General features: G+C 35.3%; 1 protein-coding gene across 3 annotated transcripts; it reads right to left on the bottom strand.

Annotated features, from left to right (window-relative positions):
* Nucleotides 1-12,131: 12,131 nt before the first annotated feature.
* On the bottom strand, nucleotides 12,132-84,982 carry TSPAN8 (tetraspanin 8). 3 transcript variants are annotated; one of them, XM_074226152.1, is made up of 10 exons: nucleotides 84,674-84,982; nucleotides 84,037-84,123; nucleotides 48,896-49,045; nucleotides 34,703-34,765; nucleotides 31,224-31,361; nucleotides 29,432-29,506; nucleotides 29,239-29,346; nucleotides 26,426-26,560; nucleotides 19,995-20,078; nucleotides 12,132-12,430 (listed from the first exon to the last, which is right to left on the bottom strand). In XM_074226152.1, exons 3-10 carry the CDS (start codon nucleotides 48,953-48,955, stop codon nucleotides 12,377-12,379), a joined length of 717 nt encoding a protein of 238 aa, XP_074082253.1. In that variant the 5' UTR covers nucleotides 48,956-49,045; nucleotides 84,037-84,123; nucleotides 84,674-84,982; the 3' UTR covers nucleotides 12,132-12,376. The 3 variants fall into 3 exon arrangements, with proteins under 3 accessions (XP_074082253.1, XP_074082251.1, XP_074082252.1); XM_074226150.1 differs by lacking the exon at nucleotides 84,037-84,123; XM_074226151.1 differs by lacking the exons at nucleotides 84,037-84,123; nucleotides 84,674-84,982 and having other exon boundaries at nucleotides 48,896-49,172.
* Nucleotides 84,983-144,179: the final 59,197 nt, after the last annotated feature.

A 144,179-nucleotide genomic window follows, 5' to 3' on the forward strand; every position in this document is an offset into this window, starting at 1 on the left:
TATTTTCTTGGTGTAAATATAAAAAAAAATCTGAGATTCAGAAGAAGTCTAAGTTCAAAATCTATCCCTAACACTGGCTGAAATACCATGGTTAGGTAACAAACTTTATGAACCTTAATTTCTGTGTGTGTGTGTGTGTGTGTAGTGGAAATGATACTATTTGTGGAATGAGACTTTACAAAATTGTTGAATGGACCAAAAGAGATAATGCATATAATATAAAATGCTTTTACATAAATGCTACCTATTATTATTGGCTTCTGTTACACCACCTTAGGGACTTCTTTGCATCTTTACAAAAAAAATGGCAAAAAAAGCAATACAGACTATTATTTGTATAAGTCAGAAGCCAACCAAATTCCCACAAGTCTCATTTTTATCTGAATTATTGAAATTATCCCTGCAGAAATGTTTGGGGTTTTGCCCAACCTATCTAGCATCCTTTTCTGCTTGGCTCTCAGTTTTAGAAGAAAATATAGCTTACAAAATTTTCACATACTGAGTTGTACTGTACTTCACAAGCCCTTTCATTTGGATTCATCAGGATTTCTGATTCTGATACATGCTAACTAGCTAATTAGGGGAGTCATTATATCAATCTAAGACAATTTCTTCATCTATACAATGAGGATGATAATAATAACAACCCTTTATGGCAATCCTGTGAAGTTTATAAGTCTTATAACTTTCTTTGTAAACTTCAAATGTTATGGAAGTATTTGTTACTATTGTAATACATTTTTATATGTTAGGATAATTTATAAATTATAAACTATTATTATAACAGTTTCTATTCTAGATGTAAGATTTCTAATTTTTAAAGACAAAAATTGAATTTCTGATTTTGTTAATATAATAATTTAAATTATAATGTTAATATAATAAATTATAAAGTATATATGAACTATAAAGTATAACAAATTATAAATTAGTATAAAAATTAATAAAAGACATAAAATATTAACTATTTTTAATTGGAAATAGCTAATTTGGTGGCAGCTGGGTGGCACAGTAGATAGAGCATTGGCCTTGGAGTCAGGAGGACCTGAGCTCAAATCTGACCTCAGACAATGATTATCTAGCTGTGTGACCTTGGCCAAGTCACTTAACTCCATTGCCCTGCCCCCCCAAAAAAAGAAAATAACTAATTGTTATAGGAGTGATGTCAATCCCATAACCTAAACAAGAATTCTAAATATAATAGAAATTATATACTAAAAAAACTTAGTATTTGGCCAAATGTAGTTGTTCATGATTGTAATTTCTGATACCAAAAAAACTGACACTTAGGGGGAAAATAAGCATTTACATAGTACCCACTGCAGACCAAATATGAAGCTAAGTGTTTTATAATTATCTCAATTCTCACAATAACCCTATGAAGTAGGTACTGTTATTATCCCCATTTTATAGGGGAAGAAACTGAGGCAAAATGACTTGCTCAGCATCACTGAGCTCATAAAGTATTTGTGATTAGATTTGAATTGGTCTCAAACCCAGTGCTCTGTCTACTGTCACCCAGCTGCTTGGTGGATCTCTTGAACTTAAGAGTTATGAGCTTTAGAGGGTTAAGATGATCCACCCTAAAACTGACAATATAATGAACCCCTGAGAGCACTGGGCCACCAGGCTTCCTGAGGAAAGATGAATTGGCCCAGAGCAAAAATGGCCCAGGTCCAATTCATGTGCCAGTCAGGAGTGAGATTAAGACCAAAAATTGTGGCTGCATTTCCAACCTGACCAAGATAGGGAAACCCAATTTCAAAAAACAAATAGAACCTATCTCATATACTTATACTGTCACTTTTTTCTTCTTTAACTTTTCTTTTCATTTCGTTTTTTAATCACAGTGTCTGAGTTATAATAAAAACTAAAAATTACTTTAAAATTATTCATTTATTCCTCACCCCTTCAACCAACTATATAAAATATTTTATATGTTTGGTTTTGATAAGCTACAGAATGACTGATCACAATGGGAATTTCTTGACCTTCTCTACAAAATATATTTTTCAAAGAATGTCCCTCAGAGTAATGACAAAAGCCTAGTTCTTGAAGATTGATGTATTTATACACTTAAGATCTGGAATAATTATACCAATATAAAATAGGAAATGATGGGATAGATGTAATTAACGTGGTAAAAAATAATGTAAGAGGAAGAGTGGATAATGAGTTGACTATGAGTCATCCATATAATTGCATTTTTTGAAAAAAAAACACACTCATGGGGATTAAACATGTGAGAACCATGAAGTAACCTTCCCATTATATTTCTTTGCCAGAACCTTACTAAATTTCCATGTCCATTTCTGGGTCCCACCATGTAAAAGGCATTTGGGAAAGGAGGAGTTTAGGGAAATTCTACTCAGTTATCTTTCTTGTCCTTCTGACTTATTCAACTGCTTATAGCTTGTTAAGGATAGTTGGAGTAAGCCGCTTGATTTTTCTCTAAAAATTTAACTTCAACTTGTGATGGAAAATGTCATCCACATCCAGAGAAAGAACTGTGTAGTCTGAAAACAAATCAAAGGATGCTATTTTGACTTTTTTATTTGTTTTTTTTTTGTTTTTCCTTTCTCATAGTTTTTCCCTTTTGTTCTGATTCTTCTTTCACAGCATGACTAATGTGAAAATATGAAACATAATTGAGCATGTATAACCCATATCAGATTGCTTGCTGTCTTGGGGAGGGGGCAAGGAAGAAAGGGAAGGAGAAAAATTTACAAAAATTAAAACTATACATATAATTAGAAAAAAAAGCAAAATTCAACTTAACATAAAAAAATTATCTTCAGTTCAGAATTCAACTCAATGTAAATTTGATAAACATCTTCTATATAAGAGAGTCTGGAAGATTGTAATTGTAGTAAGCATTTAATAAATTAGTGCTCATTTACTCATTTATGCTATATGCAAATGTGCTAAACATGCAAATAATTTCCGTCCTCCAGAGATACTCATATGGAAATAAAGTGAAAAACAAGTAAACAAAATGTATGTGTATGAATATATAATTAAGATATATGTGTGTGTTTATGCATGTGTATACATATACATGCATGTGTACCTTTATATTTATTTGCTTTTATTCATTTATTTATTTGCTTATATGTACATATATATATATATTCATACATATATGCATAATAAGTAAAGTAGTCCCTAAGTATCTTTCATGAATTCATATTACCTGGTCCTACAAACTCCATCCTTGGGTCCTAAAAGAACTAACAGATTTGACTAAAGAACTACTATCAAGTTATATATGAAAGCTCATGGACAATGGCTAAGGTATATAACACAATACTGGAAAAAATATCCTTCCAATTTTGGAAAAGGAAAGAGAACATCACCTCTAAACTAGAGGTCTATGATCTGGATTTGAATTCCTAGGAAAACTCTAGAAGGGATCATTAAAGAGATAGTTGACAAACAGAAAAGGAAGCAGTGATTACAATGACCCAACATGGCTTCATCAAACACAGATTATGTCTAACTTCATTTTTTTAAAAGTAAATGCCTATTTTTTTTACATTTAACTCATTTATTTTCACATTACTACAATATCTTATTGTAAAAGTAAACATAATCCTCCTTCCCCTCCAAGAAAAATAAAATGAGAGGAACAAAAAGTGTATTTTCTAGTCTGTGTTCAGATATCATTGACTCTGTCTCTGGGATGGATTACTTTCTTTATCATAAATCCATCAAAGAAGTTGCTTCAATAATTTTTTCCCATAGTTGCTATCACTGGAAATATTTCCCTCCATCTTATTCCTCCCCATTCTCTCTCTTTCCTTTTACCCTGTCCCACCTCAAAAATGTGTTGTATCTGACTACCCTCTCCCACGATCTTCCCTCTCTTCTATCACCTATACCCCACCTCCCCTCCCCATCCCCTTTCTCCCATCCTTTTCCTCTTCTTTTTCCTCTAGGGTTCGATTTCTATACCCAAGGGGCGACTAGGTGGTGCAGTGGATAAAGCACCAGCCCTGGAGTCAGGAGTACCTGGGTTCAAATCTGATCTCAGACACTTAATAATTACTTAGCTGTGTGGCCTTAGGCAAGCCACTTAACCCCCTTTGCCTTACAAAAAAATAAAAGATTTCTATACCCAAATGAGTGTGTATGTTATTTCCTCTCTGAGCCCCTTCTGATGAGAGTGAAGGCTCACTCATTCCCTCTCACCTTCCCCTCCCTTCCACTCCATTTCAAATATTTTTCCTTGTTCTTTCATGTGAAATATCTTATCCCATTCTACCTCTTATTTCCCTTTCTCCCAGTACCTTCCTTTCTCATCCATTCACTCCATCTTTATAATATATTATACCTTCATATTCAGCCTTTCCTATAGATGCTCTTTCTAATTGCTCAAATAAATGAGAAGGTTCATATGAGTTATCAGTGTCGTCTTGCCATGTAGGAATACAAGGAGTTCAATATCATTAAATCCCTCATAATTTACCCTTCTCATCCACCCTCTTTATGCTTCACCTAAGTCCTGTACTTGGAGATCAAACTTTCTATTCAGCTCTAATCATTTCAACAGGAAAGTCTAAAAATTCCCTGTTCCATTGAATGTCCATCTTTTCCCCTGAAATAAGATGTTCAGTTTTACTAGGTGGTTGATTCTCAGATGTAATTCAAGCACTTTGTCTTCTGGAATATTATATTCCAAGCCCTATAAGACTTTGATGTAGAAGCTGCTAAATCTTGTTATCTTGACTATAGCTCCACAGCATTTGAATTGTTTCTCTCTGGTTGCTTGTAATATTTTCTCCTTGACCTGGGAATTCTGGAATTTGGCTATAATATTCCTGGGAGTTTTTTTTAGAGGGTTCTCTATCAGGAGGTGATCAGTGGATTCCCTCAATTTCTATTTTGCCCTTTGCTTCTGGGATATCAGGGCACTTTTCTTAGAGAATGTCTTAAAAATGTTTTCCTGGTCATGACTTTCAGGTAGCCCAATAATTTTTTAATTATATTTCTGGATATGTTTTCTAGGTCAGTTGTTTTCTAGGTCAGGTAGTTCACATTTTCTTCTAGTTTTTATTCTTTTGGTTTTGTTTTATTGTTTCTTGATTTCTCACAAAGTCATCAAGTTCCCTTATCTGCATTCTATATTTGAAGAAGTTATTTTCTTCAGAGAGCTTTTTTATCTCCTTTTCCCCTCTGACCAATTCTGCTTTTATAAGGTTTTCTTCTCATTATTTACCCTTTGAACTATTTTTTCCATTTGATCTAAACTGGCTTTTAACATATTATTTTCTTTTTTATTTTTTGAATCTCTTTCACCAAGCTGATGACTTGGTTTTCAATGATTTTCCTGCTTCACTCTCATTTCTCTTCCCAATTTTTTCTCTACCATCCTTACTTGCTTTTCAAACTCTTTGCTGAGCTCTGCCATAGCCTGAAACCAACTCCTATTTTTCTTGAAGGATTTGGCTACAGAAGTTTTGACTTTGTCATTTTCTGAGTATATATTTTGATCCTCCATGAAACCAAAGTAATTATCTGTGATCAGATTCTTTTTCTTCTGTTATTTGCTCATTTCCCAAGTCTACAACCTGATTTTAACAGACTTTTCACCCCTTCCAGGGACTTCAATTCCTTCAAGGTCTTATGAGTGACTCTGACTGCTCTCCTGCTTGTGCTCTGGTCTGGGGATGACCACAAGCACTCCCCTCTTCTCTGGAGCTATGAGATAAATCCCTGCTCCCCTATGGTGGTATGGGAGCCTGGACTGTGACCTAGATCTGAATAAGTACAAACACATAGACTGAAGTCTTACCCCAGGGATAGCAGAGAGACCTTGACATTCTCCCACAACCCCCTTACCATCTCTGGCCTGAGAAATCTAGAAGTAGGAAAGCTCAGACTTCGCAGGTTACCAGGGGTTGGACTGTGCAGAGACTTGACTGTACTAGGCTTCATGCTCACTCTGGTGCAGCAGAGTTTTCCTGCTGACCTTCCAAGTTATCCTGAGTGATTTCTGGGATGAGAAGTCTGGAAAGCTTGGGCTGCCACAGATCCAAGTACCCCCAGGGACCCTGGCACCCCATGGACTGTTCCTGGAAGGCTGGAGCTAGTTTGCTCCAGCATAACGAGACCTGGGCTATGCTGCAACCCTTTCCAACCCTGGTAAAATAAATGCTTCCTGCATATTTTGTTTCACTCAGGCTTTCTGTGGGTTCTGCCACTCGAGAATTTGGTTGGAGTCATGATTTTAAGGCTTTTTGGAGTGGTCTGGGGGAAGAAATTCTGGGAATTCCTGCCTCCACTACACCATCTTGGCTCTGCCCCACCCCCAACTTCACTTTTAATAGGATTACTAAACCAGTAGAAGAGGCTAAAGTGTTGAATAGGTTTGCCTAGATTTTAGCAAAGCTTTTTGGTAAAATAGTTCATAGCATTATTGTGGAGAAGATGGCAAGAATCAAATTAGCTCAAAATACAATCAGATGGATTCAGAGCTGTTAGATGATCAGATTCAAAGAGAAATTGCTAGATCATTCATTGTTAACATGATAGGAAGTCTCCAGCTGAGTGTCAAGGAGACTTGTCCTTTGTGTTGTGCTATATATCAGGGTTCTCAATGTTGCAGATAAAGGCATGAATTGTAAGCTTAATAGTTTTGCAAATGACAAAAAGTTAGGAAGGAAAACTAACATTAAAGATGGCAAAGTCAGGATCCAAAGAAATTTTAATAGGCTACAGCACTGAGCTTAATCTTATGTGAGGAATAGAGGACAATATATAATATTGCATTTGGGAGCTAAATTCTACTTTACAAGTAGAAAACAGAAGAGACACAGATTGATAGGGGATGTTATAAAAAATATCAATAGAACTGGTAGACCATAAATTTGACATGTATCAACATTTATGATATGGCAGACAAAAAAAATAACTAAAACCCTCAAGTTGAAATCAGAGGGACAGAACTTCCAGGAATAGGGAGACAATAGTTTCTCTTTACTCAGCCCTCAACACACCTCATCTATAGTATTGTGATAAGTTCATGGAGATATAATTATAAAATAACACATATAATCTGGAAAATGTTCAAAGGATGGCAGCCATGAAGGGCTTTGAATACATGTCATACCTGTATAACTTGGAGAAGAGAAGATTGGGGGAGCAGGGAGCAGAGAGCAATCCTTACTCTCTTTAAGCATTGGAAGACCTGCCATATAAAGAGGAAACTAAATTTGTGCCATTTGGCCACAGCAAGCAGAACCAGAAGCAATGGATGAAAGTTGAAAGTTCCTTTACTAAGGCATAGCCTGTTCTTTTGTACTAAATACAATAGAACAGTAACCAATACCCTGTGCCAGGTACTCTTTCATCTGACTCCTGACTGTGTTATCTCTTGACTCTGGACATTTCCTCTATCTGTCTTCCATAACTGGAAAACTCTTCTTTTCAATTCTGCCTGCCAACTTTGCTGATTTCCTTTAAATTCACACTAAAATCCCACCTCTTACAGGAAGTCTTCCCAAAACCCTAGTTCTAATGCCTTCTCTATAATTTCCAATTGATCCTGTATATAGCTTACTTGGTCTATATTTGGTTTCATGTTCTCTCCTCCATTAGATTATAAGTTCCTTGAGGGTAAACTATTTTTGACCCCTTTTATATCCGTAGGGACAATGCCTGCCACAGAGAAGGCATTTAATAATTAAGTAATTATTAAATAATTGATAAATACATAATTCGTATCCAGATAAATGATGAGTTCCCCAACCTTAGAGGTCTTTGAAAAGAACCCAAACACTTGACAAGTATATTATATTGAGATTCCTTTTGTGGGTTAGACCAAATGACCACTGAGATCCTATCACACTCTCAAATTATATGGCTACTTTTATATCCATATACTTCATATATATTCATATAATATTATGGGCACAAGAATATGAGCATTCATAGCAAATAAAAAATAATGTACAGAATGAGGGCACTCACTGTGGTGTTCAGAAAGGGCTTCATGAAGGAGACAGCACCAGAGTTAATCATAAAGGAAGGTAGGAATTCTAAGAGAAATGAGGACAGAGTTAATTCAAAGGGTGAGGGATATCATATGCAAACATGGAGGAGGAAGTCAGAATAATGTACACAGAGAACATCAAAAAGGTCAGATGAATTAAAATATAAAGGGCATAAAAGGAAGTAATGCAAAATAAATCCCAAAGGGTAGGTTGGAGACATATCAGGAAAGGCTTTAAATAACAAGGCAAAATGAGGAAAAAGATCTGCTTTACATTAACAGACCTATTGGTATCTAGGGTATTTTGCTTAATTTAGCATCACTTTTTCCCCCCAAAGAAAGAATGCAATACTGCAATTTAAGCAATCATTCTCAAAAGCAGATTCAGGGGGTGGCCAGGTGGCAAAGTAGATAGAGCACTGGCCCTGGAGTCAGGACTACCTGAGTTCAAATCCAACCTCAGACACTTAATAATTACCTAGCTGTGTGGCCTTAGGCAAGCCACTTAATCCCATTTGCCTTGCAAAAACCTAAAAAAAAAAGCAGACTCAATATCCTTGAATCTTTTGCAATATATAATCAAACTTTCATGTAACAGCATGGTATGATAAAAGGTCAATCTTTTGGGGCAGCTAGGTGGCACAGTGGATAGAGCACCAGCCCTGGAGTCAGGAGTACCTGAGTTCAAATCCAGCTTCAAACACTTAATAATTGCCTAGCTGGGTGACCTTGGGCAAGTCACTTAGACCTATTGGCTTGCAAAAAAACAAAAAAAGTCAATCTTTTGGCAGCAGGAAAACCTTTTTCTGATACTCACTGATTGCATGAACCCTTGGAAAGTCACTTAAAAAAGTTTCAGAACCCCAGGCAATTCTTGAAGAATATAAACTGTAAACCGAATGATATTCTTATCAGGATATTCACATACCAATGGAATCATAGGCTCCATCAAATTAAAAAATAGCCCATCCTTATCATTTTTTCAAAAACAAACAAAAACATACAACAAAATAATAATGTTTGATCAGGTAGATATGGGTGTCAACATTCAATCATAAAGACATTCCACAAAATGGGTTGTCTACAAATGAAGGTAAATTGAATGAGATAAAGAATGTCTTTCAACAAGAGTTTTTGGTATATATATATATATATATATATATATATATATATATATATATATATACTGCTCTTAAGACTTTTTTTAAGATTTTGCAATTGGATACTCTCCAAAAAAACAATTGACACCTTCTTTCAAAGAATCTGAAAAAACTATTTGTCTTTTAAAACCACTAAAGCAATTAGTAAGAAAAGTGAGATGTGAATAAAGATGTAGAGGCTTAACCAATGTCATATGCAGTGACATCCAAAACCAAAAATATAGACTAGATCTCCATGACCCAGACCCATGAGACTTTCTTTCCTCATTCATTATCTTTATCATTCCATCCCATTAAGTAAAATTGATATTAAACTTTCTGGGTTTTATTTATTTGACTCATCTAGTTCCACTGCAGGTTTATTGTTGTTATTGTTTTTAAGTTATCTCTTCCTTTTAAAATTCTAGCTTCCAGTTATGAAATTTGTTTCTTGTTAAGAAGATTCATGAAAAATGGAGGCTTAAACTTTGCCAAGAACTCAAACCTGTTTTCCAGACATTTAATCCCTGTGGAAAATAGCAGGCTCTACTGGAATTCTTTGAAATAATGTCACAAAATTCCTGTGGAGGTATTTGGAGCTTGGTCTACTGTCATGTTTACTTCACTTAGCTGTCTGTGCCTTTTGGCTTTGCTGTGGCTGATTCTCAGATACCATTAAACTGAAATGACCTATTTGGTTCTCACCTTGCTTGGCAAAGATGACTGTGTTCATCTAATTACTCTTCTTGTATTTTTCAAGTATCACAGCAATTGACATTTATTTTTCTTTGAAAATGCTCTTTGCCATTTTATGGGACATTTCTTGACCTATTATCTTTATTATGTCTGCTTAGTTCAACTAATTACATCTGGCAATTAGATGGAAACTTGGGGCCATTCACTGTGGAAAACAGTGATTTATGTGATATTTTAAACAACAAATTCCATTTCAGGAATCCTAGACCTGGAAGGTGAAGGGATGGATTTCTTCAATATTGTTTTTAATTTAATGATAATTGTTTTCTACTCTTCACATTCAAATACATCCTTCCTTATTTCTTTATCCAGAAATCTGGTTGCTTTATTGCTCTTATATAACTAATAAAAAAATTCAACCCAATCATAAATAGATCTATGAATTTATCAACCTAATGTTTATAATCTATCCTTTTGAGCCAATCTCTGTGATTTTCATCAATGTTCTCCCAAAAGTTGGCCACAAGGTACACTAAGTGAGGAATTTTTTTCAGAGCAGTTCAGTATCATATCAACTGTCACAGTGAATGCAACAGCCCATTCAAAATGCCGGTCCCACTAACCCACAAAAAGACCTTTCCAAAGGAGATAGGAAGGTACATTTTTTTCCATCTCTTTCGGGACACTCTTAGTTCCAGTGTTCAGTATTAACTGAAGTGTTGTTTCATTTTTTCCTCTTCTTTCCTTTTATTTTTTGTAATGTATATATTAATTTCCTGCTCCTACTTACCTGATTAATCAATCTAATGCATCTCTGTATTCTTCATATTGTTTCATATCAGATAACACTATTTCATTATAATTATGTATCACCATTTGCAGCATCATCTATTTTGTTGTCCACACATTTAATTTTGTCATTTACAATAAAAATTCACCAAAAGATCTTAAGATTAATAGAGATCCTTCTCTTGATCCTAACCTGATAATTATAAACTCGTTTTTAAATAATTTTGTTCACTATATTTTAGCATACTTGGTTTCTTTGACAATATATAATTTTAGTCATTTATGGGAAAGGATAAGCTTGTTTCACCTGAGTTAGAAGAGATCTGTGGCAAAAACAAACTGATTTTAGATAAAATTAACTTTCCACATGAGCCAGGAAGCCAATAACTTGTTATTTTTTAGTATTCTTGATTTGGTTTCATGGGATGACATTTCAATGATTTCATCATAACTTATTCATACTGTTTTTATAGACTAAAGCCCCCTAGGTGTCCTTCAGTGATTCTGATGTCATTTAAGCAGAAACTCTTTTTTTAAATGGCATCTGAATATGAGTTGTCAAGATCATAAGGTGACTTTGTCGTTTTTAATTTGATTCTCCACAAGTTCTTATATTTCCAAAACTCCATTGATCTATGATATTGAGTCAGAGTGATTTCCTTATACACCATGTGAAGAAAAATTTTGAATTTTCACTTGACTTCCAATCAAATGTTGTCTTATGTGTATCTCACATACATTCCATGATGTCCTACCCTATTGTAATTTAAGTGCTATAGTTATTCCCATTTGACAGCTGAGAAGACTGAGTTTAAAAATGGTAATGGCCTGCCAAGGGTCATTCAGCTAGTATCTGAGAAAGGTTCAAGAACTCAGGTCTTTCCAATGAACCTACTGCTTTCAAACAGATCACTGTCCTAATTTATTTACCAATGAACACTTGTCAAAAGGTCAAGCAGTCCTAATATAAGCTGTTTATGGAGTCAGAGATACCAGGTTCAAGTCTTGCCTCCAATACTCATTATCCAACCAAGCTTAGACAAGTTTCTTGGGAATCAATTTTCTCTTAGTGCCATAGAACACAACTGGCTGAAGATTTCTATATTTGCACTGTGTTGGGAGTCAGGGTTAACCATCTGCATAGCTATAAACAAGAGGGTGCAGAACAGATTAAGTGACCTCTAAAGTTCCTTTCAGGTCTAAATATGTAATCCTATTAATTGGAGATTCAAGAAATCAGGTTTTGAGTCCTGAAATTTTCAGATAATTCTTTTACCCTCAGTTTCTGATTGTTGGTTATTCCCACCTCACCCCCTGTGAATTGAGAAGCCGATTTGAGATTTCAGCTGTAAAGTCAGTTCAACCATCTTAAGTTGAGTATATTCCAAACCACAAAAAGGAAGAAAAACAAATACTGTTTCAGAAAAATTCAGATTTATACCTAAATAAATAGTTCTAGATGAACATTTAAAACACATTATCAATTGAATATAATGATGAGAGAAGGAAATAAGTCAATTAAAACAAAATGTGCTTTTATTCTGAATAAAAATATACATTCATATCCTTAGTCTCATCACTGAGCTTTGTTAAAGCTCATTTATTTGATGCATAATGAAGTTACCCATGCTTTTTTGCAAAATCCAGTAGTTTAGCAAATTTTATACTTCTTAATGAAGTTGTATGTTTTATAAAAAAAAAAAGCAAAGCAAAGTATTAAAAGGCAAATTTGGTAGGTGACAGCTCATCTTCTGAAGTTTCATTTTTGCCCAATCTGGCAGTATAAGACCATGGAAAACACCAAGCCAAGAATCTAAAAGAAGAAAAAAGCGTATCATTATGTGGGGGTTTTGAAAAAAAAATCACTGATTCCCAGAGATCACAAATCATATCAAAATACAAAGAAACAAGGGACTACACTTCTAATGTGTCATCTTCCCCCTTATTTTGTCACCTCAACACATACTGTAACATACCCCAAATCCCTCTACCTTCCAGGTTCCTTTCATGTTCTTATCTTCCCTCAATTAGCAAATAAACTCTTGAGACCATCTTGTTTATTTGCATTATTATGCCTAGCCTTTTGCCCAGGCCATTAGAGGTTCAGTGGTCATCCCGGTTACAGTTATAGGTACATGATAAATCAGGGTCCAAACCTGGGGCCAGTTTTCCAAGTTTATTGCCTCAGAGTCACAGTATCGATTACTCCAAATAGCAGGTCAACACCTCCCTAAAGGAAATCCACTCTCAGCCCCTTTTCTAGACAGTGGAATATAAAAGTAGTCACAAAGAACTTGGGGTCCTTAAGTTTAGGCCATCTGTTTAAATAAGGAGTCCATAATATAAGATTTCAAGCATTATTAAAGCAGGACCAAAACCAAGAGCTGACCTCTCCTGCACAATATGCTTTAGTAATGAGAAAACATGATAGCATAATAGAAAAACAACTGGATTTATAATCAAAATGATTGGTCTTCAAATCCTGACTTTGTCATATACTAGCTGCGTGATCATGGACATGTCATTTGAGTACTCAGTGACCCAGGCAGTTATTTGAATTAGGAGTTCCTTACATGGATGATTCAAAGTATGGAGTATCTATTATGTGCCAGCCTCTTTTCACTTTCCTAATAATAATTGGTCTTTATATGAAATTAACAAGGCTCAGTACACATAAATCATTTAAGCCTTACACCAACATGGTGAGGTGTACTTCTATCATCCCCATTTATAAAATAAGGATAAGGAAACAGAGGTTAAGTGACTTGACCAGGGTCACATAATTAGTTAAATGTCTGAGGCAGGATAAACCTTTTGAGACCTGACTTCTGACTCCACATCATTAAAGCAAAACTGATCTCTCCAAACTTAACAATGATCTCAATTGCCAAATCTAATAAAATTTTCTTTCTTTATATCCTTTTTTGTATCAAGATCATATAACTGAATTTTTACATGATCATGAAGCATCCTTGAATAATCTGAAAATAGCAAAGTGACAAAGATATTAACTTCAATAAGTTTTAATACTAGTACTGAAAAGTTATTCTCTAAAGTTTCAAACTTTAGCCTAGCAATAATGAAAAGAATAACTGCTCAGAAGTCTGAGTACTGGAACGCTTTGGTGTGTATCTAGAATATCGTGGTAGCTGTCCCTGTTACACTGGGAATGACAAAAAAAATGAAAGAAAGAAAACCAACCCACATCTGGAATTAGCAAGAGCTAATCCTCAATTTCAGGAAAGCAAGACAGAATTTTAAAAGTTGGTCATTCTAGTGTCTATCATTCCTGATAAATTCCCTATAGAATTTTACACTATTGACCATTTTCTGCTACTAGATATACCCCCTTTTAAAGGTTCCTGTGATGATGATGCCCTCTCTCTATTCTCGAATCCAATCATTCTTCTTCAGTAGCCTTTGATAGATCTCCATCCATCCGTCTTCCTTTTCACTCCTAAACGTAGGCACCCCTCATTGTTTTATATTGGGTTCTTCTGTTAGGCATCTCTTCAGTTCCTATGGTATCTATTTTTATTTCTATGCAGATTATTCCTAAACTTGTATATAAAACCTTAATCTCTTTTCTGTCTTCCAATACTACATCTTTAATTACTTACACATTTTCAAATTAAATGATTCATAGACAACTCAAAATCACCATGTCTAAACCAAGGCCCATTTTTTCATCCAAATCTTCCTTTCTTCCAGACTTCTCTATTTCTGCTTAGGGCCTTATCCAACCCTCAGGATTTCAGATTTGCAACCTCAGCATCTTCTTTGCTCACTGATTCCCACATATCCATCCAATCTATTGTCAAATCTTATCATTTTTATTTATGCAACATTTATTGTGTACTTCTTTCTACTCATACCACCCCAACCTCCATCACAGGCACTTAAGTAGGTAGAAAGAGAACTGAGTCTAGAGTCAGGAAGACCTGGGTTCAAATCCAGCCTTAGACATTCACCAACCCTGGATAAATTACTTAATCTCTCCTTCTGAGTTTCCTCAGCTTCAAAATGAGAACAATAACAGAAGCTTGCAGATTTGTTGTCAGAATCAAATATGTGAAACAGTACTTATCCCACCATCCATTCATCTTCCCCAAATCTGACCAAATTTTTCAAATCTTTTTTTCAAAATAATTTTTTAAAATGCAAGTTTTATCTATCAACTCCCACCCCCTGTTCAACAATCTCGGTGACTTCTCAATATATCCCTGATCAAAAAAAAAAAACTCTCTTATCTGTGGCTCTTCACTAAATAGCTTCTTCCTATCTTTCTAGTTTTCTCTCATTTTATACACTTGTGATCTTCTGGGCCATTGATTAAGATCACTTGCTATATACCTAAAACATAACATTCTAGCTATAGTCTATCTCTTTGCTTTTGAATTTTTCTAATCCATCCTCACTTCACTACAACCTGCCTTGGGACAATGTTGCCTTTTCAGATCTTACCCAAACAGTCTTCCCATGCACTGTATCCTTTCTCTTTAAAGTTTCCCTTATTCCAATCTGTATGTGCCTTATGTGTATATTATACATATATATATATGTATATATATATGTATAATATATACACACATTTACTCAAATGATGTCTCTTCTATTAGTATGGAAGTTTCTTAAGGGTAAGCAAGGACTGAGTTTGGGGTTTTTTTGGTGTACTACAGCCTGGTATGCCTTGAGAACTTAATATTGCAGAGTAATTGGAAAGTGTTAATTTCAAAAACAAAAATGAAAGAATGTAGTCCCTCAAGGATTTTACATTCTACTGGAAAAGACAACATGTTAATGTGAAAGAATATGCAAAATATATTCAGAAGAAAATGGGTAATTTGGTGGAAAAGGGGAAGCACTTTTATCTGTAAGGAATATGAGAAACCTTCATGTAGAAGGTGATGTTTGAACTGACTGAAAGATTATGGGATGCTAAATGGTGGGAATCAAAAGTTCAAACATGTCTATTTTTCTCTTTAAAATGACTTTGCACAATTAAAGTATGATTTTTAGTTTGAATTTTAGAAAAAAATTGTACTGAAAAATTGTCACTTTGCCTTTCTGGGGAGCTGGGAGGAGAGGAGGGAGAGGAAATAAGAACAAGTTTAAAGGAATAATGGAAATAAAAATGATAGGTAAAGGCAAAATGACAAAAATCCACTGCTCCATACACAAAACAAAAGTTGAACATTCATTAGCTGAACAGACAACTAGTAACTTCTCATATTATGCTGTCAGAAAAAGGACAATCTATCACTATTTGGAGAATGAACAAACAATTAAGAAAGGCCATTCATATCAAACATATGCAAAGTTTCGTGATAAATTAGCAAAAATGTCATGGCCTTCTCCACATGAAAAGTTCACTCTGTTCAGAAGCATTCTCTGGAACAATGGCTCAAAATCATCATTTATCCATGTCTTGATTGCTGGACTCCTGGGAATAATAACCATGCTAGATTGACAGGGTCAGTGGTCCTTTGTTAGACAAGTTGAACACTCATATGTTAGAAACTAGATCTGTGATTTCAATGGTGTAAGAAATTCCAGGGTAGAGAAACTCCTTCCACCAATACAGGTCATCACCTCAGTAATCTAGAGTATTAGAGTGACCTAGATCACCAAGTGATACAACAACTATGCGTCAAAGGCAGAAGACTGGGAGTCTTTGAAGTATCATGGTCAAAGGCTGCAGGAACCAATTGAGATCTAGTGGTCTGATTGATTTTAGTTCAGATTTTGACAGACAAAGGCTCTGGAAATTTCTTTGGAAGGGGAACTTCCTTTGAAAACATAGCATTTTAATATGGAAATGTTTCACATGATTAAATTTGTATATCCTAGATCTGATAGCTTACCATCTCAGGGAAAGGGGTGGGAAAGGAGGGAGAGAGATATAGAATTTGGAATTTAAAATTTTTAAAAATAATTTTAAGATGCATTTGAGGAAAACAAAATATATTCATTCAAAGTTTTTTTTAAAAAGAGAATATAGCATTTTAATTGATCTTAAAGATTAACTCAAATGGGCCAGTTCAAGAGATGGTTTCCAATAGGGTCTCCAACCCTAATAGACATAACAAAAAATAAATGAAGGCCTAATTTTCCAGGGATTCTGATCTAAGTGTTTTACTGTTTGGTTTGGTTTTTCTTTGAACATCTGTGATTTTATCAGTATGAGAAAAATGCTTGCTTAGTATCTTATCCAGTGGCTTTGGCTTATTGAATTTCTCTGAACCTCAATTGTTCATCTGTATAATAAACAGGGTAATTTCTAAGATCTTTTCTAGCTTTATGTGATCATAATGAAGGTTTATAAATTCTCTTCACAAATGCATATCAGAAGCAAATCTATAACCCAGGAAATTTCATGGGGCCCTAGGAATTAGGCAATTTGCCCATAGTCACTTGACTAGGAAGGAATTCAATACATGTCATACTTACACCTAAGATATATCTTTCAGGAGCAAAATTGAAAATTCAAAATAAGGACTTTTAGCTTGCAGTCCATGAACTTGGTTTTAAAATATGTTTTGGGATACACACATATATGTATACATAAATACCTATATAAAATATTGCATTTCAATATAATTACCTTCCTCTATGATCCTATAATTTATTTTTTGAATTTAAAAGCAATTTTTCAATATAATTACCTTCCTCTATAATACTATAATTTTTTTGCATTTAAAAGCATTTTTCTATGAAGGGAGCATAACTCTTACCATCCTAGAGGAATTATAAAAAATTAATAAGCCATAAAAACTTAAGAACTTCTGGTCTAAATGACTTCTAAACTAAATAAGCAAACAAAAAAATCACTCCTCTTTCCCAATTCCCTTTGAATTGAATTGATGAGATTTTTTGAAGACAACATAAGATTGACTCTTAAATAAGATGATCAGAGTTAGAGTTCAAATCCTACTGTGATACTAAGCAGCTATGTGACCTTAGGTACATCACTTAATTTCTCTGGGGTTCAATTTCCTCATCTGTAAAATGAAGAGTTGGCCTAGATAACCCTAACCTAAGTACATTTGCTCTAATTGAAGCTTGTATTTTCCTAAATGTGTTATTTTAGGAACAATAAAAGAAGCTAAGGATGGACTAAGAAATAGAATGGCAGCCTTAGCAAGTGTGTGAAATACTAACTACTCATTTTATGAGTCAAATTTTCACAAGGAGAATAACAGAAATTCTCTTCCAAGGCTTTCCTAAAATAAGGACTCAATTACAACCAGGAAAGACTCCTGAGGGAATACAAAATAAAATCACCTTGATTAATAGCTGAAAAACGGATTCATTTTAATGAATCAAGCAAATAATAGTTTTTATACAGGTCATTTTTTTTACTCTACTCACAACCATTTCAGTGACTTCTATAAAGACTTAACCTCCTACTTTATTTATGTGGCATGTCTTAGAACATGGTCACACTTCATTTCTATTGTGGAGCTGCTATAAAGTGCCTTCTCCCTCACCACTCCCCTTGAATAACCTGATCTGTGTTTAAGAGACATTTCCTTGTACTGCTGCTGTCTTTGGGGCAGCTAAGAAAATATCCTATGTGCTCATGGGCTTATGTGCTACCCCTTTGATTTAAGGACTGCTGTAAAAAGAGTGAAGTCTCTAAAGAGACTTGCCCATTTGTCACTTGCTCAAAACACAAGTAAAAATCTTGAGCCTAGGTCTTCTAATTGTTCCTTCATCTCTTTAACCAATAGCTTCTATTTCCATATTAGATGAGAGGCAAGGTTGATGCTGTGGATAATGGTTGACAGTAGAGTTAGGAAGATGTAGGTGTAAGTCCTGTTTCTAATAAATATTAGCAATAGGATGGCAAGACACTTGCTCATCTAATGACCAAGAAAAATCTTGAAGACTACAAATTACAATATAAGCTACTGAGCTATTCCAGTAAAGGGATTTCTTTTTTTAATAGTAAGAATTTCTCTACATGGATGAAATCACAAGTGAGGTCCAAAAAACAAGCATGCTTATAAATCAGATACAAGGGAAAGATTAGAAAAGATCAAATAAGAAAATCAAAGTGATATTTCATTTAGTTTATTGATTGGGAATACCAAAGATCATCTTCATTTTACAGAAGAGGAAGCTGAGGTCTAGAGAGGTTAAATGATTCAGGGTCACACAGCTAAATTTAGTATCAGAGTTAGATTTAGTCCTTAGAATTTGACCAACTTGGAATTTGTTTGGGTTCCTTCCCTTAACTTAGTATTTATTGCCACTTCCTTTACCAAAAAAAAATTGGCTGAGAAATGACATAATTTTGAGAGTCACCTAAATGACATCTTTTCTAAATGGGCTGACTATACACATTCCCCAGTAAAATGCTTCCCAATAAATGCTATGTTTCCAGTGAGAGGTTAATATTAAGCAAAAGTTCTGGAGAGACAATGGTATGTTATTCCCTGTGAGAGAAGAAGTTGAAATATAGAACCTATGTTTATGGCTACCACTAAAACAATGATCCCAATTTGTAAGGTGGGTTGGAGGGATAGGAAATGAGGGGAGGTGGAAGGGAAGCTATATCTCTCTCAGGAATAGGAAAGCAAAATTGGATTTTCCAAGGTTTGGAAATATTGCAAAATAAAATCTCTAAATGAGTCATCTTTTATTTTCTTAGTCATGAAAAAACATCCATCAAGGATGCACAAACCACAAAAAGGAAATATATCAAAAATAAAATCCCATTCAGAAACATTTAGATGCAGGGTGATGTAGGGGATGAAAGGAGTTTTTTAAGGACAGGGAGAGTTAGGCAAATATCCCACCTCTTAACACAGCACATTCTAGGTCTGTGATGTTAGGTGAGTTCCATAAACTCTAAGTGGCATAAATAAGATCTTAACCTGCATTGGTAGAGGCAGTTTGCTCTCTTGGAGTGTTCTGTGTTAATAATGTAGGTCCCTAGCCCCAATAAGGTATAGCATCTTTTTATATTTAACATTAGTAAAGGAGTGAGAAGGATTAAAACCTTAGCTGCTCCATAAGGTATTCAGAAACTCATTGAAATGAATTCTTACTCTTTAAATTGGGAGCTGACCATAAGGCTGAATTTGTCTGCTTAATTTCTAAGACTCGTTTGTCTTAACTGAAATGAACTCTCAGGAAAGGGAAATGAACCTTGCACTGGTTCAATTTCAATTTTCCATCCTAAAATCAAAGAGATGAGAACTTGTAATGTTTTTTAATATAAAAAACAATTTTTAATTGGAAAGAACAATTGTGATTAAGAACAAGGGGGAAATTAGAATAATTTCTTCATTTCAAAACTGAAATCAGTCTTTTCTCTGCCCCCCCGACCAAATTTGTAAGACAAACATAAAAAAGTAAATTACACTCACCTCAATCACTGCCACTCCAAATGCTATTCCAGCAACAATTACCAAATTTTTCTTTAAAACATTTATCATATAGTCACCACATGTCTGTTTAAAAAAGGAGGAAGGGTTAATATTATGATGAATTTGCTTATTCTTAATACAAGATAGTCACATAGGATAAATAAACATGGATGGAGTACAATCCACACTGCTGGGAGAAGAACCTTTCCTGATGAGAATTCAAATACATTGGAAAATTGAATAATGTTATAAAGTAGAATTGAAGCTGAAAGCCAGGAACTATGCAATATTCCATCTTTTGCCTATTCAGTATCTTCAATATGATATACTGAAACATTTATTTAATTACGAAACTATACTGAGCTTACTCTATGGAAGTCAAATGGACCAATCAATTGGACCAAAGATAAATTTAATAACTATAAAGGAGAGAACTATACTGGTCCTTCTTTGTTCAGACTGGATTCATTCCAGTCTATCCCATCTATGTCTTATATATAGTAGATTACATATTATTTCCTCCATTAGATTGGAAGCTCCTATCAAGAACAATCCTGAGAGACCTATTATAGATAATGCCATCCACATCAAGAGGGAAAAAACCCACAAAATCTAAATGCAAGTGAAGATAGCTTCACTTTTTAAAAACTTATGTTTTTCCTTCCTTGCTCACAGTTTTTTTTCTTTTCCCTTAGTTCTAATTCCTTTTCAAGAAAACAGCTAATATATAAATATGCCAAACACAAAATACATAGAAAACTTTTACCAGACTGTTCACCATGATGGGGGGGGGGACGAGGATAGTAGAAAAAAATGGATGAATGTTGAAAAACTACTAATGCATGTAATTGGAAAAATAAAATTTCAACCAAAAAAAAAAGCAATAAGACCAGGAGCTCCTTGAGGGCAGGACCTTTCCTTTGCATTGTTTTTTTGATATCTTCACTACCTAGGCACAGTACCTGAATATAATAAATGCTTCAATGTGTTTATCAACCAACTAACAAGAATATTAGAAGAGTAGTAAGCTGTTTGAACCTATACAAGGATTAAATTATGACATTTTGTCTTTGGAATTAAGTAGAAATATAAGGGTTTTTTCTGTTTATTCTTAAGTTATACTTCTCTACATCATTTCATAGGCATGAACCTTACACTGTATAAGGACTGAAGATACAAAGATAAAAATATAACAGTCCCTGAACTGCTCAGAAGCTTGCATTCTACCTAAAAAAAGAAATGTTTTCTTTTGTTTGCTAATTTATAAAATAAATCCCAATCAGTTCCTAATTTAAATAGTTTAAAATATCTTATTTTTATATTAAAATTTCTATAGCTCTCTCTTTAATACATATTTTCTTGGGGCAGCTAGGTGGCACAGTGGATAGAGCACTGGCCTTGGAGTCAGGAGTCCCTGGGTTCAAATCTGACCTCAGACACTTAATAATTACCTAGCTGTGTGGCCTTGGGCAAGCCACTTAACCCCATTGCCTTGAAAAATCTTTAAAAAGTGTGTATATATATGTGTATATATATATATATATATATATATATTGTTTTTTTAAGAGGGAGAAAAAGATCTAGTTATACCACTTGTGCTAAAGTCCTAGGTGTATACCTTATTGAGAAAAGAGAGAAATACTAGATTCCAGACGCTAAACCAATGGAAACCTGCTCAAGAAGGTCCTACCAGCCTAGGAAAAATAGGGTTCCTGGAATCTAGCCAGAAGATTGCACACATCGGAACTTTTAATTATTACCATGAAATCTTGTGACATTTCTTTTGGAAGTTTCTTTTAGGAAGTGATCAGTGGATTGTTGTTTTCTTTTGTTTTTTGCTTTGTCCTGTGCTTCCAAATATGTTGGAAGTTTCAATTTATGATTTCTTGAAATATAGCTCAGGATCTTTTCTTAGACATAGCTTTTAGGGAATCAGATGAGACTTAAGTCTTTTTTTCCTTGACCCATATTCTAGGTAGTATATCTGATAGTAGATATTTTACTTTTGTTTTTTTTTAATCTTAATTTTTTTCCTGTTTCCTGATATTTTGTAGTCATGATTTTCAAAAGTTCCAATTATTGGAAAGTTTTCTTCCAATTCTTTCCTCTGGGGTTCTTATTTTATCTTTAATCTCATTTCATTTTTCCAAAATATTTATGAATCCCTTATAAGGAAAATCCATGTTTTCCTATTTCAGTTAAATTATTTTGGAGTTATGGAGTTATTCTCCTGAGTTGAGATTTTGGGTTATCTTTGAATCTTAAAAACAATTTTTTTATGGAAATAGATGTCTTGTGTTTATTGATTTTTCTATCCTCTACTGTTTTGTTTGGGGTTTTTTTAGGAGGTGGTTGGGGAGGTTTTTTTTTTTTTTTCCAAGGGACAAGTTCTATTCTCTGATGCATTTCTGGGTGATATATTTAACTCTGCTTGGCCTCTCTCTGGATCACCTGGGTTTCTATGTTGAGCTTTACTTTCTAGGTTTAGGTTCACTTGATTTTTGAATTTCTGAGTGCTTGGTCCTCAAGGCCCTCTGTGGTATCTCAGAAAAAAATTCTAAGAAATCTTTAGGGTCAATGGGACTAGTGTTTATTATATGAGTGCTGCCGAGACTGTCACATCCAAGGTCTATACTATAGGTTACCAGTGCCCTGACACATAATAGATCCTTAATATAAATTTGGACTGATTGTGTTATCCATGTCCGTGGAGGAAGCGTATCTTAAACCAACAAACTTTCTATATTATTGGCATCTAAGCATAGCTGATATATCCAAAATTATGATTTTTCTGAGTCAGAAGAATATTTAAATGTTATCCCATTTAATTTTACATTAAAATGAGCTTTGTTTCTCCAAACCTTAAAGCTAGTTGATCAGCAGAACATTACAAGGTCAGTGCTAATCAAAATGTAACCTCACATATCAGTAGCAAGACTCTAAATATTTGTGCAATGCCCCATTGGAGTCTGGTTAATAATAGTAAGTTCAAGCCAAAATTCGGGGCTCAGAAAGTTTCAATTTTCCATAGTCATTTAGTGAATTATAGGCAAGGATATAAGGCTTGAATGACTTCGAAACTGTTAAGAACACAGCTCCATTTGGACTGGGAGATGCCAGTTTTGAATAATCAAGAGATCTAGAGATTAATAGCACAGAGTGAAAATAAACTGTAAATCAACAGGGATGCCTTGAAGGTCCTTGGACCAATAAGGAAAGCATGTAAAATAAAGATAATAGCAACAACAGACAGGTGTCTATTATTTCCTACAAAGAGACTTAAGTAAAGTAAAGATGGCTAGGATTTGGAGTAAAAGAACTTGGGTATAATCCTGGTTCAATTATTTTTCTATGTGTCTTTGGATGAATCATGACCTCTGTGGGCCTCAGTTTCTTTATCAATGAGTTATTTGGACTAAAGGTGCCTTCCAACTATAAGTAGATAATTATATAACCTTGTGAGATAGCAGCTTGCTTTATTATATCCATTTGCTGATAAAGAAATTAGGCTCAAAGGTGACTTGATAGCAAAGATTGAACAGTTAATGAGTGATAAAAATTTCTCCCTGAATCCAAAAAGAATTCTATCTTCCTAATGTAGAATGAACTGCTGGATTGGGCTAAATTTCTAAAATTCTGTACAATCAGAAAGACATACTGTTGTCTTTCTTTTTTGTTCAGGCAAGAAACTGAGTTTCAAAGGAGAATGGGTAGACTTCATCCAGGGAAATTCACATCATGTCTTAGGAATATATTTTCAGGGGAAGTAAAGAAATACTGTGGGATCTAAGTTTTGTATTACCTATTATAGACTTTAATTTTTTTTATTTTACTTTTAAGCTACCTTCCTAACTTGCATCCATATTTGTGAGTTTAGTTCCTAAAAGGGAGCTACTATCTTGAAGTTCAAGGAAAGGGCTGTCCATTGCTAATAACAAATAATCATCCAACAGTGAATTTCCCATTAATTTCCCATTAACAATCAGACATTAGACACAATTATTTCTTAGGGAAGGTATTTTCTAAGATGGTGTAGTGTAAGAAATATTTCCAAAAATTTTTCCCATAGCCTTGGGATACAATTTTCCCACAAATAAAGAGATTATCCATGGGAAGAACTGGTAGAAAATCACAAATGTATGATAATCATGAGATAAAAGCAACTCACAGCTCCTGTTACTGAAGGACTTGGAACTTCTTTCTTTCTTTAAAAAATATTCATGCAATCACCCTAAAGTGAATCATCTAAGATGCTTCCAGGTTCTACTTTCCAAATTTCAACTCCTGATTGCCAAGGATAACTCTCTTGAATTGATAAACTGGCTCTTTTCTGCTGCCAAGAGACACATTGTTCTAAGTATCTTTGATTGCTTTTCTCTATCAACATTTGTCTGTCATATGTTCAATTCTTGAAGTGACTTGGTTTCTTGTGAAACCCAAACCTCTCAAACTGCTGAAATAGTTCCTTGTTCTAGTCAAGTTACTGCTAGACATCATGGAAAATTTTGCAGGGGGTAAGGAAGATAAAAGGAAGAAAAATATCTTTTTTCCCCTTCAAAAGAATCTTTGCAAAGTACTTTCAAATCTTGAGCGCCTCCCAGTCTCTAGGGCTTAGCTATTCAAGATCTTCAGCAGGGCAGCTAATTTGTTAGCCCAGTCAATTACTTCCTGAATCAATGAAAGATACGTTCAGACTTCATAAAATATTTGTAGGAAAATCTAACACCTTATTTATACTCCTCCCCACCTTGTTATGGGGTAGTAGAAAAACCTCCTTAACTCTTCCATTATACAATGTTTCACTCTTTCTTTTTTTCAGAATGCTTACAAATAGAGGAAGTTGGATTCAGTTTTTTAGGCTGTCCATTGGAGAATTTTTCCTCAGGTTTTAGTTTAGTTTGGGGGTTTGAGCCCAGTGAAATGTGGCACCCCAACCAAACAGACACAGGCATTTTTGACAACAAGATTAGTGTGGCAATGATTGCATATATGTGAACAATATACTATTCCATTTGTTTTTTAAGTGCCCCTACAAGATTACATTAGACCATTAGATAATCTTCATCCTTTCACATAATTTGTTTCCCTCTCATTGGGAATCTAAAATTTAGAAAACCATCTTACAAGTCATTCAGCTCTAACTAGCGAATTAATGAACATATCAAACAAGGATCACATTTTTATTTCCCAGGCAGCTGGATTAAAAACAAAAAACCAAACAAACATGAATTATGATCATTCCACAATTTGTAGTTTTCCAGACTTCTCACAAATGACACAAGGCAGATGGAAATATTTTGTGAATTTATGACCTGTCTTTTGGGAAACTGATATATCAGTGAGGCTATATTCACTTGAATTATGTGTGAACTTTATAGGGTGGGTTTTTTTAATGGTTGTAGATCATTCTAGATTTTTAGAATCTTAGGAATAAATCTTTAACAGGAGAAAATATTATGAAAACATGTATTTGCTTTTCCAAAAGCCTAGCGAGAAATAGTTACATAATTCTATATTTACTTGCATAAATTAACTGTTTGCCCACAAAAATGGGTGGGTTCCCCTTTGAGTTATTATAGTTGAAGGTAACAGTATTCAGTTTTTTTCTGAATAGACTTGCTAATGTCTTGATGAGAGCAGATAAAAAGGTTGAAATAATTTTGCTTTTTTTTTCTTTTTCCCATTAAGGCATTTTTTTGTCCTAATTATTTTCAAATCTCCATTACAGTTGCCAGTCCTGGAAAAGATATTAGTGTCAAATGTAATCTTCTGGCATTATCGTGTATAATCTTGTTAATGTGGGTTATCAATTATGTAGAATTTAAGTTTTCTATCTTAAAGATCCCATGAACCCATCTTTTTGTTTATTACAAACATCAAAAAAAGAGCAAGAATTCAAGTTTATTGGATTTCTTGTAAACTAGGGCTAATAACTCTAAAGTGCCAAATGAATTGCTAAAACTCAAATTCTACGTATGAAAATCCTTTCCAATTTATTGCTAAAATTGAAGTTATTTCTTTTAAAATAAGTTTTGAAGCTTTCAAAAATAGATTTCTTTTGTTCTAAATTATGTGACAAAAAACTCGAAACAAATATCAATGTCATAGAGATGACTGTGGAGAAAAATAGATGTTTTCTCCAAGATTTTTAATTTTTCTTCTCCTTTCTACTAAAGAAAACATTGCCAGTTCAGAGTTGACTAGAAACAAAGATAAGCTCATGGAAGAAAGTGGCTACATTCACGTATTATTATTATTATTTTTTGATGTCTCTTAACATTCTTGATTTTTCCAAAAAGACTCTAATGTAGAAAATTCTCTGAATTTTTACATTATTGTTTGAAATGTTTTAAATTTACTTTGTGATGAATATTTTCACATAAAGAGAACTAAAGACCTATTCACCATGCAAAATCCATCTGGGCTCTTACCTGTTCATAAACTTCTTTATTTCCATATGTCACACAAGTGTAACCTTCATTCTTTTTACATTCACAAGATTCAGAATATTTCTGAAAGTTATTTCCCCAGTCCTGAGCACCGTTGATCAAGCCACAGCATTTAAACTTTGAGGTAAAAAAAAAGCAGAGACAGAGATGAAAGTTTATGTCTGTTACCTTATATGACATAGCTCATAAGTAATCCCACTCCTAGTCTGTACTATTGTTTCTTCAACATTTACATAGAAAATAGATGACTAGTTTTGTTTTTCTATACGTTCTATGTCCATTCCTTTGAACAAGCTCTTCACCTTAGAAATCTCAATCTACTTCAAAACTTAAATGAAGAGTCATTCATCTTCTATTCAAAGGCTTTCCTAATGCTACTAGCTACTAGGGTAACCACCCCTTCAACAAAAATAAAAACCTTTATTTTCACTTACCTGATATATATATATACACACACACATATATATATGTATGTTGTATATATTTACATATGTGTGACTTGCTTTTTCCCTAAAGCCAGGAACTATCTCATTTTGGTCTTTGTATACCTAGTACCTGGACACACAATAGAAGTTCCTCATAAATGCTTTTTGATTGCTCAGTCTTTGTAGAATTCTAGAATTTCTTAAAAGTCCATCTTTAGTTCACCTAGGCAAACCCTCTCATTTGAGACATCTGACCATGAGAGATGAAAAGGAACCAAGGGCAAGAGACAGGAACAGAAAACATGTCTTCTAACTTTCCAGTTCAATGTATTCCCTATTATGTAGCTGTTGATACAACAAGTTATCAATGGCATGTCCATTCACATATAAACTGGCTTTGGTTTTAAAAGACCTAGTTCAGATTCTGACCTGGTCCTTACCCACAGTATTTCTCACACATATATAAAAATGGACAAAATGATATTCAGTCTTTATGACATGGAAATGAGTTGTTGTAAATATTCATTAAGGATGAACATCCTTATATCTCTGCCTTTGTTGTAGCTACTGCGAGTTCTAAATTAGCCTGAATCCAACCTGTCATGAGCTTCTTTTCTCCTGAATCTTCTCAAGGCACCCTAATATCCCAGATCTAAGCCTGAAGATGCTACCTTTGTTCCAGAACCTTCTCTTGTGCTCTGGAGGACTTTCCTGTATTAGATCCACTTGTCTTGCCAGTTCTTGTCTTCACTAAACTGGAACTTTACCAGCTTCTGCCTTACTGGTAATTGGGCTTCTTCGACCTCATGGAAGTCAACTACAGGAACCTTCCATAAAAAATGTTCCCCACAGAGATGAGCTCACAAATCTCAACTTCAAGCCTCCATGATATTAAACTTATGATAAAAAATTACAATCAATAGACATTACAATATTAAATATTAATTATTATATTAATAAAACTTTTGAGAGACAGCTTTAAACATAGGACTGAGACCTGGTCTCAATACCAGGATAATCTAGATTCAAGTCCTTCCTCTGAGACATGTGACTCTTGGCAAATCACTACCTTCTACTGTCTCAAACAAGTTTCTAAGACAATGAATGGCAGAAAAGTTGTTGATCTATATTGGATGGAGGAGAAGGGAAAGGGAAAGAAAATAAAGGAAATAAATATATCTATATAAAGTACCTGAAATATTCAAAACACCGTCATAAATCAGGTATTTTAAACACTTGTTTCATCTGATCCTCACACAACACTGCAAGAGAGGTGCTAGTATCTGAATTCAGGTTTTTCCTGACTCAAGATCTAGTGCTCTGTATGCTATGGTACCAACTAGCAGCCTCAAAAAATATTCTCACAAGGGAGCTTTCCACTTTGATAAAATTCCAGGTCCTGACCAAAAATTTCATATAGACATATACATAGATATATTTTTATTTTAAATATAATTTTTTATTTTTTAATTTATATTTATATATTTATGTGTATCTACATATAGAGAGATACACATATGTGTATATATATATATATATATATATATATATATATATATAATATGTATTGGATTTATATAAACACAAAGTTTATAACATATAACTGATCCAATATTTTTTACAATAGCCTGCTCTGAAGCAGAAGTTCTTAACCTTCTCTGTGACCATAAAGCCTGGTAAAACCACAGGATCCATTCTCAGAACAACAATTTTTTTCCATTATTTTCTTATTGGAAGGAGAACAACCAGGGGGAAGTGACTTGCCACAAGTTCACACAGTTAATGTGTGGCAGATTAGAATTTAGTTTTACTGACTCCTGGGCCAGTGCTCCATACACTACATAATCCAGTCACCTCTCAGTATAACATTCTTAAATTATTGAATGAAATGCTAAATTTCATTTAGAAGTTAGTGAAAAATAAATATGTATTCTCTAAAGTTTGCCAACATACTCCCCCACTTTGTCCAGGGCCTCCTACCATAATCCCCAGGTTATGAATTCCTATATTCATAATATTCAATTAAATTCCATAACATTTTAATATCCTACAATTTTCAAGGTATTATGCAAAGGAAAGAGAGAAAAATTAAATGGTCTCAACTGAATTCTATCTAAAGAAATAATTGATTATAATTGTTAGTCTTTTTTTCATTGGCCAGTGAATTAACATTTTTCATGTTCCCAGGCACTGTGCTAAGTACAGGGTACATAAAGACAGGCAAAAGATAGTTTCTTGTACTCAAGGATCTCATAGTATAATCACAGACTACCCCATGTTCTGTAAAAGCAACACACAAGATAAAAATTGAAAAAAAGCTGAGAGAATCTTGCCTCACTCCCATGATCTCCAGTAAAACTTTTTAATTACCTGTTTCTGAAAATCGTTCAAAGTATTTTTAAAATCTAGACTTTCAGGTTCATTGTCACTCAAACTCTTCACTTCTTCCTGGAAAACATCTTTAAATGACTGTTCAATCTGTAAAATAAAGTAAAATATTAAAAGAGAGCCATAGTAGTAACATCATAGCTTTTGGCTAGTGTAGCATTATCCATCTTCTCACCTTGGATTTGAAGACAATGCCTACCACACCTGCAGCAATCTGAATAAGCAGAATCAAAAGTAATCCGATGAAGAACTAGAAAGGAAAGAGATGACAAATTAAAATAGTTTCATCCAATAATAGACCAAATTCATTCTAACATGACAATAATGTCCCTTCATGGTCAACTAAGGACACTATTAGTCAATAAATGGTATATTATATCCAAGTTTATCACTTTTTCCTTCCTTCTACTTCCCCTAAAATTGTTTGGTTTTGTCATTCCTTTGCTCAGTAATACTTTGACAGAAGAGGAAGGCATTAACACTGCATAGTTATAATAAATGTCTGAGGACTGATTGGTTGAAAACAAAATGCATCAGGTTCCCTTACCAATTTAAGGAATGTTTCAACAAAAGAGAAGGTTGACATTGCATACCAAAGTTTGGAGATTAGATTGAAAAAATGATATTCAGAGATTGAAATTCACAGATTCATTTCATCCTCCCATCCCATCATAATGAGGCTACTTAATTCATAAAAATGAGGTAAATCACATTTGCATAAAAATTTGGTGAGGTAAATAAATGGTAAACAAAATAAAATATTAAAGGTAACTTTTCCTAGGACTTAAAAAGGTGGAAAAGAAAGCTGCAGTGTCCCTCCCTCTGAACAGGTTTTGTTCCTCAAAAAAAGCAACAAAATCTGAGATTAGACGAGAATTTAACTCTTACTTTACCCATATCATAAATCCTAGAACAATATGAAGCAAATCTTATAAATAAGAAAATATCTTTTGGTGGAAAACAAAATAAGGTATTGCAATATCTTATTTTGTTTTCCACCAAATATATTTTCTTATGTCAGAAAGACATTTTCATGAGTTCAGATCTGTGACCCTGGGCAAATCACTTAACCCTGTTTGCCTCAGTTTCCTCATCTATAAAATGAGATGGAGGAAATTTCACCAGTATCTTTACAAAGAAAAACGCAAATGGGGTCAAAAAGAATCCAACACAAGTTAAAACCAGTCAACAACAAATATAGTGAGAAGTGAGCCATAAGTAAAATCAGATAACTTGCAATAGAATCCCAATTCTGACATTTATCACACCTGAGACTCTGAGCCTTGGATTTTGACATCTATACAATGAAGAAAAGGGATAAAATGACCTGAGTTGCCTCTTCACTCTAAATCTATAAACCTCTGTTCTTTTATAAATGTTTTTACCTTTAATCTCTCCTAAATTACATTTTATTAAGCTTGCCACAATATCATAGACTGTGAAGATCTTCTTTTTAACAACATAGATTGAAAGCAGTTGCCAATGCAAATGGTCCTCACACAATTTGTAATATATACTATTGAAAAAGAAGATAATAAGTAATTATATTATTTATAAAGTACAAAGTATATGTCAGTACTTTCATAAATATTTCCTTCTTTGATCCTTAATAGGTTGGGACTATTGTTATCTCTATTTTACAGCTGAGATACTAAAGAAAACTGAGGTTAAGTGATTTGCCCAGGTCTAAGGTTAGGTTTGAACTCAGATCTTCTTGAATCCAGGTCCATCACTCCATCCTCCATACCATCTAACTGAGACCTGAGACTTGGAATCAAAGAAAATATTTTTCATAGGTCTCCATCCCAATTATCATTCCATGTACAAGATCTCCTCAAGGTCCACATTCCATCCTTAAATGCAAACATAGGGACTGCATTGATCTTGGCAAGATTCCTATGGATGGAAAGGTAAACATCATCAGTCTTCCCAAAATTCAGTACAGAGACTGGGTCCTTGAAACCTACCAAGAGCAGCATACAACGACTTTCCTTCATTGCACCACAGCATCCCAAGAAACCAAGGACCATGATAATGCTTCCCACAGCTATCAAGACATTTACAGATGCATAAATATTAAGTCCAAACTTTTCTTCACTGAGAAGCTGAAGACAAAAGACAAGTTAGTTGCCAGATATCACTTTCCTCAAATTGTTCCAATGATGTATTATTTGCCAAGCATGCTCCCCAACCCCCTCCCCATAAAGACTTTTAAGCAGCTGGGCAGCCCAAGAAGAGCCAAGTTCCTATTGGGTCTCAAGTCATTACTAACTGTGGAACTCTGGGCAAGTCCTTGAATCTCTATCTATCTCATTTTCTTCATCCATAAAAGGAAAGAAATAATAGCCACCACCCCATAGTGTTGTTCTAAGGACAAAATGAGATTTGTAAAATTTTTTGCAAATCTGAAGGTTTTTAATAGATAAATGATAGTTATTTATCATCATCATCATTATTATTAGACATTGAATAGAAAAGATATAACTTCTCTGTGGTTAATATAATTTTTAGTTAATTATGTGATCTGTGATTTATAGTCATGTTTTAGGCCTGTTATATACTCAACTTGAGCATAAGGTAAAAATTTGGTGAAATTGGATCAATGCATTGGTTAGCAAATAAAAAAAAATCTTTTTACAAAGTTATCTGGTGATACAGTGAATAGACTGCCAGACCTGGAGTCAGGAAAACTTGAATTCAAATCCCACTTCAGATACTTACTAGCTGTGTGACCCCAAGAAAATCACACAGCCCAAGTCCTGTTTGCCTCAGTTTTGTCATCTATAAAATGTTTATAATAGCACCTATCTCTCAGGATTATTGTGAGGATGAAAATATAAAACATTTGTAAAAAAAGTACTTTGAAAACTTTAAAACACTGTATAAATGTTAGCTACCTTGGTGGATAAAAACAACAGATACAAAAACTTAAAGATTTGTATTTACCATTCTTTTTGGCCCTGCCATTCATTGGGACAGGCTTAAGTTTGGTAGCAATAGCAACTCCCCATGGAAATGAGAAAGCAGTGAGCTCTAAAGGTCTGCACCTTTTGCTTGGCTGTGACTTAAATGGAATTTATATCAAAACTAAAAGCAAGTCTTTAATTCATTTTGTCAGTCAGTCAAAGAATAATATTCTATTACAGTTTTCATGTCTCCATGACATCCATCTTTACTCATTAAGTCATGAGGCTTATTCATCCCCTTTATACCCAAGGATTGGGGGAAAAAAATTATGTGATCCTAAGAGAAAAATCATCTAGCACAACCACTTAGTTTTGCAGGTTAAGAGACTCATTCTTTGTCATTGTTGTCCAAAGTACTCAGGACTTTACTTGTAAGTAAGTAGATAATAAATACTCATGGGATTTTTAACTTGCAGTGAGGAAGCTTGATGATTATGAAGTGACATGCCTCAGCTTATAAATGACAAAAACTGAATTAGCACCCAGATCTGCTAACTTCTAGGTTAGTGCCCTCCTTGCTCTACCACCGTTTTGTATACTACACAAAAGCACATTTTCCTTCAGGACATTTTTGTATATAAAGAGAAATGCATTTCAAAATAACCTAAAATTCCCTTTCTTGACTTTAAGAATTTATTGTCCTTAACATCTTTCATCAGACTTTATTTGACCTTTTAAAAAAATAAATCATGGAAATGGTTTCTTTGGTGTTTCATAAGCATGAATTTCTAGTACAGAGTTCTTTCCACCAAAGTCAGTTCACCGCTCTTCTAGCTTTAAGGAGTTTCCTTGGTCACTGACATATATACATTTTAAAAATCCCTTTTAGGCTTTCCTTATTCAATAGCCATAGAGGAAACATGGTGGTGGGTGGGAGGAAGAAATAATGGACAGCAAGTTAGTTTCTCAACTCTCCATCTAGGCTATTATCTTGGCATGTGCTTTGCTATTTATCACCTGACTCCCCTCCACCATGGATCTCAAGATTCTTAACTAAAACATGATGGATTTTCCTAGATAATTGTCAATGTCCCTCCCAGTACTAAAATTTCCATTTGGAACATCAAATAGATTTTTATCAAGATATTAGATCATCTTCATGTGGATGCTCATGACTGGCCATTCCTTCATTAGATTTCTGTAGTTAATTCTGGAATCCTTCTTAAGATGGAAAAAATTAAAAGAACTAATGAAGACAGGGGAAGTGAAAAATGTTTTCATATCATTAATATCTCCCACAAGTATTTCCCCAAAGTCAGTTTCTATTCAGTGAATACCTGTTATATCTAGGATAATTAATGATTCTAAGTTAGCCCTAAAACATTGTCTTTATTCTATAAACTCTCCAAGTACCCTTCCCTAGGTTCATAACCAGTATTTCAGGTCATCAGGGACCTAGGATAGCTTGATTAGGGGAAAAACGTGTAGACAAAAACCATCAGTATTCAGTCATATGTAATCTCTGGTCCTACCACTTTAGATGCTGATGGTCCTGAGTCTGGGAAATAAATATGGACCAAGATGGCATAAAAGATAAAAGCACATAACATAGCATAATATCCTTTCTATCCCCTAGTGTCATCTTTCCCATCAAAAGGTCTTAGAATAACTGTTTACTTAGATTTTCATGGATTTATTGAGGAGGTTATTTTATGATTTTCCAATCCAACCTAATCTAATCCAATAAGCATGTATTAAACACCTACTGTACATCAGACACTGTGCTAGGTGTTGCAGGTACAATGACAAAATGAAAAAGACCTAACATTAAATTCTACTTCAACTTGTCTGTGGGAATTACTGTTAGCAAAATGGACCATTCCATGGCCAAACTATTCCTCAAGTCTTTATTATTAGTAGTATGTGTCATAGGGATATTTTTAACTTTCAACACCCCTTCTTGGTAGCTAGCATTTATAATAGAACTTTCAAATTTGCAGAGTTCTTTACAAATATTATATCACATCATCTTAAAACAACCCTTGGAGGGTATGTGCTATTATTATCTCCATTTTACAGTTGAAGAAACTGAGACTAAAAGAGGTTAAGTGACATGCCAAGGATCACTCTGCTATTAAGTGAGACCACACAATTTCAATTCTTCTTCTCTCCAGGTTCAACAATCTATTCACCACACCACCTACTTTTTATATAAATATACATCTTTATCTTTTATTATGATAAGCAAGTGGGTATGAAGACAAAAATGAAGACTTGGTCCTCAAAAAAATTACATTCTGTTGGGAAGTAGGGAGATTGGTACACAAAGATAAGTTGATACAAATTAAATGTGATATAATTAGAACAGGGGAGAGTACTAATAAGGAATGATCTCATGATAATGTCACTTGAGCTGGACCTTGAAGGCAGAGAGGTATCTCTCTTCCCGGAGGGGATCTCACTTATTTGCTCATACGCAGAATAGAATTTTGCTTAATCATTTCTACCAAAAATAAAGGAAAAAGGGGTGGTTAACTTACGTCTTGGCCATCTTTGCTGACACGTGCATATATTGATACTCCCAAGATTGCACAACCACATACCTGGAAGGAAAAGAATGTCACATTAGAGTAAATTGATACTTAGGATTCAACAATAAGGATAAAATCTTTGATTTTACACTTAGGGAACAAGAATCTCCTGAAGTAGTTGAACTATTAGAATTTTTACTGCATATTTCTTTTGTACTAGAACTAATTTCTGTACTTTACACATAATTTTAACTTTCTATAGTGTAGATTCTTATATATAATATATATATGTATATATATTTACATATATACATATATATATATATATATTAGCATGCTATCAAGGATTCATTGTTGATCCTAATCATGACTATTATAGAGACCTCCTAGAAAAGGAAACTTCCTTAATGAACCAATGAATGTCAGGCAGAACCTACTCTACAATACTCTTTTGAATCATAACTTACTTTTCAAATCATCAAAAAATCTGTCTTCTCTCTCCCTCCCAATTACTCCACCTTCCTAATGCATAATGAAATAAATAAATAATAATGAAATAAATAAATAAAAACAAATCCCCTGATACAAACATCTACAATCAAGCAAAATAAATTTCTGCATTGGCCAAGTACACAAAAAATGCAGAAAACATTCTGCACTCAGTCCTTCTCCCCTCTCTCAGGAAATAGGTAATATGTTTTATCAATAGTTTACTGCAACCATGGTTGGTCATTATGTTGTTCAAAGTTCCTGTGTATTAAAGAATTGCTGAGAGTTCTTAAAGGGGCAAAGTGACTTGCCCAGGATCAACCAGAATGTTGGAAGAACTGAAAATCAACTCTCTATCCACTGTGCCATGTTGTCCCTAAGAGGAAAATTAGCCTCTAACTATATTGCATATAACTACTAGAATTTCAAAAAGTATATTCTTTTTTTTAGGTTTTTTTTTTCCTTGCAAGAAAATGGGGTTAAGTGTCTTTCCCAAGGCCACACAGCTAGACAATTATTAAGTGTCTGAGGCTGGATTTGAAACAGGTCCTCCTGACTCCAAGGCCAGTGCTCTATCCACTGCGACACCTGGCCACCCCCCAAAAAAATATATTCTTAAATAGATAAAAATATTATACCCATCTAGATTAGAGATTCATTAATGACTATATATGGGGTTAGTGTCTATTAATAGTTCTGTTTCAGCCATTTAAAGAAAACATATTCTTACTAATCCCTAAGGTTAATCTCCTAGGAGGTTTCTAGACCAAGGATGAAGTGAAGAGCTGACTGATTTCCAACTATTCATTCGTGTTGCAGGAGGCAGGGGGCTGTTTGGGGTAGACAGGGGACAAGAGGATATTTGACAAAATTTAGTGTTAAGCAACTGGAATATGAGTTAAGATTTGTGTATTAAAATACAAGTAATGCTTGTATTTTTTTGTTCTCTTTGATCCTAGAATTCACTTGTAAAAGACATGTGAGGAACAGTACTTAGAGTCTTCAACTACTAAATGATTTTAACAGATTATTTCATTTGGATCACAGCCACTATATAAAATTTAAAACACATTGACTTATTCTAAGTAAAATTCTTGTATTTGAGGGAGCAAGGTCATTGTAATGGATTCTAAAAAATGAATAAATCAAAGAAACTTTATTGGTAAGAGATTCTGATATGTGTGTTGGAATACTTTGCAGTAGTCAGAAGATCTTGGATTACAATTGCTCTGGCCTTGTCAAGATGGTTAATATAATAAAGGAATACAATGCTTTATAAAATTCAGTAATTTAATTTTCCCTGCACTCCTCCTTAATGAAATCCCATGATTGGGCTACATATTTATTGGTTCTAAATTTTCTATTTCTATATTTACTTTATGATAACATTGGCAGAAAACTTTTGTGGTGCCACACACTAGAGGGCTTTAGAGAAGACCCCCACTGTTCCCTACTTTCTACAACTAATGAGATCTAGGAATAGATATGCCTTTAAACCTTTATGTTTCTAGCTTCTATCACCTTATATTTCTTTCTTTTAAAAAATGAGGAGCAGCTAGATAATGCAGTAAATACAGCACTGATCCTGGAGTCAAGAGTCCTAAGACATTTGACCCTTGCTAACTGTGTGACCCTGGGGAAGTATGCCTTGGCAAAAAAAAAAGGTTTCTGAACCTAAACACAAGACAGAGATAAAGGCAGAAAAGAGTTATAGAGACAGAGATAAGTAAAGACAGAAAGACAAGGAAAAGACAGGAAAAAAACCCACAAAAATGACCAATCATGTGGGATGCAGCTCCTCTCAGCAGTTCAGAGATCTAAGACAACCCTGGGAGACCTGGTATGGACAGCACCATCCACATAAAGGGGGGGGACACAGAATCTTATTGGATACTATGTTCATGTTTAAAAAACTTCTCTTAAGTTTTTCCTTCCTATCCCATGGTTTTCTTTCTTTTCCCTTAGACCTAATTCCTCATACACAAAATGAGTAATATGTCAACAGGTCAAACACAAATGTACATGTACAGCTTTTACCAGACTATTCATTGCTGAGGGGAGGCAGGGTGGTAGAAAAATGTATAACATATAAATATTCAAGTAAATGAATGTTGAAAAATTTGCATAGCATGCAATTGGAAAAATAAAATATTAATAAAAATATTTAAAATAAAAAGAGGAAATAGAGACAGAGAATTCATAGGTACACAGCAAAACACAAAAGATTAAATAATGTCTCCATTTATACTTTGCTTCAAATATATATATATATATATATATATAATATATATAATTCCCTTCTATGTGTATTTATTCTTTTTTTTTAGGTTTTTGCAAGGCAAATGGGGTTAAGTGGCTTGCCCAAGGCCACATAGCTAGGTAATTATTAAGTGTCTGAGATCAGATTTGAACCCAGGTACTCCTGATTCCAGGGCTGGTGCTTTGTCCACTGCGCCACCTAGCTGCCCCCCTTCTATGTGTATTTAAAGAATGTTTTGAAGATTTTCTTTAGGATGTATATTAGTTTTGCTAATCCTTCCTGACCCCCTACTACTCAGTTAAAAACAGAGATAGTAAATGAACCCAGGTTTTCTGATGAGAGCCAATTTTCTTCCTACTGTAACAAAATCAAAATCTTCACATTTTTAAATTAAAATTTAATAAATTGGAGAGTCAGAAAAAAGGTAGCTTCCATCCTGCTCTTTTTGTTTCCATAAAAAAGGAATCTAGGATGTGATCTGTTATGTTAGTGCTTGCATACACTAAGAAAACTCTCCTTACTCTGAGTCATGAAGCCGCAGGCCACAAGAAAGATATGTGACACAGAGCTGGAATGTTTGATGCCTTTGGAAAATATGGTAAAAAAAAGATAACAAAACCAAAATAAAGATTGAAATCCTCTTCTCTAATGCAACTCTGGGAGTCAAGAGCACAAAAGAAGCATATTTCTTTTAAACCTTGATATTTAATTTTCTAGTTATATATTACCTTTTCTGATATAGCCCTCCCTCTCCCCCCCCCCAGCACCAATACAAGCCCTTCCCCCATTTGATCTGATGCTTGGGGAATCTTCTGTGATTTAGATAAGTTGGTTCAGAGATATGGGAACCCAGGATTTGGAATACTTCTTTTCCTTCAAAGGAACTTCATTCGTGCCATGCTCCCCCCCCCCCAAAAAAAAACAGAAAGAAATACAAAATCATAGGCTACCAGAGCCACAGAGAATCTCAGAGATTATCTGGTCTACCACTCCCTCATGTTTATAGAGGGAGATACTTGAATCTCAGAGAAAAGAAATTTTTCTACTTTTAAATATTTCATATTTTAAAAATATTTTAGAATATGAAGTTTATATTAAGATACAGCATAAATTATAGCATTTCTAAGTCTATTTAAATAAGCAATTCATAATGAACAAAATATAAAATGGTACAAGGAAAATATGTAAGTTTAACTAATTAATATAAATTAGTCACTACAATGAGAAGGCAAGAGAAGCTAGAAAATACCACAACTAGCAAACAACTGTTCTACTTCCTGGGAGAAAAAAACATAACCAGAATTGCAAAATGTTAAAACCACATGGGAGAATAGTGGCATAAAATTATGACAAGAAGAAGGAAAAATAAAATTGTAGAAATATTAGTATGGGATTAAGGTAAACTAGAACATCATAAACTATATACACTTAAGTTAACCTGGAAGAATTGTAAGTAGATTAAATAAGGAACAGATCTATCACCATTTCTATATTCTACTCTTTTCTTCATCTGTGACAGAGGATTACCATATTTGTATTTTAACATCTAAGATATGATAGGAAAGTAGAAATGGTCCCTTAAGAAAAGGACCTCATCTATTCTCAAAAAGGGAACTAAGGAAGATACTAATAATGTTTGTCCTTCATTTTTGAAAATGACCACAAGATCAGGGAGGTGATGCCATGACCAGCTCATGACCTAGATTTGAGTGAGAGGGTGCTGTGCTAGGAAACCAGCCTTACTTTCTCCTCCAGAGCCATCTGAATCCATGGCCAGATATGAATTCAGATGACTGGAGATGGCCTTGGATGAGGGGGTAATCAGGATTAAGTGACTTCCCCAAGATCACCCAGCTAGTAAGGTCAAATTTGAACTCAGGTCCTCCTGCCTTGAGAGTCAGTGCTCTATCCATCCACTGTGCCAGCTGAGGAAGATACTAAGGGATGGGGGGGATCATATATATGGTATTATTTCCCCAAAGGGTGACAATAATATCAATAGTACTGACATATATATACCTACTATCTTCCAATGACTCTCTCTCTCTCTTCATATATATATATATATATATATATATATATATATATATATATATATATATACCACCTATATCTTTGATGAAAATGGGGGTTGCAAATGGACAGAATGTAGGCTTATTTTCACACAAATGAAAAATAGAGAAAATAAAAGATATTACTAAACTTATTAGTAATAATCTGATCAATACCTGATCAATACATAAGTATATCTTATACAGTGAGCAGTAATCTGGACTCAGAATTTTAATATAAGAATGAGTTAGATAACTTTAGGGAAATTGTACAATGCTTTCAATTATTCCAGAGTTGTTGCCCATCAATATTCTATGAACTATTCCTTATGACTTTGAATAATAGAATTGAATTATGAATTTCACCAGTCTTACATATTAAAATTGTAGAAGATTGAAAGATTTGAGAGGTACAACATTAACTATATAAATTGGCTATGTTACAAATATTAACCTGAATACAATATCCTCCTAAAAAAGATATCCTCCAGGAGATGAACAATTGGAAAATTGAACATACAAGTGATGAGTACTGCTGCCCCACCAAAATAATATTAAATTACCTAAAAGAGGTCCACCATCATTCTCAGTAGAACCTTTACTGAGAATTTATGAAAGCACATAGACTAGAATCATTAAGGATGAGAAAACATGAAAAGATTTCAATTTACACAGAGGGAGTATCCACTGAAGTTCTGAAACAAAACCATCTTAATTTAGTCACTTAACAACTTTGAAGCTCAAACTATGCAGAAAGGTAATGAAAACATCTTTTCCCATATTTATGAGAACTTTCAGTCTTGCTAGCCATTGAAAAAATGTAAACCAGAAATAAAAGAATAAGAATATAAATATTTTAGAAACTAAGATTGTTTTTCTCAAGCTGAAATCTTCCAAGATAGTTATAATTTCTCATGACTTTTCCGTTGCCTAAACAAGGTTGTTTATACCTACCAGTCTTACTGCCACAGTTCAATGAGTTTCATAAATGAAAAGACTAGGAGTCTACTCCAAACAAATTTTAGGTATTATTTATTCATTTATGCCATCAGTGTTCACTGATGAAATTGATTAAATTCATATGTTTTAAGTTTTGGTATCATAAAATTATCCATATAGTCTTTCCTGATATTTATTTGTTAAAGTTCATTCCTCTTGCATTTTTCTTAAAAGTTATTAGTCAACATTGATATTCATCTAAGAAAGGCCTCAATCACAATCACAATCAGAAATAGATTCCATTATGGGAAGGAAATATATTTAAATCCTTTCTTTGTAGCTAAAGAATTTTAATTTTTAAAAAACTTTTTGTGGTATTTTCAATGCTTTTAAAGTGGGGGTGGCTGTCTAATACTGACATAATTACTTGATAAGTTGGATTTTATTCCTGGAGTCTATGTCATTTTTAATTTTATTTTTTCCTTCAATAGTGAGTTGAGAGATAAATGACATGTAGAATCATGTTGATTTCTTCCTTTTGTTTTTGTTTTCTTTTGAAGAATAGGATCTCATTCAAACCTCCAATGATTCAAATTTCTAATCTTTGGACCTGGGTGGTCTTACCTATATAGAAAGAATTACTAAGCAAATTAGTAATATAAGAATGATGTATGATAATATCAATTAAATTATAGAGAAAAAAATAGCTCTTACCCTCATAATAGGGAGAGATTGCATGTACATATAAGAAAATATATAAGGATAAAAACATAAATATAAATAATAGGCGGAATTTAGACAAGAGGTTACTAGTAAATAAGGAGAGAACCAGGTTTTGTTTTATCTATTTAAAGGAGTTCATTTTTGGTGTTTTTTTTTTTCCTGGAAGCATCCATGCGATATAAAACTGGACTTGGGGTAAGGGAGATCTAAATTTGAATCTACCTCAGATATCTACTAGTTGTATAACCCTCCTCTCAGTCTGTTTCCTCATCTCATGTTGCACCTTCTCCAAGAGATCATTCTAGGTCCACTCAGTTGCTCGTCCTTTTCCCAAAAGGACTATTTTCCATCTATTCTGTTTTTTTGAAGGTTAAAAAAAATTCCCCACTGGAAATTATTGGTTTCAACTCCTTACAAATCAAATGGCTCATAGCTAACATCTACTTACTACATCAGCTTCAGGTACTAAAGTCATCTTTTGTCTGAAAAGACATCTTGCTAGTCCTCACAACTGTTCCTTTCACTCAAAAGCTGCATTACATGATCTTACAATTCAGGGTAAATCTCAGAATACCATGACAAAGGAAACTCCATGCCACTCCTAAGGAAAATTAAAAGTATCAAACTGTACCTTAGTGATATGTTTTAGTTTTATATACAGCTGTAAGATAATATATCTTTATTAATATAGAATATGGGAGTTGGGCATAACCATAAAATAATATCCAATAAAGTAATAAGCCAAAAGTACAATGCAATAAAAGTCCCTATGGTTCTGCCTTTAAACCATCTGTTTGTTTATTCTAAAGCCCAAACTTTGGCCAATCTCAGATAATGCATTATAATATTGCTAGCTGAAACGTATTAAATCTAACACCTTAATGCAGTTGTAGAGACAATAATACTTCCTCCTCAAATGTAAGGAAGAGTATTGACAGACATAGGATCCATGCTACTGGATAAATCCAATGTGACCCAACAAGTTATTCATCTCTGAATGAAATCCATAAAATGACTGATAAAAGAAGACCTTGTATGGGGAAACACCTCATGAACTCAACTGACAAACAATATTCTTTTAACAGGAAAAAAAAATGAACAAATGACTGAATCACACTGAATTTTTTTTCTTGAAACAGAAAAATTTATGATGATGGTAATTCAAAATCAGGTCATGAGTTATCCTTAAAGAGCTTAGATTTACAAATCAATACTTACTCTGCATGGAAATGATAGAAATTACTAGATGCTACAAGAATTTAGCATATGTATAAACATATGAAGATAAAATCCAGTGGATAGAAGTCTATATCAAAGGCTCATACTTTACAAATAAAGAGAAGATAAAATGCTTGTACTTCCAAGAGGTCTCAAATGTTCCTATGGAATTCAGCCATAATCTATATTGGAATCATTCCAAGTCATTCCAAGCAGAACTTTGGTACCTCAGTAATGCTTTAATTTGCATTTCTCTAAGTAGTGATTTAGAGCAACTTTTCATGTGACTATGGATCACTTTGATTTCCTCATCTGTAAATTGCCTTTGCACATCCTTTGACCATTTGTCTTTTTATTTATTTATTTACAATCCCGCCCCCAATCTTGCTTCCCTCCCCCCATCCCCCACAGACGGCAGTCTGTTACTCTTTACATTGTTTCCATGGCATACATTGATCTAAGTTGAATGTGATGAGGGAGAAATCATATCACAAGAAGAACTTTGGCCACAATTACCTAGATAGACCATTGATCCACAATAACTTAAGAACAATGGTTTTAATAGATGTTGCCAAAACAAACAAACAAAATCATCTCTAAGCAACATGGAAGGTAAGTCTAATAAAAAGCTTAGTAAAAGAAATCAAAATCATTTGGGAATAGGATGAGACTTATCATCCTTGGCATTCTGTGTGCTATTCAAATGGTCTAGAAGATAGATAGATAGATAGATAGATAGATAGATAGATAGATAGATAGATGATCCTAAGGAAAATGAGCTTATAGCCCAAATCTTTTTCTCAATTGCAAAAAAGGAGTTAAAATATGAAAATATAGCAGGATGATTTACCCTTGAACTATTTCTATCTGAATGGCTTCAAAAAATTCAAAAACAAGAATGAAAAGGAAGAAGATGAGGAGGATGGAGATGATAAATGACAATTTTTTCTAAAGTTATGCACTGTATCTGGGATTTCATTGATATAGGGAATTCTTGGATAAAGAAACTATATCTGCCAAAAGAGGTCAACACTTCCCATGCAATTCACAATCTTAGAAAATTATGTAGAATGCTGAGAGGTTAGCTTGCCTGCCCAAAGTCATACAATCAATATATTTCAGAGATCAAACTTAAACAGCACTCTTCTCTCATAATCACAACAAAAATAAAAATTAAAAATACCCATATGTTTAAATGATATTTTTCCCAATACAATGCAAATTTCTTGGAAGCAGGGACTAGTTCTTATTTGTCTATTCATTTCCTCTCCTAGCATAGAATCTGGCATATAAGGAGATATCTAAATGGTCTCAGATTTCATATTCACCCTCCTTAATTCATCTTCCACATAACTACAAAAAGTGTCTTCCATAAATCACATACTTTATTCACTAATCTCTTAGAGGCATTAACCTGCTTCTAGGATATATACCTATTCTCTTCTATTAAGCATTTAAAGGCCTTTATCACCTGACTTCAACCTTCCTTTTCAGGTTTATTTTATTCATTATTTCCATTCTCCCTCCCTTTGTTTCAACCTAAATGACCTTTCTTGTTTTCTCAGTTCTTTTACACAGACTTGTGTAGAATGTACCCCATCTATACCTCTTCCTCTTAGAATTACTGTTTTCAAAGTTCAACTCAAATATCTCCCCCTTTATAAGACCTCTTGTAATTCCCCCTCCCCCATCACATATTGTCTCATCCTTGAAATCACCATGGATTTACATTTTGTATGTACTTTTTTTTATGGGTGTACATATTATATCCCTTAAAGAGTTGTTGGAGGCAGAGGTCTTTTCATTTTCTTTCTATCTTCAACAGTACTAACATTCCTAGCCATAGAAGATGTCTATGAGTCAAGAGACTGGAGTTTGAATCCATCCTCAGACATTTGATATTCACTAGCTATGGAACCTTGGGCAAGCCACTTAACTGCCTTAAATGCCTCATATCAGGATCCTGATTCACATCTGGCCATTGGATCCAGATGACTCCAGAAGAGAAAAAATGAGGCTGGTGACTTAGCACAGCAACCCTTCACTCAAATCCAATTCATATGCTTGTCATGGCATCACCTCCCTGATGTCATGTTCTTCTTTGAGAACAAAAGACAAACGTCATCGTCATCATGGATTTATCAATTAATAGATCACAAACTGGGTAGCTTTGCTTAAGAAACAAACGCTAAAATCTTTATTTTCCTCATTTCTGAGAAAAGCAGGATATCTTTCTTACCCAGTAGCGGAATTCAAACAAATTAAGAATTGGTTTGACGAATTGAACATAAAATTAGGTCGGTTTTCCAAACTCATGCAAACCAAATGAATCCTACCATTGGTTTTTGTCTATCTTAAGGCTTCTTATGAGGGAAGTGGTTACTAAGTTGTAAAATACCTCATTTTTGGTAGCATACTAATAACCTGTTAATTAGTTTATCCTACAAGTCAATTTCTTTAATATTAGGGGCACAAAGTACTGAGGACTTGAACTAAGGTGGTTGCCACATGAGTGTAAAGGGGGGAGGGGTCAAGTGTTATGAAGGTCATATCAAAAACCAGAATCCAGTGTGTTTACCATTTCATCAGCTCACCTTTCATGAACATGTCTTCTGACACACCCACTGTTTGGTTTATCTGAATATAAAATTTCATGGACCATCACAGAAACAAACATGCACAGAACTTTTATTTAATAGATATAATGCTGTCCTTTTTCCTCTTTTGAAAAAAAGATTAGGAAGATTAATTCTTTACATTAAATGTCTTAGAAACAAGATGTTTTGACAAGGGACAACCTAATTAAATCATCATTTTTCTTACCACTAGGAGAGCCTCAGTATTCTTTCTTCAAACTCTCTCCCCAAAATATTGTCTTCCAAACAATTGCCAGTGCAATCTTCCTAAAATCCTGTGCCACTTCTCAAAACTCTCTAGTGGCTCCTACTGATCCTGGATTAGTATTTACACTTAGCTCATACTTAAGGCTTGTAGAATAAACAACAAATTCTTTATCTTGTTTATTCTACAAGCATTTAAGGATATTCTATATTCTAGGACAAAAATTATAAAAATCCCTTGCCTTTTACTTAATACCCTCCAAACTCTGGCATTACACTTTCAAAGCTTGAGGACTATTCTTCCCTTTCATGTACTGTGTTATACTCAAATCAGTCTACTTGCAGTTCTGGGAAGTTAACCTTTCACCTCTTAGATAAGTGAATGAGTAAGCATTCATTCAGAGCTAACAATGTGTTAAGTATTTAAAATCTAGGGGTATTTATTGAAACAATGAGATAGTCCCATGTTCCAAAGGAACTCAAATTCTAATTGAGGAAGTCAGCCCATAAAACAAGTTTCAGTGACTTGATGAAAAGAAAAGACTAGAAACTTTAAAGATTCAGTGGTTAGAACCCAAATATCCTTAGGTTGCATCTGTAGGTCAGATGGCAGTGCCAGCAGCCTAGAGAGAATAAATGTAGAATGATGGTAAGTCCTAAGGAACCTTAAGAGGCAACGACAGGGCAGATAGATGGGAAGGTCTAGTGGTCCTCCTTTTCATTGAAATGAGAAGTGTTAGTGACTCTCATGTCATCCAAATAATTAAGTCATCTGAACATCTAAAACCCATATGGGGTCTGAGCAGTAGGGAAGAGTAGGGTAATGGAGGAAATGAAAGCAAAGAAAAGACAAGTGATCTAAGTGCTGGTTCCGGAACATCTCAGTCCTCACACCTCAGCTTCCAAAATTTTCCAGTTTTCATCAAGGTTCAATTAAGGAGCCCCCGCCCAGGAAGTCTTTCTTAATTCCCATAATTATTAGCTACTATTATAATATAATTACAAATGTATTTTATTATATATATATATATGTATACAAAATATATTGATATCATATTGTACCCTCCAGGACAAGGGCTTTTTTGGGGGGTGGGGGGTGGAAGACAAGTCTTTATCTATCTTGTACATAGTAGTAACAAACATTTGTTAAATTGAATTCAGACACTGTTTCTCAAACCAGTTCTGCCACTAAGTATCTTATAAAATTGGGGAATTTACTTCATCTGTCTAAGTTTATTTCCTTCCTCAATTTAACTTATTTCACATATTAAATATCTATTATGGGCAAAGATTCCAAGTACTCAGATGCTTTAAACCCTCAACTCAAGGGATTTTAGGGAATGTTAGGCGGTGTAGTGAATAAAGTATCAGGTCTGAAGTCAGAAAGATTCATCTTCTCAAGTTCAAATCCAGCCTCACACTCTAACAAGCTGTGTGACCCTGGGCAAGTCACTTCACCCAGTTTGTCTCAGGTTCTTCATCTGTAAAATGAACTAGAGAAGGAAATGGCAAACTTCTCCACCATCTTTGCCAAGAAAACCTCCAATGTAATCACTAAGAGTTGGAGAAGAGAGAAACAACTGAAGAATAATAATTTTTAAAATCTCACTGCCATCATGGTGCTTAAATTACTGATGGTTGGAGTGTGGTAGGTATACAGAAATATAATGAAGTTGTGATGAGACAAAAGGAGAAAGGCAGAAAAAGAAATCTAAAAAAATTCAAGATGCAAATTTTAAATAAAGGGGTTAAACTAAACCATCAACATGACCCTTCGTGGTACTAATCTTCTTTCCAACTCTCATCCCAGAAATAGTAGTTGTCTACTTTCACATTTTAATCAATTGCTTCCCTATAGCATAATTTTCTTTAATAAGTGACTCCTCCTGAATTCATTGAAGGTGGTAGACTAATTCTTGTCTTTCCAGGATGATAACATTAGGCAGATTTCTCCTTAACTGGGCTACTTAGCCTCCAGTAAGAGTTTGAAACTCATTTGGAGAAAGAAAAACAACCCAGCCAAATTTTCTGTCCTTCTTAGAGTCAGTTACCAATGCTTAAACAGTCAATCCAAGGAGCAAGTAGCTGTGGATAGTACTGGTCCTGTTGGTTACCAGCATCTGAATTCAAATCCAGCCTTAGAGATTTATTAGCTCTGTGACACTGGTTAAGTCACTCAGTATTGCCTTAAAAAAAGTCAGTCTATTAATATTTAGTTTATTCATGTGATTATACTCCCACATCAGAAAAATCTTTGATCTTTAATACAGACTAAATAACAATGGCACATTTACCAATCCCTAGGTGCCTCACACAAAACTTTTTTTCTTCCAAGCAGCACAGAATTGTGTGCTAGAATGAACTACAATAGCTAAGTCAAATGAGACAAGAGTTCACATTCTGACTTTTAATATTTACTGGTTAGCTGCATGAAAATAAGAAAATCACTTAACTATTCTAATCCTCAGTCTTCTCATCTGTAAAATAGACATGTTAATGGAGGCAGCTAGGTGGCACAGTGGATAGAACAGCAGCCCTAGAGTCAGGAGGACCTGAGTTCAAATTCAGTCTCAGACACTTAATTCTAGCTATGTGACCTTGGGCAAATCATTTTTAATCCCATTGCCCTAAATAAAATAAAACTGAAAAAAAAATTTAAATACGCATTTTAATATCTTCACCACTGACCTCAACAGTTTATTATGCATGAATTTATATGCATATATATGTATAATTACTAATATTGATCAGCATTCATTATTCCTCATCTTCTATGCTATTGTTTGACATAAACAAATTTATAGTTATTCTGAAAATATACTTTCATCCATTTTAGGAGGTTTTTGACTTCTCACTTCAAAATAATCTCTGAAAGTATTCCACAGAACTTTAATACTAATACTGCCTCTTCCCCATATACATCCATGCACAAAAGTGGTAGATCCTACTTATGTTTACATACAGGTTTTCCAGTGCTATCTGGATTTTTTCCTCCACTTGATTTTGGTTTATACCAAGGAACTTTTATTTGGAAAAATACAACATCAGGACTGAAAAGCAAAACTTGTTTCAATTTTAAAGGCAGTTTAAAAAAAAGATGCATTGCTCAACCTCAAGGGGATAGGATAGTTTCTTAATTATTTTTAAAATTAAAATAAAAAGTGTGTCCTTTTCCCCCCTATCTTTTCCAATCTTGTTTTTATTTATGTCTGTCACCATTCTCTTTGTACATATATATATATATATATATATATATATATATATCATGCAATAACTGCACCTGCATTAATTTGTTTGTATCCTATGTTAGAAGGTTTGAAAGGAGAAGAAATAATATCATATTTTACTATGCAATTGTGTTCGCCATTTGGAAAGATCCCTTTGGGATTGACAACAACAAAGAACTTTCATAATTGGTCCTGTACCTCATTGATTGTATATCTGAAATATCAAAAACGTTTATGAAATGTTTATCTTGGAGGTTCTGAAAATTCTTTCATACTACAAATAAACTCAAACTAGGCAAAGAGTTAATTTCCAAAACAAAATGAAAATAAGTCCATAGAAAAATAAAGTTCTCCTTTTCCCTTTGTTCCTCTGGTATACAGTCCAGGTTCATTCATAATTTGTTTTTCTGTGCCCTTTTTCTTTCAGGAAATTTTTTTTAAAAATATAAACTTACCCAGAATATGAAGTTGAAGATAAACATAGAGTATTTTATAAATCCACTGACACCTGCCATTTTTAAAGGCAAGCAAGTAAGCAAATGACTCAAAGAAAATTCTCTGTAGCAGCCGAGTCCTCAAGGTGCCAGATGTAGTTTCTGAGTGCTCTGTCACAAAGAAAAAGCAGAGAAAGAAAATACCTCTTTCAGTTAATGAGGTAGATAAAAATTAACCAGCAAATTCAAATGTCACAAGGTACTATCTGTAGCTGCACATGTTTCTTTTTTCATTCCTTTCATGAATTAGGTCAGGATATTTCTAGTCAGCTCTCAAAGGTTGCCTCCCCTAAAATAAATAGATATGAAATTACTTAAGGGGATGGGAGAAGGAAGTAGAACCTCATGATTTTTGTTGTAGATTTCAAAAGTCCAACAGCCTCCTGAGTATATCTTACACTATTTGCATGATTAATTTGTTTCAATTTAAAGAAAGATACCTATTAGATTTCCCCCCCTTTAATTCAGGGAAAGAGAATATTTTTTGATTTGTGATGAGACATTTTTTCTCATCAAAGAAAGATAATTGCAACTGTTTTAGACTTCCAAAGTCATTTCTTTAATATAACAGAACCAGTTTCAATATCACATTTTCTGAAGGAGCCAACAATAGTTTTTTCTTCTTTTTTTTGCACCTCTACTTTTCATAAATAAAACAGCCATTATAGAAATATATATAGACTTGAAGACTTGGAGATAAATGCCAAGTAAATAGCTATAAAACCTCAATTAAAAAAGTAATTCACATTTATATAGTTATTTAAATTTAAATCAAATTAAATTCAAATGATTATTTGGGGGTTACTATGTCCTAGGTCCTGGGAATTCAAAGACAAAAAAAAAGTCTTTACCTTTGTAAGACACATATTCTATTGGATTATGTTTGTCCTTCATTTTTGAAGAAGACCACAACATGGAAGGTGATGCCATGACCAGCACATGAACTGGATTTGAGTGAGAGGGATGCTGTGCTAAGTCATCAGCCTCACTTTCTCCTCTGAAGTGGCTAGATATGAATCAGGATGACTGGAGATTACCCTGGATGTGAGGCAATCAGGGTTAAGTGATTACCCAAAGTCACACAGCTAGTAAGAGTCAAGTGTCTGAGGCTGGCTTTGAACTCCTGTACTCCTGAATCTATACACTGTCCCACCACTGTGAATATTATAGATGAGGAAAGTGAGACTTAGAAATGTTCGTGATCACACAGCTACTAACTGAAGTAAAATTCAAATCCACTTCTTCGGATTTCAAATTTCAAAATTCTTCATACTACTTACTACACCCAATAAACTGCATATGTAAGGAAAATTATTGTATTTTTGCCCAATGCTTATTTTTTTTTGAAACTTATTCAGTATATTCCTCTGGGGCTACTTATCTCTTTTATTTTAGATTTTTGCAAGGCAAATGAGGTTAAGTGGCATGCCCAAGGCCACAGAGCTAGGTAATTATTAGGTGTCTGAAGTGGAATTTGAACTCAGGTTCTCCTGACTCCAGGGCCAGTGCTCTATCCACTGCACTACCTAGATACCCCGCTACTTATCTCTTAATGGAGACCTGTGAGAATGGGAGAGGGGGGGAACCAATATCTTTAGAATATTCAGTTTGCTACTTACTTTCTGGATAAGGTTGAATAATTCTTCCTATTTGCCATCCAAGCTACTCCAAAGCTTTTCCTAAAATTCCCATATAACATTCTGCACTTGTTTTGATAAAGTTGGTTTATTTTCTAGGTGTGTTTTCACTTACTTCCTGTGATACCTAGTGCCTGGCAAGTCCTTTTCTTTCACTTTTCTTCAAATTGTTCCTGAATTAGGCAGTCCTCTTAGCTTGTGTGAAGCAAAAACATACTGCAAGAATCAATAACTCCATATTGATTATCTCTCTAATAGTAGGGGGAGGAGGAAGGAGTGGTAATTATTGCAGACAAAAGTATAATTCCCTGGGCTATTCAGATGTGGAACACACCATTTTGAAGCGTGGGATTAGTGGCTGTCTTAGAATGAGCAAGGTGCTAGAATGTTGGTTTGGGGTTCAAGAAGGCCTTGGCAAATCAGAAAACCCCTCGCTAACCCAGGCTCCTTATCTGTAAAATGGGGTTCATTCTAAATAATACCTCACCAAGCTGCTCTGAGTCTCAGATGAAATCATTTGTATTAATTATTTTGTGAGCCTTCAAAAGGTTAACTATTACTGTGATCTACCAAGTCATGGGTTAAAATCTGCATAATGTGGGGGATAGGGAGAGATGAGATGAAAGGTATGATGAGCAGAACTTCAGATCAATTTGATCTTCCTAATCATCTGGATGAGATTAATATATGCAATGTTTTTTATAGTACAAGTGAAAAACTTTGAAGGACTTAATGTTAATCAAAGCAATAACCAAAGAGTATTTCAAAGGATTAATAATGAAGACTATTACCCATGTCCAGGCAGATATAAAGAATAAATTAACTATGAATAAAAAGACATTTTTTAAAAAATATTTCAACTTTGTAAAATATTTGCAAGGATTTTATTCCCCACACATCCATCCCCTGCTATCTTCCTTGTGATCTATAAAAGTTACCAATTTTCTATTCTTTTTTGTATATTTTTCTCTTTCTTAGATTTCCATATTAGAGTGAGGTATAGAGTATTTCTCTTCATTCTCTTATACATTCCCTCTACCACCACCACCACAACAACAACATAAATGGCAACCTGTAAGACAAGCACATGATTGGTCTATATGCTTGCCCAAGGACAACCTTTATTTCCTTTTCTAAGTACAAAACAGAGAATATCTAAACAAAAAAAAGTAAATTTCCAGCCATGAGTCTGAATAATCCTGATTAGGAGAATGCTTGAGAGTTGGACACCAGTTTCTATAAGGTAGATTTCCTTAAGAGGATGCTTCTCAGAAAGAGAATCCTGAAGCTGGAAGACTAAATCCATGCTTTGAAGAACTAGAGAGCTGTATTGACCTTCCATGATATTCCTGAATTGAAGCAATTGTTGAGGTGAAGGTCAGAGGTATCTAGGGAGCATCTATTCAGCAGCCCCCCAAAGTAACTTTACCTTAAAGAGGAGTCTAATGACTTTAATGGAGTATTTGAGTATTTTATGAATCCTGTAATCATTCATAGGACTCTGAACCATTTGAATCATCGGATTTTGTTATGTTTTCTCTGGTTGTAAAAGTAAAATCATATCCCATTTCTGATAACTATATTGCACTCTGAGTTCTTTTGTAGGAAGGAACCTTTTTATTCTCTTTGGGTTAAACTTTACACATGAACTATAGTTAAGCTTTATTTTAGAGATTTCTTTAGAATTGGAAGTAAGGGCTTAATTTTAAAAAGGGGGGGGGGGGGGGAATCAGACTCCAGGGATTAAATCTGATCCCATGATACAGAATCCTTTGGAAAGTAGAAGACCCAGACCATGGTAATACAAGCAACTGAATTTTTTTCTTCTTCACATTCAACAGAACCTAGAAAACTTACCGACTTCTAGCAGGAAAAAACTAATCAGAATCATTATAAGGTATATTAGAAACAAGAAGGGAAGAAATAATGCAACAAGTTTGGCACTGGGTAATATGGTCAAAGTCATTCTGATTCTCACTGACATTCTAAGATGCTCTGGAAACAATCTCCCACCAGGCTACATACTAACTAGACTTCCTAATACAAAAACTTCATTTGTCTTCCTGATTTCTGGTTTGAACTTTAAGATTGCTTCCTTTCATAATTTATAAACTGTGAATCAGAGCAAAATTATTGTATACATGAAAAGAAAAATGAAAGAAGTTTTAAGGGCTGCTATATGGAACAGAAATTAGATATGTTCTATTTGGCCCCAGAGAGTACTCCTAGCTAGATACAAATATAAGAGTTACAAAGAAGTAGATTTGGCTATTTGATAGATGCTTCCTAAAAGAGAATTCTAAGTAGAATGAACTTCCTCAGTAGGTTTCCTACCCACTAGAAGTCTTCAAGTATGGGCTATATTTTTCTTCAGGCAAGATTTGTATTAAAGGTCTCCTGAAATGGCTTCCTACTCTGAGATTTTATGATTTTTTAATTTTATTTTTATTTGAGAAAGATATAATTTTCCACCCTCTTTGGTTAAATAGAAAATTTACTTTTTAAAAAAAAGTCATTATTTTGAGGCCCTGAACCATACCTGACAATGTAGGTAGTCTGGGCACTTTTCTCATGCAAAATGGAAATGAGTTTTAAAATATTTAAATGTTTCAATACTTCATGGATACTGGATTTCATCCATGAAAGCATAGCCTCTACCAATGCAAATTCCAGTCCCTTTATAATTTAGTTGGTTTTTGAGAAATACAGTGACCAACCTGGTGATGAACAGATATTTAAAAATTTCCTAAAGTTCAAAAGGCAATGAGAAACTGGCGAAAGACATGATTGTCTTGATATTTTGTATTACCTAGGGGCACAACAATGAGAAATATGTAGACTAAATGTAACTAAAGTCCTCTGAGGCATGTTGAATTACATTGTTTCTTCCCTTATTTCTAAAAAAACTTTATGATTCCAAAGATTTTTTTTCTCTCTGAAGTAGATCAGTTTTATAATTCCATTGAATATGGAAGAGAATGAAATTCAGTTATGTGTGTGTTGCCATGCCCTGGACTCTGGGTCAGTAGATAATGAGTTGATAGATAATAGATAATGAGTTGACTTGGAGTTCGGAAAGCTTGAGTTCTTGAGGAGTGAAATATCCAATTTAGGAATAGCTATCCATCTCTGTGAAAAGTAAATATCCAGTGATCTTCAATAAAGTCATTAATATTTTATTTTATTTTGAACAAATAGCTTAATAAACACCTTCCCTGTTCAATTTATTTTATACAAATCAAGATTACAAAGATAGATATGAGTCACAGATTCTACTTTCATGGGAAGTATAATTTTATAGACATTAACCATCTACATTTCTATAAAAATATGTGTATTAGATTTTATTTTTAAATATTTTAATTTTAAATTTAAATTTTAAATCAATTTAATATTAAATAATTTAAGAGAGCTGCCTGGGGTAATGAGCAGTTAAAGTACTTGCTCAGGATCATACAATCAGTATACAGGATGAACCGTAAAACTGTAAACCTTAAAAATAAAGGGTTAAAATAAAAAGACAGAAAATAAAGGTTAGAGAAGAAGTTTTATTCTTTGGGGTTTACCATTTTCAGATAGATGGAGGTCGTTTACCATTATGGTAAAAACAACCCAGAACTAAGGGAGGCCAGGTATAGCAGTAAAGGAGGGAGAAGAACCAGGATCTACATCACAGGAATATACAAAAAGATTACACCTCCCTGGAGGTCCTCTTGTCCTTCAAGTTTAAAGGAGGAGGCCTTCTTTCCTGGATTGAATTATGGTAGGAATGGCAGGACAAATATTTGGGCATTCTGAACATAGTCTTCCTGAGTTTACAATTAATATTGACTTCTTACCTACTGGCAAAGAAGACTGTAGATAGGTGAAGGCTGAATACTATCTAAAGAAACTAACCTTTTTACCAGAAATAGAGTTCATAAAAACTCATCATTATTATTATGTTTCAACAATATCAAAGGAGAGACTTGTTTGAAGGTCTTCCTTTTTCTGAGGTTGTTTCATCACACTATTTCAACAGCAGATAGGATGACAAGTTGACCTCTATCTCAACCTGTCATGAGTAACTATATTGTTTTAATTTCTTCTACTAAATCTCTATTTTGAAAGCTTTATATTCCATAAAGTTTCAATATGTGTTTTATATGACAGAATCTATCAAAAACTTTACTCCCGTGGATTAGCTATGATAGACATAGATCCTCTTAGCAGTTCAGTTATCAAGGACAGTCCTGAGAAATTTGCTATGGAGCCTGATTGCAGAGCTGAACATACTATGTTAACTTTTTAAAAAGTCTTTTATAAGTTTTTCCTTTCTTTCTCATGGTTGTTCTCCCCTTAGTTCTAATTGCTCTTCTATAACATGACTAATATGAAAATATGTTAAACATAATTATACATGTACAACTTTTAGCTGCATAGGGAAAGTGGAGGGAAGGGAGAGTGGTGGGAAAATGTGGAACTCATAAGCTTGCAAATGGATAAATGCTGAAAACTATCTTTGGAAAAAATAAAATAAAGTGAAAAAAAAACTTTGCTCCTAAATTTTTTATTAAATAATGTTATAAGGGGCAGCTAGGTGGCACAGTGGATAGAATACCAGCCCTGGAGTCAGGAGGACCTGAGTTCAAATCTGACCTCAGACACTTAATAATTACCTAGCTGTGTGACCTTGGGCATAAATAAGAGGTCAGATTAAAAAATGTTATATCCAAGAAATTGTAGGCAATATTTCTTCCAGTAGTGATATATTTAATTCTAACACAATTTATTGACAGAATTCAAGAGTTTTCTGTTTATACAGGAATTGTTGTCTACTAGGTCATAAGAAACTGCCACCTGATCTCTAGATATCCGATTGACAACCAGCTTTAGCCCCTATGTTGCACAACTTCCACCAATTGATAATATGCATCAAACCTCAGTTTAGAATGTCCCAAAGGCCATAAAACTGGGCATACCCTTTGATCCAGCAATACAACCACTAGGTCTGTATCAAGCAGAAATAAAAAAAAAAAGGAGAAAAGCCCCACATGTACAAATAATTTTTAGTAGCTCTTTATGTAGTGGCAAAGAATTGGAAATTTTGTGGATGTTCATCAATGTGAAAAAGCTGAACAAATTGTGGTATATGAATGCAATGGCATTCTATTGTTCTATTAGAAATCAAGAGGTTGGACTACAGAAAGCCTAGAAAGACTTGCATGAATTGATGCTGAGTGAAGTGAGCAGAGCCAAGAGAACATTGTACACATTAACAGCAACATTGTGTGATGGTCAACTATGATAAATTTAGCTCTTCTCAGCAATAGAGTGAACAAAGACAATTCTAAAAGACTATGATGGAACATGTCATCCATATCCTGGGAAAAATCTATGGAATCTGAATACAGATCATCACATACTATTTTCACTGTTTATAATTGATTTACATTTTTTTCCTTCTCATGGTATTTTCCCCCTTTTCTTCTGTTTCTTCTTTCACAACATAACTAACTGGAAATTTTAAACATGATTGTACATATATAACCTATATCAGATTTTCTGTCAAGAAGAGGGGGAAAGAAGGGAGGGAGGCAGAAAAATGTGAAACTCAAAATCTTACCAAAAAATCAGTGTTGAAAACTTTGTCTTTGCATGTAATTGGGAAAAAAATTCATTCAAAAAAATTTAATAAAAATTTTTTAAAACCAACTTCCTTCAGGATATCCTTCCTATAATTTCTGATGGTGATGATTTTATCCTGAATTAGTGTTATAAACCCCTCCCACACACTTCTATTAAAAAAAATCTTCATGACATTCATTTCTCAATATTGACTTTTAAACATATTGTTGTTTCTTTATTGAGTGTTATAAACTCCCTCCCTTTCCAAATCATTTGATCCCATTTAAGTAAAAATACTACCAGATCTCTATAACACCTTCTTGAATCTTCATATATTCCCATAATGCAATAATCTCTCCTCTTTTAAGGTTCACACTATACAAATTTATCAAATAACCCACATTGTTTTGATCACTATCTAACAATTTCACTACTTTTTCAATAGATTTAATGTCTCCTCTTCTTCAACTCCTGTCTTTATACTAAAGGTCTACGACATATAAATTGATGTTTTCTTGAATATCTGAACATTCCAGTGCTACAATCCACATAGTTTTTATCACCTAGTCGTCTACTCAACCTAAGCCACAAACAGGACTGTTCCAGAAGTATATACTTCCAAGCTCATGAACGCATGTATTACTTTTTCTAATAATAATCTTTATCTAATAATAATAATAATAATAATAATAATAATAATAATAATAATAATAATATTATGCTTTACAGTCCCTAAGTTTGTTCATCTTCTCCATGACTCCCAATCCCTTCAACCCTCTGCACTTTCCCAGGACATTGACTCCTATTTTGGCTGCTCCTGTATTTCCTCCTCTTTCTTGATGCTTTGAGATATTTCAACTCTAGTTTATGATGTAGCTATTTATCAATATATTATGTTTGTCAAAACTCATACCTGGATTACTCCTAATATCAGTATCTTTGAGGGGTCCTACTCATATGTTGTTTACTGGATTTAAAGGAAGTCATAAAACCATGATGATCAGCTTAATCAGAACTTTATCTAACCACACTAAAACCCTCACTGCAGCAATATAAGCCTTCTATTCCTTCTAGTTGATTCCCTATGGCATTTACCATAGTAGCTAATCCAATCAATTCTATACTTCTCAGTATATGCTGAGGATTTCATCTGGTCAAGGATTTCATCTCATATTCAGCAAAAATTACTGAGAGCATTCACTAGGAAGTTTCAACTTCTCCTCCTCAATTGTCATCCCTCTGACATCTTCATCCCTGTTTCTTCCTTCTCTTCAATATTTTGAAAAAATGGTCCTGCTTCCCAAAGTTGACTCCCCTATATGTAACCTTGATTGATCCCCTTTTGTATCCAACAGCAGTTTGCCCCCACTTTCAGAATCTTTAGATTCTTCCAAGACTCATTTTTTATTACTAGACTATTCATATGATTGGTGCTAAGAAAACTAATATGTCTGTGTCAACCAGGTAAACAAAACCACAGATTAGACAAAAAATTAGCTATAATCTATAAAGGGTCAAGAAACAGAGACTGAACCTGCTATTTATTTATTAACACCCTTAACCAATGCAGGTTTGTTCTTTCCCTGACAATTGTTTCCTTAGAAAATTGCCTAGAACCCTAGAATTGACTTTTCCAGGATAACAATCCAGTGTTTTTCAGAAAAGTCATTTGAATTCAGACCTTCCTGACTTCCAAGTCAACTCTTTAACCATGATGACAGTTGGCCACTTTGGTGTAAATATTTCAGTATTTTGAAAGAGCTTATGTTTTTATAAGTCTAAATCTGTATAATAAAAAAAAAACAAAAACAAAACAAAAACTTCCAAGGAATATATTTAGAAAATCCAGTTATTAGATGTGTCTACACAGGGTGACCTTTATAAACTAAGTGTAGCTCACTTTGCCTGTACTATTTCTGATTGGAATGTTTGGAGTTTTTTGGATGAATCAAATAGCATAACTGATTAGAATAGCCAGCTTACTCACATGATTGATGTTGAGAAAAGAGTTATATCTGGACTAAAAAGGCAATTACTGAATGAGAAAAATTACAAGGAAGGTCAGAGAAGGACATGAAATCCCAGGCCAAATATTTCCTCATGGTTACTTTATTAATATTCTTGCTAAAGCTTTATTTTTAACTAAAAATACTGGTCTTTAAATATAAAGAGTACAAACATACACATATAAGAAATATATGGTAAAACTCCAATGTTTCATTTATTTGGAAGGACCCAATTGAGTCCATCTTATTTTGATGTTTCAGGTTTCCCCTGGGCTGTTTGTTTCTTTACTCACGCTGCACTAACTGGAGAATTATTAGGCTTAGTCAATTTGAGGAGCAAAATAATTCAATGATCTCTGAAGATTATACAGTCTAATTCAACCTAGGCTTTTTTTCCTTCATCATACTAAATAATACATACTGTCTCATAAAGGTGACAGAAAAAGATTTGAAATGATATCATTGGCCATTTTCCCCCTTCTACATAAGTGAATCAGTAGAGTCAAGTAGAAATAACATTGACTGTGCTTCTGAACACAGTGACTGGGTTCCAGTGTCACCTGCGATAATACTTGGATCACTTAGGACAAATCACTTGACTTCTCTAGTCCCTGGTTTCCTTGTCTGTAAAGAAGATGAGACCTCTGATGTCTCTTCCAGCTCTAGATATATTATGAGAAGTAATCTCTTAACAGAATTTCAGGATGTGATCTTTCTCCCTCCAGTATAAAGTGAGAGGCAAAAGCTCAGAACAAAGAAATGGGAAATATCCACAGATGGTTATTGTATAGGTTGTGAACTGGTCAAAGGATCAGAAGAGTGAATAGATATTCAAAAGGTGTATTGGAGTATCTGGAAATGCAGCAGGAGTATAAAAGTGACTTTGAATACAAAGACAGGCAGAAAAGGAAGAGAACTGAAAAGAGATAAATCAATTAATCAATAAAAACAGGATAAAACAAGACAATTTAGGATCTGAAAAGAAAATTATAAGAGTTAGTTATGACAGCTCTCTGGCAATTATTGAAGGGAATAGAATAATATGTTTCTTAGTAATGGAGAACACCTTTATAAAAATTAACTATGTGGTAGGAAATGAAAAATTATTAATTATAGAAAAATTAACAAATCCTTTACTGAACACAATGTAATAAAATATTCATAAAGATCTTTTGAATAAAGGATTAAAACTAAAACACATTAAATAATTTAACGCTAAATAAATAGCAGGTCGAGGCAGCTTGGTGGTGCAATGATTAGAGTACTAGCTCTAGAGACAGGAGAATCTGAGTTCAAATATGGCCTCAGACACTTAATAATTGCTTTGCTGTATGACCTTGGGCAACTCACTTAACCTTGTTGCTTTGCAAAATAAATGCATGAATAAATAAATAAATGAATGAATAAAATATATATCAAGTCAAAGAATAAATATGAGTATATTTATGTAAATCTAATACATAAACATTAAATGTGTTAAATTAATCTAAGATAAAAACATTAAATAACATGGGTATAAGCATTTGTTCATATAGATATACATGGATACATGGATACATTTATATATTTTACCTAAATTAATTATGCAGTACCATGCCAATCAAAGTTTGAAAGTGTTATAGTAAAATGCTAGTAACAAATAGCAAAATTTATCTGAAGGAACAAAAAATTGAGTATCTCCAGGAATATAATGAAAAAAATGAAGGAATTCTAAGCATTCCTTGTTCTCAAAGCACATTACAAAAATAGAAATCAAAAAACTGTTTTGAATTAGCTTAAAATTAGAAAAATTGATGGGCTCAGGAGATGGAGAAGTGATTGGAAATTTTCACATACCATTAATATTTAAACCCTAAGAATGCAACTACGTGAGTAAGTAGTCACTCAAAAACAGCGGAAAAACTGGAAAGTATTTTGCAGTAAATTAGACATATTGGCATCTTATATAGATGACAAACGGACCTAAAAAAAACATACAGGAACTATAAGTGAAAGTTCTCATACATAGCTTGGAGAAGCATAGAACTGTGAATAGAAAGTTCATTCACAAATATAAGAGAGCATCCTAGAAAACAAAAGGGTTAATTTGAATTTCATAAAATTAGGAGGCTTTTGTACAAAAGGGATGTAATTGAAATTAGAATAAATGGGAAAAATCTTTGCCAGTAACTTTCTCTGACATATATATATATATATATATATATATATATATATATATATACATATATACATATATACATATATGTATATATATATAAAGCTGCCTGAAATATATTAAATCAAGAATCATTTCCCAAAAGACAAATGGACAAAAGATTTAAACAAATATTTCTCAAAGAAATAAAAGCAAGTTATCAAGGAGAAATCCTAGCTACTTAACTACACTTAGAGGACAGGAACAGGAGTTATTACATTATAGAATCTAGGTGAAGCACCCTCTGTGTTTCTACCCCACCTCCACCCCAGATTCATTCTCATCTTTTTACTCTCTCAACACTCTCCCAAAACAAAAGTTACCACTGTGGAAAGGGTATGTCCAACACAGTTCCCACAACTATCTCTTTTCTAGTCACTCAGCCACTCCCAAGATTTATGCCTCCTTACCTTCTTACCTCCACTTTTGTAATAGGATCCTAACCAGCTTCCTTAGCTCCTCACACTGGAGCTAACACTTAAATAAAACTTAAATTCTTAAAGAACAGATCTTGACTCCGTCATTACCTGACTCTGGAAACTTCCTGTTTTATCCAGATTGCCTCTAAAATAAAATGCAAGCTACACCAACCTTCTGAGCCCTTCAAAACCAGGCTCCAACCTCCTTTTTGGGAAAGATTCTATATTATCTCTCCTCATTCCACCTAGATTCTACACAAACTAACCTACTTCTAAAGTTTTAGTAGATAACATTCCATCCTCTATTTCCCTACATTTTTAAAAGTTGTCCTACCACATTCCTGAAATTCTCTCCATCCTTATATGTCTCTGAGAGTGCACTGTTGAAGAATTCCTACCTTGTATATTTCCTGATTTTCTCTGTGAGTACTATCCCTGCCCTGATTTTTTTTTAACTAATTTTTTATTTAATCCATTAGAGGCATGTTGTTTTCCCAGTGCCATCAATGTAAACTACATAAGAACAAAAACTCTTATTTTTGTCTTGACATGCCCAACCACTTAATCAACAAGCATCTATGAAATGTTTGATGTTTGTTTTTGTATCCTCATCAACTAAGCACAGTACCTAACAGAGAAAGCACTTTAAAAAAATATTTGTTGACAATCTTTTCATAGCTGAGAGATTTTTGCCTACCCTTTCTAAAGTTTCTCTCATGAACTTTTCCTTGATTTCTGATTGGTGAAGGTATCATTTCAAGAAAGATACTGCATCATTTCAGGTTCATCAAATCTTCTCTGGGAAGAGAATCAGATAGCTGCAACTTCATTCTTAAATGTTGCCACTTCAGATTCCCCAAAATCATTTTAGAGATTTTACTTCAATCAACAGATCAACTAATTCAAACTTCTGAGTCTCGTACTGTGTTTTAGTGACTGCATCCATAAAAAAATGGAAAGGCCCAAACAATTTAATTTTATCAAATGGTAAATAATAAACATACAGGGTATCATTTGTTTCCTAAACCTTATTCCACCAACCCACCCCAGACATAGCACAAGTACTTCAGCATCATACTCTTCTTAGTTTTTCTGCCCTCCTTTTCTTTCCATCTTTTCCTTTTTTCTTTTCTTTTCTTTTTCCTTTCATTTCTTTTTTCTTTCTCTTTTCTTTTATAACATTGGAGTCAAAACTATTTTTTTCTTTATTTTTTCTTATTTAGTTGTAAAAACATTGTTTTACCTTTTTTAATTTTGAGTTCCATATTCTTTCCTTCCCTCTTAACTCCTTCAAAATTTGGGGTTCAAAAACTCATTCTCTACCTGACTTCCCCTCTCCTTGAAAAGGCAATCGATTTGCTACAGATTATAAATGTACAACCATGTAAAACATTTATTTCTCCATATTAGACTTGTTGCAAAAGAAAACAGACAAAAATATTCAAGAAAAATAAAGTTGGGGGGTTTTTTGAGTATGCTTTGATCTGCATTCAGAGTTCATCAGTTCTTTCTCTGGAAAAACTGGATCTTTTGTGTAAGACTCCTTCTAGATGGGGCAGCTAGGTGGCATAGCGGATACAGCACTGGCCCTGGAGTCAGGCTGACCTGAGTTCAAACCTCACCTCAGTCACTTAATAATTGCCTACCTGTATGACCTTGGGTAAGTCACTTAACTTTATTGCATTCAATAAATAAATTTTTTTAAAAAAAGACTCCTTATAGATAATGATAACTCCAATGTATGCTGTTGTGAGGAGGCAGAGCTGGTCCAGAGATTTCTGCTCCAAAAAAAAAACATATATATATATAGGTATACATATACACACACATAGCTTGAGGGAAATTTTCTCTTAGAAGAAATTGGGCAATGTGCCTTCTCTCTCTCTCTCTCTCTCTCTCTCTCTCTCTCTCTCTCTGTCTCTCTTCTCTCCCCCTCCCACTCCCTATATGTTTCTATGTCTTTCAAACCCCCTCTTTCCCTAGATTTCTTTCTGTTTCTCTGTCTTTGTGTCTATCTCTTTTTCACTCCTTTTCTCTTTCTCTTTTACCCTATTTTTTTCAGTCTCTCTCTCTCTGTCTCTTTTTGCCACATATTCTTTTTTTTTAGAAATGTATTTTATTTTAATTTTGGAATAAATCAAGTATTTCCATAACACAGTAAATTTAAAAAAAAGATGACTGAACATAGAACTCCAAACCTAGTAAGAACAAATTGCTAGGGGTGCCTAGGTGACGTAGTGGATAAAGCACCGGCCTTGGAGTCAGGAGTACCTGGGTTCAAATCTGGACTCAGACACTTAATAATTACCTAGCTGTGTGGCCTTGGGCAAGCCACTTAACCCTGTTTGCCTTGCAAAAAAAAAGAACAAATTGCTGGTCCTTTTAAATAAGTAGTTATCATGTAAATTTCTTTTTTGTTTTTTCCCTTTTCCCCTGTTTTAGAGCTGGCTACCATTAGATACTAAGAGTTTTCTATGTCTCTCTGTTTTTTCTGTCTCTGTCTCCAATTTTGTCCCTATCCCTATCCCTTGTCTCTATCCTTTCTTTTTAATGTACCAAATGACAGTAGGAACAAATTATGAAATGTCTTTTATTCTGAGACAAATTCAAGCCATAGTATTTGATCTCACAAGAGAGTGAGATCAATAGCTTTGGAGATTTCCAGCATAGGTGATATATATAAAACCACATATTGGACATATTAGTGGATTCTGGATGGTGTAGCATTTGGACTAGGTGGCCTCACCTAGTTTTGTTTTGTTTTGTTTTTGGGTGGGGGGGGTGCTTATCATCAAGTATTTGAAAGAATAGAAAAAAGATTATAAACTTGATCTGTTTGACAGAAGAAAGATTACATATTTGATCTATTTGACTTCAGAGATAATGAACCCACTGTCCCTGGAAGTCCATAAGCAGAAACTAAATGAAAACATTGAGGTTTGATGGAAAGGCTATAATGAAAGAAATCCTTGCATTGCTTCTGGAAAGGATGTGTTAATGGATTGTCCAGTTGTTCCACTCATCATACCTGTGAATCCCCAGACCAAAATACCCTTTTCTTGGCCTCTAAATTTTTTCCCAACTCTATGTTGATTCTACATAATCAGAATTAATGGAAAGATTCAGTCAATTTTCTCACTATTTTAATATAGGAAGATCATCTTTTTCCCCCTTTAGAATTTAAGGAATGAGGATAAAGAGGAGCAGTGTATAGGGTAGCAGACCTTGAGTAAGGAAGAAGTGCATTCAAATACTCTTGCCCTTTGACTAACCTTGAAAGAAATTTAAATGGTCTGCCTCAGTTCCCTCATCCATAAGATGACTATAATAGCCTCTATCTCCCAGAGTTGCTGAGATAATAATGAAACTATATTTGCAAATCATTTTGCAAACTATAAAGTTGTTGTTATTGTTATATTTTCTTTTTTGATTCCCCTCAACATCTTATTCTATTGTGATAAATGGTGGATATTTTCAAAATGTTCTTGTTGGAGGGAAATCGATCCCTTGCCAGTTTACTTTAAGCATTCCCCCCCTAGCACAGTGCCATCAAAGCTCTCTAGAAATTACCACAGAGATTTTTTCATTATTGACCCAGTTAAAATTACTTTTCTTCTTTCGGAGTTATTGTCATTAGAAGATGGCTTATTTTCTGAAGTAAACTGATATATTCAAATGGAATTTTGATGGATATTGTCAGTATCTATCAATCACACAAACAACTCTTTAATAACTTGCTATGCTTCATGTTGTCTCCATTTGTTGACTGAATTCAATCCCTTCTTTAGATGACTGTCAAATTAATCTTCCTCAAATTTAGGTCTCTATATTTTCCTGTTATTCCTCTGCTCAAAAGAAAATATTACTGTCTCCCTATTGCCTTAAGGAAAAAGTACAATTAACTCAGAGTGGCATTTAATCCCCTAGAATGTACCCTACACTCCAGTCCTAGCACAGTTTTGAATAGTTAATAAAGACTAGATAAACTGAATGTATATTTAGTACAAGTCCTTAATTGAGTTAGTGTTTATGAAAATGCATAAGAACCTCCCTCCTCTTTGAAATTGCCTTTCATTATGGTTCCAAAATGGTCAAGGTTTCTGTCATTAAGGGTACATTCAGAATTACATAAAGACCTATAATTCCCATCATGGTTTTGTTTGCTAATTCTAAGAACTGTGTCAAATGTGTATGTGAATAGGTTCCTTATTTTCTATTTGTTTATTTGAAATATCTCACCTTTACAAGAGTACATTTAGATCGACAATTTATGAAAATTGGTAGGATAAGTGGTATTATTTCCATTTTGCAGATAAGAAAACTGAGACTCCAAAACATTAAGTGACTTGTCCATCATCATCATCATAATAGTTAAGGTAAGGTTTTGAACTTCCTGACTTCTCATTTCTTATCAGCCTACACTCCAAACTTCTCTTTCAAGAGTTAGAAACCACTTCCTCCTCGGAGCTCACTCCATCCTTGAAATGTATACTTTGGAGGTACTCTCCACTCTAATCTCCATTTAAGGAGGGTGTCCAGGTCAGCAATGTTCTCATTTTTCACCAATTCTGCAATGGAGTCTTCTCCATCATACCCTACGGAGTAACTCCCCCACTCCTCTCTTCAACTTCCTTAGAGGCAGTTAATATCGAACTGGAATTAGTGTGTCAGTTCAAATACAACCTCAGATACTTGCTATCGGTAGTTAAGTTATTTATCTTCTATTTGTTCTCACTTTCTTCTTTAATGGGGATAAAAAATACTATCTACAGGTTTATCATGGAGATCACATGAGATAATATTTATAAAAATATTTAGCACAGAGCATGGTCCATGTGGTGGATTCATGTACCTCTTCATGACCCCCATTTAGGGTTTTCTTGGCAAAGATACTGGAGAGGTTTGTCATTTTCTTCTCTAATTCATTTACAGATGAGGAAATTGAGGCAGAGAGAGTTAAGAAGAGGAATTTTCCTGACTCCTGTCCCATCACTCTATTCCCTGGGTCACCTAGCCACCCATATATAGTAACATGTTGCTTGTTTATAGCCTCCTTTTCCACATTCTTATGTGGTTGATCCCCCCCAAAAAAATACTGTCTTTTAAATGGAATTTGTATTCCCATATTTAGTAGTGTCTGGTGATTAATATATTTGACTGAATGACTTACTGGCTCAATTCAGCACCATATCCAGAGTATTCACATTAATGAGATCACAGATCTGTAGTCTGTTGAAGTATTGAAATTCCTGACGTATGTATTCACAGATGAATAGCGTCCTCATTGTCATCTCCACATGAGTTAAATAAAATGATTTTTAAAGAAAATTAAATATAAGCTCAATATTTTTTAATGTTTTTGGAACAAGGATTTTCACTCTCCATAAATAAAGGACATGCAACAAGGACTCCTTCACAGAACCTGTCCCAATAAATTCATTTTCATGATTCCATGTGGATTCCTACCAGATGTGAATTGTCCTTTTATAGCACAAAGGGGTTCTCCCAAACATCCCCACTTGTTTCCTGTTGAAACACTCATGAGTTTTCACTTGCAGTATTCAAAGAGCAACATCTTCTCACTGGGAAGTTGATTTCGTGAAGTGTTGTAAAAAACCTGGACCTTGAATTTTGATGAAGCTGTAATTGCTTAATTTGTTGTTATTGGCTGGAAGTTGCTGTTGGCTGTTGTTTTTAAAGTCTGGAGCATGGGATGACTTGCTCCTTAGAGGAACCTTGAGAAAAATCCTGGGAAATCTCTTTTACCTGAAACATTTTATCATTTTGTTTCTGTCCTCTGGTATCAGTCTTTTAGCTATTTTTTTGGCGGGGGGAATATCACTGTTACCATTGTTTTGTTTTTCCATCCTATTTTTTCTTTGCAAGGCAATGGACTTAAGTGACTTGTCCAAGGTCACACAGCTAGGTAATTATTAAGTGTCTGAGGTTGGATTTGAAATCAGATCCTCCTAACTCCAGGGCCAATACTCTATTCACTGCACCACCTAGCTGCCTCTCCATCCCATTTTCTTGACAGTGGTCAAGAGAATTAATATACCTCATTCCATTTCAATAAAACTCTATTCCCAAGTGCACCCACCTCCCAAGAGGTGACAATTTTTTTTCTCAATTAAATATGTTTTTGTAAAAAAATATACAGCCTCTTTCTGACTAAAGTCATAGAAGTTTTCATATTCAAGGTTTACCAAGGAATGCAGTTGGGTGTTCATCTTAGTTTCAGAATAACTAATACACAACCATGGGGGAGCCTGGGGAGGGGAAGCAGGACTTTTAATGAAACTGTTTAGGTTGTCAGTTTGTGGAAGTCTTATCTATTCTTGCATCTATTCTGGTCTTCTTCAATCCAAACTCCTCCCAACCTCCCCCAACCCAAAACCACTAACTTTCCAAAAACTATCTAAACTGCAGCTGCTTATGCTGTTAAAAAAAAATAAGGAAAATCAATATGGAAGCAGATGCCAGCTCATCCCACAGGAGATTTTGAAAAACAACAACAAAAAAAGTACAAAGCAGTTCCACATCCCTAAATATTCAAAACATTCCAAATATGAGACAGCAACACCCAAGGGGGAATACAGAAATTAAAAATCTCATCACTTGTGTGACTTTCTGAGAATTTCAACATTTTCCCCATTTCATGCTAAATCTGGTACCTCATCAAAGTGAACAGTTTGTTTCATTTAAGACCCCTTTGACGAGCTTAGTGAGAACAGCTGTGATACACATCTTTGTCCTAACATTAATCCTTCAGTTTACCATTTTTGTTCTGCTCCCAGTCTAGACTTGATTATCTATATTCAGAAAACATTAGGATGAATCCAGTTTAACCACCTGCCTACTAGACCTAGGTGAATAACAATTTATGGCAGGTGTTTTTTTTTTTCCATCTTAACTGCATTCACTGTGCCAGCAGAGCCCCACAAAGTGGGGAAAGACAGACTTTTAAAAGCCCATTGTGTTTTAAATGGAGTTACTTGACTCCAACTTAAAACCAAATGGCCTCAACCCAAGTCTCAGTGGCTCATGGTTTAGATTTTGATGAATGTAAATAGCCATTATTTTCCTTTGGGGTCAGAAACTCTAAGGGTCTTTCCTGTCTCTGATAGATTTCTTTGTGATGGTAAATTGAGCCATCTTTAATCTCAATTTTTACCCAGACCTTGGTTTTAGAGTAGATTTTGTCTCAATCAAACCGAGCACTGGGCAAAGACCTTAATTTTAAAATGCCCAAGCAACAACAGCTTCCAGAACCATCACCAGTAGTAAATTTTTCCTTGTCATTGGACTTCCAAGACTCCAAATGAGGAAGTTGGGAGGGGTGTCCTAAGTGACTTCTAAAACCTTTTCCATTACTAAACCTAAGAGAAGAGCTATGGCTAATTAACAGAAGAACTTTTCTTTCTGATAGGCTCAGGAAAAAAAAAATTGAAGGAACAGAAAAAGAAATTGCTTCAAAGAGAAAATGAGAACGCACTCAAATCATTTAATCTATAAAAAGCAATAATCTATGCAGGTAGTGGGGTGTGAGGTGGATAACTTTTTATGGTTGTCTTAGTGAGTCTTGATACTCTGGTGAATTTTTTTTTAATTGATGCTTTTAAATGTTTAAAATAAAATACTTGGGATTTGAAAAAATCAATTCTTGTAATTTTGTTATTGAGTCATTTGGCAAAGATTCTCTGGTTCATTTTACAGATGAGGAAACTGAGGTATAAATAGTTAAGTGACTTGCTCAGGAGCGCATAGTTGGTAAGCCGTCTGAGGTCAAATTTGAACTCATCCTCCTGATTCTACCCACTATATCACTTACTATCAAAATACAGTAATTGTATTTAGATAGTGTTTTAAAGTTTGCAAAGAGCCTTACAAATATTCATCATATTTTATCCTTACAAAACTCTACATGAGATAGGTGTTATTGTTCTCCCTATTTTATAGATGAGGAAACTGAGGCAAACAAAATTTAAGTGGCCTTGTCCAGGATCACACAACTAGTATGTGTATGAGATCAGATTAGAACTCTGGTCTCCCTGACTGTGAATCCATAACTCTTATCTACTGCATCCCTTCACAGTCTCTAGCTGCAAGAAAAAGTTCAAGCAGCAGATAAAGAATACCTGCTTTAAAATTTATCCAGAACAAATGAGAAGAGTTTTTAAACTTAATTTAAGCGTAATGTAATTACAATTTCATTAACTATAATCTAAATTTAAAAATAGGTTGTTTTTTGAGAATCATGAGCCATAGTCTTTCTCTTCATGATCTGTTATTTTTTTTTTTTTTTGTTATTTACCTTTTTACCTTCTTTACTTTTTTAGGGTTTTTTTTTAATTAAATGTAGAGATGGTCTGCAACATTCACGTTTTTGTTTGTTTTTTTTGGGGGGGGGGGGCAGAGGATTCTTTCTCATGGTGAACCAAGCTTGTATAGCTTAAAACTGCATTGTAGGGAGACTAGGTGGCACAGTGAATAGAACACCAGCTCTAGAGTCAGGAGTACCTGAGTTCAAATCCACCCTCAGACACTTAAAAATTACCTAGCTGTGTGGCCTTAGCCAAGCCACTTAACTCCATTTGCCTTGCAAAAACCTAAAAACAAAAAACAAACAAACAAAAAACTGCACTGTGGCTTGAGGGACACCCTGCAAAAGTAGTACATTGTTATAGCTTTACTCTAAGACATTGCTAAGATTACTAAGGAGCTTGGTACATACAAAGAAAGTAGTATTTGATATCAGAATGTAGAAGATAATTTGGCACTAGGTTTGAGTGTGTGCACATGGGAAAAACATGACCAATCATTCAAAGAATTCTGCAACTATATTAACTAGATTTTTATATATGTTTGTGTGTGTGTATAGATATGTGTGTTTGTGTGTGTGTGTATAGATGTGTGTGTGTGTGTGTGTGTGTGTGTGTGTGTGTGTGTGTATCATTCAGATAGCTAAGTAGGACTCTCCCATATATGGCTCACAAGATCTGGCCAATAAGGATAGGCATCCCAGGTTGGGAATAGGAAAACTGCTCCAGTTACAGGGAGGTTACCAAATTAGGGTCATATAAATACAATTTTTATGAGCCTCAGTGTCTTTACCTGTTGAGACCATTAGACCTGATATCTAACCTCTAAAATCTCTCCAGAGCTACTGATGAAGGAAACCTTAAACTACTGCAAGTGAATGAATAAATCTTAAAATTTTGCCAAAATGTAAGAGATTAACTGAAAGCATCTTCTATAATCATTATGATGAAAATGAATATTCATGCTGTGGCTTTGGTAAACTAATCAGATATCTTTTCCATGCAATGTACATATATAGACATCTGTGTGGTAAGGCTCCCCAGGACTAAAAGATGGAAGTTTCTTCAAAAAAATGCTGACACTAAATTTACACATATTTTAGAAGTAGGGCATTAATCACCGTATGTTCTTTAAGTTTGCACATCTGGGGAGCTCTTCCTGTGGGTTTCCACATACACAGCCTTACTAAATAAGGTAACACGTTTTGCATTATTGCAGAATTACACGTTGTTTTGTAAACCAATATGAGTCCTTTGGAGTTCTCTAAGACACAGCTCTCCAGACACAGGCTTCTCAATTGCTGTGTTTAATTTTTCTTCTCCAGCTGGTAAGGGCTACCAAAACATGGCCTTGCAAAAAAACACTATTCTCTAAATCCACTGTATCTTATTCCTACTCCAAAGTCAATGGGAACAGGGCATATAATCACCCCCTATCAAAGGCATGAATGCTGTCCAAATAATTCTTGTATTTCAAGGGGCCCCTGTCAAGAGAATGGGGAAGGAAACAATGAATGTGCCCACAATTTAAACTTCAGTTTCTGGTCTCTGCTTTAAGATGATGGAGTTATAGGACAAATAGATTAAAGAAATAGTAATCCCCAGTTTCACCTAATACAGGAGTACTTAATCTTTTTTTAATCATATATTTTTTTGATAGTCTATTGAAACCTGTGGATTTTTTCTTACAATAATGTCTAAAATACTTGAATAAAATAATATGAGCATCACTGCATAAAATAAAATTATACTTAAATTCACTTAAAATTTTTAACATGTTCATGGACCTTAATTTAATTATTCCTAGTGTAAAATCAATTTCATTTTCTTGCTTAACCCTGGCAAGTCACAGTCTTTTGGGAAATTCCTCATCTTTAAAAGACAAGTTCCTTATCTTAAAAGAAGTTTGTATTAGATAAGTTCCAAGATCCTTCATAACTCTAAATATCTACTTTCATAGTCAGAATAAAAGAATAGATTGGTTATAAAAGATTAGGGAGGGAGGGAAATTCCTGAATGTATCATCATCATCATCATCATCATCATCATTAAGCTCCTACTTCCTGCACCTTAACACCTTAATATAAGTTAATACTTAAGAGCATTTTCCTCTTTGGTCAGAGCCAAAAGTATCTGAATTCCTATGCTTTAAGTTAAGAAAGATAAATCACTCTGTAAGTATGTGAGCTAAAAACTGGGGATTCAAAAAAGTAGGTAAAAATTGTACCTGCTCTCAACTAGTATACATTCTAATGAAGGACATAATATGTAAAAACTTAGGAGCATATAAGATATATATAATAAGTAGCTGGAAAGAAATCTGAGAGTTGTATTCAACAGAAGAAACTAAGGCAATAGGAGTGCCATAAAAGGAAGATGAAAGTGTGCAAAATGATGTTTGTCCTTCCTTCTCAAAGAAAACCATGATATCAGGGGAGGTGATGCCGTGACAAGCACATAGATTGGATTTGAATGAGTGGGTGCTGTGCTAAGTCACCAGCCTCATTTTCTCCTCCAGATCCATCTGGGTCCAGTGGCCAGATAGAAATCAAGACAACTAGAGATGGCCCTGGATTCAAGGCAATCAGAGTTAAATGACCTGCCCAAGCTAGTTAATGGCAAATGTCTGAGGCCGTATTCGAACTCTTATCCTCCTGATTCCATGGCCAATTCTTTATCCACTGTATCCCCCCCCCCAAAAAAAAAACCCAACTTCATTGACTTCACAATGTCTGGGTTATCCCTATTGTCTAGTGTCTCGTTGACATCCAGCAAATGGGAGGTGCATGTGGATATGTTACAGAGTTGGTTCTGGATTCAAGAAAGAGAAACACAGCCCTCACTCCCAGTGGACTTACCAAGCTTTCATTTATTGTTGTCAAAACAAAGGCTACAGTTTGATACTTGTACTACTATCTGTAATGTAGTTCTATTGGATCCTTTTGCCCTGAATGTGGGATATGCTCCAGTTCCTGTGAGGTCCAACCAGTAGTGAGCCACAACTGTATTTGAACTAAGAATGTTTTATTGTATCCTTTTCTGTAGAGAAGGATAAGATAGAAAGAAGTGAGGCATGTTCTTCTATACTCACAACCAAGGAATTTTCTGAAATCCTTTTTACAAATGTGAGAATCCTAAAATAGTGAGGAAATAAGCCCATTAAGAGTAGTTTGGTAGTTTCTTTAATGGTCTTTGTTATCCTTTATGGATTCACCATCAACTATGGTAATGTCTGATAAAATGGACTCCTTCCCACCCTCCCTACCATGTGGTACAGTGGAAAGATATCTGGGTTGGGAGTAAGAGATCTATAGTTCTACCTTAATCTCATTCTGACTACTTGCCTAACCCTCACAAGTCACAGTCTTTCGAAAAATTCCTTATCTTTAAAAGAAGATTGTTTTAGATAGTCTCTAAGGTTCTTTATAGTTCTAAATATCTACTTTCATGAGTCCCCCCAAAAAGGAACCAAAACTGACCAAACAACCTCAAAGTGCCTGGAAAACTGTAAAGCTTATCTATGTTGATATGTGTGTGTATACATATATATATACATATATATATATATATATACATATTTACATAACATTATGAAGTACCATTCTATGGAAAATTGATAGGAAAATATAATGGGAGAAATTTCAATATATCAACAACTGCTAACACAGAGCAAAATCACATGTTTTGGTAAGGAAGCAAAAGTCCCCTAATTGAGATCATCTGAACCAATATCCCTGGCATTGAATTATTTGCAATCCAAATAACCTATTGCACAATTTGTCTAATGATACCCTGTAGATTCTTTGAGAGTATTTTTTTAGGTGGCATATTTTCATATTTGTGACCGAAGTACATTGGTCATTTAGATAAACATTCATCAAACATGTAAATTTTTGTTGTTTGGTCTTTTCTTTTTCATTTGTGGCTGACTCTTCATAAACTCATCTGGGGTTTTCATGGAGAAAATATTACAATAGTTTGCCATTTCCTTCTCCAATTCATTTTGCAGATGAGAAAACTGAAGCTAACAAGGTTAAATGATTTGCCCAGAGAATTATAACTAATAAGTGTCTGAGACCAAATTTAAACTCAAGAAGGTAAGTTCCTGTCTCAGTCCCACCTCTTTATCTACTGTGTCACCCAGCTGCATTACTAAAATTATCAGTTCTCATAGACTCCAAGAGTGACAATCATTAACAATATTAGATAGATGGAGGAATTAGAAAATCCTCTGAAAGAACTGAATAAGAACAGTAAAAGGAGGTAACTTAAAGAAAATAAGACTTATTCTGACTTTTAAAAAAATCTTGTTGAATATGCTCAGAATGGGGCGATTTGGTTCATTAAATTTTCTGGCTCACAGAATCATGGGAATCTCAAAGTTGGAAGGGAACTTTAAGACTGAGTACTACCCAAATCTGATTGAGATTCCCTCTATGATTATTATCTCCAGCTTCAGGGAACCAGAAGCATTAGAGGACCTTCTCAGGTCCTCAGACTCATAATTAAGATTATTTTTTAAAATTTATTTAAGGGGCAATTGATTTAAGTGACTTGCCTGAGGTTACATAGCTAGGCAATTATTAGGTGTCTGAGGTCAAATTTGAACTCAGGTCCTCTGGACTCCAAGGCCAGTGCTCTCTCCACGGTGCCACTTAACTGCCCCCGTAGATTCCTAATAGGAATTCCAAGACTTGGGATCTCTGATATATCTAAGATCTTTTAGAGCCTTGAGCTTAATGAGGCAGGTAGATGGTACAGTGGATAGGGCCTTGACCTAGTCTCAGGTAGACCTGGTTTCAGACTCTTATTAGCAAGGTGACATTAGACAAACCAATTGAATTTTTAATTTTCTTCTTGGTCTGTAAAATGAGGAAATCAAATTTGATGGTCATTAAATTCTTTTTGTTCTAATCCATCACACTTGCTGTGGCCTCATATTTCTCCTTTCCCAGACCTGATCTATGACTGACGAGTTTCACAATATAATATTCTCTAACTTCATATCCTTTATCTCTTTGTCATTTTGCCAAGGGTGTCCTACCAAACTCCAATCTTTTTTTTTAGGCTTTTGTAAGGCAATGCCCAAGGCCGCACAGCTAGGTAATTATTAAGTTTCTGAGACAGGATTTGAACCCAGGTACTCCTGACTCCAGGGCTGGTACTTTATCCACTACACCACCTAGCTGCTCCCAAACTCCAATCTTGAGTTAATCTCACTATACTCTTCTACTCTCAGACTGCTGAACACCCTTGGAAAATGAATATAATTCTGCTGAATGGTTCCCCAAAAATCTGTTTTCTAATCTCAACTATGCTCACACAGCCACAAAAAAAAAAAACAACTTTTCCATTCTTCCTTGGATTCCACTGGCTCTCTTTCATGTTATTCATAATAATTGTTTTAAACTTTCTCTTTTCCTTCTTAAACTTCATTTTTTTTCCTTGCCTCCCAAATGAAAACTTCATTTGCTACTTTCCTGAATCAATATAAGCCATTTATCAAAAGTTTCATCTTTCCAACTCCCTATCCCCAACATCTAACCCAAGTCCCTTTTTCTTTGGTCTAGTCCCTGAGAAAGAGCTTATCCTTCTCCTTGCCAAGAACAAACACTCTACTTGAACCTTTGACTCCATCTCCTGTCTCCTCTTAGATCTTCATCATTGCTTCTCTCTTTAATCTTCAGTTTTTCCTAATTCCCTGACTACTTCCATGGGGATAGGAACTGGGTCTTTAACTTCATTGTTATAGGGAACTAGAGGTAAGGAAATTCCCCCCACAAATATAGGTTTATAGCTTCCTGAAATATCTAGCTTTAAAGAGCTGACCCAAGCACTGCAAGGTGAAATGATTTATCCAAGATCACACAGCAAAGATGACTTAGAGATGAAATTTAAACTCAGGTTAATCCAAGGACTTTCTGGGTTTAAGGTGGCTTGAGGTACTCGAAAACTGGTCACTATTATCTATTATGTATTTTCCTTAGCACCTATAAATATAATTTTATCTTATTCAATTCCATTTATATTACCTTTATCTGTCAAATTCAATGTCTGTTTCTCATTTCTCATCCTACTTGGTCTCTGCAAATGTTAACCCTCTCAATATTCCTTCCTCCAAGATATTTTTTCATTTCTTGATTTCTATGCGGCTATTCTCTCTTAGTTCTGTTATGTGCTTGATCACTCCTCCACTATCTTTTCTGGACCATCATCTGTCTCCTACTTACTAAATAATGAATATCTTCCAAGTCTCAATTGGACCTTCTGTTCTTTTTCTACTCTCTTATCTGATTGATCTCATTAGTTCTCATCGGTTCAATTATCTCTATATTGACAACTTCCAAATCTATTTATCCAATTTATCAATTTATCCAGTAGATCCTATCTCTCTCTTAAACTCCAGTATCACATTGCCAAATGTTTGCTAGACTTCAATGGACATCAAAACCTTGAGCAATATGTCTGCTTCCTACAATTTTAGATTTATTTTACATCATTCACTTTAGTTCCAACCATAATGGAAACATTAAAGTTAGACAACTTTTCCCTAAGCTCAACATCCCATCTTCCATCTTGGTATTTTTACACAAGCCAGTCTCAGTGTTTGAAATCTCAGTCTGTTTCACCTGTTTTACAGAATCCCTAAGTCCCTCAAAGCTTTTCTTAATCTTCCCCTCTCTGACCCCCCCATAGTATTCTATCTCTCCTCAAATCATCTTGTATTCATTTATATATATGAGGCCCACGCCATAAAGCATAACTTCCTTGGGAGAAGGTTCTGTACCCCAGCACTTAGGATAGTGCCTTGTAAATAGCTCACTCATAAATGCTTGTTCAATTTTAACTGGTGAATTGAAGTTGAGAGAGTCTTTTGTCAAAAATCTACAAATGGGGGGGAGATGCCTCCCTTCTTGTTCTCCTAGCCAATTGAGAGTTCACCAGATTTCCCTTTTTCCTGCTTTGTAGAAAATATTCTTTAGTGGCTACTCCTGAACTTTCTTGTGTTGTTAGTAAACAGAAATTGTGACTAATAAGCTAGTGGTTTCAAGGTTATTTTTTTCTGAATGGCACTGGCCTTTCTATAATAGGTGAAGGGCAAATAGAAGGTACAAGAGAATGACTTTATTTCAGGGCATATCATGGCAATGGACTTATTTTTAATCCCCAAATGTGTTTTGTTGTCATTTGCCTCTTTCTCCTGTAGGTATAAGTAGAAGATTTAGAGCTCATTGAAGATTCTTCTTAGTTGAGTTGTGTATTTTACTGATGATTAGTTCTATGGAGACCATGTAATAGCCAAGGATAGGGAGAAAAGCAGCATATATTCAATAAAGAGAGACCAATTTGAGGATCAGGATGATTTGAGGTCACATGGAAAGACTTAATGAACTTGGAATCATAATGATTGAGTTTGGCTCCCAGGTTATCTCCTTATTACCAGTGTAACCTTTGGTAAATCATTTAACCCCTCTGAAGGTCAGTATCATAAAAGAATTAGACTAAATGACATCTAAGGTCTAATCTAATTCAATATATTGCATAATGCTTTTCCAACTAGTTGTCGTTTTTTCATTGGTATAGCTATGATCTTAAACATATACTTACAATAATGAAACATTTTAGGATCATTGCAGACTAGAAAAATTCACTCCAGACCAAGTTCTTTAACATATTTAAAAGGTTTACTAAACTGATGTATGAGAAATGCTATAGAATTAGTAAAATTGAATTCGAGTAAAATATTTAACAAAGTTTTTCATGATATTCCTCTATTTTCTGTCTCTAGCTCTGCCTAGTTTCAACCCCACACAACAAAAATGCAGATTCCAAAATAAGCTGAACACATAGCATCATGTGACCCTTGAATGTCACTTTCCTTGGTCTCTTCTCCCTTCTATTTGGAAAACTGGAGTGAGGAGTGCCAAATTTTTCTCAAAGCCTTGCTGTATAGAGGACAGAAATTGGACTCAGCTCACCCCACTTTCCATCTATTGCTCTGCCTTGTTTCTAAGAAACAAAATACCTTCAGATGTCTCTGCCCATCCTGATTCTTTCCACCTTTGTTTTTGGTGTTGCCTTCTACCATTAGACTGTAAGCTCTTTGAGGACAAAGATCTTTTTCTCATTTGTCTCTACTTCTCATTCATATCCTCAGTTCTTAGTATAGTGTCTGGCACATGGTAGGCACCTTAATAAATGTTTATTGAATTGTTGACAAAATGTCCAAGCTGAAGGGCACATAGGTGGTACAATGGATAGAGCCCTGATCTTGGGAATCAAGGAGATTCATCTTCCTGAGTTAAAATCCAGGCTTACACACCTTATTAGTTGGGTGAACCTGGGCAAGTCACTTAACCCTTTTTGCCTCAGTTTCCTTGTGTATAAAAATGAGTTGGAGAAGGAAATGGCATGCCACCCAAATATCTTTGCCAAGAAAACTCCACAAGGAATCATGAAGAGTCAGACTGAAATGACTGAATAAACACAACTAAGACCATATGTGGGGAAGTATGCTGAATAACAAAAGAATTAAAGGATTGATTGACTGACTGATTGACTAGTACCAAAGAAAGATTTTTTGAGATCTTGTCTCTGGCTCTATTAAACTCTAATCACTTAGCTGGATAAAAGCATGGATGACTTCATTATCACTAAAATATTTAGCACAGTGTCTAGTCCATAATAAGTACTATACAGATCTTTATTATTGACTATTACTAAATTTGCCAGCAACTCAACGTTGAGAGGGATAGCTAAACAGATAATATCAGATGGGAGAAATGAAGTTCAAAAAGATCACAGCATAAATCTTATGTGGATCTATATAAAGTCCTACACATGAACTTAAAACTAATTACATAAGGTTAGGATGGGTGAGGCATGACTAAACAACAGTTCATATGGAAAAGAACTGGGATGTCCTAGCAATCCATATAATCAATAGTAGAACATGGTCAATCAAACTAATGCAATCTGAAGGCACATTAAGAAAGACACAGTATCCAGAATGAAGGCGATTATCAATCCATGGCACTCTGTTTTATGTAGACCATATTGGAATACTGTGTACGTGAGGAAAATTTTAAGTAGACAAACAAACCAGAGCTTGTCCAAAAGATAGGAGGAAACTAGAAACAATGCTATATGAGGATAAATTTGAAGGAAAGGGACATAGATATCTTAGAGAAGATATAGGGGATGATGGTGATAGCAGTTTTCATGTTTTTAAAGATCCATACAAAAGGGAAAAATTAGTTATTTTTTCTGTTTCATTACAGAAGACAGAACTAGGAATAATAGATCAAATTAATAGAAAATCAGATATGAGGTCAACTCCTGGAAAAGTTTCATTAATGATTAAAGCTATCTAAAAAGCAATGAATGATATAATTCAGAAAGTAATGAGTTCATTATTGGATTGTTTTAAGTGAAGGCTTAATGATCCCTTGTTGGGAATGTTGAAAAGGTAATTCCTAGGAAGATATAATTGTATTAGATGGTCTCTGACATTTTCTATAATTCTAAAATTCTAACTCTATGTGATTCTTTTATACATGAGATTAAATTATATATCCATGTCCTCCATAACTATAATGCTAAAAATTTTAAGAACAGCCCCTGGTACATTCAGTGGATTCTCCAAGTCTACAGTAAGTTCACAGGAGACTAAATTCACAGGAGACCATGGATAAGAGTGCCACAAGTTATGGAGATGTGGGTGGCTTGAGAACTGCATCATGGGAAGGTATACTCACAGAAGCATTGTAGTACTGAAATAAATACCCCAAAAATATGACTTTTACTCTGTATATAGCTTTTTTTTTATTCTTTTGTGCTTGTTTGTTGTTTCTCCCATTAGATTATGAACTCCTTGAGAACAGGAACTGTCTTTTGCCTTTCTTCATGTCCCCAGTGTTTAGCTTAGTGACTGTTTATCAATTGTCTGACTATATAGGAAAGCTAGTATCAAAATGTCATCATTGTATACCAATACCAATGAAAAAAGACAACTAGTTGGAAAAGCATTATGCAAATTCTATTCTGGAAAATACACTATCAAATTATTCATATTTGTTAAATATATATGGATAATATATAAGGAAAGTATATTTAAAAACAAATTTAAGTGAAAGATAAGCAATAATCAATGTCTATGGGCATACAAAATATAAAATACATATAATTCTTTGTTACAGGCAATTGGGTAGTATTTAAGAAAATTTCACCTCATAATAAATGAAATTAAGACTAAAGTAATTAATTTATGAGAATGTCTGCTTCTTTGCAATCTAAAATTCATTCCTTACAATAGCCCTATGAGGTACCAGTATTATTATGTCCATTTTTATAAATTTTATAGACATATAGACTTTTAGGGTATATATAAATAAATATCATATTGTATCATATACTTTATGTAAATTTTGTTAAATGCAAATGTTATAGAGCTTCTTCACATATTCTGTTTATATTATAAATATAGTTGTAAAATAGCTACATATTATAAATATGTTATACTCTATAATGTATATTTTATATGTATGTATATGTATATGTTTATACAGATGCGCTGAGGGATGAAATTACCACCATTCAGTAGTTATGGCAAAGCCAGACCTTCAATCCAAGTCTTTTGGCTAAAAGTCCAGTGCAAGGTATATTAGAGAACTACAGCTAAGGGTGGAGTACCCTGGATACTGTACTAGGTAGTGAGAAATTCCTGACATCCGGGGGTTTACTTCTGCCCTATGACTATCCCCTATAATGGTATATGATCACACCTACTCTTTGTCTAACCTTGGACCACCAAGGTTTTCTTCTCTTTACTCTTAGCACCTTTTCTCTGAGACTATGCCTAATTTAATTTATATATATATATATATATATATATATACATATATATATATATATATATATTTGAACATAGTTGTTTGTATGTTGCTTTCCACATTAGATGGTGAGCTTCTTGAGACCAGGGATTTCTTGTTGCCTTTCTTTGAATTCCAACTCTTAGCACAGTTGCTTAGTCGTAAGATCTTAATAATAATAGAAGTTTAAAAATTGCTAGTTAGCTGCCAGGCTATCTCTGTCATTGTCATTCAGGGCATATACCCTAAAGGGCAGGTTATCCCAACTGCTGATACAACTATCGCTCACCTGGATGCACTCGTCTCCATCCACTCCCTCATGGAACTTTTTGTGAACACTAAAATTCCTAAAGTTTTATTGCTTTATATTCTGTATTCATGTGGAAGTTGTATACTTATAAGATAGTTTATTTCATATTCCATCTTTCTGGTATTTATATTCAACAATTCAAATTCAATTAGACAAATATTTAAGTGCTTCCTATCACTTTGTAAAAGTGATACAGAGCATAAGAGAAGTTAAAATTCTGGATTAAGAACAAATTCCTGCCATAATGCGTGATGAATGCACAACAGAGAGACAAATAAAGTGTAGGAAGTTCAAGGGGAGAAAAATCATTACTACCTGAGTGTGGGTAAGTCGGAATCAGGGAAACTTTCATGGAGGATGTTTCAAATGGACTAAGATGTCAAGGAAGGAGAGGAAAAGAAGAAAATAAGAAATTCTAAGCACTTTTTTGGTCATTCTGTCATTTTTAGTCATGTCCAACTCTCTGGTACCCCTATTTGGGGTTTTCTTGACAAAATTAATGGAGTGATTTGCCAATTCCTTCTCCAGCTCAAATGGGGAAACTGAGGCAAATAGAGTTAATTCATTTGCCCGGGAGACCACAGCTGGTAAGTATCTAAAGCCAGAGTTAGACTCAGGAATGAGTCTTCTGATTCCAGACCTGACACATGATCCACTAGACCACCTAGCAGTAATCCGAAGCATAGCCGCAGATTTAGTCCCTTTACTGGAAAGGGAGTGGTGGGAAGATATGAACATCACAATTGTTTGATGCACTTGGGCATCAGTAACAGTAGATCAGATGGTAAGCTCATGGTGTTAGAGTTCCAATTTTGCTTGGAGAAGTTAGCTATCATGAAAATGATTTGGTTATAAGAATGCCAAGACAAGAAAGAATGGGTGAATGAACACAAATTCATCTCATGGACTGGATGGGGAGGGGATATCATTTCAAAGCAAATGCACTTTATTTATAGGTTTATTAAAGTTATCTTATAGGACTAAGTATGTTTTAGGTCCCTTACAGCTCTAAAGTGAATCAATCTATAAACTAAATACTGCCTTATCATTACAAATTCATTTGCAGTACCCCCAAAATACAGCAGGTGGCACTGAAGAACACCAAACCAGATTACGGCACCCAAAGACCAGGTCTATGCAACATTTAATCACAGAATCCTAGAAGATGTAATTTAGAGGATATACTACTCCATTTCATTTCATAGATGAGAAAAACTACATTTGAGAGAAGTTCCATGAGTTGGCCAAGATATGTGGTTTACTTAAGGAGTTTCTAAGTAAATTCATTTAGCCATTCAGAAATCCAGGTTTTTAAAAACTTCCTCTACTACAATTATCTGAGTGATTACTCAATATCCAGATGCATATAGTATGTAATTACAGGATGAACTAACAAATACAAAAATGCAGCCAATATTTATTAGGAACAGCAAAGTGAATCGGTGAATAGAATAGTCAGGAAGTCTTATCTCCCTGCATTAAAAATCTGACATCATACAGTAGCTGTGTGACCCTGAGCAAGTCATCTAACCCTGAAACATACTTTTGCCTCAGTTTCCTCTTCAGTAAGATGAGCTGGAGAAGGAAATGGAAAACCACTGCAGTATCTTTGCCAAGAAAATTCCAAATGAAATCATGAAGTGTTGGGTATGATTGAAACACCTAAATAACAATAATCAAATATTTCTTAAGTACATACTATGCATAACATTCTACTTTTGTGCTTCTTGGCTCAGAGGTCATGGAAATGACCACCGACTCATTTACAGGGAAAACTCACACCAAAGCAACATCTAGTATGCTAGGAAAGCTTAAAATGTAGTACTGGCAATCAACTGTCTGTTCAGAGAAGCTCATCATTAGAGTATTGATCACTTAGTGATGAATTAATTGTCTATGACAACCAATGGACCTCCTAAATCCTGCTCTCCTGTAAACTTTCCAAGTATATATTTCAAAATGCTTGAAGTGTGTAATTAATAAAGACTACATTATTTAATGACCTCCAGGTAATTGAATTAAAATATGGCATAATTCTGGGAGATAAATCCTCATATTTCATATCTCAGAGACTCGTAGGTCATGGATCAAAGACCGGGATTTCAGTTGTTATATAATCCAAGCCCCTCATTTTACATAAGAGGAAACTAAGGATCAGAAAAGTTCAGTTTTTTGCCAAGGTTATATCAGTAGAGAGAGATTTGCTGTGCATTTCTGCCAAGAGGGAAATACTATGCATGGTCCTTAGATCTTATTAGTTGGATTAGAGTTGGTAACAACTTATTAATAATGTGGAATTTCAAAGGAGAAGCAACTGGTCATGTCTTGAGAACAAGAGATACTGCTGAACCACATTTCAACTGGTTTTCTCATGAGATCAAGAGAACTTGAGGATGGTCCCTAGCACGTTGGTGCATTCCCATAGTGAAATTAATAGAGGATAGGGACAAGAGTTATACTAGATGGGATGAGATTGGTGTCATTGAAATGAACATGCCCATTAATAAGATCCAGCTCCATTTGAGTAGCTAAGTATTGACTATGTACAAAGCACAAAAAGAAGGCAAACCTCGTTGAAAAAACAGTTCCTACCTTCAAAACACTTCTAATCTAGAAAGACATTTGTAACTCAAAGACTAGTATAAAGCTGATTTCAAAAGTATTATGACTTTTAAGGAGGGAAAAAAGTAAAGTTGATTTTCTTGTATAATTTTGTTTACCAAGTAGATTATTAATTGGTGATATTATATTCAAAAAATCCAAAAATTTTTAATATTTATAGTTTCTTTGAAAACTGAAGCACATATATATTCACCTTGGCATGCATGCATGCATGGACACCATGCATTCAGTTGGGAAGAGTGCCAGACCTGGGAGTCAAGAGAGCCTGAAGTCCAATCCTGCAATCCTTCCTTATTTTCTTATGTATTTTTGTTGACACAGTAAATTCTCAATTAGTGATGTCATGTCCAAAAAAAGATATCAATAATTCTGGTTTAATATTCATAATCTCCTGCTATAGACAATGCCATTCATACCCAGAGGAAGAAAAATCCATGAAATCTGAATATATATTCTATGTTCTTTTTAAAAACTCCTATATTTTTCTTCTCTACCACATGGTTTTCTTTCTTTCCCCTTAGTTGTAATTTCTCTTACACAAAATGACTAATATGTAAATATGTTAAATTCAAATGTACCTGTACAAATTTACCAGGTTTTTTGTCACCATGGGAAGGGAGGAGGGAAGGGAGGTTGATAGAAAAATATGTAACTCATAAATTTGCAAATCATTGACAAACTACCACAGAATATAATTGATAAAATAAATAAAATTTCAATTAGAAATATTTATAATCTCTTTGAAAAGTGAAGCACATCTATTTACCTTGGTATACATACATAGAAATTATGCATCTAGGTGGTATAGTGAAAAGAGTGCCAGACTTGGAGTCAGGAATTCCTGAAGTCCAATCCTTGAACCCTTCCTCAGACACTTAGAAGCTATGTGACTCTGGGCAAGCAATTTCAGTTCTGTTTCATGTTCTGAAAATTACCATCTTAATAGCATTTTCTTACCCAGATTATTTTGAGCCTAAAATGAGATATTAGCAAAGTGTTTTGCAAACCTTAAGCACTATATAATTTATTATTATTATTATTATTATTATTATTATTATTATTATTATTATTATTATTACTAATGCAGACATTTCACCTACTCTCCCAATACATACCTCTCCTCTATCAGTAGTCCCAAATCCCTCTATCTTCAGTGTTGGCAGTCTGAGACTGACTTTATAATGAGAGGAGACTAAAAAATCCTGTAACACAGAGTCAATCAAGAGAGACCCATCAAGCACAACTACATTTGAAGGGGGGTAAGACAAAGGGGAGAGCAAGTTCAGAGACTCCTATACTCAAACATATCTGTCCTAGAACCCTGAATTTCATTAAGATTGGAGGAGCTTGGTTATTTCCAGGGATAATACCAAATAACTACTTAGAAAAGAGAAGACACAGGCAGAAAAAACTTTTGCCAAAAACATTTTAGATAAAATGAATGAAAACTTTCCTAAAAAGATTTCTCTCTTCTCTAATGCTTTAGTTATCTTTGTTTCTTTGGTGCTGCACTATATATAACAGCTTCAATCAACCTGAATTTGGTCACTGAGTCAACAAAATGATGGGTGCATTAATTATTTGCATCAGTCCAATGGGCTATTTACTTTAATTCAGTTTTGGGCTAAAATAGATAACCACATTCACCATTCATTTGATTGAGGCTATTTATTAGTAAGGTTAAACAATAGGAAAAAGGACAAGGTTACTTTTTACCAGCATCACCTCCATCCCTTAAATCCCCAGACTCACAGTGTATATCTCAGCAGGGCATAGGTTTCTGAAAGGAGCTACTGGTTTTCCATGAAGTGATGAACTTCTCAGTTGTCCTGTAAGCTCATGTGGTTGGCAGTGTTACAGGTCAGTCTTGCCATTGGGAATTCTTGCCCAACTGTAGCACCCAATCCAGGAACCTTTTGGTCAAAGGAAGGTGGCACAAAGACCAAGATCAGGATTTTATATATTTTGTAATAGCATGAGTTGGCAGAAGTTGAAACCCAGAGCCAATCAACCTTTAGAGCTGAAAAGTACAGGAAACCATTAGAGAGTGCTCTGATCATTGGCAAGCATGATATAATTCTCTAATGGAATCACTTAGATGAGAACATTCTCCTACAGTTATGATACAAACAAGCCAGACACGAAATAAAGTTATAAATCTATCAGGCTATAGAATTATAGTCCTTCACTATACTGAAGATAGGGAAGGCATCCGATCTATCACCATCTGTCTTAAGGAAGCAGCAATCTTTTCTAGACCATATGTAAGACAGAAACAGAAAAGAGGAACAATTCCAGGAAGTGGAAAGGATGACTGTCCATGATGGGGTGATAGGCTGAGTCATGCTACAGGGTCAGCGAATCAAAAGTATATCTTATAAATATCAGAGTCAAATCCCTGGTTCTATCAATGCCTAGAGCAATGCCCTTTTTTTTAGATTTTTGTAAGGCAAACGAGGTTAAGTGGCTTGCCCAAGGCCACACAGCTAGGTAATTATTAAGTATCCAAGACCGCATTTGAACCCAGGTACTCCTGACTCCCGGGCCAGTGCTTTATCCACTACACCACCTAGCCACCCAGCAATGCCCTTTTTAATAAGCATTTAATAAATGCTTACTGAATTGAAGCACAATCCTGGTCTTGGAGATGGCCTTTAACTCATTGATACAGACATCAATCAGTCAGTAGATGATGAGCCAAAGGGTGTTTAAAATATAATAGCTACTTAAAAAAACTCATTTTCATCAATTCCCTTTACTTTTTTTCATCCAATTTATTTCTATATATATGGTTCCTTTCCTTCCTTACTGAGCTAGCCATCCCTTGGAACCAAAACTTTAAAAGAAAGAAAAACAGTTCAACAAAATTAACTAATACATCCACTGTGTCTGCCAGAATTATAGTATATTCCCTACCTCTGGAATGACATAATGATGCATCTCTTCAACTCTCCTTTAGAACTCAAATTTAGAAGAGTTATTTTTACATTTGCCTTTCTTTTATTTCCTTTTGCTTCTTTTTCTTTTTTTACTTTTCTTTCTTTTCCAAACACATTTTTAGGGTAATCCAGTTGAGATTATGGAAATGCAATGAGAAACAAAAATTAACTGAGTGAGGGGACAGACAAAAATGAGATTTCATTAAACTAGTTAACAATGTGATCAGTACTCTGCTAAGGGCTGGGGACCAAAAGAAAGAAAAAAATACAATTTCTCAGAAAGCTCACATTCTAATAGAGGAGATGCAAATAACAATGTATACATAATAGATAAATGTATACATATGTGAGTTAGATATATATCTTTCACTTACATTAGAGTCAGGAAATGGAATATCACGTATAAAATAATAACAAGAAAGTGTGTTTAAATGATTGAATGACAGAGAATAATTTGTAGTACATCTGGAAATGTGGAATGGGATCATATTATACAAAGTTTAAATGTAAAAAAGGGAGGAGGATTGTCCTAGAGCCAACAAAGGGCAGAAGAGAAGAGAAAGAGACAAAGACTCAGAGAAAGAGAATGAGAGCAAAAATGACAGTGAAAGAGAAAAGAAAAGAAATATTACTAATATCATACAAAGGTATAAATTACCATAAGATAAGACTGGTCAAAGGAGACCACAATAGCAATGATATCTAGTAAGCAGGAAGGATTCTGAATTTATCATAGCTGGGAAAGGCAATAGATTTCATACAGATAAGTAGACAGAGCATATGAGATGATATATGAAATATTTATTGAGTAGCTACTGATAACTACAATCCTGTTGCTTGTCTTTCATTCACAAAGAAGACCATGATGGGAGGGAAGTGATGCTATGACATGTAAGTGAATTAGATTTAAATGGGGATGGGGAAGGGGAGACTGTGCAAGGTTTTGGGTCCAATGGCCAAATATGGATCAGGATGACTGGAGATGACCTTTCCTTTCTGTCCTAATGACTTGAGGGTTCTCTATCCAAAAGCCTAGTAAGATTTCTTGAGGTTTTCAGGTCCTCTTTGATTGGCCATTAAAGTTCTCCGACTATGCCCACTTTATCATTGCTTCCCCACATTGGCTCAGAATGAATATAAATAGCAATTGTTTCTGCTTCCATCAAAAACCCTGAGGGTCTTCTCCTCCCAGATTGATTTTTTTGACTATGCAAAAGAGGCTGTTCTTTGCTTCATTTTTTTCTTACCAGCCTTAAATAATGAAAATTCCTGGGGGGGGGGGAACCAAGATGGTGACAAGAGAGGATTGTCTCTTAGGTGCTCTCTTTTAAAACTTATAAACTAAGGACTCTAACTACATCTTCAAGAGACAGAACCCACAGAGGGACCCAATGAGTCAGTTCTTCAACCCAAGGTAACCTGGAAAAGAGTGGAAAGGTTGCACTCCCCAGGGTTGCAGGGGTAGCCCACCAGAGTGAAGGAATTTCAGCCTCCCAGAGGCAGCCTCAGGGCACTGGGAGCTGCGGTTCACTGCGTTTCTTGATTTACACCCCAGGGAGCACCAAGCACAACTTGGGGGATCAGCGGGGCTATCTCTCCCAGAGCCTGCATGTGAAGCCCAGCCCTCAGGGCACACAGTGAGCAGAGTGGTCGCAGCAGCCCAGACCCAGGAAGAGAAAGCAGAAGCAGTAAGCAGGAGCCCCTAGGGTATGAGTGCTGAGCCTAGGGAGGGGGAGTGGAGAGAGACTGCCGAGCTCTGTCATCTGTCCCTGGAACAGGACTCTGGGGTTCTGATCACATTCAGATCCTGATCGCAGTCTAGGCCTCCATAGAACAGCAGGGGCCCCCTCACTTCAGTGCCATGGCAGGGGGTGTGCTTGTGGTCATTCACAGACCAGGAGGGAAGACAGAACCTCACAAATGGAGATCCTTGTGGAGGTGTCCCACTAATACTCAAAAGCTCAGGAAGTACCCCAAAACCAGGCACAGGCTGGGGAAATGAGTAAACAGAAAAAAAAGAGGAACACCATTGAGCAATACTTTGCCTGTGATCCCAAGAAGGATCAAAACACTCAATCTGAAGAAGAGGAAGCACAAGCTCCTGCATCTAAAGAATCCAAGAAAAACATAAATTGGGCTCAGGCTATGACAGTGCTCAAAAAAGACTTTGAAAATCGAGTGAAGGAGGGGAGTGGCAGTGGATAAAGCACCGGCCCTGGAGTCAGGAGTACCAGGGTTCAAATCCAGTCTCAAACACTTAATAATTACCTAGCTGTGTGGCCTTGGGCAACCCACTTAACCCCATTTGCCTTGTAAAAACCAAAAAGAAGAAGAAGAAGAAGAAGAAGAAGAAGAAGAAGAAGAAGAAGAAGAAGAAGAAGAAAGAAAAATCAAGGGAAGGAGATAGAAGAAAAATTGGGAAAAGAAATGAGAGATGTGCAGGAAAAACATGAAAAAGAAGTCAGCAGCTTAGTCAAGGAGACCCAAAAAAAGTGCTGAAGAAAATAGTGTGCTAAAAACCAGCATAGGTCAAATGGATAAAACATTTCAAAAAAGTCATTGAGGAGAAGAATGCTTTAAAAAGCAGAATTGGCCAGATGGAAAAAGAGAGAAGAAAGCTCTGAGGAAAACAAATCCTTCAGACAAAGAATAGAACTGAGGGAGGTTGCTGATTTTATGAGAAATCAAGACACAATACTTCAAAACCAAAAGAATGGAAAATTAGAAGAAAATGTGAAACATCTCATTGAAAAAAACAACTGATATGGAAAAAAGATTTAGGAAAGATAATTTAAAAATTATTTGAATAACTGAAAGTCATGATCAGGAAAATAGCCTTGACAACATTTTCAAAGAATTACTACAGGAAAATTGCCCTGATATCCTAGAAGCATAGAGAAAAATAGAAATTGAGAGAATCCACTGATCTCTCTGATAAAGAGACCCCCAAAAAACAACCCCCAGTAATATTATAGCCAAGTTCCAGAACTCCCAAGTCAAAGAGAAAATATTACAAAAGCAGCTAGAAGGACACAATTCAAATGTCATGGAGCTGCAGTTAGGATCACACAGGACTTAGCAGCAACTACATTAAAAGCTCGTAGGGCTTGGAATATAATATTCCGGAAGGGAAAAGAGCTTAGAATGCAACCGAGAATCAACTACCCAGCAAAACTGAATGTCCTCTTCCAGGGAAAAAGATAGACTTCCAATGAACCAGGGTAATTTCAAATGTTCCTGTTGGAATGGCCAGAGATGAACAGAAGGTTTGATCTTCAAATACAGGACTCAGATGAAGTACAGAGAGTGGAGGAGAAGGGGAAAATATGAGGGACTTAATAATGTTGAACTGCATGTATTCCTGTATAGAAAAATGGTACTGAGAATACTCATATGAACCTTCTCATTTAATAGAGCAGGTAGAAGGAACTTTTATAGATGAAGCACAGGAGAAAGCTGAATTTGAAAGATAATGTGGTGTAAAAATGGAGTCAATAGATAAAAGGGAAATGTAATGGGAGAAAGAAAAAGGAGAGGAGAAATAGGCTAAGATATTTCATATAAGATTTTTCTTTATTATAATGAGCTATTGCAATGATATGGAAGGGGGAAGGCAAGGGGGAATGAGGGACTCTTCACTCTCATCAGAGGTGGCTCAGAGAGGAAGCAAGAGATATACTCAATGGGGTACAGACATCTGGAGTAAGAAGGAGAGAAGGGGGACAGGGGGAAGGCGGGGGGGGGGGAATGTGAATGATGGAGGAGAAGATGGACCATGGGGGGAGAGTGGTCAGATATAACACATTCTCTTTTTTACATCTTGCAAGGGGCTGGGTTTGGATGGCCTGTCTGTGATCATAGGGCCAGGTGGATGCTGGGCCTAAGGGGTGGTATGTGGGCTCAGAGCCTCTTGACCCCAGGGTCAGGGATCTGTCTGCTGCACCACTCAGCTACCCTACAGCAGAGACAGAGTGAAAGGAGAGAGAAAATATAGTACATGGTAATGGAGAAGTATGAATGGAGGGTGTTGCAATCTGCAATGGCAAAGGTAGAAAAATATGGAAGTAACTTTTGCCATGGACTTATCATAAAGAATGTGATCCACTCGTGACAGAGCTGGTGATGTTGGAACACAGACTGAAGCACATTTTTTATTATTACTATTTTGGGGTAGGTTGCAGGGCAAATGGGGTGGGGTGGTCTGCCTGGAGCCACACAGCTGGGTGATTGTTGGGTGTCTGAGGCCAGATTTGGACCTGGGTGCTCCTGGCTCCAGGGACAGTGCTCTGTCCACCACCTGGCCACCCCTACTATTATTATTTGGGGGCTTTTTTTTGGTTTTTGCAGGGCAGTGGGGTTGGGGTGGCTCGCATGGAGTCACACAGCTGGGTTGGATGCTGATTTATTATGCTTAAGAGAAACTTCTTGAACACCCTAGAGAAAAGGACTTTCAGAAACCAGAAACTGATTTATCCCTTTAACACATGTGCTTTCCAAACTAGATAACAATTTCCCCAGGATTCTGTAGGTATTTATCACAGACATTTGAGAGATTGTTTTTATTGTTGTGGGGTCCAACATTATCCAATCTACAATAAAAGAAACTGAGTCATTTATAAAGCCATTTATAAAAGGGACTGAACCCCCTTCAAGGAATGGGACCTCAGATATTCCTCATAGTCTGAGATGCCTTGTCTCCAGAGACCCAGGGTATTTGATAACCAGGGACATAGACAAAGCAAAGCAAAATATAGAGCCCCATTAGTTAATGTACTTTGAGTTTTACCCTTCAGGAGGACCAGAAATGATGTATCAGCATGGATAATCACAGGATAGGCAAGATAAGGGTATCTCCCCTGACTAAATGGTCATAAGATGAATATTTCCTGTGTTGGGCAAGAAAGGGTGGTCTGGAAACACAAAAATAAGTTGAAAGATTTTCCATATCATATTAGAACATCCCACTCAGACTAGGCTTTATCACATGGAGACTCTGTGATCAGCATTCTTGTGGTTAAGCAAATGAACTTTATAACAGAATAGTGAACAATGAACTTGTCATTTAACAGGGCTAGTGAACCTAGACCATCTAACTTAAATAGTGGGGTCTATTATTTAAAAAAAAAGAATCATCTTATTTAATTATCTTAAGTATGATATTGTAAAATATGCATTAATATATACAGTTCTTATACTATTATTAGTTGTCTATACTGACTAAATTTTTGTATATTAATTGATAAGCAGATCTCTATAATTACTACCACTAAGAAATCACACAAAACTAATTAATTCTTATTGAAATAAAATAGGGATAAAATCATTCCTCTCATTGTTAGGTCTTTTTCAGCCATGTCTAACTCTTCATGATCCCATTTAGGATTTTCTTGGCAAAGATACTAGAGTGGCTTGACATTTCTTTCTCTGGTCCCTTTTACAGATGAGGAAACTGATATAAGATTAAATGAGTACAAAAATATTAAGTATCTAAGGTTTGAATTCAGGAAGATGAGTCTTGCTGACTCCATATCCTATATTCTATTATAAGATCTAGCTGTCCTATTTGTGAGTGGCTTTAAACTAAATATGTTTAACTTACTACCTTAGTAAATACCCTTTCTTTTTAAATTTTTTTTTAATTTAAGGTAATGGAGTTAAGTGATTTGCCCAAAGTCACACAGCTAGGTAATTGTTTTAAGTGTCTGAGGGTAGATTTGAACTCATGTCCTCCTAACTCCAGAGCCAGTGCTCTAGCAACTGCACCACCTAGCTGCCCCTAAATACCCTTTCTTTTAAAAAGTACTTAATATTGGCTGATTAGAATAATTCTCAACTGATATTCTTGGGGGAGAAGGTATGTCATACCAAGATGGAATCAAGTCAATTATATTAGAGAATGCCACTCCTTTGTCCCTTATAGGACCCCTAAGAACCCTGAAGAAGAAATGTAGCCAAACTACAATGAAACTGGTCTATGAGAATGGTACTTGAGATTAGGCTCCTCATGTATTACATAGGTTTCAGAAAAGTTAATTCCAATTTGAGTTGTAAGTTTTTTAAGGGGTTAGAAGGGAGAAAAAATTATGGAAAGTCTTATTTTAAAAAGATTTGGGTGAAGCCAAGATGGCAGAGTAAAGAAGTATTCATTTGAACTTTCCCAACATTCTCTCCAGGAAATTGTAAAATAATACTTCAAATCAGGAGAACAGGAGCTCTAAGGACCATAATAGATTGCAATCCTAAGGGATCAGAGGCCTTTCCTGGATAAGGATCAGAGTGCAAACCAGGGAAGCAATGACCATACCTCTCCCAAAACTTCCAAATTCTCAGAACTAGCTTTGAAAACAGCAGTGCAGAAAAAAGTCTGAAGCTTGAGACAGGGTTACCCCACTACATACATCAAGAACCAGCCAACATTAATATGAAGGTCCAAATCAAGAAAAAGGATGTAACTCAGAAGAAAACAATGAAACCAAAACAGTTACAAAGTCTCAACAATTAGAGAAATATTTATTACTCATGGGTAAGCTGAGCCAATATAAAAAAATTACAATTTTATTTAAGTTAATTTACCTTATTATTGTTGTACCATGTTGTCCCCCCCCACAAATATAATTAACCAACTAACTAGGAAAGATGAGACACATCTCAAAATATTAGACAGGTAATACTCAGGTGGTCAGGTGGTCAAAAAGTCAGTTATCTCACTACCAGTGAATAGATTTCCATATTGGTTCTAGAGTCAATGGTATATAACATCACTAGAATTTTTAATTCTAGGCTTGGAGTCATTTACCTTCTTATCCCTTTTAGACTCCTTGGAATATTAGTGGTCCAGAGATCACAGGTGGCATGCTTAGAACCAGAGGAACAGAGTCCTAAAGATGCTACTCATCCCTTATTAAGATAGTAGCAGAGGTGCTAAGTCTAATGAGAGGTCCTTGCAATGAATAGTAATAAAGTTCAAATGAGATAATATTCTTATTTTTTTAAGTTTTTTTGCAAGGCAAATGGGGTTAAGTGGGCTGCTCAAGGCCACACAGCTAGGTAATTATTAAGTGTCTGAGACCGGATTTGAACCCAGGTACTCCTGACTCCAAGGCCAGTGCTTTATCCACTATGCCACCTAGCCACCCCTGATAATATTCTTCTTAACAGAGCTCATAGAAATACTTCAGGCACTACTCAGCAGCACAAATGGACAAAGGTTGCCCATACCTGAATGAGTTGACATGTCTACCCTGTTCAGTTTTAAGATAAATTTATTTCCACTATTTCATTTCTTTGTATGATTAATTATAAGTTCCTAGAACCACCACATGCTCTGATGTCATACGATGGTTTTTGCAATAAAGGAATAGGGGCACAACATGAACTTGATGTCTTATTTAATAATCTGTTCATTTAATTTCAATAAAATTGGTTTTCTTTGTAATAGCATGTATTTTATATATTTTAAAATATTCTTCTGAGAAGGGGTCTAATGGTTTCATTAGACTACTGAAAGTAGTCTGAAATGAAACAGACCAAAAAAAAAAGTTTAAGAATCTCTTTTTCAGTTCTTCTTGAAGTAGCAAAGAATTAAAAATTGAAGGGATGCCTATGTTTTGGAGAATGACTGAACAAATTATGTTATATGAATGTGATATAGTACTATTGCTCTGTAAGAAATCATGAGTAGGAAGACCAGAAAAGGCTAGAGAGAATGTTCCAGAAGAACATGTATACACATTAATAGTAACATTGAGTGATGATCAACTAGCTCCTCTCAGCAATTTGGTGACCAAGGACAATTCTAAAAGATCTATTATGGAAAGTGTCATCTACAGCTAAAGGAAAAACTATGGAATCTGAAAATAGCATACTATTTTCAATTTTTGAAATGTTCATTTTTTAAGGTTTTTTTTTCTCGTGGTTTTTCCCCTATACTTCTGATTCTTCTTTTACAACATGACTAATTTGGAAATATTTTAAACATGATAGGACATATATAGCCAATATCAGATTACTTGCTGTCATGGGCAGGAGAAGGGATGAGAGAGAGGTAGAAAAATGAGGAACTCAAAAGCTTACAAAAAGATGAATGCTGAAAACTATCTTTGCATGTAATGGAAAAAATAAAGTAGTATTTAAAAAAAGAATATGCTTTTGAAAGTAGATTTTTTAAAAAGTATCAACTGAGAAATGAAAAAAAGATTAAAATAAAATAACAGAAAACTAGATTTTTCCATATGACAACTACTATTATATCTCCTCTAAGACCTTTATTCTTCAGGTTATTCCCCAGTTCTTTCAATAGGTTTTCATATGGATTATGGTCTCTTTTCTGACCTGGTTGGCTGCCTCTGGATGTGGTCCAGTTTTTCCAGAGAAAAGAAAGGGACTACAGAAAATTTCAGGTTTCTGGCAACTATTCCTTACCTATGGCTTCCAATACAAAGACAAACATTGAAATCCTGGAAATGTTCCACCAAATACCAATGCAGTTCTGGAAAAATCTACCCTGAATATGGAGTGTGGGACTGTATTTGTGCAAATCATCTTACCAACTCATCCATCCTGGTTCTGGCTCATTTATGGGCTATATAAGTTTAAGCTTGTTTTGATATTAAAACCAGTCCCCTCCATTTGTACCCCATTTAAAATCAATTTTTTTGAAAGAAAGACAGAGATAAACAGAGACAGAGACAGAAGACAAGCAGACAGAGACAGAAAGAGAGAACAAAAATCAGTAGGGAGAAAAATTGTATTTTTAAGCTTCTAAAAAGATTTTATAAACAATAGAGTGCAGAGAACAAAAAAGGCCATAAAATGACTTGACAGTGTCCTTTTAAGTGAACATATGTGAGTTTTATGCAGCCATATGTGATCACATATGCTTTACATGTGCACTAGCCAGCTGTTAGCCAGCCAGATTATTCTACGTGTGTGTTTACTGTAAAACAAGCCAAAAGTGTTTGGTCTCTTTGTTATAGAAACAGCTCATAATTTCAGGTCTACAGATGTCAGTTGTTTCTCATTTCTTTTTTTTTTAACTCCAGAGCCAAAGGAGCTGGTGATACTCAATTTGGCAAAATTCTAACAAGACTGACTCTTGGCCAGCCACGAGTACAAAGACTTATAAGATGAGGAAATTACAGGAATGAGTCCTAATGGCTCCCAAACCAGAGAATCTTGCCTCAGAGACTCAGTCGGTTCTCTTCCACTGAGGTCTGGAAGAATGCCCAATGAGTGAAACTTGACGAATTTAAGTGTGAGAGAGCCAAGAGGGTGAAGTGAGGTTATCTAATATCTTTACATTACTTGTAGCTTCTCTTTCTTGTTCTTACGTGCTTTTGAATGATGGTCACTTCTTTTGTAATATCCATTCAAAATAATTTTGAATTCATTTTTACCTATACAATTGCTACCTTGTAACCTGAAGAAGTCCAAGTGAATATTATCAATAGAAATGTATGTTTTCATGACCCCAGTTTCAAGCCTTGACATTATTGTGCATACCATCTACTTAACCATGTCTTGAGTAAAAGAAAGGGGGAGAAAAAGAAAGAACAGACTACACATCAGAAGCAATCAAAGGAAACAGATCCAAAAGTCAAGACCCACAGACTAATCAGAATGATTGGAAGACAACATGAATAGGAGAAGGAAAATCCATTGATTGAGTATGTTTTCTTGTTCTATCACGTCTGACCCCACTGGGGGTTTTCTTGACTAAGACACTGCTGTGATTTGTTATTGCCTCCTCCAGTTCATTTTACAGATGAAGTATCTGAGGCAAACAGGATGAAGTGACTTGCCTAGAATCACATAAATAATGTGTCTGGGACCAGGTTTGAACTCAGGATTAGTCTCCCTAACTTCAGTTCAATCAAGAGTACATTAACTTCCCTGAATTTGTGGACTTAGGACTTGCCTCCAAGTCATGAAGACCTGGAACTGTGTGACCATGGACAAGTCATTTAATCCCTAAATGCCCCCCCCCCGGCTACTTTCTAACATGGTAATATACAAAGTAGTTGCTGATCACATTAGTAGAGAGACTTTACATACTAGAAGGTCCCTACCAAATGAAATCATGGAAATCTATCACTCCAATATAAAAAGTCTGCTTCTGATATTACCAACCAACTTTCAGGTTTTCATTTCTTAGATTAAGTAGCCATTGATTGTGTGGCAGTGTTTCAGATATGTTTGACCCCTTTGAGAATTTTTTAACAAGCAGAAATAGGACAGGAAAAGGGACTGGACCATAATTTCTTTGAGAGGAGATATTCCCAAGAATACCTCTCAAATCATGCAGGTCAGCCCCCATCTCTGCAATTTATAGTTTTACATAGTTGCTAATAGCACAGAAAGGATAAGTAACTTGTTCAAGGTCACACAACCAGTAGTTGCAAGAGACCAGACTTCATCCAAGACGTTCCTGGTGAACTTTCAATCCACTATGCTTCAATCACCTCTGATGGGCATTTAAAGTTGCCTTTAATTGCTCCTATTTCCTGTAAGACAACTAAGCAATCATTTCTCTATTTGTTAACTCAATTTCTAGCTAAATATTACAAGCCTCCTCCTCTATCCTTGTCCCAATCATCCCTTTAAGGCAGAAAGTTCTTTATTCCACAGCTAAAAAATAAAAATTCTATTACTGCAGGTGTTCATCTGTTTGGGGTGAAATGAATGGCTGCTGACAATTTTGACAAAAGAGAGAACAGCTGTTTGCATCTGGATATGGCAGGAGAGGGATAACAGCTGCTGGCTGCTGGGGGAGAGAGAGAGAGAGAGAGACAGAGAGACAGAGAGAGACAGACAGAGAAAGACAGACAGAGACAGGGAAGCAGAGAGAGATAGAGAGTCAGAGACAGAGAGTGAGACAGTGATAGAGATTGAGATACAAAGAGACAAAGAGGGACAGAAACACAGTGGGAGTGGAAGAGGGAAGTGGGGAGAGAGAGAGAGAGAGAGAGAGAGAGAGAGAGAGAGAGAGAGAGAGAGAGAGAATGCAGCTGCTGCTGGTAATTCAAATTGTAGCAGAAGACTGAACAGAGTAATTATTACTGTTCAGAAAAGTCATGTGACACTTAAAACTTAATTAAATCCTACTTACCATCAGATCTATGCCTCATGGTAGCTGCATGAAGACTCCCAATAGGAATATCACCCTCTACCTCAGAGTCCATATCACTTGGACTTAATAAAGAGAGCTAATAAAAGAGAAATAAAACAGTGTTAGGAACTCTTACCAACTCCTAAGATGAGGGCATTGGCTCTCTTTATGAGGAATGCCTTTCCTAACCATTTTCTGAAAAGGAACCTGTGTAGAGGGAACAAAAGGATGTTAACTATCTCCTTCAGGAATATTATCCCACAAAACACTTTTCTTTTTCTGATGTCAACTCATGATAATTATAAATGCGGTAAGTAATCATGGATTATGAAAGTTTCAATAAGAAAAAAGGAAAATTAAGTAATCTCAGTGACTTCAAAGGTTTTTTTTTCATCATGTACATTTCATTTTACTTTTATATAAAGAGGTATGCATCTAAGAAAAGGATATGCTAGCAGTTGCTTTAATTGTATGGTAACCTTGTTTCATTTTCTGGTTTCTTGGTCAAGATTAGACAACAAAAAGTAATATCAGTAGCCCAAAGATATCACATCATCCCTCAGTCAGCTACAAAATGAGAAAATGGGTATCTCAGAACTCCATTATTCATTGTTCAGTCATTTTCAGTATTCATGTTGGATTTTTCATGACCCCTTTTAGGATTTTCTCTGCAAAAATATTAGAGTGGTTTACCATTGCCCTCTCCAGTTATATTATAGATAAAACAAACAGAATGAAGTGAAGTGACTTGCCTAGAGTCATAGAACTAATAAGTGTCTATGGCTAGCTTTGAACTCAGGAATATGAATCCTCCTGATTCCAGCCTTGGCACTCTATACACTGAGCTGCCTAGCTATATTTCCATTAATTTAATAAGCATTTATTAAATATTTACTGTATTTGAATCCATGAAGGTGAATCTTTCTATTGTATTTTATCCCAGAGGCAAGAGGGAAACATAGGAGCTTCTTGAGTGGGGAGTAATATGGTTAGTAACATGCGCTTTAAAAATATCAATTTTGGGGTGGCTAGGTGGCACAGTGCTTAGAGCGCCGGCCCTGCAGTCAGGAGTACCTGAGTTCAAATCTGGCTTCAGACACTTAATAATTACCTAGCTGTGTGGCCTTGGGCAAGTCAACCCCATTGCCTTGGGAAAAAAACCTAAAAGATAAAGAATATCAATTTTACAGCAGTGTAAAGAATGGGTTAGAGAGGTGAGAGAGAGAACCACTGTGAGCTGAACAGTCTTTACATCTTGATTCATCTTTTTTAAGGAAAAGAAGAAAAATACTTCACCTATTTCTCTACACCCCCTCCATAATTATATCTTTCAGAAAAACTGAATTTATGACAAGCAGGAAGGCATTCTACCTCCCTCTGTCAGTGAAAGACCATAATTGTTGATTCTATTAACTTTCTAGATCTCCTAACCTATTTCCTCCAGTCTTGCAGGTGGAGATGAATAAAAATAATTAAGACATTTATTAAGAACTTCCTAGGTACAAAGCACAAAGGACTGAAGATAAAAATAAAAAAGCAAAGCAATCACTGATCTCAAGGAGTTCACATCCTAATAGCAGGAGACAACACATATTGGAGTTGTGAGACACTGTGATACAGAAAGAAAGCCTTGATGATGGTCTTAGGAAGCAGAGGCAAAATTGATGGATGATAATGTATTTATTTTAATGTTATTTCTACTGAGAAGATCATATCCACTCATGATGTTGAACTATGTGACAGTGCCAACAATTTTAGTGGGGAGAACTTTAATTTGGAAGATGTTTAGTAACTGTGACGTACACATTTAACCAAATCCTGCCTGTCCAAATTAAGCACAATTTTAGATTTTTAGATTTTTCTAATGACATTGCTATTAGTAGCTACAAGGAAACTATGTCAGACCAGGTTCCTTAAGAACAAGCTATTGTGAGGACAGCTAGGTGGCTCAGTGAATAGAGCACCAGCCCTGGAGTCAGGAGGTCCCGAGTTTAAATTTAACCTCAGATACTTAAAAATTACCTAGCTGTGTGACCTTGGACAAGCCACTTAACTCCATTACCTTGCAAAAACCTAGGAAAAAAAGTTATTGTGTCCAATGATAACCATCTCTACGGCATGGGGAAAAAGGGAGGACACACACACATACACACACACACACACAAAAGAAGTACATGCAATAACTTTATTATATATTAAAAATGAATAGCAAGTTGTACATAATAGATATGCAGTTTCATGTGCAATCAGCCTTTTTTAATTATACAATGTAATGAAAATGCTAATTCCAGAAATTTAAAAGAAACAAATTTTAAAAAAAGAACAAGTTATATAAGATTAATTTCACTTCCTTTGGTGACAAGGAGATTAAATTTGTGGATAACAGCTACAACAATTGTTAGTATTTATATAGAATTTTAAGGAAATGCTTTATATGCATTATCTCATTTTAGCATCACAACAGTCCTGTGAAGTACATTCTATTATTATCATCATCTTCATGTTTCAAGTGAGGAAAATGAATCAGAAAGAGACTAAGAACCAGGATCATAGAACTAATTACTATCTGGGGCATGATTTGAATCTAGGTCTTCCCAACTCCAAGTTCAGATCATGGAAATTTCATAAACTTAGATTACAGCAAGGTCATTTGCAAAGTTTGACATGTTATCCTTGTGTTTGAGATGTGGGCTTAATTTAGCATATAGATGAAAGTAAATGGGTTTAAACCTTGCCCAAAGAAGACTGATTAATGAATCAATTTTAACTTTAAAGGCAGATGTGCAGATATGTATCTTTAGTCTGTTCTGAATGGATGGATGTTTGGATGGATGATGGATGTTTGGATGGATGTATGGATGCATGGATGCATGGATGGATGGAAGATAAAGAATTTATTAATCATTTGTTGAGTGCTGAAGTTATAAATAAAAGCAAACATGAGTTGCTGTTCTCTTGGATATTACCTTCAAATGGAAGAAGACAACATGTTTTTATCAATGACTTGTTTGAAAGTTGACAAGGCAAGCTTGCCAAATTTGCTAATAACAAAAATATCTATGAGGAAGGACTTCAGTGTATACCAGAATCAAGATGCAGAATCATAACTGAAGTCAATGAGATTAAATTTTTAAAAGTTAAATTCATTTAAATCCTTAAATTTGTGTTCAGAAAATCAACTTGGAGAAATATAATATGGTACAAGACATTAAAAGGATTTAGTAGCCTGCAAGCCCTAAGTCAACATCATGATGTGGTTGTCCAAGGACAAGGAAGACTTAGTTCTGCTGTTAACACAAACTACTGTTTACTTTCTCTAGGTAAAATATTGTACCAAAAAAAAAAAATACTAGCCCAAATATCTACCAGTTGAAAAAAAAATCTTCAAGGGAAAATGTAGCAAAAAAGTGATTGTTCAAAAGACAAATCTCATAACAAAATGTCACAAATTATAAACAATTATGAACACCTTTTCCCTTCTTTATCTAGGAGAGATTATCTTATCTGCCTAAAGCCTACAAACAGAAGTAACAAGTATAAGGGAATATAGGAGTAAGTAGATTTAGAAGGTGAGAAGTCCACAACAAAGTTAATTTTAGCCACATGAATAATTAATAGCATTAATAATAAGTACAAAAATAATCTTTATATGGTACTGATGACATGCTAGGCACTAAAGTACTTTAAAATATCTTTTGATCCCCAAAACAACCCTGGGAGATAAGGTATTGTTGTTATCCTTATTTTAGAGGTAAGAAACTAAGATAAACTGAGATTTGGTGACTTCCCCATGAGAGATTTCTAGAATAGAAGCTGGTCAGGACTTAAGATTTCATTTAGTCATTTCTGTTTGTGCTTAATTGACAGATGAGGAAACATAGGGCTCAGTCCTTGAGTTGGGAAGGACTGAGTTCAGATCCTGCTTCTGATGCCTACTAGTTACATGATCCTTGGCAAGTTATTTGAACTGTATTTGCCTCAGGAAAGTCTTTAGAATTTACCTACTGAATCATAGAAAACTTGCAATGTTTGATGGAGGGAGTTCCCACACTAGGAGTGTTGTCTCTTAGAGCCTAGGTTGCCAAGCTTTTCCCATTCCTATCTTGTTAGCCTCTCCAAGCCAATATGTTTACAAAATGCTCTTTTACAAAATGTTTACAAAAAATTCTTCAAAGGAGTTTGAAACTCTCCCAAGCCCTGGGTGGGTTTAATAAGGTTAGTGAATTGCAACTGTTCCATGTTAACTCAAAAATCTTCCTGCAGGCTGGAAGCACAGTAACTCAAGATGCTGAGAAACTTGAAAGCTCTCCAGTCTATGTTTGCAGATTTTTTGACTCAATTGTAAAACAGCATTAAAGGAAATGTCTCTCCCTATAAATGTAACAGTCACAGTATTCAAGTGCCTCACACTTCATCAGCACCATTAACAAGCATATATTAAGTGCCTATTTTGCATGGTACTGGACTGGCAGTGTATTTGCCAAGTTAAATTGATGATTGCAATATATTTATGACTAGGTCCTCAATTTTTTTCAGGGAAGCCAGCAGGGGTACTCTACTTACTTCCAAATCAGAAATAATATCTGACTCACAGAAGGGTGAGTCATTCACCCATTCACCTTCCATATTATGTGAAATCCTATGCCTATTATTGGATTTCCCAGTGCTGCTTTTTTTCTTCACTTGTTTTCAATTCTAACTCAATTTGGATTTTCTTTTTGGTTGTAGATATATGAATGGCTTGCCATTTCCTTCTTCAGCTCATTTTACAGATGAAGAACTCAGGCAAATAGGATTAAGTGACTTTCTCAAGGTCACACAGCTATTAAGTATCTGAGGCCGGATTTGAACTTATGAAGGATGAACCTTCCTAACTTCAGGTCCAGCACTCTATGCACTGTACTATGCAGCTGCCTCACCCCCCCCCCCATGCTGCTGCAATCAATCAGCCAACCAATTAAGCATCTCTAATGTTCCAAGGAATATGCTAGGTATAAAAAAAAGATGCAAAAGGCAGTCCCTGCCCATAAGGAACTCACAATTTAATGAGAGAAACAACATACAAATAAATATGTACAAAACAAGTTACATATAGAAAAAATAGAAATAATCAACAGATGAAAAGGATTAGAATTAAGAGTGGATGAGAAAGGTTTCCTGTAATAGATGCTTACCATCTATATGACCTTTAAGATGTCATTTAATATTGCTTTGTCTCAACTCATTATTCAAATATATAGAGAATTGAGTCAAATGGATAAGAATCTATGCCATCTCCCCAGTTGATAAAAGTTCAAAAGATATGAACAAGTAGTTTTCAAGAAGTGCTCCAAATCACTTCTGATAAGAGAAATATGAATTGGGGCAGCTAGGTGGCATAGTGGATAAAGCACCGGCCCTGGAGTCAGTAGTACCTGGGTTCAAATCCGGTCTCAGACACTTAATAATTACCTAGCTATGTGGCCTTGGGCAAGCCACTTAACCCCATTTACCTTGAAAAAAGCTAAAAAAAGAGAAATATGAATTAAAACAATTCACAATGATCAGATTGGTTAATATGACAAAAAATAATAAATGTTTGGAGAAGATGTGGGGAAAATTGGGACAGTTGTGCATGGTTGGTGGAGGGAGGGGTGAACTGATCCAACCTATCTGGAGAGCAATTTTGGATTGTCTAAGGATCCACAGAATCGTTCATATCCTTAAATCCAGCAATAACACTACAAGGTCTGTCTCCCAAAGAGATCATTAAAAGGGGGAAAGGACCTATATGTGCAAAAATATTTACGCTAAATATTGGAAATTGAAGGAATGCCCATCAATTGGGGAATGGCTGAAAAAAAGTTCTGGTATATGTATGTAATAGAATACTATTGTCCAATAAGAAAAGATGAACAGAAAAATTTCAGAAAAAACCTGGAGTTCTATGAACTGATGCAAAATGAAACAAGCAGAACCAAGAAAACAATTTACATAGTGTTGGTGACATTATTTGATGATCAATTGTGAATGATCTATCTCTTCTCAGCAACACAGTGATTGAAGACAGATAGAAAGGACTCATAAAGGAAAATAATATCCACATTCAGATAAAGAACTGATGAAGTCTGAGTGCATATTAGAGCCTTTTTCAATTGCTTTATTCTTTTTCATGGATATTTTCTTCTTTTGATTTGTATTTTCTTCTTTAATTGAGACTAATATGGAAATATGTTTTACATGTTTTATATGTATTTCATTCTCAAAGATGACATCAGGGAGGGGATACCATGAGAAGCATATGAATTGGATTTGAGTGGGGGGGGGTACTGTGTTAACTCACCAGTCTCACTTTCTCCTCCAAAGCCATCTGGGTCCAGTGGCCAGATATAAATCAGGACAACTGGAGATGACCCTGGATGTGAAACAATCAGGGTTGTGACTTGCCCAAGGTCACACAGCTAGTAAGTGTCAGTGTCTGAGGCTGGATTCGAACTCCGGACTTCCTGACTCCAAGATCAGTGCTCTATCCATAGTTGCCCTGATCACACATGTTTAAACAAATTTTTTGGTTTTGCTTTGTTTTTTCTTCTTTTTTTGAATTATAAAGATTTTTATTTTACATTATTTCCATTGTATACATTGATACAAATTGAGTGTGATGAAAGAGAAATCATATCCTTAAGGAAGAAACATAAAGTATAAGAGATAGCAAGATCAGACAATAAGATACCGGTCCCCCCCCACCCTAAAATTAAAGGTAATAGTCATTGGTCTTTGTTTAAACTCCACAGTTCTTTCTCTGGATACTGATGGTATTCTCCATTGCAGACAGCCCCAAATTGTCCCTGACTGATGTCCCTTGCACTGAAGGAATGAGCAAGTCCATCAAGGTTGATCACCACCCCCATGTTGCTATTAGGATGTACAATTAAACAATTTTTATAACAGTATTTTTTAATTCTCCCCAATTATTTATTGTGAAAATTCTTCCATTTGTTATTATAAGATTTTGAGTTCCAAATGTTTCTCCCTCCCTCTCTTCCCCTTTTCTGAAAATGATAAGCAGTAATCTTATAATATTGTGATAATGAATGCAAAAATTTTCATAATATACATTTGGGAAGAATTAAAAAAAATACTATCTCAAAAAAAGAAAAAAAAAAACATTACAGGGCCTCAGTGCCTTTATCTATATAAAATGGAAGAGTTGGACCAGATAAATTCTAACATCTTTTCCCTTTCTAAGTCATAAGAAACTCTATCAAATTTTGTTTTAGAAAAACTGATGTTTGTGCAAACAAGTATTGAAACAATTAAAGACCTTGCTAAAGGAATTTGAGGCTTCAACTAGTACCACTATTCCCATGATGCTTATCAAATATCTACTTACTTTATACTTATTTCTATTATTTCAATTAATAAAATTATATCTTTTCTTCTCTACTAGATTATAAACTATCAGAAGGATAGAGTTTTTTTCTTTTCTACTACTGTATCTCCTGCAACCACTCTGAAATCTTTGAAAACTTTGAAAACAGAAGAGGTGCCATAGAACTGAAAAAAGGGCAAAAAAGTTCAATTTGCAAAAGGAAGAAGATACAAATTCCTTGCAAAATTATGGAATGAATTACTAAAGGTATTGCAAATTGATGGCTATGAGACTGCACTGATTGATAAATTAGAAATTATACCATTAAAACCTCCAGTTCTATTTTTATAAAATTACTTGATTAATGAATCAGAGTAATCTCCAAGATGATTTTTTTGTTTTTCCACTTAATAGTAATTTTTCCAAATACATGTAAAGAGTTTTCAATATTGACTTTTATATGATTTTGAGTTCCAAGTTTTTCTCTTTCCTTCACCTCCCTTCTCCCCAAGACCAAAAACAATATGATATAGGTTATACATGTACAGTCATTTTAATCATATTTCCATATTAGTCATGTTATGAAAGAAGAATCTTAAAAGGAAAAAACACAAGAAAAAAGAAAAAATTTAAAAAGTGAAAATAATATTTTAGTTCTGTATTTAGACACCATAATTCTTTCTCTGGATGAGGAATTTAACAAAATGTTTATCATCTAATTAAATGTTTATCATCTAATTAAACAAATTTATAAATGACTTCGTGAATAAATTTACAGATGATAATAAAGCTAAAGTAAAAACCTTAGATATCATACTGGATGACAGAATAAGGATTCAAAAAAGATTTGAAGAAATTAGAATGATGAATCAAAACTAATAAGAAGGAATTTTATAAGGATAAATGTAAAGTTCTACATCTGGGTTAAAAAAAAAAGCTCCACAAGCATAGGGTAGGGGAAGGATATAAACAACCATTCACATGAAAAGATCTAGAGCCTTATAGACTATATAATCAATGTAAATCAACTTCATATAAAGGTAATCAAAAATACTAACCCTATATTACATTGAATTAATAGAACCATAGTGTCCATAATGTGAAATTTTTTTAAAACTCAGTTTAAGAAAGAAGTTTCTTAGGATTAATTCTATCCAAATATAAAAGGGGTTACTTTGTTGTACATATTGAAATAGAGTTGAAATGACCATCTGTCAGACATACTACAGTGGATAACATGATGCTTTAAAGGATATTGATTAAATTGGATGATCCCATCAGGATTCAAAAATATCTCAATGTTCTGGAATATGACAAAACTAACTATTTAATAAGAATAGATGTGAAATTATGAATTTACTCAATTCTGAAGGTATTTAATTCTCATGACCTATTTCTTCAATCGACCTAAATTATACACAATAATGATCATACCCTGCATCTTGCCATTACCTAAAAGTACTTCTTTCTATGGGCAGCCAGATAGTACAATTTGAATAGAGTACCAGGACTTGAGTTAGGAATGCCTGAGTTCAAATTTTACCTCAGTCACTTACTAGCTGAGTGACACTGAGCAAATCACATAAAACTTGTTTGCCTCAGTTTCTCATCTGTAAAATGTGCTAGAAAAGGAAATGACAAATCACTTCAGGAATTAAGAAAACCGCAAATTAGAGTTATGAAGAATTAGATACAACTGAAACAACTGAACAACAGACATTTTTATGTTTGAGAATTCTGAAATTTCTTTATCCAGTCATAATCTTTTATCATTCCATCTCTCTCCATGTCTTACTACCCTAATCATATTCTCCCTCAATTGTATTCTTCCCCACCCTCAGCCTTTCAATATTATTCAAGATAATCATCTTTGCATCTACTCTTCTCCCTTCCCAATTTTTATTACATGGCAAAACACTTCAATACTGCTACTGATTATGTCATAACCCAAGTTTATTCTTACTATCCATCTCCTTCACTCATACTTACATTTGACTAAATGGAGCTGGAAGAAGCCCAAGCTGACTGTATCAATAGGACATGTATGTTATCTAATTTCAGTATAGCCTACTGTCCAGGGAAGCTTTTTCAAAACTTTTCTCCTCTTCTCGGTCTTCCCAAGGAACTTCAAACATTATTAGTCCCCCCTTCCTTATTTGACAAATGAAGAAATCAGAGGCTAGACTACTAATCTTAGAGATAGGAAAATCTAGGTTCAAACCTACCAGATGACCCAGGGAAAATTATTTGAGCAAAATCCTCTTGGTTGAGGATCTCAACAAAACAGAGTTGAGTCCATTTACCACAAACTCTCTCTTTTATTTCATATCCCTCTGATATCAACTATGATAGTCTCCTCCTTTTCCCCAGTAGCTAATAAGAATATGGCCCTCCTCCAGGCTAAGGTCAGCTCCTCCAGTCTACCCAGGATCCCATTCCCACCCATCTTCTCCAGTAGATTGCATCTATTGTCAAACATACTCTCTAACCTTCTAGATCAGGGGTGAAGAACTTCCAGTTCACAAACTAAATAAGACCCCTAGTCTGGTCCTGTGACAGCAAACACAGATGGGACTCAAATTCGACAATTCTAGGAACATTTTAGTGATGAAGTAATTAAATATTTTACCAAATATAGCAAGTAAATGATGTTATAAACCAAATATTCTGCCTTTGCAGAAAAAAAAATGCTCCACACTCCTGTTATAGATAGATTAATAGGTTGATAGATAGACTGAAAAATAAATAGATGATATATACAGATATGCATATAGATGTTCATATAGATATATAGTTATAAATGTGTCACTGATACTCTAAGTGCTGCTTCTGTTGACTTTCTTTGGGGAGGGGGGGTTGCAAGGCAATGGAGTTAAGTGACTTGCCCAAGATCACATAGCTAGGTAATTATTAAGTGTCTGAAACCAGATTTGAACTCAGGTCCTTTTGACTCCAGGGTGGTGCTCTATTTACTGTGCCACCTAGCTACCCATCTGTTGACTTTTTAGATCCCATAGCCCATTTTCTTTAGTCCATTTTTTTACTTTAAAGTAGGGATTATGATAATTAAAAAGCATTTATTAAGAATCAAAGTACTGGGCTAAAGCCTGGAGATACAAATAGAAAAGTAAAGCAATCTCTGATCTCAAGGAGCTCACATCCTAATAGCAGGAAACAGCACATATTGGAGTTTTCTCCTGCAAGTGAAATAGAAATCCTTAGTGGTCCTTAGGATGCAGAGGCAAAAATGATGGATATGCATGTATGTATCAATTTGAATGTTATTTCAATAAAATGTATCAATTTTAATGTTATTTCAATAAAATGTATCAATTTTAATGTTATTTCCACCAAGAAGACCATATCCATTTATCAATTTGAACCATTTGACAATGCCAAAAATTTTGGAGGAGAGAAATTTCACTGGGAAGGTATTCAGTAGCTGTGACATATAGGTGTAACCGAATGCTTGCTGTCCGTTCAACATAAGCAAAATTTTACATTTTCTAATGACATTGCTATTAGTAAGTCAGACCAGGTTCCTTAAGAACAAGTTATCTCAAATTAATTTCACTTCTTTTGTTGACAAGGGTCTTAAACTTGTAGATAATTATGTCTTCCAGTGTCATCCAATATTATTATTTTATAGCTGTCCATACATGAGATATACATATTACAGCTCCTTCCCTGGTGAGGATAAACACTCCCATGTTTTCTCCAATCTTAAAAATGCCATCACTAGAATCCTACCCCTTTCCCCTGTCTAGTTAGTTATCATTCCATATCTTTCCCTCTGCTCTCAGTCAAATTTTGTGTAAAAAGTATTTTATTTTATTACAGATTTCCAATATTTCATACAAACTTCTCAAAACTTTTCCTCCAAGATTCATCACAAATGCTAAAGTTTCAGAACTGTTTATGACTCAAAAGACAATAGAAAAAAATCTATGCTGGCTATAAGCCAGGTAAAACATATATTATTATAATTATAAATTCAACATGTATTATCTGTGAGAAATTTTCATTAAATATATCATAAAGGATATAGATGATCAGGAAGTGGGGCCATCATAGAGCAAAAGGAATAATAATAATACTTGATATTTGGCATATTAAAAGTTGAAAAGCACTTTGCATACATATGTCATTTAGTATTCAAAACTGTATTCTGAAGTAATTGCTATTATCATTCCCATTTTAAGATGAAAGAACTGAGGCTAGAAGTGACTATGTTATGTCTCCAGTCGCATATATTTCTTTTTTTTAAGTTGTTTTTTTTTTAGGTTTTTGCAAGGCAATGGGGTTAAGTGACTTGCCCAAGGCCAAACAGCTAGGTAATTATTAAGTGTCTGATGCCAGATTTGAACTCAGGTACTTCTGACTCCAGGGCTGGTGCTCTATGCACTGCACCACCTAGCCAACCCCCAGAGTTACATACATAGTAAGTATATGATGTAAAAGTCAAACCTAGATCTTTGACCAAACTCAGAAGTACAATCTGAATTTTTTTCTTTTTCTTTTATGAGACATTTCCAGTATTTTATTATAAAAGTTGGGTTAAGTATTTGGTCAGAGGTTCTGTGTCATCTGTGTCAGAGGTTCAGTACTGTCTGTGGCTTCCACAAAACTCTCCCCAAACTGCCATTTAATTTCTTATGCTGACCCAAGATATATGAAAACTACAATGGAGAAAGTTGCAATGTGGAAGGCATACAACACTTTTATCTATTATACCTAACTTAATGATGCATGTTATCCAAGAAAGATTTAAAGAACCAAGGGAAGATTTCTTAGGCATTGGGGATGGGGAAGGAAGAACTTCAAAATGAGAGACCCTGAAAGTAGTAGGCAAGATTTGCCTAGGTTTAAAAAGCTATGGAGGGGTTGAAATCTGCACTGTGGAGGGAGTTTCCATATGGATGAAGTCACAGATCCATTAAAGTCATCAAAAGCCTCATTAAGTTTGGCCAATGTTGAGATGCTTTCCCACAGGACTAACCAAAACGTTTTAAAAACCTCAGGGTACAATAATTCAGCTGTTGGGCCACAGGTCAAAAAAGGATGCTTCATTAAATGAACAATTTGTGAATTGGAATCTCCTGGTCTGGAGGGTAGATGTGTGCATACTGAGTAGGATGTGATTGTATTTCCAGAGAAACAGATTTATTTTATAGGCTTTACCCCACAGTCCCAGAGTGTTCCATTTAGTATTTATTATAAGACCCTCAGGATTTAAGGAAGTCCTTAATTAGCCCCTAAACTGTTCTGTGTGTAAATGGTTGATCCAGAGACTTTTCCAAAGGTAGCAGGCAAGATGAAGTTGATTGGCATTGCCAACTCTAAGTCAAGCTGAAAAGTGCATGGCTTATCTGGCATATGCCTTTTCCTTCCTACAACCCAACCACACCCCACATTCAGCTTCATATATCCCACCCTACCTCTTTAGTACTATCCTATGTCCCTTCTTTCAGTACTAGGGGGTTTTTGACTCATCCCTGCTAAGTTTTAATTGATATGGTTTGATTAATAGATCTCAAAAGTGTGATCCCACTCACAATATTTGCATTTGTTTAAAAAAAAAAAGCAATACAAGTTACAATAAGATTTGCTAGATTATTCATGCTACTCAATGTACCATAAAATCAATATCCATTCTGGTAGAATATAGGCTTCTTAAGAGCAGGGGACATTTTGCTTGCTGTTTCTATCCTTGAGACCCTGTGCATTATCTAACCTTGATAAGTGTTTGTTGGAGTTTGGGTATGGCACCAGGTCATAGAGAGAGCAATATTGTATGTGGGGGTTGGTGGGGAGGAAAAAGTTAACAAAAGGACAGAAGGGGAAGTCTGGTCTGATCTTTTCCTCTTGTCCACCCTTTTAATTGACACATAAAGTTTAGGAGGCCAATATCCTAGGCTATTTTTGGAGGAGAAAGAATGAACATCATTAACAACCTTATTGCTCTCCTCTTCATCCAGAGAGTTAATCTGAATACCACCATTGAGATTCATGGGGGGGGGGGGAGAGAGGAAGTTAAGAGACTTTTCTAGGGTCACATAGTTGGTATCTGAGGTTCCTATTTGAATTCAGGTCCACCTTACTTCAGGGTCAATGCTCTATCCACTTCACCACTTATATGTCCCTATAGTTGCATTTTAATCCAGATTATTAAAGCTCTGTGAAAACTAAGTGGTATAGTGGATAGAGTACTAAATTTGGAGTCTGGAAAAGCTAAGTTCAATTCTGATTGCAGACGTTTACTAATTACAACATTCGCAAATGAGTTAAATCTATCTCTAAATTCTCTATTTACCCCCATTTTTAAGATGAAGATTCTGAGACTAAGAGAATTTTACTTCATGAAGTTGTGAGAATCAAGTAATATATAGAGAGCATTTGCAACTTTAAAGTTCTATATAAGAAATTTAACATTATATAACCTAATTGATGTGGGTGTTTTAGACATAGTAAAATGGTCTGAAACAGGAAAGGTTTCTTGAACTGAAGCTCATAGACAATCATCTACTGACTTATACATAAAACCAGAGCAGGTAAGTGGTAGACAGAAAGACAGGAGTTTGAATCTGGCCTCAGACATTGATATGTACTAGCTATGTGACCCTGGGCAAATCACTTAACCCTGATTGCCTAGCATCCAGGGCCATTTCCAGTTGTCCTGATTCATCTCTGGCCATTGGATCCAGATGACTCTAGAGGATAAAATGAGGCTGGTGATTTAGCACAGTCCCCCTTTACTGAAATCCAATTCATATGCTTTTCATGGCTTCATCTCCCTGATGTCATAGTCTTCATTGAGAATGAAGGACAAACATCATCATCATTATTGTCATCATCATCATGTATAAAGCTAAGTCTAGAGAATGTTTAAGGAAAGCTTGTTTTGGAGGAACATTTGTTGAATGTGTTGGAGAGATTATCTGCTTATATTGGAATGGGTCCTCAAAAAGAATTGACCTGACTATAGGTGAGCTTGCTAAATATATTTTACCCCTTCTAAAACCAGTCTGGTTCCAGGATTCCACTTAGCCTCAGTTTGATTATCACGAAGACCAGAGATTGGACAAAATATGTACCACCTCCTCTACCTCTTTCTCAGGGATTGAATTTAAATCAACATTACCTTTCCTTCTATGAATAGCTTGACAATCCATTATATAGAGAACTACTCAGTATCTCTGTTATTCTATAGTAAGCTTTGTAGGCCAAAGTTCCCTCCTTTGATTATGGATATACCTATTTTCCTCACACCCATCCTTATCAACCCAATCCTTCTGGTAAATAGTATTTAATAAAATTAATCAATTTTATCTACTTTATTGGTTATTTCATAAAACCAACTTCTAGTTTTATTTATTAGTTCAATGGCTCTTTTACTTTCAATTTTTATTAATCTCTCCTTTGATTTTCAGAATATCCATTTTGGTGTTCAATTGAGTATTATTAATTTGATCTTTTTATACTTTTATTATTGCATGTCCAACTCATTGATTTGATCTTTCTCTATTTTATTGATGAAAGAAATTAAAAATATAAAATTTCCACTTAGCCTGGTACATTATTCTTCCCTACCTTTCCACTTTCCCCCACTAGAATTCCTATTCTATAGATAAAAAAATGCCCTTCATATTAGTACTCTGTCCTACTCTGAAAATTACTTTATTTGTATATATATATATATATATATATATATACATATATATATATATATTTCACATTTACAAATATGTGTACATATTTTTCCTCCTAAAAGAATATGTTTCCTGAAGGCAATGAATATTTAATCAAAGTTGAATTTTTCAGGTATACATTTCAACTAAAATTTTTTATGATACTAGGATGCTTTTTACAATTAATCAATTGATTCTTTCATAATTAAAGTTTTTGATCCAGAATTAATATCAGCAACTGATTACTTTATATATTGCTAAATACTTTCAAACTGTTTCCCTCACAGCTTTATGACATAGGTAGCACCAATGCTGTCATTCCCATTCCCAAATGAGGTAAAGAAAGATTAAATACCTAGTCAAGAGTCAAGCATCTAATAATTGTTGGAATCAGGATTATCTAGTTTCCATATTACAGGTTTAGAGTTCTCAGTATATCAACTAACTAAAGAATTTCAAAAGACGTATTCTTTAGCATTACAACAAATATGTTTTATAAGACCTCTCCTAAAAAATAGATTTAAAAATATTTTAAGCTTCAGTTCAAGGAATGATAAAAACTCTTACTTGAAACCTTTCTTCTCTTTCAGGCCATTTACTGAGTCTAAATTTACCACACTATTTAGGTTAAAAATAATAATAAAAGTTCTATGCTCCTATGAAACTAGAATATATTCAATTCAAATAAGAAAATAATTTACACTGTTATTGTTGAGTCCTATTCATTCATTTCTAACTCTCCAAGACCCCATTTGGGGTTTTATTGGCAAAGTTACTGGAGTGGTTTACCATTTCCTTCTCTAACTCATTTTAGAGATAAGGAAATTGAGGCAAATGGGATTTAGTGATTTGCCTAGGGTCACATAACTACTAAATGTCTGAAGTCAAATTTAGCTAAATTTTTTAGATGTTTAGGATTCCGATCCTGATGCCTAACCTCTGAAGTATGCTAATTCCTTATGGACAGAGACCAATTTTTTCCTTAGTCTTTGGATACCTAGCAAATAGCATCATGCCTTATACATAATAGACATTCAATAAATATTTATTGAATGTTGAATGAATTTTTTTATAAAAGAATTAAGAAGATGCAGAAATTTGTCTTAGTTTAAGTCAAAAAGATATTGGTGAGAATGAGTGTGGAATGAGGAGCACCACCCACAGAACCTGAAGTGAGAATCAGGGGAACCCAGCCTGTACCTCCAGAGCAGAGCCCACAGAGGTTAAGGGGGTCAGGGGAGACTACAGAAATCTCTCTGCTCTCCCTAGGGAAGGACTCTGCTATTTGCCCACACTCAGATCCAGGTTGCAGTTTGGCCTTCCATACTAAGATAGCAGGGACTCTCCTTGCAGCTCTAGGGAAGGGGGAATACCTGTGATCATCTACATATCAAAGCACAGGCAAGAGAGCATAAGACCTTAGAGGAATAAAGGTCCCAGTGGGACCAAAAAAACCCCAAAGACTTGGAAGTGCCGTAAATTAGTCTTGAACTGAGGAAATGAATAAACAACAGAAAAAAAGAAGAATCTGACCATAGAAAATTACTTTGGTCCCATGGAAGATCAAAACCATACTCAGATGACAACAAAATCTAAGCTTCCTTGTCCAAATGAGCTCAAAAAAGATTTTGAAAAGCAGTTAAGGAAGGTGGAGGAAAAATTGGGAGGAGAAATGAGACCAAAAAAGCAAAACAAAAGGCAAATGAGGAGAAGAATGCCTTAAAGAGCAGAATTGGCCAGCTAGAAAAGGAGATAAAATATCTCTCTGAAGAAAATAACTCCTTCAAATGCAGAATGGAACTAAAGGAAGCTGGTGACTTTGCAAGAAATCAGGAAGAAATAAAACTCTTCCAAAAAAAGCCAAAAATTAGAAGAAAATGTAAAATATCTCATTGGAAAAACAACTGACCTCAAAAACAGATCCAAAAGAAATAATTTAAAAATTATTGCACTACCTGAAAGACATGACCAGAAAAAGAGCCTAGACTTAATACAGCAAAATTGCCCTGAGATCCTAGAAGCAGCAGTAAAATAGAAATTGAAGGAATTCACTGGTCACCTCCTTGAAAGAGATCCCAAAAGAAAAACTTCCAGGAATATTATAGCCAAATTCCCAAATTCCCAAGTCAAAGACAAAATACTAAAAGCTGCCAGAAACATACAATTCAACTACCATGGCTCCATAGTCAGGATTACACAGGATCTGGCAACATCTTCATTAAGGTTTCATAGGGATTGGAATATGATATTCTGTAAGACAAAAGATCTTGGTTTACAACTGAGAATCAGCTACCCAGCAAAACTGAACATCCTCTTTCAGGGGAAAAGATGGACTTTCAATGAAACAGGGGACTTTCAAACTTTCCTACTGAAACAACCAGAGCTGAACAGAAAGTTTGATCTCTAAGTACAGGACTCTGGTGAACCATAGTGGTGGACGATAAGGACTAACTATGAGGAACTGAATGATATTGAACTGTTTGTATTACTGCATGGGTAGAAGGTACTGATAACACATGAACTTTCTCATTTATAAGAGCTGTTAGAAGGAGCATATATAGACAGGGTACAGGAAGGAGTGGAATATAATGGTATAATATAGTAGAAAGATGAAGTCAATGGGGGATAAAGGTAAGTATTGGGAGGAAGAGGAAGGAAAGGAAGGAGCTAAGATATTTCACATAAGTCAAGTAAAAGCTTTTTCAATGGAGTGGAACAGGGGAAGGGAAGAAGGAATGAGTGAGCCTTCATTCTCATCAGAAATGGTTCAGGGAGGAAATAACATACACACTTAATAGGGTATAGAAATCTATCTTACCCTAAAGAAAAATGAGAAGAAATTATGGGATAAGGGGGAATGGGGGGGAGGGGGGGAATAGGTGATAGAAGAGAGGGAAGATTGTGGAGAGGGCACTCAGCTGCAACACACTTTTGGATGGGGACAGGATGAAAGGAGAGAGAAAATAGAATAAATGAGAGTGGGGAGGAAATGGAGTGGAGGGAAGTATAGTTATACAGCTAGTATACAGCTAGTAATAGCAACTGTGGGAAAAAATATTGAAGCAACTTCTCTGATGGTTTTATGATAAAAAAAAAAGCAACTCACTCCTCAGATAGAGCCATTGGAATATGAACATAGATTGTAGTACATTTTTTCTCTCTCTCTCACTATTTTTGAGGTTTCTCATCTTCTTGGGGAGGAGGGGAGTTTATGTTTACTCTTATAAAAAAATTATTGTAATAATAAAAATTAACCAAAGGGTACTTATGTCACCAGATAAAAATTAAATTAAATTAAATTGAATTTTAAAAAAGAAGATATTGGCAAGCTTAGTATATTGACTCAAATCTAAAGAATTGGAATGGGAATCATCTGTACTCTCTGCATCCCTTTAGCTCAATGTACCATTCTCTGTAACATTTCAACAGATTTGTTTCATGTCCTGGACAGAAATAAGCAAATAGATGAAGGAATGAAGACAGTATTACAAAGGTTATCCAGATGCTTTAGAACCTTGGGGAAAGTCCCATTCTACTCAAACTAGGGAGTGTAAGTTTTTGCAGCTTTTTTTTACCTTTAAATCATTCTTCTGATTCCTGAACTGGATATTCACCCCTTTCTTTTTGAATGAGTTCCATTATTGTTAAAGGTGAAATTATTGGAGATATTTCCCTGTATCTGAGTCACCAAAGGAAATCATATTGGCTTTTACCCTTTGTTCATGTTCCTGATTTAAAAAAAAATCTTATTAAAGCATTGTTTTTTTTTGTCCCCTATTCAGATCAGGTCATAATATTTATGACTCTTGGCAAAAGTGGATCATTTAAGTATCTGCCTATTCTATCTCTGGGACAGATGTAGGTTAACATGTTGTAGGTGTTACTTGTCTGTACGCAGAGCCTCACAAAATATAAACTGGGGTGGTTAATAAATTTAAACCTTGTTTGAACTTGTCTCTTTTTCAATCTGTATGGAGTGCATAAAGAGTGACTTGGTCCAAACCATTCATTTAATTGCTTTTGACTATTTGGCTAGTGGCCTACAACATAGGCATGGAAGTGTTTTTTGTAAGAAAATGAATTTATGTTATAATTGAGAAACAGAAACTTTTGCCTAATGGAAATATTGAATTAATGGGGGCAACAAATAGAAGATACTAGTTAGTTCATTTGCATATCCATCAAAGGTGCTTATCCCTCTTAATTTTTATACAAATTCTTCCATTTAATTCACTCAGAAAACACTTTTTTGTGCTCCCCTAGATGTTATGCAACAAGATGTGATAAGGAGTATGTTTACAAAATGTTTCTTTAGGGATTTTATCACAAGGTTGCCATGCCTTTCAGTTTCTAGTTCCACAATAATTCTCCAATCTGTTCCTGGGATAAGTTCAATACCACCCTTTCCTCTCCATCCCAAATTTTTATGGATCATTTGTGCCCATTCTATAGTATATCTTTCTGAACTCATAGTGGTCTGATCAGCCACAGTCAGATATCTTGTACATTGACCCCAACATGGTGTCACCAGACAAAAATAGAATAAAATTAAATTAAACTTTAAAAAAGAATATATTGGCAAGCTTAGAATATTGACTCAAATCTAAAAAATTGGAATGGAAATCATCTGTACTCTCTGCATCCCTTTAGCTCAATGCACCATTCTGAAGGAAAGCAACCAACCAACTGAGAAACAAGGATTAAACTTTTCCTAATATTTTGTCACCTTTTTAGGGAAAAACAATCCCTGAGGTAGGGGTAATGAGGAAAATGGTAATAGATATTGGTACTATCATAGGCCCCTTTGCTACTACACTCATATAGCTATTCCCCCTAATTCAGGCCCTCATCATTGATCACTTCTTTATTTTTCAATTACATTTAGGGATAGTTTTCAACATCCTTTTTTTGTAAGCTTTTGTTACACATTTTCTTCCCTTTCTTATCCCCTCCCCTTGACAACTGGTAATCTGATATAGGTTATACATGTGTAACTATGTTAAACATATTTCCATATTAGTTATTTTGTATCACACAGCTTCTTGATCAGTCATTCTGTTTCCATTATGTCCCTTCCCCCAAAGCAAAGCAGCCAAATTGATCTTTCTGAAGCATAAATCTGACCATGTCACTTCCCAGCTCAAGAATCTTCAGGAATTTCCTATTTTCTTTCAGAAAAAAAAATATATATTCCTTAGTTTGGTACAATTAAAGTTCCCTAATCTGATGCTAGATCACCTTTCCAGGTGATTATTACTCTTTGATGCACAGCATTCATGCTAGGAAAATTAGTCTATTTGCTATTCCGTATATATATATTGCATCTTCTATCTCTATACTTGCCCAGGTTGTCCACCATTTCTGGAATGCACTGTCTTTCCATCTCCAATGCTAGACAGTTGAAATGCTATGCCATCCTATAAGATCTTTTAAGAATGCCCCCAGTTATTTTTGTACCCACATGCCCAAATCTGAACTTAGATTCACTTTTGCATAAATTTTCCTGTACAAAATAATTTATCTGAATAATAATTGTTTATTTGTATAAAAATTTATCTGAATAAAAAAAATTTATCTATATAAAAATTGCTTTCCATCAGTGGAATATAAGTTGCCAAAGGAAAAGACTTTGTGTTTGTGAGTGAATATATATACATATATGTATGTGTGTTTGTGTGTGTGTGTGCGTGTGTATGTTGTGTGTATGCCTGGTACCCAATATTAGAGACTGGCATATAGTAGATATTTAATATATACTTATTGAATGAATGAATTGTAAACACTTTTGGAGTTCCTTCCTTAAAACTGCAAGAATAAAGACAATAAGATTTTATGATGTTTTCATCAGGTTTTTTAATTGGATGAATTTTAATCAATTAAAAAAGTGTTTCTAGAGTGTCTACTATAAGTTTGACTGTTGTTGTTCAACCATTTCAGTCATGTTTGGCTTGATCATGATATCTATATATGTACCTGACCCCATTACAGTCATGTATGTACATCTTAAAACAGAAAAAATATATTCATTTTTGTCTTTAATTTCCCATCAATTGTGCTGTTTTAGGATAATGATAATAAATATAATAGTCATTAATTTAATTAATTTAATCTTTTAAATTCCCCAACCTCTTCTTTCTAGTTTTTTCCCCCCATACCTTTCAGTCAGACATCTAGCTGAGCATTTACTAAGTGCTAACTCAAAAGATGGAGCAAAGATGGTGGAGAAGAGGCAGCAACTAGCTTGGAATCCTTGGAACACCTTTAAATAATACCTGAAAACAATTCCTGGAGAAACAGAACACACAAAGAAAGTCTACAGGAAAGGTCTTTTCCACTGGGGTGAGAATGCAGACTGGGCCCCAGCAAACAAAGTGTGCAGGCCTTGGGATTCACTGAATCTGCAATGGCATCAACTGCTGTTTCCAAGAAATGTCTCTGAAAATAGCTGTACAAAACCCCTGAAACTTGGGGAAGTTTATGTTCTATCCCAAAAGTTAAAAGTCAAGAAAGAGACTAGAAAAATGAGCAAATAACAGAAAAAATTTCTGACCATTGAAGGTTGCTATGATGATAAGGAAAAACAAAATACACACTCAGAAAAAAATAACAAATTCAAAGCTCTTGCATCCAAAGCCTCCAAGAAAAATAAGAATTGGACTCAGGCCATGGAAGGGCTCTAAGATTTTGAAAATCAAGCAAGAGAACTAGAGGAAAAATTGGGAGAATGATGAAAGAAAATCATGAGAAAAGGAGTCAACAGTTTGGGAAAGGAGACAAAAAATACTTAAGAGTATAATACCTTAAAAAAAAATAGACTGGGGCAGTTAGATGGCACAGTGCCTGTCCTCTTGGAGTCTGGAGGACCTGAGTTCAAATCTGAGCTCAGACATTTAATAGTTATCTAGCTATGTGATCTTGGGAAAGTCACTTAATCCCATTGCTTTTCAAAAATAAACAAAAACCAGACTAGAACAAATGGTAAAAGAGGTATAAAAAATGAGGGGAAGAATACACTGAAAAGTGGAATCGACCAAATGGAAAAAGAGGTCCAAAAATTCACAGAATGGAAAAAAACCTCTTAAAAGTAGAATTAACTAAATCTAAAAGGAAGTACAAAAGCCCAATGAAGAAAATAACACCTTAAAATTTTTTAATAAGAAATGGATGTTAATAATTTTATGAGAAAACAAAAAACCACAAAACAAAGCTGAAAGCATGAATAGAAGACAATCTGAAATCTCTTTTGGAAAAATAGCTTGACCAGGAGTGATAATTTTAAAATTATCAGACCAGTGAAAGCAATGACCAAAAAAAAAAATAAAAAAGAGTCTAGATATCTTCTTTCAAGAAATTATCATGGAAAGCTGTTCTGATATTCTAGAACCAGAGGGCAAAATAGAAATGGGAAAAAAATCCACCAATTACCTCCTGAAAGAAATCCCAAAATGAAAACTCTCAGGATTATTATGCTATATTCCAGAGCTCAAGGAGAAAATATTGCAAGTAGCCAAAAAGAACCAATTCAAGAATCATGGAGCCACACTCAGTCTAACACAAGATCCAGTAGATTCTGTATTAAAGGATCAAAGACATGGAATGTTATATTCCAAAGGACAAAGGAGTTAAGATTACAAATAGGAAACACCTACTCTGTAAAACCAAGTATAATCCTTGGGGCGGGGGGGGGGGGGGGAGGGAGAGAGAGAGAGAGAGAGAGAGAGAGAGAGAGAGAGAGAGAGAGAAGAAGAAGAAGAATGGATATTCAATGAAATGAAGGTTTTAAGCATTTGTGATGAAAAGACCAGAGGTGTACAGAAAATTCAGTCTTCTAATTCAAGACTTAAAAGAAACATAAAAAAGGAAAAAAGGAAACAAAAAAAAGGAAAGAGTCATAAGGAACTTAATAAGTTTAAACTGTTTACAATCTTACATGGGAAAAAGTTCCTTGTAACTTATAAGTACTTTCTCATCATTAGGACAGTCAGAAGAAATCATTAGACAGAGCACAGGTGTGAGTTGAATATGAAGTGGTGTTATCTAAAATAAGGAGCCAAGATCGTGACATGAGACAGGATTTCCCAGGAGCTCTCTTTCAAAACATTCCAAAAAACCTTAAAATTATGACTCTAACTAAATTTTTGAGAGACAGAACCCACAGAAAGACCCAGTGAAGCAATTCTCCAGCCCAAGATAACCTGGAAGAGCATGGGATGGCTCTGTTCCATGGGGTTAGAGGGGTTGGCAGCACATCCAAGATCACTTTGCTGAAGCAAAAGAGCTCGAGTATTCTGGGAACAGCCGCAGAGTGCCTGGTGCCCTGGGAGTGCTGGCTCATGGCAACAGAAGCAGTTTCTAGACCTCCCAACCCAGAGAACTATAAGCACAACCAGAAAGATCAGGGGGAAACCTCTGCCAGAATGAGTGCAGAGTTCAGGCCAGCATGACCCTCAGCATAGCCATGGCCTTGAGGGCAGCCCAGATTCCAGGAAACAGAAGCTGGCCCGCACAGTCACCCAGCAGGGAGCTGCCCAGCAGTTGCTCCCAGAATGCTCAACCCACAGAAGTTAAGGGGATTAAAGGAGACTGTCAAGGTCTCTCCTCTGTCCCTGGGACAGGACTCTGGTGCTTTGTCCATATTCAGACCCTGGTCACAGTCTGGGGCCCCCCACTGCCATAGAGCAGGGACTCTCCTCATAGCTCCAGGGCAGAGGGGAGTTCTTGTGGTCATCCACAGTCCAAACAGCAGTCAAAGCCTCTCATAAGACATTGAAGGAACTGAGGTCCTTGCAGGGGAGTCCCAATAACTACTCAAAAGCTTGGGAAGTACCTCAAAATAAGTGCAGACTGTGAAAATGAGTAAACAGGAAAAAAAAGGAACCTGACCATAGATAATTTCTGTGGTCCCACAGAGGATCAACACACACAAAGTCCAAGCTTCTGTATCCAAAGCTTCCAAAAAAAATAAGAGTTGGGCTTAGGCTATGGCAGAGTTCAAAAAAAGATTTTGAAAAATCAAGTAAGGAAGGTAGAGGAAAAATTGGGAAGCAAAATAAGAGAGATTCAGGAAAAACATGAAAACCAAATCAGCAGCTTAGTCAAAGAGATACACACAAAAAAGAAAACAATATGTTAAAAACCAGTTTATGTCAAATAGCAAAAGCAGTCCAAAAAGTTAATAAGAAGACTACCTTAAAAAAGCAGAATTGGCCAGATAGAAAAGTAGATAAGAAAAGTCTCTGAAGAAATCAACTCCTTCAAATGCAAACTGGAGCTAAAGGAAGCTGATGACTTTGCAAGGAAATGAGAAACAATAAAACAATACCAAAAGAATGAAAAACTAGAAGAAAACATGAAATATCTCATTGTAAAAACAACTGAACTACAAAACAGATCTACAAGAGACATTGGGTTACCTGAAAGTCATGATCAGGAAAAGAGCCTTGACTTTATTTTTAAAGAATTTCTACCAGAAAATTGCCTTGATATTCTAGAAGCAGAAGGGAAAATAGAAATTGAGAGAATCCACTGATATACTCTTGAAAGAGATCCTAATTAATTAATTAATTAATTAATGGATAGATATCCCCCAGGAATATTATAGCTAAATTCAAGAACACCCAAGTCAAAGAGAAAATATTACAAGCAGCCAGAAAGAAATAATTCAAATATTGTGGAATTACACGTGGAGCTACAATCATGATTACACAAGATTACACAGAATTTAGCAGCCTCCACATCAAGGGCTAGTAGGGCTTGGAAAACAATATTCCAGAAGGCACAAGAGCTTGAAATGCAACCAAGAATCAACTACCCAGCAAAATTGAACATTCTCTTCCAGGAGAAAAGATGGACATTAAATGAAATAGGGGAATTTCAAATATTCCTGTTGAAATAGCCAGAACTGAACAGAAAGTTTGCTCTTCAAGTACAGAACTCAGATGAAGCATAGAGAGGGTGGATGGGAAGGACAAATTATGAGGGATTTAATGATGTTTTACTGTGTGTATTCCTGCATGGGAAGCTGATACTGATAATACTCGTATGAACCTTCTCTTTTAATAGAGCAGTTGGAAGAAGCACATTTAGACAAGGCACAGGAGGGAGCTGAATATGAAGGTATAATATATTGTAAAGATGGAGTCAACGAGCAAAAATGGAATGTACTGGTAGAATGGGAAATGAGAAGGAGAATGGGCTAAGATATTTCTTGGAAAGAGTCAAGAAAAAGCTTTTACAATTGAGTGAAAGAGAAGAAGGTGAGAGGAAATGAGTGTTCCTTAATTATCATCAGAAGTAGCTCAGAGAAGAAACGACATATACACTTAAAAGGGTATAGAAATCTTTTACCCTGGAGGAAAAAGATGAGGAAAGGGATGGGGGGGGGGGGGAGGGAATGGAGGAGGGGAGAAGTGTAAGTGATAGAGGAAAGGGTAGATCGTGGGAGAGGGCAGTCAGATACCACACATTTTTTTTGTCTTTTTGCAAGATGGTGGGGTTGGGTGACCTACCCAGGATAACACAGCTGGGTGGTTGCTGGGTGGGGATATGGGCTCAGGGCCCTGGCTCCAGGGCCAGTGATCTGTCCTATGGGTCACTCAGCTGCCCCATAGCACACTTTTGAAGAGGAACAGAGTGAAAAGAGAGAGAAAAATAGAATAAATGGGGGTGGGGAGGAATGGAGGGAGGGAATTACAATCAGCAATAGCAATTGTGGGAAAAAAATATGGAAGTAACTTTTTTGTTGGACTTATGATAAAAAATGCAATCTACCCCAGAAACAGATATGATATCTGAACACAAATTGAAGTACATCTTTTTTTCCTCTTTGTTTCATTTTATTTCTCATGAGGATTTTTTATTTGGGGGGGGTGGATTATGTTTACTCTTACAAGACTTTTAGCAATGTTTAAATAAATTAAAATGTAAATAAAAAATTTAAAAATTAAATTAAGGATTGAAAGTGGAATGTATTGGGATAAGTGGAAAGGGGAAAATAGAATGGGGCAAATTATCTTGTGCAAAAAAAGACAAGACAAAGGTGGAGGGAAAAATAGAGGAGGTGAGAGGTAGTGAGAGAACCTTGCTCTCGTCAGAATTAGTTATAGAAATCTAGCTTACCATACAAGATATTAGAAGGGGAAGAAGAAAAGGGGAGAGTGATAGAAGGGAAGGCATTTGGGGGGAAGTAGTAGTCAGAAGCAAAGCACTTTTGAGAAGGCATAGGGTAAAATGAAAGAAAAAATAAAATAGATAAAGAGGGGAAATAAGATAGAGGGAAATATATTTAGCAATCATAATTCTGTAAAAAATTGAAGCAAATTTCTTTGATAAAGATCTTATTTCTCAAACATATAGAGAACTGAATAAAATTTATAAAAAATAACAGCATTCCTTAATTGATAAATAAAAGGCATGAGCAGTTTTTAGATGAAGTAATCAAAGCTATCCATAGTTATATGAAAAAAAGACTCTAGATCTCTATTGATTAAAACAATTCTGAGATACTCCCTCACACCAATTAGATTGACTAATAAGACAGAAAAGGGAAATGAGAAAAGTTGGAGGAAATAAGGGAAAAATGAGTTATTAATGCATTGTTGATAGTGTAAGGACTTAATTCTACTTTTCTTTTTTTTTCTTTTTTTTTTAGTTATTTTTTGCAAGGCAATGGTGTTAAGTGGCTTGCCCAAGGCCACATGGCTAGGTAATTATTAAGTGGCTGAGGTCAGATTTGAACTCAGGTACTCCTGACTCCAAGGCCGGTGCTCTATCCACTGTGCCACCTAGTCACCCCTAATTCTACTTTTCAATAGAGCAATTTGGAACTATGCCCTAAAGGGCTATAAAATTATGTATACCCTTTGACCTACCAATATAATTACTATAGCCCAAAAAAGATTTTTTTTAAAAAAAGAGAAAAATATATATGTAGAAAAATATTTATAGCAGTACTTTTCGGGTGGCAAAGAATTAAAAATTTAAGGGATACCCATCAATTGCAAAAATGGCTGAACAAATTGTGGTATGTAGCTACAATAGAATATTATTATGCTATAAGAAATGATGAACAGGATGCTTTCAGAAAAGCCTGGAAAGACTTGATGTAAAATTATCTGTACTGTGTACAAAGTATGAATACAGATTGAAGCATACTTTTTTATTACTATCTTTACTATCTTTTTGTGGAAGAGGTCTATGCTTTCTTTCACAGCATGACTCATATGAAAATATGTTTTGCATGACTACATGTCTATAGCCTATTTTGAATTGCTTGCCTTCTGGGTAGGGGATGGAAGGGAAAAAAGGGAGATAATTTGGAACTTAAAAATTGTTTTTTACATGTTAACAGAGGAAAATAAAATAATCAACAATGGACAAAAAAATTATGTTAACTCATTGTGGGTCAAAATGGTGGCCTTTGAGGAGTTTAAACTGTTGCTTTCCCCTCCTCCATCACAGGTAGCTCAGAGAATCTTGAGCAATTTACACTTGTAACAAATAATGATTTTTTTAAAATACAAATAAGATTTTCATGTACCACCAAGGATCTTCTGTTCCCTCTCCTACCAATTACACACACACACACACACACATACACACACACACATATACACAAACACACACACATCATATCTTCATAGGCTACCCCAAATATTATTTTCCTGCCCTTGCCTTCCTCTCCCTCTTAGCTCTGTCAAAATTGTAGGACCAGACTCTATAGTTATATGAATATACCTATTTAAATCTTATAGTATTCGTGTTTAGGGCTGCAGAGGTGGGGCAGGAGTGAAAGGAAGTAAAAAAGGGTAAATTTTATTTTCTTATAATTTTATTACATATTTAAAAGGAATAGTCAATTATACATAATAGATTTGCAGCTTCATGTATAATCATCTCTTTTATGATACTATGTTATGCAACTGTTTGCTTTATTCCACAAATTAAAATTAAAGTGACTTAAAAAAGAAAACAAAAAACCTCTTTCCAAGGGGGGAAAAAAACCATTATTTTCCAGGCAGTGTGTTAAGAACTGGAGTTTAAAAAAAAGAGAGGAAAATAGTTCCCATCCTTAAGGAATTCTTATATTCCTAAATGGGAAGGCAGCACATAAATAGTTATGTATATATAAAAGATAAATGAAGTAGATAGAAGGGAGTTTGGGAGAGGAAGGAATTAGCATCAGGGGGACAATAAAAAGTTTTCATAAAATGTGGGATTTAAATGGACTATTGAAGGAAAAAGGCTGGCATTCAATTATTAAGACTAATTTACATGATGTGTTAAAGAGTCATAACCCCCTTTAATTCTCCTTTCAATAAAAGTGTTTATTGAGCACCATGTTCATAAGTTGCATCAGATAACTTATGGACAACAAAATAATAATGTAAATATAATTATATATATTATATATATATATATATTATTTCATTTGCTCTTTACAAGAACATTTTAAAGTTGGTAGTATTAGTATTTATAGGAGACAAAACTAAGGCACTGAGAATTTAAGGTAAAAGACAGTGATCTGTGATTAAGATGACTAATTAAAATAGAAAAGTCCAGCTATCTCAGTAAATATCTAAAAGTACCCCACTAAAAGACCAATGATAAAGAAAATAGAAAATAAGTAAAAATGAACTTCTCTTCCAAGATCATGACTGACCCAAAAGACAATCAGAAGGTAATGGGAGTGGATAGATGAGCTCTCCAAGGGAAGTCAATGATGATAAATGTGGTAACCTATGGGGGGGGCAGAGTTGACCCACAGAAACTGTTGCAGTGGGATCAGAGTTTTCCAGTGAAGAATCACTATTTCACCCAGGAATGCAGATGTAAAAAGAAAAGAGAGATTTTATTAAGAAGTTCCAAGACAGGGGAGAAAACAAGATGGCAGTGTGAAGACAGCATTTCCCAGAAACTCCTTCCCCCAAAAAACTCCAAAACTGTCAAATTATGACTCTAGCCAAAATTTAGAGGAGCAGAATCCACAGAAAGACTGAGTGATACATTTTCCCAGTCCAAAATAACTTAGAAGTTTCTAGGTAAAGGTGTGTTTCACCAGGACTGGGGATTGGGAAAAAGCCCTGGCTACAGCTGAGCCCAGCCCAGGCCAGCCCAGCCCAGCCCAGGGATGACTGGGAACAGCTTGAAAAGGAGATGAGAGAATTCTGATGCACCAGAATGAGTATAGAGTGAGGAGCACCAGCATCAGAGCAACCCTGTGGTGAGAACCTGCAGCAGGAATCTGGGGAAAACAGCCTTCACCTCTAGAACACAGCCCACAGATGGTAAGGGGGTCAGGGGAGACTGAAGAAATCTCTCTGATTTCCCTGGGGCAGGACTCTACTGTTTGCCCACACTCAGATCCAAGTTGCAATTTGGCCTTCCTTACTAAGATAGCAGGGACCCTCCTCACAGTTCCAAGGCAGAGGGGAGTGCCTGTAGTCATCAAAGCACAGGCAAGAGAACATAAGACCGTGGAGGAATAAAGGACCTAGTGGGGAGTCCCAAAAAACCTCCTGAAGTGGGTGTCCCAATAATACACAAAAGCTCAGGAAGCACCCCAAAACCAGGCATAGGCTGGAGAAATGAGTAAACAGAGAAAAAAGAGGAACACCATTGAGAAATTCTTTGTCCATGATCCCAAGAAGGAACAAAACACTCTATCTAAAGATGAGGAAATACAAGGTCCTGCATTTAAAGACTCCAAGAAAAATGGAAATTGGGCTCAAGCTATGACAGAGCTCAAAAATGATTTTGAGAATCAAGTAAGGGAGATAGAAGAAAAATTGGGAAAAGAAATGAGAGAGATGCAGAAAAACATGAAAAAGAAGTTAGCAATTTAATCAAGGAGATCCAAAAAAATGCTCAAGAAAATAACATGTTAAAAACCAGTGTAGGTCAAATGGATAAAACAGTTCAAAAAGTTATTGAGGAGAAGAATGCTTTAAAAAGAAGAATTGCCCAAATGGAAAAGAAAACAAATCCTTCAGATGTAGAATGGAGCTAAAGGAAGCTGATGATTTTATGAGAAATAAAGACACGATACTTCAACACCAAAGGAATAAAAAATTAGAAGAAAATCTGAAACATCTCATTGAAAAAACAACTGATCTGGAACACAGATACAGGAAAGATAATTTTAAAAATTATTGGGATACCTGAAAGTCATGAACAAGAAAAGAGCCTTGACATCATATTTAAATAAATCCTCCAGGAAAATTGCCCTGATATCCTAGAAGCAGAGGGAAAAAATAGAAATTGAGAGAATCGACCAATCTCCCCTGGAAAGAGATCCAAAAAAACCCAGCCTCCAGGAATATTATAGCCAAGTTCCAGAACTCCCAAGTCAAAGAGAAAACATTACAAGCATCCAGAAAGACACAATCCAAATATCATGGAGTTGTAGTCAGGATCACACAGGACTTAGCAGTAACTACATTAAGGACTCATAGGACTTGGAATATTATATTCCAGAAGGCAAAAGAGCTTGAAATGCAACCAAGAATCAACTACCCAGAAAAACTGAATAGCCTCTTCCAGGGGAAAAGATGGACTTTCAATGAACCAGGGGAATTTCAAATGTTCCTGTTGAAATGACCAGAGCTGTACAGAAAGTTTGATCTTCAAATATAGGACTTGGGTGAAACATAGAGACTGGAGAAGGATAAAATATGAGGGACTTAATGATGATGAACTGCATGTATTCCTGCATAGAAAAATGATACTGATAATACTCATATGAAACTTCTTGTTTAATAGAGCAGGTAGAATGAGCTTTTATAGATGAAGCACAAGAGAGAGCTGAATTTGAAGATATAATATATTGTAAAAATGGAGTCAATGGCTAAAAGGGAAATGCACTGGGAGGAAGAGAAAGGAGAGGTGGAATAGGTTAAGATATTTCATATAAATGTTTTTGTTTTACAATGAGCTTTTGCAATGATATGGAAGGGGGAAGGTGAAGGGGAATGAGGGAACCTTCATTTTCATCAGAAATGGCTTAGAGAGGAAACACCATACACACTCAATAGGGTATAGACATCTAGAGTAAAAAGGAGAGAAGGGGGGAAAGGGGGAAGGGGGGGATGTGTGTGATAGAGGAGAGGGTAGATTATAAGAGAGAATAGTCAGATATGACCCACTTTCTTTTTAACCTCTTTCAAGGGGCTGGGATTGGGTGACCTGTCTGAGACCATGGGCTGGATGGTTGCTGGGTCTCAGGGGTGCTATGTGGGCTCAGGGCCTCTTGGCCCCAGGGCCAGTGACAAATCCACTGCATCTCTCAGCTACCCTACAGTACACTTTAGAAGAGGGACAGAGTGAAAAGAGAGATAAAATATAATATATGGTAGTGGGGAGGAATGAATGGAGGGAATTACAAACAGCAACAGTAATAGTGGGAAAATATGGAAGTAACTTTTATGATGGACTTATCACAAAGAATGTGAACCACCCAAGACATAGTTGATGGTATCAGAACACAGACTGAAGCACATTTTTTTCCGTTTCCTTTACTTTATTTCTCATGAGGGTCTATATTTTGGGGGGGAGGGGATATTATGTTTACTCTTAAATAAGAATATTTTAGTATTGTATAAAAAAATCACTTGTATAAAAATATTCATAGCAGCTCTGTTCATTGTGGTAAAGATTTGGAAATTAAGTAAATGTCCTCCAATTGGGGAATGGCTTAACAAAATGTGGTATATGTACATGATGGAACATTATTGTTCCATTAGGGATGGGATGGGAATTCAGAGAAGCCCTGAAATATTTGCATGGACTGATGCTGAGTGAGATGAGCAGAACCAGAGGAACATTGTGCACTCTCACAACAACATGGGGGTGATGACCAACCTTGATGGACTTGCTCATTCCATTAGTCCAACAATCAGGAACAATACTTTATTTTTCTTCCTTAAGGATATGATTTTTCTCTCATGACATTCAACTTAGATCAATGTATACCATGGAAACAATGTAAAGACTAACAGACTGCCTTCTGTGGGGGGGGGGGGTGGAGGGAAGCAAGATTAGGAGAGAAATTGTAAAAAAAATCAAAATTAAAAAAGAAGTTCCAACACAAAGAAAGTAATACAGAAGTTAAAGAGAGATTAAAGGAAAAACCACACCTGTGCCACAAAGTCAATCAAGTCCAATTCCTTTCTAAAATCTGGATTTTCTTTACCCAAACCATTCTTCTTCCATTTTTTATGTGTTCTCTTTCTCTACTAAAATGTAAACTTCTTGGGGACAGGAACTGTCTTTCTTTCTGCTTATATATTTGCATTTTTAGTCTTGTACATAGTAGGTGCATTAATAAATATTTATTGATTAACTTAATGAAGCAAGACAGCCTCTACTCTCAAAAAGTTTTCGTTGTTTGGTGGTTTTTCAGCCATGATTAAGTTTTGATGACCCCATTTGGAGTTTGTTTGTTGTTTTCTTGGTGAAAACTCTGGATGGTTTGTCATTGCCTTATCCAGTTCATTTTACAAATAAGGTAACTGAGGCAAACAGAGTTAAATGACACAGTAAATGTTTGCACCTGTATTTGAACTTAAGTTTTTCTGACTGCAGGTCTGTCCACTCAACCACTCGACTGTCCCCAAGAAGCTTATGTTCTACTAAAAGAAGACAATTCTTCCAGGGGAGCAAAATTTATAAGGGGGAAGGATGGGCATGGCAAAGATTATGCATGATAACTGATTTTGGAGATGGACAGTAAAGTGGTATGAGGAATTCACTAATTAAAGCCTGAGTACTCAGGATAGAAGTCTAATTCCTATGGAGGGAAGATGAGGATGAGAATTTAATGAGAATGGTAGGGAAATAGAGTACTGAGGACAGGACCAGATATGATATGGTAATGTTTGGTATGTACTATTTTGTTATGCTCTATGATGTTATACATGAATGATGATGATGATGATGTTTGTCCTTCATTCTCAAAGAAGACCATGATATCAAGGAGGTGATGCCATGACATACATGTGAATTGGATTTGAGTGAGGGGGTACTGTGCTAAGTCACCAGGCTCACTTTCTCCTCCATAACCATCTGGGTCAAGTGGCCAGATATGAATAAGGATGACTAAAAATAATCCTGGATGCAAAGTTCAAAGTCACTGTTTGAGGCTGAATTTGGACTCAGAACCTTCTAACTTCAGGGCTGATCCTCTAACCAATGGACTACTTAACTGCCCTATTCTGTACTAAACCTAACAGAAGAATGAACTATCCAAATAAAGATGTCCTATAGTCAGTTAGATACAAAGAATAAAATATTCATTGTCAGAGATCTTGTAATCAACTAGTCTAATCTAACTATTCTGTAGATGAAGTAACTGTGGTTCAGGTGAAATATAGCTTGCCCAAGGTCACACAGCTAATACGTGGGAGGGAGAGATAGGACTTCAAGTCTTCAGAATCTCAATGCACTACAACATTCTCTAAATCATGTAGGAACATAGGACAGATGAAATGGAAGAGTGGATTTGTAAATTCAAGAATCATCTGCATAGAAATGACCATTAAGACTCAATGCATTTCCTCTTGGGGAGTATTCACATTGCAAAATATTACAGAAAGAAGAGCACAATGTAAAAAAGAAAAATGACTCTTTAATAGCATAATTTCAATCCCAGTTGTACAGGGATGGAAATTTTATTTGTGGATAAGGAACATTCCTAGCACACTTAATACTCTAATTGATCAGTCTTCAATTAACTTATAGCTATTTATGTACCACTTTAAGCTTTTCAAAGAACTTTACAAATATTATCTCATTTTGTCTTCACAACAACCCGGGAGGTAAATGTCATTACATTTTATAGATGAGAAAACTGAAACAGAGTGAGGTTTACACAAGATAACACAAGATTTGGGATAACACAAGATTTGAACTGAAGTTTTCTTTAAACCAGAGTTCTCTCTATTACACTATCTAACTGCTCCATATGATTGGGATTTATTTTGACCATGCGGGTAAAGCTACAAGCATTAAATGTTATGGGAATGTCTTGTTGGTACTATCCATTTAGCTTCTTTAGAGTTGTAAAAGTTTTTCTTCTTTTGTAATGAGAAGTCCAGTTTGCTTCTATTTCCCCAAAATGTTTTTCACTATTAGCTTTGGCCTCCTCTTGTTCATTCTGTCATCAGCATCTTCACCAGGAAAATCAGATTGAGTCCTTATTTCATACAAAACCACTCTCCTCCTCCCCCTTTCCAAACCAAGATTCCCCTTTCTGTTGTGTATTGTATTGCATAGAGCAATTTGGTGGCTTGCCAATGCTTATATAACTAGAGTTCCCATCTTTTGATTTATAGTCTTGCCCTTTCTTCAGTTTCTACTTATACACCCCATAGTAGACAGACATTCCTGCTACCATGCACCAAGTGGATTTTTCCATTATAAACTAAAGAATCAATTTCATGGTCAGTATGTTCCACTATTGTTTAGTTAGTACTTTGATCTCAACAAAATATTTACTGACTTAGTTATCATGAGATGTGATGACATGGAATGGGACCTTACATCTGGTTGATTCAAAGAAGTCATAAGCTCCGAGAACATTAAATTGAGAAGAATATGTGCTTGGGAAAGAAAAAGGGGAGAAAAAAATGAGAGAATCCTTCTTGTCCCTCTACTTCAATTTTATGGAATATACATGTAGTCCAAGAAAATATAATTCCAAGTATGAAGGATTTGTTTTTGTGTCTTGGTTTTATAGGAAACTGTGAATGAAATCAACCATTGGAGTCAAGTAAATGAACCTTGATTATTGTAGACATTTCTGATTTGGTACATATATTTGGTAATAATATTGCAAAATATTACAAAGTAAAATTTTATAATAATAAACAATTGAAAATTTTATAACTATACCTCTTATAAATACCTATGCTTAGACATCTTAAATGTTACGTGGCCAACTTATTAGCATCTAACAAATACAGGCATACCTCATATTGAGGGTTTAGTTTCTGATACTTCAATAAAGCAAATAAAGCAATAAAGAGTCATGCAAATTTTCTATTTTTCCAGTGTATAAAAAAGTTAAATTTATACTATACTATATTTTAAGTGTGCACTATTAAGTCTAAAAAATGTACATACCATAATTAAAATTTTTTTTGCCAAAAAAAATGCTAGCCATCTTCCGAGTCTCCAGCAAATTATAATCTTTTTGCTAGAAAGATTTTGCCTAAATATTGGTGGTTACTCACCAGGGAGGTAACTGCTGAAGACTGGAGTGGTTATGGCAAGTTTTTAAAATAAAACAACAATGAAGTTCGCCACACAGATTGACTGTTCCTTTCACTTGAACACTTCAATGCCATTCCAATGATCTAATTCCAAATAGATCTAAATTCATTCAGAGGAATTGGGAGGCTTGAGGAAAGGGAGAGAAGGGAGGAATTGATGTTTGCTCTTCATTCTTGAAGACCATGACATCAGAGAGGTGATGCCATGACAAGCACATGAATTGGATTTCAATGAGGGGGATGCTGTACTAAGTCACCAGCCTCATTTTTTCCTCCAGAACCATCTTGATATCAATCAGTACAACTAGAGATAGTACTCAGTGAGAGGCAGTCAGGGTTAAGTGACTTGCCCAAAGTCATACAGCTAGGTGTCTGAGGCTGGACTTGAACTTCTGTCCTCCTAACTCCAAGGCCAGTGCTTTATTCACTGCACCACCTAGCTGCCCAGAGGGAGAAACTGCAGGTCAATGAAGCAGTAGAAATATATCAATTTATCAATTAAGTTCATTATCTTATATGGGCACAGTTCATAGTACCCCAATATAATTACAAGGAACATCTAATCACAGATCACCATAACAGATATAATCACAAATTATTAATAAAGTTCAAAATATTGGAAGGATTACAAAATATGACACAGAGACATGACATAAACACACAGTGTTAGAAAAATGGTCATGACTCACTCTATGAGTTGCCACAAGCCTTCAGTTGGTTAAAAAAAAAACAAGCAAAACAAAAATCAAAAACAAAAACCACAATATCTGGAAAGCACAAATAAGTCAAGTATAATAAAATGAGATCTACCTGTCATCAGTTCCTGTAAGTGACTATCTCTATTTTTCTTTTACTATTGCTTGCTGACCAAAAAGTTCAAATGTCAAACTTGACAAAAAGTCTATTTTACGTAGAACTCACATAAAGCAAGCACTCATGGTGGGGGGGGGGGGGTCAGAAAGTGATACAAGGACACTCTCAAGGTCTCTTTTAAGAACTTTGGAATTGATTGCGCTACATGGGAGACATTAACACAGGACTACCTAGCATGATGTACCCTCATCAGAAAAAGTGGTGCTCTAGAAACAAAGTAGAATTAAAGCAACTCAAAGAAAACATGACATGCCAAAGTCTGGCAAATCCACCCCATTTGTTCACATGGATTATTTGTGACTGATCTGGGTAGAGCATTCTAAGTTCACATTGGACACACTATAAGAAGTTAATATAGAAATGCCATTTTGGTCCCCCTCAAGTGCAAAAGACAACAACCACTACTGCCACATTGGAAACTATTGTAAAAAAATACTTGGAAATCTTAAAGAAACTTCTAGATCAGGATTAGAAGAATAGTAGAAATTGTGAATAAAACAAGAAGGGTCAGTATGCTGACCTCATGATCAACTCCCCAGACATAAGCAAAGCAATGGTGGTCTCTCTGCTCAGAAATATCATAGTGTCTGGAATTTTTCCCTTTGCTTTGTCACACTGGCATTGAATTCCTACCAATTAACTATGCATGAACAACACACTCACACACATATACACACACAGAATATAAGTGTTGACATAGCAATTATATAAGTAGTAATGGGAAAAAGGTGAATGTGTTTGTTCTCCATAAACCTCTCCAACATAGAAACTTTTGAAAAAAAAAAAAGGAAAGACAATAAATTTAAATGAACGTGCCAAAGCAAATGAACTTGAGGAAAGACCACACAGAGATAGTTTAAAGGCTTATAGCACTATAAAAGAACATGACAGATAAAATGTTAAGACCTGAGCCAAACATCAGAAATCAAATAATAAAATTAAATGAAACTTTTTAATATACACTGCAAAGTACTGGTTGAATCTGTGGAGATCTTTACCAAAGGAAAAATCTCTAAGTCAAGTAATGCTTAAATTTTATTATTTTGATAGAAAATAATACATCTTGAAAGCAACCAGGAAAAGACTTTGCCAAAGAAGGTTTGTTCATTTAAATAACTCAGGATCATTCCACAACCATGAGAAATGGGAGAAAGAATGGAAAAAATAATAACAAAAAGCAAAGGAACTCTAGATACAGTCCAAAATAATAGCCTTCTAAAAACAGGCTTTTCAGAATTAAAAAAAAAATCCAACATGAGAGATGTTTTAAAAAACAAACAAATGAGCAAACAGATAAAAGTGACTTCTGGTCAAGATGGCAGAGAGAAGCCAGGCCCTGTGCTAAGGTCTCCTGATCTTCCCTCATATATAATATGAAACAAACCTCTTAATAGAAATCCAGTTGGCAAAACCCAGAGAGAGAAGTTAGGAGAAGAACATCTACCTCAAGGTCTGTCTTCAGGGATTGTGGGTGAACTGGGCACAGAGAGCAGAGAGCCCATGGGGGCAGGGTGAGAGCTAAGATTAGCCCCAGAGGCTTTCACTGTGGGAACCACTCCAAGAAACAACTGGAAAAGAGACTGTGGGACTGACAGTCTGGGGCTTACCAGAAGAGTTGAAGGGCAAGTTCCAGCCTCTAGCACTGCCTACTGGCCAGCTGGAGATATTACACTCAGTGAGTAAAGCCTCTAGGGAACTCAATGCCAAACCTCTGTGAACCAGTCCCTTCTCTAACACAAGATCTTAGGAAAATGAACAACGGCCAATGGAAAAGGGGGTCCATAGAAAAATTCCTAGAAGGAAAAGGACCCTAACTCAGAGAGTCTTAGAACCTCTGAGAAAAATATGATTTGGTCTCCAGCACAGAGAGACTTCCTTGAAGAAATCAGGAAGGAGTTTAAAAAACAATTGGAAAATTTGGGAAAAGAAACCCAAGAGAAGACCAACACCTTGCAACAAGAAAACAAATCTTTGGAAAATATAATTGGACAAATGCAAAAAGAAAATAATTCTCTCAAAACTTCAATTGGTCATATGGAAAATTCTTACAAAAATAGAATTGACCAATTGTAAAAGGAGTTGCAAAAAAGGTAAAGGAAGAAACTTCTTCTCTTAAAAAAAAAGAATGGAATCTATGAGAATGGAATCATGAGACAAGAATCTGTTCAACAAAACCAAAAAATTGAAAAAATAGAAGAAAATGTAAAATACCTCATCAGCAAAACTACTGACCTCAAGAATAGATTGAGGCAAGATAACCTAAGAATTACTGGTTTTCCTAAAAACATTAAAGAGAAAAAAATCCTGGACTCAATATTACAGGATTTAGTGATGGTAAACTGCCCTGATATCATGTGACCAGAGGGAAAAATAGTTATTGAAAGAATACATCAATGCCCTCTGGAAAGGGATCCCCAAAATGAAAATGCCAAGTAAAATGCCAGAACTATCTGAGGGAAAAAAAGGAGAAAATTCTGCAATCAGCCAGACAGAAAAAATTTCTGTTCCTGTTGGAATGGCCAGAGCTGAACAGAAAGTTTTATCTTCAGATACAGGATTCAGGTGAAGCATAGAGAGTGGAGGAGAAGGATAAAATATGGGGGACTTAATGATGATGAACTACATATGTTCTGGCATAGAAAAATGATACTGATAATACTCATTTCATAGAGCAGGTAGAAGGAGCTTTTATATATGAAGCACAGGAGAGAGCTGAGTTTGAAGATATAATATATTGTAAAAATGGAGTCAATGGCAAAAAGGGAAATGTAATGGGAGTAAGTGAAAGGAGAGGTAGAATAGGCTAAAATATTTCATATAATAAGATCTTTTTATTACAATGAGCTATTGCAATGAAATGGAAGGGGGAACACAAGGGGGAATGAGGGAACCTTTGCTCTCATCAGAGGCGGCTCAGAGAGGAAACAGCATATATACTCAATGAGGTATAGACATCTAGAATAAGAAGGAGAGAAGGGGGACAGGGGGATGGGGGGAATGTGAATGACGGAGGAGAAGGTGGACCGCAGGGGAGAGTGGTCAGATATAACACATTTTCTTTTTTATTTCTTGCAAGGGGCTGGGATTGGATGCCCTGTCTGGGACCACAGGGCCGGGTGGCTGCTTGGCCTTAGGGGTGGTATGTGGGCTTGGGACCTCTCAGCCCCAGGGTTAGTGATTAGTCTGCTGTGCTATTCAGTTACCCTACAGCACATTTAAGAAGAGAGTCTGAGTAAAAGGAGAGAGAAAATATAGTGTATGGTAGTGGGGTAGTACAAATGGAGGGAGTTGTGATCAGCAATGGCAACAGTGGAAAATTATGGAAGTAGCCTTTGTGATGGACTTATCCTAAAGAATGCGATCCATGTGCAACAGAGCTAGTGGTGTTGGAACACAGACTGAAGCACATTTATTATTATTATTATTATTATTATTATTATTATTATTATTTGGGGGGGGTGCAGGGCAGATAGGGTTGGGTGGCTTGCCCAGGCTCACACAGCTGAGTGATTGTTGGGTGTCTGAGTCTGGATTTGGACCTGGGTGCTCCTGACTCTGAGGCTGGTGTTCTGTCCACGGAGCCACCTGGCTGCACCTACTACTACTACTATTATTATTATTATTATTGTTATTGTTATCATTTTATTTTATTTTGGTTTTTGCAGGGCAGTGGGGTTGGGGTGGTTTGCCGAGGGTCATACAGCTGGGTGATCATTGGGTGTCTGTCTGGGGTCAGATTTGGGCTCAGAGGCTCCTGACCCCAGGGTAAGTGCTCCATCCAGTGTGCCACTTAGCTGCCACTATTATTATTTTTTATTTTAATTTTAATTTTTTCCTCTTTCCTTTATTTGATGCTCCTGAGCATCCATATTTGGGGGGGAGATGGGGTATTATATTTACTCTTAAACAAGAATATTTTTTCTCTCTTTTTTTGTTTTTTTTTAATTTTTATTGAAGATATTATTTGAGTTTTACAGTTTTCCCCCAATCTTGCTTCCCTCCCCCTACCCCCACCCCACAGATAGCACTCCATCAGTCTTTACTTTGTTTCCATGTTGTACCTCGATCCAAATTGGGTGTGATGAGAGAGAAATCATATCCTTAAAGAGAACAGAATTCTCAGAGGTAACCAGATCAAACCATAAGACATCTGGGTTTTTTTTCCGAATTAAAGGGAATAGTCCTTGTACTTTGTTGAAACTCCACAGCTCCTTATCTGGATACAGATGGTACTCTCCTTTGCAGACAGCCAAAAATTGTTCCCAATTGTTGCGCTGATGGAATGAGCAAGTCCTTCAAGGTTGAGCATCACTCCCATGTTGCTGTTAGGGTGTACAGTGTTTTTCTGGTTCTGCTCATCTCACTCATCATCAGTTCATGCAAATCCCTCCAGGTTTCCCTGAAATCCCATCCCTCCTGATTTCTAATAGAACAATAGTATTCCATGACATACATATACCACAGTTTGCTAAACCATTCCACAATTGAAGGACATTTACTGGATTTCCAATTCTTTGCCACCACAAACAGGGCTGCTATAAATATTTTTGTACAAGTAATGTTTTTACCCTTTTTCCTCATCTCTTCAGGGTATAGACCCAGTAGTGGTATTGCTGGGTCAAAGGGTATGCACATTTTTGTTGCCCTTTGGGCATAGTTCCAAATAGCTCTCCAGAAGGGTTGGATGAGTTCGCAGCTCCACCAACAGTGTAATAGTGTCCCAGATTTCCCACATCCCTTCCAACAATGATCATTATCCTTCCTGGTCATACTGGCCAATCTGAGAGGTGTGAGGTGGTACCTCAACGAAGCTTTAATTTGCATTTCTCTAATAATTAATGACTTAGAGCATTTTTTCATATGGCTATGGATTGCTTTGATCTCCTCATCTGTAAATTGCCTTTGCATATCCTTTGACCATTTGCCAATTGGGGAATGGCTTTTTATTTTAAAAATATGACTCAGTTCTCTGTATATTTTAGAAATGAGTCCTTTGTCAGAATCATTAGTTGTAAAGATTGTTTCCCAATTTACTACTTTTCTTTTGATTTTGATTACATTGGTTTTACCTGTGCAAAAACTTTTTAATTTAATGTAATCGAAATCATCTAATTGGTTTTTAGTGATGTTCTCCAACTCTTCCTTAGTCATAAACTGTTACCCTTTCCATAGATCTGACAGGTAAACTAGTCCTTGATCTTCTAATTTGCTTATAGTATTGTTTTTTATGTCTATGTCCTGTAACCATTTGGATCTTATCTTGGTAAAGGGTGTGAGGTGTTGGTCTAATCTAATTTTCTTCCAACTAACTTCCAATTATCCCAGCAGTTTTTATCAAAGAGGGAGTTTTTATCCTGTTGGCCTGACTCTTTGGGTTTATCAAACAGCAGATTACTATAATCCTCTCCTGCTTTTACACCTAGTCTATTCCACTGGTCCACCACTCTATTTCTTAGCTAATACCAAACAGTTTTGATGATGCTTTATAATATAATTTTAGATCTGGTAGTGCTAAGCCACCTTTGTTTGCATTTTTTTTCATTAAGCTCCTGGCAATTCTTGACATTTTATTTCTCCATATGAATTTAGTTACAATTTTTTCTAGCTCATTAAAGTAATTTTTTGGAATGTTGATTGGTAGGGCACTAAACAGATAATTTAGTTTTGGTAGAATTGTCATTTTTATTATATTAGCTCTCCCTATCCATGAGCTGTTGATATTTGCCCAGTTATTTAAATCTGATTTAATTTGTGTGAGAAGTGTTTTATAATTGTTTTCAAAAAGATTCTGAGTCTGTCTTGGCAAATAGATTCCAAAGTATTTTACACTGTCTGAGGTTACTTTGAATGGAATTTCTCTTTCTAGCTCTTCCTGCTGTTTCTTGCTAATCATATATAGGGAAGTTGAGGATTTATGGGGGTTTATTTTATAACCTGCTAAAATTGCTCATTGTTTCCAGTAGTTTTTTAGATGATTTCTTGGGATTCTCTAGGTAGACCATCATGTCATCTGCAAATAGTGAGAGTTTTGTCTCTTCCTTCCCAATTCTAATTCCTTTAATTTCTTTTTCTTCTCTAATTGCTGATGCTAACATTTCTAATACAATATTGAATAATAGTGGTGATAATGGGCACCCTTGTTTAACCCCTGATCTTATTGGGAATGCCTCTAGCCTCTTCCCATTGAGTATAATGCTTGTTGATGGTTTCAGATAGATACTACTAATTATTTTAAGGAACAGTCCATTTATTCCTACACTCTCTAGTGTTTTTAATAGGAATGGATGCTATATTTTGTCAAAAGCTTTTTCAGCATCTATTGATATAATCATATGGTTTCTGATAGGTTTGTTTTTGATATAATTGAGTATACTAACAGTTTTCCTAATATTGAACCAACCCTGCATTCCTGGAATGAATCCTACTTGATCATAATGTATTATCCTAGTGATGACTTGTTGTAGTCGTTTTGCTAAGATTTTATTTAGGATTTTTGCATCTATATTCATGAGGGAAATAGGTCTATAATTTTCTTTCTCTGTTTTAACTCTTCCTGGTTTAGGTGGCAGTACCATATTGTTTTCAGAGAAAGAGTTAGGCAGAGTTCCATCTTTCCCTATTTTTCCAAAGAGTTTATATAGGATTGGAACCAATTGTTCCTTAAATGTTTGGTAGAATTCACTTGTGAATCCATCAGGCCCTGGAGATTTTTTTTTAGGGAGTTCACTAATGGCTTGTTGAATTTCTTTTTCTGAGATAGGGTTGTTCAGGTATTTAATCTCTTCTTCATTTAACCTGGACAACTTATATTTTTGTAAATATTCATCCATTTCACTTAGATTATCAAATTTATTGGCATAAAGTTGGGCAAAATATTTTCAAATTATTACTTTAATTTCCTCCTCATTGGTGGTAAGTTCACCTTTTTCATTTATAATGCTAGCAATTTGGTTTTCTTCTTTCTTTTTTTTAATCAAATTGACCAGAGGTTTATCAATTTTATTGGTTTTTTCATAATACCAACTTTTGGTTTTATTTATTAATTCAATATCTTTTTGCTTTCAATTTTATTAATTTCTCCTTTGATTTTTAAAATTTCTAATTTGGTATTTGATTGGGGATTTTTGATTTGTTCTTTCTCTAATTTTTTTTAGTTGCATGTTTAGTTCATTGATTTCCTCTTTCTCCAATTTATTCATATAAGCATTTAGAACTATAATATATCCCCTGAGAGTTGCTTTGAATGAATCCCATAGGTTTTGGTATGTTGTTTCATTATTATCATTATCTAGGATAAAATGGTTAATTCTTTCTATAATTTGTTTTTTGGTCCACTCATTTTTTAAGATGAGGTTATTCAGTTTCCAATTTGCTCTGGGTCTATATCTCCTTGGCCCAGTATTGCATATGACTTTTATTGCATTGTGATCTGAGAAAGATGTATTCACTATTTCTGCCTTTCTGCAGTTGATCATTAGGTTTTTATGTCCTAGTACATAGTCAATTTTTGTATAAGTTCCATGTACTGCAGAGAAAAAGGTATATTCCTTCGTATCCCCATTCAGTTACCTCCATAAGTCTACCATATCTAATTTTGCTAACAATCTATTTACCTCCCTAATTTCTTTCTTGTTTGTTTTATGATTTGATTCATCTAGATCTGATAGCGGGAGGTTGAGGTCTCCTACTAGTAGAGTTTTGCTGTCTATGTCTTCCTGTAATTCTTTCAGCTTCAACTCTAAGAATTTGGGTGCTGTCCCACTGGGTGCATATATATTCAATATTGAAATGACTTTATTGTCTATGGTACCTTTTAGGAGGATAAAGTTTCCTTCCTTATCTCTTTTAATGCTATCTATCTTTGCTGCTGCTTTGTCTGAGATAAGGATTGCTACCCCTGCTTTTTTTACTTCAGCTGAAGCAAAATATATTTTGCTCCAACCTTTTACCTTTACTCTATATGTATCTCTCTGCTTCAAATGAGTTTCTTGTAAGCAGCATATTGTAGGATTCTGGTTTTTAATCCACTCTGCTATTTGCTTACGTTTTAAGGGAAAGTTCATCCCATTCACATTTAAGGTTATGATTACTAATTCTTTATTGCCCTCTGTGCTATCTTCCCTCTGTTTGTATTTTCCCCCTTTCCCCCCTTTTATCCATGTTCCCCAGTATTTTGTTTTTGAATACCACCCCGTTCAGTGTGTTTGCCCTCTTATATCACTCCCTCCCCTTTCTTTCCCCTTTCCCTGTTCCCTTCCCTTCCTTTTGTTATTTCCCCTTATTTCCTCCACTCCCCTTCCCTTTCTCTGTCCCTCCTCCCCTTTTCCCCTTTTACTTCTTGAAAGGTTAGATGTTTTATAAGTTAACTGAGTATGTGTAGGTTGACTTTAAGCCAAGTCTGATGAGAAGAAGATTCAGGTGTTTCTCCTCTACTCCCTTCTTCCCCTCTATTACCATAGGTTTTTTGTACTTCTTAGTGTAATGAGATTTGTCCCATTCAATCCCCTCCCTCCTCCCGTCTCTTTCCTGTCCCCCTTTTTAGGGAGGTAGTGTATTTTTTTAGATCATTCTATCTAAGTCATAGAAAATTCTGAGTGTCTGTCCCTTCTAGTTCAGTATATTCGGTTGAATAGACTCCAAATTCCTGAGAGTTATTAGAGTCTTTCTCCCCAGTGGAGTTAAAGCCAGTTACATCCCATTAGATATCAGTCTCATGGATAGGTCATGGATGTCCAGCATTTCTGGCTAGGTATATGCTCTCTGTTAGAGTTACATTTCTCAGGATTCTCAGGATTTAATGAGAGTCTCTACCCCGCCCCATGCTGGGATATAGCCAGTTTCACCTTGCTGGATTGCATTTTTTTTTCCTTTTACCCCCCCCCTTTTTTTTACCTTTTCATGTGTCTCTTGAACCTCCTGTTTGACATCCACATTTTCTGTTTAGCTCTGGTCTTTTCATCAGAAATTTTTGGAATTCTTCCATTTCGTTAAATGTCCATCTTTTTCCCTGGAAGAGAAGGCTCAGCTTTGCAGGGAAGTAGATTCTTGGCTGCATTCCAAGCTCCCGTGCTCTTCGAAATATCTCTTTCCAGGCCCTTCAGTCCCTTAAAGTTGATGTAGCCAGGTCTTGTGTGATCCTTACTGTGGCTCCTTGATATTTAAATTGTTTCTTTCTGGCTGCTTGCAGGATTTTCTCTTTCATCTGATAGTTCTGGAGTTTGGCCACAATACTTCTTGGTGTTTTCCTTTTAGGATCTTTTTCTGGTGGGGATCGATGTACTCTTTCAATAGCTACTTTGCCCTCCGATTCCATGATGTCAGGGCAGTTTTCCATCACTAGATCCTGTAATATTAAGTCCAGGCTTTTTGTCTCTTCAATGTTTTCAGGAAGTCCTATAATTTTCAGGTTTCCCCTCCTCGATCTATTCTCGAGGTCAGTGGTTTTGTTGATGAGGTATTTCACATTTGTTTCTATTTTTTCAATTTTTTGATTTTGTTTAACTGACTCTTGCTGTCTCATGGAGTCATTAGTTTTTGTAGACTCCATTCTTTTTTGGGGGTGAGAAGTTTTCTTCATTAACCTTTTGCAACTCCTTTTCCAATTGGTCAATTCTACTTTTGAAAGAGCTTTCCATTTGACCAATTGAGGTTTTGAGAGAATTAATTTCTTTTTTGCATTTGCTCATTTGAGGATCTGAGAGAATTATTCTCATTTTGCAAGGTATTAATTGTCTCCCCCAAATTTTCCTGTTGATTTTTAAACTCCTTCCTTATTTCTTCAAGGAAGTCTTTCTGTGCTGGAGACCAGATTGTATTCTCCTCAGAGGTTCCAGGTCTCTCTGGGTTGGGGTCTTTCCCTTCCAGGAATTTTTCTATGGATCCACCTTTCCGCTGACCCTTCTTCATTATGCTAAGACCTTGAGTTGGGTGGGGCTGGTTGACCTGGGCTTGGGATCTCTAAAGGCTTTACTGAGTGCAGTTTCTCTGGATGGCCAGTAGGAGGTGCTGGTTGCCCTCTCTGGGGTGTCTGTGACCTTGGTTGCGAGGCCTTCTCCCTTTGCTTGAGGGAGGGAATTGGAGCTATTGAATTCTTTTGCCTTCAATCAATGGTGGGCTTTACCCTGGCCTGAGGTGATTCCTCAGCTGGCCTGGTTCTTTTGCTCACACACCTGGGCCTGAGGCAGAAATAATTTGCATTTGTTTGAGAAGAGGCCTCAGTGCAATGGAGGCATGGGCTCAGAGTTTCTCAGACCTGAGGAGCCCAGGGATGGTGTCTGCAGCTGTCCTGCACCAGACCTCTCCCCGTGGCCCCTTCCCCAAGCTCCAGGGGGACAGCCCCAACACCAGCGCCTCTGCTTCTCCGCGGACCCTTTGTCCAGCCCCACCACTGATCCAGCAGGTCCGGCTCTCGGGCCCTCAGACTCCTGCTTCCGATTCAGCTGTTGGTCTGGCTGATCTTCCCTGGGATCTCAGACTCACCTGCCGGTACTCAGGTACTCAGCCAAGGCGGCTGTGGGAGACGAATCCTGAGGTAGATTTTCCTCTCCTGGCTTTTCTTTCTGGGTTTCCTGGTTTGGATTTCTTTTAAGAGGTTTGTTTCATGTGATAGATGGGGAAGAGATCAGGAGACTTTAGAACTGTGTCTGTCTTCTCTCCGCCATCTTGGCCAAAGTACCACAAGAAAATTTTAATAATGAATAAAAAGCATCATTTGTATAAAAATAAAATATATATAAATGAAAAAAAAGAAAAAAGTTTCCAGGGCCAGATGGATTCACAAGTGAATTCTATCAAACATTTAAGGAACAATTAGTTCCAATACTATATAAACTCTTTGGAAAAATAGGTGAAGATGGAACTCTGCCTAACTCTTTGTATGACTACCAATATGGTGCTGATACCTAAACCAGGAAGAGTTAAACCAGAGAAAGAAAATTATAGACTTATCTCCCTGATGAATATAGGTGCAAAAATCTTAAAATCTTAGCAAAATGACTACAACATGTTATCACTAGGATAATACATTATGACCA

Source organism: Macrotis lagotis, chromosome 2 (assembly GCF_037893015.1).
Source record: "Macrotis lagotis isolate mMagLag1 chromosome 2, bilby.v1.9.chrom.fasta, whole genome shotgun sequence".
NCBI lineage: Eukaryota > Metazoa > Chordata > Mammalia > Peramelemorphia > Peramelidae > Macrotis > Macrotis lagotis.

Excerpts from the sequence above, each read along its gene's own strand:
- TSPAN8 (XM_074226150.1), bottom strand. The coding sequence starts at position 48,955 with ATGGCAGGTGTCAGTGGATTTATAAAATACTCTATGTTTATCTTCAAC. Across the intron at positions 34,766-48,895 it reads TCTTCAACTTCATATTCTGG|GTATGTGGTTGTGCAATCTT; the intron begins GTAAGTTTATAT and ends TTTTCCTTCCAG. Across the intron at positions 31,362-34,702 it reads TCAGCAAAGATGGCCAAGAC|CTTCTCAGTGAAGAAAAGTT; the intron begins GTAAGTTAACCA and ends TTTTGTCTTCAG.